Source organism: Hippoglossus hippoglossus, chromosome 3 (assembly GCF_009819705.1).
Source record: "Hippoglossus hippoglossus isolate fHipHip1 chromosome 3, fHipHip1.pri, whole genome shotgun sequence".
NCBI lineage: Eukaryota > Metazoa > Chordata > Actinopteri > Pleuronectiformes > Pleuronectidae > Hippoglossus > Hippoglossus hippoglossus.
The window spans coordinates 21,265,366-21,387,261 of NC_047153.1; the positions used below are offsets into that span (position 1 = coordinate 21,265,366).

Below are 121,896 nucleotides of genomic sequence, written 5' to 3' on the forward strand. Positions count from 1 at the left end.
GCGTTTGACAGGAGACCTGAGAGTCAAAAGCAAATAATGTATGAGACCTATTTGCGATGTTTAATATTTATTACTTCTTGTATTTGATTACCTCGCCATGTGAATGTTAGATGGAAAACAAAAGGTGGCTCTATTCAAGCTGTAGGTGATTGTAATCAAACAAAAGCTACAGCAAATAATTGGTGTTTACTGAGCGGCCTCGGATCAGTTGGAAATGTGTGAAATGTCAGGTGAATGCTATCAGTTGTGTGTTTGTACTGGAATTGATTTAATCAACCAAATACAAAAACAAAACATTGATGATTGAAAAAATACAAGAGCCAGACTTAATTTACAAACAGGTGCAATTATAGTTACAGAATATTCGCTTCAACGAAACCTCACTAAAGGTTTTCCTAAGAATTAATCTAATGACTGACATCTACTAAGGCATGGCCTGCATCACATTACAACTCATCACATTACCCTATCCTTTGTCTTTCACTTGTCACCTAAAAGAGAACAAGTGAACGTAATAAAAAGACAAACAATCACAGCACTCCTGAACCTTTTCATTTACTAATCTGTTTGTATGACAAATGCACAACTCTCCCAATTGCTGAACAGCAAATTGCAAAATGATGACATTTGCCCCATATGCTGTGCTGCAGCAGAGGTTGTAGATTCAACTCGCTTAAATTTTGTTAACTTTCCTAACAAAATTCTACGATGGACCTCAACACACAGCAAATAGACTAAGTAAACATCATTTTAAAGACACTTTTTCCTATCAATATTAAATAATACTAAATTGATAAGCACATATCACACTAGGTTCTCCGATGTGATTGCTGGAACTGCTTTTCTTTAGCGATGATAACTTTTTATTTTGTACCAAGTGGTCAATCTAAGGCTCCTCACGAGAAATGTCAGAGATAAAAATCTGGCCACATCCCTCAGCCGAGTGTCACCATTTGGGCTTGAACCTACAGAACTCTTGATAACACAGGAGAAAAAGCCTCAGCTTGACCCCTACAAGTGAAGGCCCGCTCCTTCTCCTAAGGGCTTTTAGTTTGGTTAAGTGGGTTGAGCCTTGGAGCAGATGGTTGTACAGAAGTGAAGGACAGACAAAAAAAAACAACATAAAAAAGCCATGAATTCGGTGACCTCTCTGTCTCCCTCTCTAACGGATGATTTGAGAGGGATGATCTGAGATTTCCCTGAGAGCCATACCTTGGTCTCAGAGTGACACATTTATTGCCTGCTATCTCAGAGAGGAGGCCAGAGGAGAGGAGACAAGTGTGTGTGTGTCTCCCTGTGTGTGTGTGTGTGTGTGTGCATGCTCACACTCACACACACCCCCACACACAGGGAGACACAAAACAATTCAAGGTTGTAAACAATAAATTTCACTTTACATTTTTTCTTATCTGCATGAAAGCCCAATCTAATTCAAAATTTAGATGGCAGATTTGATGTGGGATTGTTATTTTTCCCGATTTTTGACTAAAGGTTGGAGGTAAGCATCACTGCACTTAAACCTAAGCCCAAAGTGTAATGCAGCTGGCATTTAATAATGATGAGTCCTGGTTGCAGTGACAGCCGTGGGTTCTATGTGAAGAAGGTGACTAGCAGGGATAAGACAGGGCTCCTCTCCCCACAAGAATACACTTGTATCTTTTACCCTGGACAAATAAATAAATACATTCCACCTTCATCAATTATCCCTGGATTCCCTTAACAAAACCGACGTGAGAGGAGCATCCCGTAAATAGAATAACTCATTAAATATAATCGTGTGTCTTTGGTGCCTAACACAAAGTGTGCATTAAATGTATTCCCCTGCGGCGCTATATTCTAAATATTATCAATAATTCACCCAGGAGGAGTAAGATCCACTCTCATGTTAAGACATCGAGCCTTACCACAAGGAATGCCTGCTTAAGTTAAAGTTATGATCCGACTCTATCGCATAAGGATAAAGATGCAGCTTTGGTGTTGAGCTGGTGGTGTAGTGTGCGATCCGGGTGTGTGTGAGTGTGTCTGTGTGCAGGAAGGCACACATGCATTAGCTTCATGGAGTTATGGTTCTACCCTGAAATGAGACAGCATAATAATGGCATGAGAGTAGTATTTATCACATGAAATAACTGCACCCCCCCCCCCCAACACTAGAGCAGACCTTATCCCTCCAAGCCATCTGCAAGAGAGGGAGCACCATGCACCGAGAGACCATAAAATCCAATGTTCATCTGAGCATGTAATATAATACCATTGTAAAGATTACCCGTGTTGGCCGGCTCCTGCATGAGCCAACTGCGCATGCACGCGGGCATTTATTAAACCACAGCTCCTCTAAAGGAAGGTTGGCAAATACTATCTACACTTCAGGAAGTCATTATCTTTGACTACAGAGACAGGTGTAGATCCATGTTTCATATTAAAGGGGAAATCAATAGGTTCCCACAAAAATGCTGCAGGCTCTAATGGAGCTGTAGATCCAGTTTACGTCTCAGCTTTCTCACACCGCTGTCTAACTTTTTGTATTATGGTACTAGAATGCCCGTATAGGCTGGAATGCGTCTAATACAGACCACAAATTACGTATAGTTACACCTTTTTACTTTGAGCACACCATCGGCAGTGTCCCTCCCATTACACACCGTCACACTGATACTTTACACTATATCACAGTAAAGTGGGCTGAAAAGCTAAAGCTCGTTCGGAGACAGCTTATCGACTTGGATGTTTTTGGTATCTACGTGTGTGTGTGTGTGTGTGTGTGTGTGTGTGTCCAATGTGTGTTATCCTCTGTTTTCATATCAGGCCCATAGCAAATGGTTGTCATGGAAACGATTTCCCGAGTATGACCCCTACCGAGTAACTATACGTTGACCTTCAGAATTGAAATGACAGTCACATGGTGGATAAACAAAAGCAGCAACCCCCACACTGTGGTGCACTTCCTGAGAAAGCCTCTGTAAGTGATGGCTCACGTACCAGTCTGTCATCTTGAAAACAGCCGTGAAGTACGAGTATTAGAAATAAAAGACGACAAGGTTAACGGAGGCTACCGTGAAGTCGGGGCGCATTTTTTCGGACAGAGAATCATAATGTCTGCCGTTGCAAAATCAAAGGCAAAATCCCATAATTGCCTGAGGGAGTTTTGTTACGAGCTTCTAAAGACATTTTTATTTGATACATTATGATGCTGTTTTATGGCGTCCTCATTTGCAGATAAAACATATAAATATTGCAAACTTGCCAACAGTGGTCATGTAAAGTAAAATCAATCAATTAGGACTGCAAAATTAATCTTACTGTGAAATATTACTGTACTAATTACAAAAAGAAACACATTTGTGAGAAGACACCGAAACTTTAAAGTCAGAAAGTTTTAATGATAAAACATAAATACTACAGTATCCCAACACATCATTTTCTTCAACATAGGCCATTATCAAAATGACTAAATCTGTCCCTTTAACAATTATTTATGCTACATTGTGTTTGGACTGGGGGGAATAATCTCTTGTGTATAAAACGTCATGAGCTTTGAAAGTTGCGAAAGGGAAAATAAATAATTTGAGGATGAATTAAAGAATTGGTAACTTTGCAAGAGGCAATAGCTATAAGAAGACACCAGCAGAGGAAAGGGAACTAATAACGTATCTTTGCATAGTGCAGATATGACAAAAGAAGGACGATATTTCACAAATATAAAAAAGTAGGATTAAGGAAAACAAATTCCACAGGACTGTTTTAAATTACTGAAGCATCTGATAAACTCACTAACAGCCTCAGTGGCATCTGGCTTTTGTCTGCAATGGGAATTGAGGCAATCGATATTCATTCAAATGACTCTGCAGTAGACATGGGTTTTTACTGGCTCGATTGGCACTGATGGAAATGTGACACCCGGATGAATGCGCTAATTTGGCAAGACAGCAAGGTGAGAGGCAAACTCCTCTGCTGGCTAGGGGAAAGGAGTCAATCACCTTTTATCGGGTTCAAATGTATTTAGAAGCTTGTCTGTACCTGCTAATTCTGGTGTAAAAAAGGTGTTCGAGTACATAACTCTTAAGTGGACCTCACATATAGTGAAGTTAATCATGGAGAGTAGCCACATCCTGATGTCCGTGACAAAGCATTAGTCGAAAGAGTAACATTAATTCGGCAGGGCGACACTCTCTATTTAGAAGTATTAGGAGACAATTCAGGAATGAGGAGCTATCAGGCAAGCCAATCTCTGCCTCTACTCCTAATTCGTCTCATTGTCATTTCTTCTCTCAATCACCGAGATGCCACATACATTACAGGCAGGCCATGGACCCTGCAGCGAGTGCAAACAGTGATGGGTATCAGTATTGACATTGGTCTAAAAGGATCAGTTAGCCTTCTCTTTACCCTGCAGGCCTCACAATTCCCTATTTATACAGAAACAGCCTGCAAATGGGCTTCTCTCCCTGGTGCTCCTACTCTCTGGTGATCTCTAAGAAAATACAAGGAGCACTACTGCCTAATGCCCCATAAAATTCTGACATCACCTTTCCACAGGAGAGGAGGACACACTCGATTAGATGGGCTAATTGTGTGTGGCATATTTAATCAATGTCTCCTGAACGACAAATTCCCACATGCACACTCCCAATGTCGCGTGAAAGCCGTTGAAAGCATCAGGGATAATTGAATTTACATTTATTTATCTTTTATCAAGTGATTTAGTCATTACTGGCAGATACCTGTCACTTTCCCTGAAGGGAAGATGGACACCATAACAGCAGTGCAAGAGGGACAGAGGGTTGACCTTCAGTAGGGCGCAGAATGCAAAACTATCAATGATTTGATGGCAAGAAACACCGATCCTTGATATTAACACGTGATGTTTCTGTACGCAAAATCTAACAACTTTGATGGACACAAGAGATTGAAGGAAAAATAAAATAAAACAGCTTTTTTTATTCTTTGCTGTGTCCCTAATAAAGTGCATTATTTAAAGGTACCCCGTGGAACACCAGTAGCACAATGGAGCACTGTGTTTTTATGAGTCCATCCAGCCTCTGTTTGTATTTGCACGACACACAATTCTGCTGCAGGCTTTTGTTTCAGTGTTTGAAAGTGTGATTGAAAGAGAACACTGCAAGGTAGTAAACATAGATGTAAACAATGCATTATGTAAATATGTAAAAAACAATCACCTTTGCAAATGTTTCATGTAGATGGAAATCTATTCAACATGTTTACTCGACCTCCAGGATCCTCATGGTGTGTTTCAGTGTGTTTTTTGGTTTGTTTACAAAGAACCTCCACAGGGTTCATTTAAGTGTAATCAACATATGATACGAATATGTTTATTCATTTGTGCATATCTACAAATAAAACTACAAGCTTCAGTGGACACATAGCAGGGCAAAGGACAATCTTTGTTGTTCTTGTCTGCATTCTTAATGAACTGCTTTATTAAATAGATTAATGATGTTGATATAACACTGGGATCTCGGGTAGGTCTTGTTCAGTCGTGCACCGTGTAATGTTGATGCAGACAGAGCAACTATGAATAGCACCAGTGTGGCAGTTTTGCCCATTGAAATCTTAGAAAAGGATGATTCAAACTCTGGAGGAATGAAAGACACAGATATATAATTGTTTTACCCTTGAGTAATTTGAATGATCAAAGCATTAACTGCAACAATGTAAAGGTGAGCAGGAACAGTCCGTCTGACAAAATGAATGACTATATCTATGGTTGACACTAGAGGTAAAATGACAAATAGGCCAGTGGTAAATGTTTGGGTTCAGCTATCATCACATTAGCCCAGCGATTGAATCCTGCAGTGGATTGGATTTCCATTGCTCAGCAAACAGATCAATTTTAAACGTCTCTTCACTTAGTCGTCGCCTCCATTATGGAAAAAACAAGCCATCACTGTCTACAGTTAGTCCTGCGCACCAGTACCAGCAGGCTACGTCCTGAGAAATATCTGGAGAAAGCTGCCTAACAACATTTGAATGAATCTTACAAGCATAAAGCAGGTCAGTGGTTGTCATTGGTGTTAGTGAGACTGTACTGTTGATGTTAAACTAAACTGTGATTAACGACAAATTACTCTACACCGATTTGAAATTTCACTGATTGGCAGAAATTGCTGGGAGTCGCCTAAATGAAGAGTGACAGAAGAGATGGAATGTGGCAAAGGAAGATTAATTCCACGCTCCCTTTTCAAGGTCCTCCCGAAATCTCAAATTATTAATAAGTCACGTTTTCCTGCGTACTGTGGAGAAAAATTAAGACACATAAATCACACCCAAAGTATCTAAAGCTATAATGACAATTATACTCACATGTTACAACTGTAAATATTGCTCTGACCTTGTTGGTTGTGTGATTGTGCAAGAAGAAAAAAAATGGTGGAGGTACAGAGAGAGGTTTAAATGTTTTTGCCACTTTGACATTACAAAAATAGCTACAGGGACCATTGGGCTCCAGTCCAGCAACTTAGTCATGGGGGATTAAAAGGTGATTTAAAAGTTGTAAAATTAATGCAGAAAGCACATTCCAGTAGATACTGGGGGAGGCAATACCATTTTCCAAGGTTAGGTGTATTTTATTCATGGAAAGGCACATTTCTTGTCTAAAGACACCATTAGTGTAAGATTAATGAGCAGGGTCCGAAAACCAAAGGTAAAATAAGCAAAGTAATTACCAGTCGAGGGTTCTTCTTCCTGTTCTGTAATACGAGATTGTGGATGTGGATTTGTATCATTGTTTTTGGTCTCAGTTTCAGGGCCATTAATGACTTACACACTATCTTATGTTGAAGTATAATATTCATGTTCCCCATTGGATCACTGTGCTCTTTCCTCAGCAAACTGTCAACAACAGGCATTAAAGAGTAAACTAGAGGGGCACTAGGAGAACCCAAACCACCGCCAAGGCTAACGCCATATCTCGCCATGATAAGGAATGCAGGAAGAAAAATCCTGGATCAGCCACATCTACTCCATAATATAGAGTTCTTCATTTGGGGCATGGACCACTCCTCCAAAATAATTCATAGAAATAAGTTCTGTTGTTTTGGAGCATTCTTGCCAACAGTCTGACAAACGAGCAATGGTAACACTAAGTCCCCTTAAGTTCAGTCAAGCTGCATTAAAATGCACATTCATAGAAACTAGTCCCCTCGATATGCCAGATTTTTTTCCATCAGGATCTATGCATCTTTGAAAGATCCTCACCAAAATTGAATGGGTTCTTTCATGGCCCATGTCCTACCCTTCCACCAAGTTTCATGGGACTCCCTTCAGTAGTTTTTGAGTAACACTGCTGACAAACAAGCCAACCAATCAAAAGGGGCGAAAACATAACCTCCTTGACAAAGGTAAAAATTGAAATTTGTATAAAACACAAATGTCGCTCATAGAGTAATAGACTAGAAGATTCATGAATAATATTGAACACATGAATGTGGTAAAGAAAACACAGGGTATATGAAAGCAAGAGTAAGCCTAGACTTCTTGGAAAATGGATTTACAGTTTCATTCATGGCCTTAAGCATCAGAGGAGCCAAACAGTGTTTTCCATCTCATGTTATTCATACACCGATAGCTGCAGGCAGCACCTTGCTTTTACATTTGTTATTGTGGTAGCTACGTGCTAGTGGCTGGCAGCCTGTGATCTAGGCAGCAACAACCTCACAGTGTTTCTGTGTAAAAAGAGATTACTGACCAGCAGAAATGAAGAGATGCTGCTTGACATTCTTTCAAAGCGTATGAGGCGAAGCGCCGTACGGAGCTGGGTGTCTGACTTTGGGAGGACGGATCCCTTTGATGGTTGTAAAGATCAAAGGGGGGAGATTTGCTACTATCTGCAGTAATTTTAGACACCCCCCTCCCCAACACGCACACACAAGCACTCACGACACACACTCATCCTGTCTTAATCTATTTTTCTTAATCCAAAACAGTTTATGTATGTCAGAATAATCACATCGGAAAATTTCACATCAGTGGCTGCTGTTTCTAATTGATTAGGAACAACTAAAGCAGAAGTCCTACGTTAGATTTTACGTCAAAACAGTCTCCATATTAATTCTGTTCATTTTAATTCAGAGCCTGACACCACAGAGTTTCCACCGACTTGACTAAAGTCACAGGGACAATAGACTTCTTTTCATCACAGTGTGAGCTCCTCTCAAAGAACTAGCAGTAGTTGAACTAGACACGGAATAGCCAGATGTCATTGCACTATCATGCACTGCCATAAAACATTTATGAGACATTAGACTGCCGTGCCAGAGGATGCTGCCGCTGCTGCTTATGCGGTCTGAGAGGCATGGGGAGGGGGGAGGGGCACACGCCAGGTGAATTTAGCCAGAGCGCTCGTTTTCTTCATCAGCGTACCAGGGAATAATTGCACATGCAGGCCTACATGTGAATAAGTCACTGAGGAAATTGTGACGTTAAATCACTCGTCGCCATGAGAGATGAAACATTTCCTTCATCTGTGAGACCGCACCGTGAGTGGGTATCGCGCAGCCCTCTTCACTGCATCATGTCAGCTGAGAGGCCAGCGTAGATATGGAAGCTAAAGCCCTTTTTCCGAGGGATTTCTCTGTAAGAAGGTGATTTTGTTCTCTTGGTGTCTGTTATATTACTTTCAGCATTTCTGCAGCTAAGACGAGATCTCATTCCGGCATCGTGGCTGAGAGAAGAGGCTTAAGGGAGATGACAGGCCTCTGTCAGAGCCTCCGTGCCAGGAAAATTAGGGTTACACAATTACACAAGCGTCACCGAAAAGCCCTCTCCGTTATTGGATCCATTTAAGGGGGTTTAAAGTCCGCTTCTTTGAGAGATACAGTTAGAGGAACCCTGGGAAGAAAATTCAGCCGTCTCTCTCTGTCTACATCTCTTTTGCATTTAGACTGGCCAGAGTAAAAACAGAACAGCAGCTAAGTTAGTCCTGTCACATTCAGTTGCACTGAGCAGATGCAACGTGTCACACTAAATCGGAATAATTGTCTCATTTTCTATTTTTAGTTTTGTTTATTTTTTTACTTGACACCTCTTTCATGAGCAAGAGACAATGATATCACAATATAATGCCAAGTACTGTTCATAGTTTCTATTTTAAGTGTTATTAGCTTCTCCACAGAGACAATTGTCTAACAAAGAAAGCTTTGATGGACAGATTTAATTGCGCCCCGTGTTTTCTGTTCAGCCTGATCAGTGGCAAGTGCAAGTCAAGATTAATGCTTTTGATTTGTGAAAAAATGTATACGATCAAGTTCTATTTCTAAAAAAGTTATGGGTAGACATTTTCCAGCATTACCAATTTAATGTTTTCACATGTGAATACCTCTCTATATATAAGTTAGTGAAAAAACCATTCAGGTACCATTTGTAGATTTAACTTATCAGATAGAGAGCTCTTGCTTCAAATTAATCACATTCAACATGGTGAAATATTGAAGTGTCTTTTCCTATGAAGCAAACTCAGGGTGTGCAATGCATTTATCAAGCTTAGTGACAATTTGTTATTTGTCCCTCAAAATGTGTCTTTGCAGCACAATGAAGACATTCTCTGTGTTTGCTTTAAGATAAGTTTTATATATGGGAGGGAATGGGACACAATAATAATAATCATAAATGTCTCTTTTTGTTCTTTTCTACATAGATAGATATATCGTTTTCGAGTCACTTTTCGAGGTAAATAAAAATGCAGTTATGGCTTTAATCTTGTCAGTTATGTAAAAAGTTTTTTTTTTATTTGAACATCTTCCCTTTGTGTCCACACGTTATCTGAAGGTCAGAAAATTGCAATTAAAACATAATCTCTGGGGTATTGGCCCGGGCTTGTCTTGAACCTTTATCTTTAGATTACAAATCATGTCTGTAATTAAAAATTATTAATTATTATTATGAATTATTATTACCTCTAAAGAAACGTAACAAATGACACTGAATGGATTCTAATTCATTGTTCCAGTAAGATAGACCTGATGTTATAAATAATGGCTGCTAACATATCCCTGAATAAAATACCACAAAGAAGCAGTCACATAATTCTGATCCGTGTTTTTTGCAGATGGTTGTCGTGCAGCATGCTAAAGCCACAAGTGAGGTTCCAGTAGATTAAAATGTATATTAAATATTATAAATATTCTTTCATTAATTAAAGTATCTCACTTTCAGATTCATTTTAAGTTTTCAAAACATAATTTTGCATTTGTTAATAGATTAATTTTCTGTTATGTCTGAAATATTTGCAGACGCATTGATGTGGGCAGGAAGGCATGTCGGAAATGAAAATGAGTTCCCGCGCACATGCAATGGGTCACAGCTTATTTTTGTAGCCTTTTCCCACTGTTGAGGTGAAAGTAGAAGATGAGCCTTTAAAAGCAGAATAAAAAGTCAGTAAAACACAATGCAATTGGCTGGCAGAATTTATGGGAGAAGGTCTTCCTCGGCCTCTGGGGGATACAATGAACAGGCCCAGCTCAGCACCGCACTGCCTGAAGATCTCATGCTGAGCCTCTGCTCTTAGGAGGTGGAGAGATTTTTTTGGGGGGGGGATGAATAAGAAGATTTATGAAAAGGTTGAAATAAATGAGTGCACAGTACATTGAATTCTAGCACAATCTATCTACATGGAACTATGTAACAATCACTCATCAGTGTTCAAAAGAACAATTAATGGTCGAAGAAGCAGAAAAATCTGCCCATTTGTAAAAATGTATTTTGATAGACCGATCTACACAATGCAGCTCACATACTAATTACAGCACTCAATCTTTAATGTCAATGGAAGGAAATACATTCATGACAAAGCGGGCTATCATTCCTTTCTTATCGCAAAACGTCAACTGCATGTCACCTCGTATTCCCCTGGGTTTTTATTACGGCTCCTGGGGATCAAACTGTCTGGAAGACCATAAAGGTGATGGCAGTGTTTATGAGAACTGATTTTCAATCAGGCAAACGCGACAGAGTGACTTTCCTCTTGAGCACAATTCAGCCCTTCACACGCGGAGTGCTAATTGCAGCTCATCGGCAGAGGAAGGCTGTTTTCACGCACTCTCCCTCTAGGTGTATTTTCTGCATTTGTGACGTTTGCCATTTTGGATCAATTAACCATTCATCACTCAAAGAGGCAGTAGAGCACTATAAGATAAAGTTACTGTTGGACAATGTCATTTCCCTCAGGCAAGGTTTAACTGTGCGTTTGTGCCTGACAAGGTTAAATATTTTGTACATCAGTGAAAAGAAGATATTTGGATCCGTCTGTGGTTTAGTCAATGTTGAGATTTAAGAGAAGAAAGTGAGCAACACACCACACAGGACACATCCACTGTAAACCCACTCACACAGCCAACCTGTCACAGTTATTTGCCTTCATTAAAGTTCCTTGCCGTCCCACCCAGCCCCGACACATTCAACCCTTCTTCCTCTCGTCATTTTCATCAAAACATTGCAAATGAGGTCCTGAGCTCAATTAATGATCCTGCAGCCCCTCCTCAACTGTACCCCTATTAATCACCAAACACACCACACTGCAGGGCCGGGCCTCAGGAACCTTTCTGTCTGGGTGTCCATACATTACAACACCCAATTGTCCTCGCCTACACACACCCATGCACACACACACATACACACACACGTGCAGGACTGCCATTCTTGTGCCTCAATGTACTGTCAAGTGCTATGTTGATTTTAATATTTTGCTGGTTGTATTTAGGATTTTCAATGGGCTGGCACATAATCTCTGGAACAGTTCAGACTAGAAACGTTGAAATAATTCCTACATAGTCCTAAAGTCCTACATCTCCTCATTGGCTTTCAATTCAAGATGAGTTTGAGACCTTGATAGGTATATTCTTTTATTTTCATATTTAAAGACTTATCAGCAATTTTGTCCACATACTGTGTAAATTACCTTTGACTTAATTTGACTTAATGTATCTGGAGAATCACAGTTGGGCATATGTTAGGGTCTAGCTTATGTCCTGTGGACAGCCTGCTGAGGATGATCGCACACGCACAGGATAAAACAAAGAATTCCACTAGATCAAGCGGCGATTGTCCAATCATACCTCAAACATCACACCTAAGCATGGCAGACCAGTAAAGCTTTTGATTTCTTTGGATCCCAAAATAGAGCGTATGAAACAAAATATCAGCTTGTATAAAGGTAATTTGTCTTTGTTTGTCTGCAAATAAGGAGAGTTTATGTTTATCTGCTCAAACTAAGCTGCAAACATAAGCATGTTCGGATAACTGGCTCACTATCTACAGATGTAACCTGACTTCACCCGACAGCAATATTAAGTGAGAAAAAAAACAGTTCTTAACTAAAAAAAGATCAGATATATGTTTATACTACAGCAAATCCAGCCAAACGTATTGTTAGAGGTTACTCATCATCATAAAATCATTTTCCCTTGAGTAACGTTTTCTCTTAAAAAATACAAACATCAAGGCATATCTAACCACCGTAATTCCTGTTCCTGTTATTCTCTTGTAAGCTCTCAAATCTTCCAAGTCATCGTTGAGCGGGTAACGTTTTGTTTACATTCGCCTACTTAATACTTTTACACAGGCTACTAGCTCTACCCTGCAATACAGAACAAATTCTGCTGCAATGTAAAAGCTTGACAGTTGGAGGTCACGGCTCAGCAAAGGGACGAGTGACCAACTCTTCCAACAGGAAAAGACCCAAGTTTGCCCTTATTCCCCTCTGACCCTTTCTTCTTTAAATGCATTAAAATAATTGTAGGTGTATTAGCAACAATCCAGTGAACAGCAGATTCAAATGTTTTGGATATTTGACTGGAAAAACCAAGAAAACTAGAAAAAGGAACCTTAGAATATTTTGTAAAAGGCCTCTTTAACTGTAAAGTATGTCCATAGAAACTGTCCAAGTTTCTATTGTCATACAAGTGTCCCCATTTCAAGGTAACTGATGTGACAACAATTGCTGAGATTAGACCTGATATTGGCCTAATTGGTCGATAATTATTTATTATCCCCTAACTTCCTTTTGGTCTTCTGGTCTGCTTTTAATGGAAGGAGATAGTACAACAGCTTGAGAGGCAGGGGCAGCTCGCTTAATTATAATAAATTTGTGGCTCTTATCTGTCCTTAGTCAACCTTGGCAATTTTTACTGCACTCCTTTTACTGCTCACTCCTCCCAGGCACAGAAAACACCCATCTTCGTGTCAAATATCTGCTTATAACACAAGACAAAGCCCTATCTACAGGCAGCTGTGAGCGTGCTAAGAGAGCAAATGACTCAGCGCCTCAGTACAGCACAGCTTGGACTCTGATGCATTGGATCGCTCAGCATTCGGGAGACGGCGGACTCATTATGTGAATGGACTTGTTTAAAATATATCTTGATAATACACAACACATCTGGAATATCAACAGACTGCGCACTCACGACAGCTGAATTCCTATAGACCACAATGATACACATCAATAAGCTTTTTCTTGCGGTGTTAAGAGACGATACCTGCATCTCTCACTTGTTATGACTACTAAGCAACAATATGCCAAATATGGAGCTGTTGTCTCAAAGGCTGCCGAAGGAGCAAGGAAATAATAATATCCCCGCAGCGACAGAGTGGAGGGCAGTGGGGCTGGAACACCGGACCAACACACGGAAAAAAAGAACACAGCAAAAACACCATTGAAAATTCATAAGTGGCCTATGTTCTTATCTCCTGCTGGTGGAGTCATAGTAAAAACAACTCATGGTTTCCTACAGTGACACTGTACAGTGTGCACCTAGAGCACTCGCACTGTATGAGTAGAGACATGGTTTAGGCTTTTTGGATTCATATACAGCTCACATATTTTTACCATGTAATTCCTCACAGAATAAGAATGCAGATAGCCTATAAGACAACTGCAAACACGTATTGTCAGTGTGCCAAAATGGCATATATCCAGGATGGCTCCATTCTGGATAGTGGGAGGAAGTGGACAGATGCGTTATCCATCCTTTATAAACAGTCTCGTAAAGTTGTCTGTGAAGTTATCAACTGGCTATATCTGACCAAAACAACCCCAGTGTGCACCTTATCTGGTCACTGAGAGGATGCTAGTGAAGAAGTGGTGAAGAACGCAGGGTGATAACACCAGCCAGTCACAAAACCAACCAGGTTACACTGATATGTAGCTACTGTAATGTTTTTTTTAGTGTAGACACTGGGTCAGAGTGATACTTGATAAGACCATACGCATGGTGCAATAACAGTTATTATAGTTTTAGTTATTGTTGTTGCAGTCCAAGAAAATCAATAAAAGAAGGGTTGTCGATGTCTGATCCTGAGAAACTGATTGAAGCTTGGAGCAGTGCAGTTTACTACTAAAGACATGTTGCATTTCTTTTAAAAAATAGCTTAATTCACTGTGACTTTACTGTGACTGACCAGTTCTTGTATCACTGCATATCTTAGGCAATGTTTGACATAAAAATGTAGATATCTAAATAGTCCATAATTGTAAATTCATGAATATGAATTTTATTCAGTGTTGCTACGTTGAGAACACGACGTCCTCCAATAGTTGAAACCTTGGAATTTGGTTTTACGCTCACATTCATTCTTTTTCTAATAAAGTTTCTTGACTCCACAGGAAAGGCAATTAACAGAAAAGCAGTGGTGTGCACATTTCCAGTGCCCCAAAAATCATCATTTGCACATCAAACAGCCTCCGCCTTCATCTCGGCCAATTTCCATATAATACCACAAAGGTGCATCAATGTCAAATAGAAGTCTTCATTCCATCTACGGTATGTCTCATCTGCTGGGATGCTGAGGTAGGTGCACCTGAAATACACAGAGCTCTGAGTAAAATCAAAGAATAAGGGGTCAAGTGAGGAGTAAAACTGTTTCTGAAATCATAAAGGAATGTGTGCTATAGAGCGCCCAGACATTTTTGTAATCATGTTGAATTATCACAGAGAGGAAGGCTGTTTTCACGTATCTAGAGTTTCTTATCATCAGGATCCAGGCTCTGTTTCATAGACTGTGCTCAGGATTGGGGCGAAATCAAATTGAAATCAATGTCCACCAAAGCGGAAGAACGGGGAGGTCGGACCTCTCGGCAAGAACCAATTGAAAAAGTCACCCACAATTCAAAGAAATTGACACATTCGGATAACACGTTATTAAAGAACTGTCACAATTAATAAAAAGAAATGCTTCTCATTGTTCAAGCTTTGGAACAAGAGAAGCAAAGTTTTGCAAGTTCTTGTACCCAAATGCAGGAAAAGCTTTGTTGCCATTATATGTAGTGATCTTAAGTGGAAGACTGTGACTATGAGCAGTTGGTAATAATTCTGTTATCAGTGTACGGACATGTAACATGTGAAAAACTTGTAATTCACGTATGCAGCAGAATTGATGTAATCGTAACTGAATGAAAAAAAAATCTCCATATAAAGTTCAAGATTTACTACAGTTCTTAAAAAAGATACAAACAATATCTATAATTATCTACACCTTGCAGGTTCACAAGGAGGCTGGAGCGTATCCCAGCTGACATTGGGCGAGAAGCATTGGATAGGTCGCCAGCATATCACAGGGCCAACCCACTCATTTACACCTACACAGTCAATTTTGAGTCTCCAATTAACCTCACACCAATCTGCATGTCTTTGGAGTGTGGGAGGAAGCTGGAGTACCAGCAGAGTACACGTGAACACGGGGAGAACATGCAAACTCCACGCAGAAACCCCCCAAAGGAATCTGGATTCGAACCAGGAATACAAACAACTTATCATGTATCATTTTGTAAGCATTTCATGGAGTGAATCTTGAATTCTGAGACAGTATATACCAGTGGCAAAAGTAGAAGATGAATCCGATTGAAAATATAATACATTTGATAGTCTACTCCACTGAAATCTTGGTAACTGATAACCTGGTTATAGCACTCAGCTAGGAGACATCTGTTTAGATTGTGTGTGAGAGACACACAATCTAAACAGATGTCTCCATCTGTCAGTCTAACAGGAAAAGGTTTCTTACACTTTACTCATCCAGCTAGCGTAACACACTAGTTTAGCTACATGCATTATTCATGCATTTTCTCTCCTCGGAAGGACACATTAAATATTTGTTAACTTATAAAAGCATCATGCAACGCTCTGCACCTCAGGACTATTAATTTTCCAAACGCGCTTCATTGTAAAGCTCCATCTGCTGCGCCACTGGTCCTATTAAGGCAAAGAAGAAAAGCCCGAATATTCGAGAGGAACAGTTTAACTTGAAAGATGGGGGAGAACACAAGGGAGAGGCTCTATATCCACAAATAAATAAGTCACTCTCAGACAACTATTGCAGCATCTGAGCTGCCACTGATGTTGTACATTGGCAGGAAGTGCACAACAAAAGGAGACATGTGGCTTTGATTTTTATACTTTCAGTTTAGTGGCTCTGTTCATTTCTTGTGGACAAAACAATGAATTTTGTTAAAATCAAATTAAAAATCACAGTGTTTGTTTTGTTATGTCGAAACTGGGAACATGTTTTCCTCAAATTCAACAATCTCAGGAATAACAGCAGGGTGAGCACTGCATTCCTTATTGTTTTAATTCCTATTCTTTAAATAGTCCCAATAAATCATCTTTAATCACTAAACACCCCATGTTAGGATCCCATGTTTCATTCTATGCATGCAGATAGGCTAATTACATTGTTTTACTAATAGGATTTGGTTCTTTTCTGCAGTGATTAATTAGGTTCAATGTTGCTTCATAGAAACAATATTGTATCACAGATAATATCAATGTCATGTTCAGACACAAACACAATTCTATCACACACAGTTCTGTGTGTTTGTTTTTTGTGTATGAGGCCAGAATACTCAGAACACATAGCGCTCTGAAACACGTTTTTCTACTCATTCATTCATTCATTCTCTATCTGCCCCAGCCTCATCAATTGTCTCTACAAAACATGGTTCAGTGATAATTTAATTCAACCCTTGCAATGATTTGATATTTATGGGAAACCATACTTGGCAAACTGTGATGTTGCTGTGCAGAGTTGGTGGTATTTAAAATACTGAAAAATAAAAAAGATCAGGAGAAGAAAGCATTATGCAAGGCTTCAAGCTAGAGTCTGAAGGCAGGTTGGCCACTGTACTGTAACTATAGATCTTCTACTCATTTTGCAAAAAGTAACCTATCAAGGACAGTTGTTGAAAAGCAACAGTAATAGAATTCATAACCAACAAATATTTTGAATATATACAGTGTAAATTAACATGATTACAGTAATTCCCGTCATGATTACAGGCTACTTAGCACCTGATTAGTTCATTAAAATGCAGCTAGTGTAATAGCTAGTTCACATCTACCATGTAAACTGCAGTAGTGCCAAATATGCAGGATTATAAATCTTAACTTTTTTGTCCCTTGAACTACTTCCAAATTAGTTTGATAGCAACAGGGGCCATGCACAACACAACCTTTTAGCCAGAGTTAGCTATAACCCATTTGCATCTGCAGTCTCTAGGCAGGATAATATAAACTAATGCAGCACAATTCAATACTAAGGACACAAGTGACAAAATGTACTACTGCTCTACAAACACATTTTGCATGTGAATATGTAGAATTTGTAGGCAAGGGACAATAATGGGGCTGGTTAATGTTTCTAGATTGACTTATCACGTTTGAGCAGGCTCTGGTTGCCTGCAGGTAAACAGTCTGTGTGGAGAGCAAAGGAGGTGGAACACATCGACTGAAATGCATCGGCTATTGGTTTTCAGATTTATCTGCATTGATATGCAGATAGCTGTTGGTAGAGTATTAGCCAAAATGTTGTCTGAACAACAAACACCCACAAAAAGTATCACTGTTTGTGTTTTGTGTGGAGGAATGTTCAATTCATGTGATAAGCCCCAAAATATTGGCATTTACCTCCCAGAGCCAATGGGCTCCGAGATTGAAATTGACTAGTTGTACATCAGATATTAGAATATAACAATTTCAAAAAAATCGCCTGAATTTTCTACTTTTCATCTATGCAGTTATCATTTCTGGCACCTGAAGCTAAAAAACTGTTTTAAACCTGAACCTATCTGAATAATCAGCCCTGGTTGTCAGGATTTGTGAGGCAGATGGACCCAGATGCAGAGTTTGAACTAAAGTATTTTTAATAAACAGTCTTTAACAGAAAAATAAGAATAAACGCAGGAATCTCAAAGTGTAAAACTGAAGAAACAAAAGCACAAAGAAAACACAGGAGGCTTACACAGGTGAACAGGACTGGAGCTCAGGAGACACGGGATACAGAAACACAGGAGGACAGGACATCACAGCACTTAGACAACGACGATAGACAACAATCCGACAAGGACAAAGGAAAGCACAGAGGCTTAAATACAGACACAGGGAAGGCAGGGGCAATGGGACACAGGTGTAACACATGAGGACTGGTGCAGACAATCACAGACAGGAAGTAAAACTAGACACAAGAACCCAGACTACAAAATAAAACAGGAAACAGAACCCGGAGTGTGAAACATGAAACACAGGGATGTAAACAGAAAACACCTCTTCAAAAAGAGGTGGAACCCAAACCCTTACACTGGTTTGGTTTGACATGATGAGTAAGACAAATCTTTCATACAATCTTCATCCATTTTTATTTGTTTGACTCCTGATTGTGTGCCAGGATCTAAAAATACAAATATACTTTCTCTTACCAAGGACTTTAAAAAGGCAACACACAGTGAGCAGCAGCAGGAAGTAAGTTCTGCTGATTCGATCAAGCTGACAGTCATTCACTTTCAAAATTGCAAATAATTGTCAACTACAATAAATATTTTTCAAAACTTTAATGGGATATTTAGTGCTGTACGCAATACGCTGCTTTGTACAGCAGCGTATTGCATTCACTTGAGAATGCAATACAAAATAAAACAATTTTATTTTTAGTTAAAGCCAGTGAGTTGGTGATGTAATTGTTCAGAATTTGGTTAAATTTGTTTGACAAATGGTTTTGATTGCACTGCATAACCAAGAGGTGAGCTGCTTTGTTCCATACACCCACTTAAAATCTTGAAGCTTAAGAGGAAATGTGTTAAAAGCCGGCTCTGACATGCTCCTTCTTTGAGTCTAAAACTGCTCTTCTCGTCTGAAGTTTCTCCTCAGGACACAATCAAAGCCCCTGTTACATTTCAAATCTTGAAAAATTCCTCTGGTTTCAGTAGATGAGCCACTGCATTGTGAAGTCATTTAACACTCCAGCTCCTTTCCTCCTGGCATAATTAACACATCCAATGTGTCCCTAATCAAGCAATCTGGATACGCCCATTAGTAACATGTAAAAAAATACATAAACAATGAGAATATCATCACCCTTTTTTGATCAAATTTGATGGGATATCAATTTCCATCTCCCTGTTAATTGAAAATGTTGCAGAGATAAAAAAAATGCAATATATTCTATGCCCACAAGACATGATTATCCTCATGATTGAGCGTATCAGAAATACACATCAAGATGGGGAAGCTGACTTCAGAAATGTCAGATGATCATCCTGCGCATTGTCAAGACAGAAATAGGGCGCGGAGGATTTCAACAAGCTATTAATGTGATGTCTGGTCCGTCATTGTGCCATAAAAAGTCCACGGCACACAAAGAAGAAAGGCCACTAAACAAACAGGGCCGGCTGAGATTAGAGGACTGGTGGAGGCTGCCCAGAGGCTCATTAAAGCAGCCCCTCTCTCTCTCTCTCTCTCTCTCTCCCTCTCCCTCTCTCTCTCTCTCTCTCTCTCTTCTTAAAAGCAGCTCCACTGGCAGAGGCGCCAATAGAAACTCCAAACTGACAGAATATTTCATTAGGAGCCTTGAATATTTCATTTGAATACACATCTTCGGATGCGTTTCCTCTTTCCCTCTCATACATCGAGAATTAGGCGCTGCGACAATTAAACACACTAATCTGCATATGAAGAGGAGCCTGTAAAATCTGTGCACGGTGAATGAAATCCTCGCCTGCATTTTGAACAGGTTTAAACGAGGGATTTAAATAATGCGCGCTCCACACATTCTCAGGCCCGGGTGTAGCGGCGAGGCCCATCAGTGGCTCGTCAACGCAGCTCACAGCGCTCGTTAAGGCCGAGGCTACTCCTCACCCCGAGTCTGGCGTTCTGCGGCCCATAGAAACCGGCGAGCAGCTCTGCCGGCCCGTCTGCCGTGGCGTCACCATGGCAACCGCTCTCTTGTTCACAACAACTCGTTTTTTTTCTCCCTCTGGAGCTAAATTTCCTGAAGGCTGGTTCCAAGCTGACAGCTCGCCGTCCAATTGGTGCTAAAGCACTTCAAGTTGACAGTGTGAAAGTGTCATGTCTTGATCCCCCCTCCCTCTGGGGAAAAAAAAAGAAAGCGGTAAAATGAAAATAATTCAGGACAGCTGTGTAATCACCACTTTAGAACTGATTAATGCACCAATGATGATTAATGCATTCATAGAATGCACTGAAACTATTCTCCTGAAATGGGAACTGTTATATCTTTGCAGCCTTTTAGTTTTGTCTTGCTGCACAATGTCAGATCCCACATTCATAATTCGATCAAAGGCTTTCAGACAAACTAATCAGATTATATTCTTGTAGTTTATAATGAAAGTCCTAAAAAGTCTAAATGATCTACCTTAAAACCTAAAATGTCGGGAGAATCCTTTTGGCATTAAGTTTAGACCAGAAAGAAGACTTCTCAAAGAAAGAGGACTATCTTCTGTTGTCTACTTGAGGTATAAAACAAGTGGTTTATTCAGTGGTAGAAAGAAAATATTATATCTGAACACATACTGTAGTACAGTGATAAACCCCTCATATGCATCAAAAAGCATGAGGCAGAATCTTTCCTACACAAATGCTGTTTAAATAATGAGCAAACAGAAATTAAGATGTGCCACAGTGCTCATTTTAGGTCTTTTCATTAAATATATGAAAAAGAAATGTTAGTGTTGTAGCCACTGCAGGCTGTCTAATGCAGAGGCTTTAACTTATTACTAAGGTTTTTTTGTCTGCCACAGTGACTGTCCCCACCTGCTCCCCTAGCATAAGTTCACTGTGTGTGCGTGTGTGTGCGCGTGCGTGTGCGTGATATCTTACTCTTCTCACACTGCCATTGCTGAGCGAGTTATTTTGCCCTCCTGTACCTTCTCTGCTCTGTTCGCGTTTAGGGACTTTTACAGTGCGTACCTATCGTCCCCGCTCTCCCACAGCAGCAGGTATGTGTTACGTGAGTAGAGTGTAATTTGTTCACTCTGACCATTTGGATTTGGAGCCACAGAAGCCACAGAAAAGTGTTTTATTTCATCTTTAAAGTAGTTAATGGCAGATGTGCCCATTCCATTGATTTAGATTCATAAAATAAAACACAATTGTTGATAAGATGGCAATCTGCATAAGAAATAATCATCTGCTTATAGTGATTAATTTGACCAAGACATATCTGATCACAATAAACAGTTTCTACTTCATCAGCGGCATAAACAGGCAGCTATAATTCAATTTAACAGAGATGCATTTAACAGCCATTTACTGTAGTGACCTAGTTTAAATCCTTAATTTATTTTTTCTTTCTTGTTTAATAGCTTGAATATTTTTTTACTTTGGCGTAATTTGTCTCAGGTGGGTACCAGACCCCCCCAAAAAACTGTATTATGATCACTTTCTTTTCTACGTTTCGTACTCTGATCCACTTCTAGTCTGTATCTCCCTCCCTCAATTAATTTTCCTCTCTTCGCTGTCTCAGTGGACTGTTACTATATCCGGCATTCACTGTTCAAGCTGCACACGACAATTAGACTGACATGATGACAAGCTTTGTACTTACAACTTAACAGCTGCTGACACCTCAGCTCTTGTCGCCTCTAATATCAAAGTAACCAGCAATGACAACTCTGTTAACTTTAGCATGATGAAAACAGACAAAAAAAATACAAGGTTTGGACTGTATTGGTGATTTATTCAAATTGCACTGTGGGCCTTACCAATAGTACTTTCTGTTACTGATAAGGTCAGTCTTCTTGGGTCCCGAAATCTAAATGATAACTCCTGGACAACGCAGACTTTGGTGCCAGAGGTCTGTACTCAATTAGTTGCCCTGCTTACCGGCAACATAACCCCCCGGTGTGTGTAGTTCACTTTAGACTTAATTCTGGTGTTACCACACTCTCGACACAGCTATGGCAACACGTAACGTTAGCCTTCAGTTAGCTTCATGCTACCTCAAACTCAAGTCAACACAACAACAAAAACCCTTAAGTCAAACTGTTGAAAGTGAGGCTGTATTTCACGCAAAAGTATTCGGACACCGGGACATACAGCAAATGTTTAACATTTCATGTAAACTGTAAACTGTGCAGTGTAAAATAATCAGCCAAGCCAACTATCATATCAAAATGGTTTGTCCGTACCTGGCCTGTATTAGTTATGTGATTTTATAATCTTAAATTGTTAATTGAGTTTCGCACTTATTTACATTTGTAAATTTAAGACAAGTATACTTTAAACTGTTAAGTTACATTTCAAGTATCAACTTGCATTTGCATCTAAAAAAGCCATTCTTATCAGTGGCTGTCGTTTTTTGCTTATTCTTAAGGTTATAGCATCAATTCTGGTTTAGTCACTGGAACCATTTCAAAATTTAACAATGGTATCAGAAAAAAAAAAAAAAAACGATATCCAATACTCATAATAACCAATTCATTAGTTTGTATTGTTTGCCTCAAATCATCTGAACAGCTGGTTACTTACTAAGTATTTAAATAAACCCACCTTGTGAGAGGCTGATTACGAAGAACTGTTTTTCAAAAGCTGCAACACTTGAATGATGCATTAGATGATGCATATGAAAGCAATAAATGCTTTTTTCTGCTTTATTGGGTGGTATTTCACAACATGACTGTATGTGGGACAATTTAAAACTGAATAAATAAAAGAAACAAATTCTTCCCGCTGCTTGTTTTCCTGTTTTCCTGTTGACTATCATTAGCTTGTGTTTATGGTCATTTTAAAGCACAGTGCCGCTCTCGTAACTTTCCTTTACGATGGGGAGGGAACTGAACGCCAACGCCGTCTGGTACTGTTCCCACCTCAAAGAGAAAATGCTTCAGTCCCCACTGGGGATTGTCATTAAAACCTGATATGCCAATCTACAATGAATCACTAAAGGCAGTGAAGCCACTTTCAATTGATCCCTCCTTTACTGATGTGGTTGTCTTGATCTGTGTCGTCATATACACAACAGTTTTTTAGTGAGAAATAATAACTGCCGTGATTAACAGTTATGGTTGGATATTTAGGTTTTAAAGTATTAAAGTAAAATAAAAAAAGTAAATCATTGTGCTATAAAAACTATTTGAATATACACATAATTTTCTCTGAATCTGTACCAACACTAAAATCCAAATTTAGTTAAATAATATCGATTCTATTGGCTAAAGAATAACCTGTTCATGCGTGTACAGCAAGGTCTGTTATAAATGCCGTATTTATTGTGAAAGCATGAGGCCAGTTTGCAACAGTTGCGTCTATGGAAGTGCCTTTGTGGATAGTGTGATAAATAGTGCATGCTCAGATGTGTCTGGCTGGACTACATATGACAGCTGGGCACAGTGTGTGAAACTGCAGAGCATCTAGATGGTGCTTTTGGGTCAGAGACAGATCACGACGTCTCGGTGCAAAGAGGAATCTGGTATAAAAGAGCAGCCTCGCACAGGCGACACAGAGGAAGAGGGCCTTATCATGTTGGAGCCTGAAATATTTATTTGATATCACAGACACTTACAGTTGCTGTAGCTCAAGTGTGACACGATTGAAAACCACAGCACGCCATTAATGATTGAGGAAAAGATCAACCAGATCCATTTTTTATTATTCTTGTGTCAGCCTATTTATGAAGTCAAACAAAGACTTGTAGGTAGTTAATCATTTTTGCTCACTTTTCTCCCCCATTTTTCTGGCTCGCTCACTGAACATATTGTTTCAACTGAAGGCGCCGCCTTAAATGAATTCTTATTAGCAGTCTAAAAATAGCCTCCTGGTTTCAGGGTCTAGGCTGCCTATAATCTGACAAGCACAGAGGGAGCTTCATGACCAGCCAGCTGCTATAAGCCTCAATGAAAAACATAAGGAATATGGGCATTATATAAATCTCATGTGGGATATTAGTAGCAGTTATAAAAGATTTTTTGCTGATCATCCGCACTGGCAAATCAATATGAGGGAGACGGCCACGGTTTGTCTCATGTCGCACTCAGTGTGTACAGTATGTATGTGTACAGCTCGGCTGTTGATTGTTTTATCTTTTTCCTCCAAATGTTCCATAATCATAATCATCCCACATTAATTTGCCATTTAGTGCGGTACATCCACACAGTGAGAACCAGCCATTGGGGGTTTTAGGACATGAACATAAAGACAGAATTTTATGAGATCCCATCGCTGTGCATTTAAACTCAGGCTGAACTTGGGCTTGTCATTGCTTTACTGCATATGATGTTTTTTTATGTTCCTGTTGTGTTCATACTATGGCTCCATTATTTTTCCAATTTCCTCCCTCTCCCACTTTCACCCGTGCATGTTGTCCAAAACCACGTTAATTTGTTTTGTAGCCCTGAAGCCAACACAACAACGTGCTTTGTAAAGACACTGCACAGCCTTTATCTACTGTATACCTTCTCATTGTATATATGAAATGATGATGATAATAATAATATAAAGCATGTACAATACATAAGGGCCATGAATGTGAAAATAACATTGCATAAGGCACCACAATACATAAAGGTCCACTAAATACAAACCTGTCATTGGTGGTGACACTTTTGTGTTGACTTCAGGTTTGTTTTAAATATTGCAACAGTTTACATTGAGTCGACAGTTTTGCAGGTGTAGAATTCAACATCCCCACTACTTTAACTGAATAAGCAGATTGACCAAAGGCGGTATTTCCGAACTGTGGTAGCCATCCAGCCCATGCTCTAAACATACTGAAAAAATACAATCATTGTAAAATATCAATAAAACAATCATCAATTTCATCATCCTACTCTACTCTTTATTTTATTAAATCATACTTCTATTTTATCTTCCGCCTCCTCTTTCTGTTGTCCTGTTGGCAGGTTCCCTCCCTTTGTGCTTGTGGGTCCTTTGTTGCAGTTAACATCTCAGGTGTTAGTGACATGCTGGTGTAATGGCCGGTCTGGTTCTCTCCATTGCTCTGGACTTTCACAGGTGGACTTGGTTTGTGGAGGTTTTGTCTTTTCTTCTTTTGGCCTCTGTTCTTGGACTCATGTAGACTTGGTACTGTCTCTGTTTTGACTGGACTATTGTCGGGCCCTCTCCACATAGAGTCTGGCATCGATCTCAATTTTTCTAGGCTTATTGACAACAGAGCGATAGATGGCGAGCTCAAAAGGAACAATTGCTTTGGGAATATGATGCATTTGAGTGTAATCTATCTTCCTGCATTCCCTTCAGTCACCGTGGGCAAGTTGCAATGTCTGCCGTGGAGCGACCTGGCTTTCAGTCCACCGGGAAGAAGGTGGGGATGCAGGATAACAAACTGCACGAGGGACCTCAGCAAGGAATTGCTTTAACATATGCACCAATTACAGTGAGCACAGCGTGCATCCTTTTCCAAACACTGCTGAGCTCGCCACACACCCCCTGAGAAAACATCTGCTCCTGTACACAGATCCAAATTCCACTTCCACGTATGTGTGTTATTCTGGTACACCTGTGCACACACATACACACACATCAAATACAAATAAAATTTGTGCTTTTTATTTAAGGCACATTTTAATGTCCTTATTTCATACCAAAAAAGGAAAACAAAGATCTCTTCTGTTATTATCCTTATGCTCACCAACTGTGAAATTCAAAATAATTTCCAAAACAAACAGAACTAAGCTTCTAATTTAATATTTCATTATTTCTGTTTGAAAACAAAGGAAATAACCAGAGAATGAAAATCTGTGTAACTTTAACTTTTCTAGTCTGTGACAATCACATCGTCTGTACTAAAGGTCCAACAAGCATGTTTCCTTGGACATTGTATTTACCATCTGAACCTGTTTTTAATCATTTGGTTCATTAAAACAAATATGATGGAAAACACATATCTGCTAGAATTATGCTAAATCAAGCTTTATGCTTAAGACAATGGAAAAAAATACAGAATATAATTGATCACACCATGAGGCCACAACAATATAAGATTATCCACCTACTGTTTATCTGTGTATGGATACACTTGAAGAGCTAAGAATTAAGCATGTTAAATACACGTCCTTGCTTTCTTTAATTACAATATCGCATAATTGGATACTCAGCCTTCTTTAGATATTACATGTACCGATATGCTGGTGTGCCCACTCAATAAACCATCATCTAATTACAACCTGCTGCCACTGGATCATACAAAGACATAATGAGACCATGTGCGTACAGATGGAATATTGGGATGAATGGAACCCTCATGTTGTAAAGTGCTCACAGTAGCTCAACATCTAAAGACACGACACAGTCAATTATTCTACAGACCAATTCAAATTAACAACCTAAAAACACAATATACAGCTGATGCAAACACAAGTGCAAAATAGTTAATACTAAATAATTTGGGCAGAAAGAATATGTATTTTACGTTTTCTCTCTTGACCTATACCAGTAAAGTAAGTCAGTATTGTTTCACTGGTTTGTTACAAAAATCGAGGTCTCTAGCGAGTAAAGCCGTCCCCAGCGGACAATCAGGACAGCAAAGCATCTGAGAAGCAACGTGTGGAAGAATCTTGTGTTCTTCACCATAGACATAACAAATATAAGACCATTTGTCGACTTTGAACGAGGCAACTATAGTCTTCAACAACAACAAATCTGTGGGCTCGCCTGTTACCACCCATGTGAGGCATCGGAGGAGGCACCACAGATGAGCGGAGCAACGTTAAGTGTTTAACCTTGCTTGACTGTGTGTGGGGGGGTATTTGAAAACATTCAGTTTCTCTAAGTACAACACTTTCACTGTCCTGACCAATATTGTATAATCACAAAAAGAAATTACGCATTTCCTCGGATGCATATCTGTTACACCGCACTAGATATTTCCACGAATATGGCTGCTGATTCAGGCGTTGACCGTTGAAGAAAGTTTCAAACAAAGCTGCAGTCAGCCAGAGACAGCGTCAACTTCCTGGGAGTTGTATTAGAGGTCACCCTTTTCAACCAGTCAGAGCACAAGTAATATCTGCACTGCATCTGCTCTCCCTAATTTAAGGGACGTGCTCTTTTCCCCCCCCGAATCGCAAATCACAACTCACGAAGACAGGGCCGACAATTTAATTTTCCAACCCTGTATCAAGTGCTGGCAGAATAAGTGCATGACCTCGTGGTGTTTTCCCGCTCAGCTAACACAGATTCCAAGTTTATACAGTGGAATCATCCACACTCAGATTATACAGGGATCAATGCACACTGAGCCCCTGAAAGATCTCACTACACTTTTGTCTCCTTACAAGCACAACTACAAACCATTTTCTCTGGATAATGAAAATCATATTTTATGTCGTGCAAATGGGATTATTACGGAGGCCTGTCAGTTTATGAAGTCATAACCTATGCCCTGAGCAGACTGTATTCCTCTTCATGCAGCATTTACAGCTATGCTATTAAATAAAAACACACATAAATAATGTACTACAGGTTGGTCATTTTAGCCACATGCACAGATGTCACTGCCCTCATTACTACTGATGACTTGTAGTAATTATTTGTCGCAACAAGATTGTTCGATTTCACAAATCAAACAAGGTCATGATCTCCTCATGTAGCATATTAAGGGTGCTGCTCATATATATTTTGAGTGTTACACACATAATTTGTGCTTTGGGACTTCGTTCCTCCCACACAATAACCATTTCCTTCAAGGAGAAAAGGAGACTATTATTGAAGACCACACTGGAGCAGTGGGATTGCAAAGTGATGCAACAGTCAAAGTCTGGCAGTTTTCACTTTGAGTTTTCTGTTGTGGAATAAAATCAAACTTGTCACTAATTGAATGAGCGCTTGTCTAAGTTCCCTGATTTGTCATGACTCACTGCCAACTGTGTGCTGTCTCAGCACATCATAGTATGAACGATGTGTGTGGGCAAACAGAGGTTGGTGGAAATGGTGATGGTAGAATTTCTGCTCTGCTTTTCAAACTAGACAATCTTTATGCACTGAATTCTCATTTCCACCCCCCTAAGTATTCTCCCCATCCTTGCCCTAACCCCATAAAACTAATTTTAAAAAGCATAACTCAAAATACTTTTTTTTAATTTGTTATCAACATTATTTATGTGCAATAATTTCATTTTATCTCAGAGTGATAGACACTATTAGAGCTGGGCAATACATAAAAAGATGTAAAAAGATGCCCTGGTCATATGAAAATATTCTCTTAATTCGCATCTGCAATGACTCCCTGATGACGACCAGAACCCACCAGTCAGGGCTGCGTTTCTTCACCCACAGCACGACACCGGCCAAAGTGGAGGACACATTGATATTTACTGTCGCTCTCATCTCACAGTCCTGGCAATAAAGTGGATAGGCCAAATCCACAACGTGATGTTGGCATTTAATAAGCTAAGCACGTATAAGCCAAAGCGGCGTCATTTTCAATAGCCACCGTGAAGGAATCAAAATTGCCGGTAGGCCCTATTGTTGCAACAATGGTTATATTAAACGTCACAGATGCCAGGCCACACAGCACCTTTATCTGTCAGCGGGATACATGTATTTATCAAGTATATGGGGATATGAATAACCAGATTTCTCAATGTTCCATGTAAACACGGCCTAATAACTGGGATACCAGTGCACATGTAAACAGTCATAGGAGATTAGGATGCAGTGACATTACTCATTTCACTTGACCACATTACTTGACTACATAAATGTTGTGGGCAGGCAGTCCATTAAAATGTTCACACAAAATTATATCATGATTAAAAGACACAGCACACAACTTATGTTCCAGGGCATCAGTAAGTGACGTGTGGTCCACACGGACAGATTTCTGCTCTCAGTGCAGCTCCTATAAGTTGACAGGTTCATAAATGTAAGAAGAATTGTTTAGCATGAGAGAGAGCCACAATACACTGGCCATAAGGCAGGAGTTCCTAATTACTGCCTTGTGGGGCCCCGCATATCATCAGCAGCAATTTTTGTGTGGCAAATATTCCCACAACAGCCTTTGATGTAATTACTTTCCAAACAGCTCCCCTCTAGCCAATATCCTGTTCTAAATTCATGGCTCGGCTTGTTCGCAACGTCACTGGAACACACACGTTTTTCATTTGTTGCCCTGTAGAGAGCAGAGACGCTGCAGCAAACCACGCGACATTCACAACCCAGTAGAGAAGGTAAAGAGGTGAATCAATCAATACAAAAATGTTGTCATGGTCAATTCAAATATTTTAAGTTTAGATGTGTGTGTAATCCGTGTGGTCAGCAGCTGGACTATAACCACAATCTGGGAGCAAAGGCGACATGAATTCCAAATTTCAACCACAAATGTCACCGTCTGCGAACCATGAATGTTGGAACAAATTGTTGTGCCAATCCATCCAACATGTTGATATGTGACATATTTGACCTGCTGGGGGCACCACAGGAAAGGTTGGCACTTCACCAGAGTCATTAGATTCTTCTTCAGGGCACCGTGGATGTGTCCCAAATTTCGAGGCAGTCCATCTAAGAGTTGTCGAGACGTGTAACTAAAAACACAACAAAAGTCAAACTGCCGGTGGTGTTAGGGGAAAAGTTCGGGGATCATGAGAGTCAGTAAGTTTTCCTCTGCCAGGCACCAAGACTTTCTACATAAAATGTGTGTCTTTATCTGTTCCTATAGCTGCTGAGCATCTTGAGAGTACTCCGTCCCTTCTGTGCCAAGAGTCTAACTCAGCTACCTGTTGTTTAGATATTTCAGTTTGGATAAAAGTGGTGGATCAACCAACCAGCAGACAGAGGACAGAGTATAAATTACAGCCAAGCCACTATAGCTTAAAATAAAGGAAAGGTTGTTGATACCTTAGACATAAGCTCCACAACATCAAATTGGTCTGTACATGTATTTTCCCAAGCAGCTACTACTCTCCATCATTTCTTTGTGTAGACAGTGTCGTCTTCCCCTGCACACTTCGTTTAATGGTGGCACTATTATTTGTTTGCTGTCAGGGATGTTTCAATAGAATACAAGTTAATTACATTTTCTCTTCCCCACCACAACACCTTCATTTTAATATACCTGAGCAAATCAGCAACTGTTAATCAGTAGCAGAGAATTAACAAGAAGTAAAGTGAGCGTCCACGACAACACGTCAGCTCCATGAATCAAACACCTCCTCAAAATGCTCAAGAGGCTTCAAAAGCATCCAAAAGTGTGTCCTTTTTCACAATGGCTCTTATTCAGGAGTGCTTACTGAAGAAAGATGTGTATGAGTAGTCGTGGGAGCTTTGCATGCCTTTACCATAACATATTGTCATGTGAATAAATTAAGATTGATTGTTTATATTTTCCTTCAGCAAACTGCCAAAGGCTAAATGCTCTTTCTGTGCCTCCTCTTGAAGTCACTGCCACATCACTTTGTGTTTCGAGGAATTAGGTTGTTAATTGGAAATGATCTTCTGTTCATGTACAGTTTCTTGTTTGGATTTCAACCAAAACAAATAGGTTTCATTACAATAAAAAAATAATTTAAGTTTTTATCACATTTTAAGACTGTGGCAACTTTATCTGGGACCAAAATGTTCAGCAGACAAGTGCAAAATCCAACTCCACTCCTCGCTTTGAAAATATGATAATTTTAAACATACTGACATAAAATCCCCTCGTAATTCAAAAGAACACTCTGCGATAGCCAGGGTTTGATTTTGTCACATTAAAAATTGTAATGCCTTTGCTGCAAGTTTGCTGTCACACACTATGAAATAAAGATCACAAAGCAGAGTTTTTTCAAATGAACGTGACCTTTACACCCGATATTTGTCAGTGCTTTCACAAACGCATCACCATCTCCATAATGACTTGATGAAATATGCTTCAAAGGACCGTTACATATTTGGGGTGGGGTGCAAAAGGGGGGACGCATTTCTGCTCATGTAACTTGACAAATTGTGCTTCAAGGTTTCTATTTATATCGTTCTCATCTCACAGGGAGGCTAGAATCTTCCCAATTCCCTTGCCATTTGCCAGGGGCTTAGCATGACATATTGCTAATCTGGTTATTATGCAATTTATCAGCCGTCTCTCTTTTACAGCCGTGCATGGATATTATGCAGGTTTCTTATGAGCCTAACTGCAATAACACTGCAAGGAGCTAATGAGCAGCTGCTACTACTGTGGTAATACATCTCAAGTCACTTCAGGGTACTCTTGTTGCAACAACTTGTTAGTCTAAGTCACTCCATTAAACTAACCAAATTATTTTTTGCTAATGATATGGAGAGCCTCTCAGGCTGGAACCAATGGATTGTGAACAAAACAAGCGAGGAAGATGTCATCGGAGTCCACAGTTTGACAGCGAGTATTTTCAAGTAAGGGAAGTTAGAGACGGGGGCCGCAGACCAAAACCCTCAGGAAGCCGATACCCTGAAAGTGAAGCCCGTATCTCAGCGACGATTCATTATTGCCTCTGGCATCTCTCAACATATGAGGTATGGCCGCAGCCAAAAGAGGAAGCTGCCTTTGCAATGTGAGCGCGGCTTGATAGGGATGATAGATTCAGAGTGGCCGGAAGCAAACATCCTCCTGAGCCCTCGATGGTCGTCGGCGTCCTCGTCCTCGGAAGAAGCTGCATTTCTGCACCATCAGCTAATTAACGGGGGCCTGTCATTAAAGACACGTAAATCAGACCTTAATGTGATTCTAGAGTCTCGGTGAGACACTGGGTGGGAAGAATGGGGTCCTCTGATTTAATGGGGCCTAAGCTGAAGGGGTTATAAGTCTTGATAATGATGGCCAAGTACAGTGTATTGATCACCGCTCCCTCCGGTGTCTATGTGGGTTAAAGCAGCCAGGAAGGAAATTGAAGTGGGATTTCTCAGCTGTGTAGAGCAAGCTTGCACAGAGGCGAGGTGGTCAGAATAACTTGACTAATGTGTTTGTGTAAGGCCGCTGCGGTTCACTTTGTCATTTCTACAAGATGCCCACTCATTCGTCCATCTGGCCACAACTGGAAGAAAAATCCAGACTGTGTGGGGATTTTGGAAATAGATCGTTCATGCTACATAAAAGTGTTTTTCTTTCTTCGGGGGGAAAAAAAACACAAACTTTGGCTCACTTGCGGATGACAGCTGTGACTTGTTACTCTTTAATTGTCAAAAGGATAAACATTCACACACAGGGGATGCCAAGAGCTGCCTTAATTGTAAAGTCCTCAATGTGCAGTCCTGCTCTGTTCCACACACAACTCCCCTCCTTGTCTCCACTTCCTCATGAAAGGGCTGAATGCTGGCACAGGCTGCACTGGGAAATTGTTAAGACCGTTAGAGTTTCCTCTAATTACAAGACAACAGCAGCAAAAGTTTGACAGTTAGTGGTTTGGCATTTTGCATTCCCATCATTATTGAAATGAAACATTAAATATCTATATGTGAGTCAGAGGATCATTTTGCCCAGTGCCATTAAGATTTTTGGGTTAATTATCATGGCCCATTGGGTCCAGCACCTCCTGCAATGTGCTCTGTCCATTATCCACGATGCAATTATCAACACACTCTGTCTTGCCACCATCTCAGCGTTTGCTCTGGGAAACGTGTTAATAAATACCTCAAGATGTTGATTTGGAAAATGTTGAAAGCTGGTTTTGAAATCAAGGCGCATTTATGGACAATCTAATTAGCTGTTCCTCCAGTTCGTAACTCAGTATTTTCAAAACTGCTACTGCAAAATCTTCTGCTGCAATATTTTCATTACATTGATATTTTCAAATTAAAAGTAGAATAACAAAGTGCTCCCTCTGTGTTATAGTAATCTACTTTCCATTAGGCTGAACAATAGCGTCTTTAGAAAATGATAGTATTGTATTACCAAATAAAAAGAGTCTCTACACAACAGTGTCAGTAAATCCATCACTTTCTGGTGCACAACATCCAGAGAAAGATCTGATAAAAACAACCCACCGGATAAGACTGGCACAAATCTGAAGCCGATCTTGGGCAGAAGGATCTCACTCCTGAAGTATTCCTGTCCTGAGAGATAAAGAAATAAAATAAATAAATACATACATACAAAAAAAAAAGTAATAAAATGACAAGTGTATTTTTGGGGTTAATATCATAAAATGTTGTGAATGAATGTACATACACGATGAACATAAATTATATTTTATGTAATCATGTAGCTAGTAACATTTAATATGTCCGGAAAATGTGACGTTGACGTTTTCTTTTAAACTATAGATTCTGGTTTTTTTTCCCCCACTTCTGATGTTACATCCATAGCTTCCATGGGACTCCATTATCGGACGGTGTCAGTCCGCAGTGAAACTCACCTGAGGACCTGTTCTGAGAGAAAAGAGTCCGCGTCTTCCTCCAGGTGAACTTATCCACAAACAAGTTGGATCCTCGGCCGTGTCCTCCACAAATACAGGCTAACCTCCAGCATGTGTTCAGGCCGCGTTAGCTGCTAACCGAGCTGCTGCTGCTACTAACTACGACTAGTTCTGTCTAGTTACCACTTCAGACCCTCACGAGCACGTGTCAGTCCGCTGAGTCCAACACAAACCTGTCACACGATCCGCTGTTCAGTGCACGTGCATGTTTACGCCACTGACACTTCCTGGGCTCCTGGGACCCGCGCACATCTCATTTGCATAAGGGTCAAAGGACAATTGACACTGCCCTCTGATTGGTTACCACAGTCCCGTCCTCTGATTGGCCAAAGGAAATATCAGTTTATTTATGATCTCCGCCATTAGTTAGTTAGTTAGTTAGTTAGTTAGCTAGTTAGCTAGCTTGTAAACAAAACAACTGAATTGTTTACCACAAAACTTGGGGGGAAGATGTTTTATGGGTCAGGGAAGAACTCAGAGATGTTTTTCAACATTTTTTAAATTTCTCAGAGAATAATTCATTCATTCGAAAAAACATCTGACATGATTATGAGACTAATATCTATGAGTGTGTGCAATTTGGTGCAGCTTGATTGAATTAGAGGGGACTGTTGGGCCTTGATAGAGGTGATGAGGATGACGATGATGATGATGACGATGATGATGATGATGAAGATGATGATGATGATGATGATGATGACGGTGATGATGATGATGATGATGATGATGATGATGATGATGATGATGATGAAGATGATGAAGATGATGACGATGAAGATGATGTAGGGAAAATAAACAAACAAGAGTTTAATCACGCACTGAAGCTGACCTTTATTTAATTTTTGTATGTATTTGTATTTATTGTATCCCCTACCATTGTTGCTGATTGATTAAAATCTGCAGTGACAGGGGGTGTAAAAAAAAAGTCAAAAAGTCAAAACGTTTGTGAACCACAGTACTAACTCACAAGTTCCACTGAACGTATAGAAAGCAAGGGACACCATAGACTGATGATATAATCCTGCACAAGTATTCAAGGATAGAAGTTCTCTTTAATGTCAGAAGGCTCATTAAAATATTGCCTTTGACTTCCTCCAAGCATTTAGCTGTAAGGACAACATTTCTGTGGAAGTTTAAATAAATATTAATATTATTTGGCTGGATCTGTCGGAGGAAAGATTCATGAGCACATTTTTGCATCACAGAGTTGGAGGCTGTCATATGGCTGAGAAACAGTTCTGTCAGGCCCCCAGTGTGTCCAGTGATGACAAACAGTGGGAAGGATTGAACGCAGTCGGGCTTTCCGTTGCCTCATGCCTCTGCTCCTGCTGGGCTGCAACTGCCGGCGTCTGAGTGCTGCGTTTCCATGTAGCATGTTGCCTGTCATTTGAATTAAATTGCCAGTTGTTAAATACATGTCATGTTCATGAGCCTCTGTAACATGTTGCTCTCTGGGACTCCTGACGGCGGATCCAGCCCGGTCAGATGTGAGTGACCAATCCTCCCTTCTCTTTTCTCTGGGTCACATATCCTGCCCTGATCACAAAAGCCATATCTGGCCATCTGGTCAGTGGTTTGCTGTCGTCAGCAAGTGCAAGTAATGAATTCATTTTTGTGTCCAAAAAACCCCACATTCAATGCCCATGTCATTTGAAAATATTGAGCATCACATGTGCAGTATTGATGAAGACAATCAAATGTAATTTCCATTCGTGGATGCACCACCTGATGCACAAAATCTAATATCGTAAACATGCATGTCAAATTAGGAGTAAATGTTCAGGTCTGTTTGTTTCTGGACTTGATCTCAGGGACAGAAAACAAGGTGTTAGGGTAAAGTGGGTTTATTGTCAGATAAAGGGGGATGGTTAAGGTGGTGGAGATGAGAGCCGGGCTGAGGCGGAGGGCTGGCAGGCAGATGAGCACGGAAGCCGGCTGGCGAGCTGGACTGGCGTGGGCGGACGAGGAGACAAGGGAAGGGGGTGGAGGGGATCTGAAACACAGAAGAACACAGGAAGTAACAGGCATGAGGAAACATGGGAAATTACTCCAGCACACAAGATACACGAGCGGCCAAGAGTGGGACTATACCAGTGGGGTTGGGAGAACAAGCTGCTAACAAGTGGGTGAGGAGCTGTGGTTCTTGTGCTGCTGGGAAGGATGGGCTGATGGACAGGTATGGAGAGGAGGAGCCACACCCATGCCACACACACACACACACAGAGAGAGAGAGAGAGAGAGAGAGAGAGAGAGAGAGAGAGAGAGAGAGAGAGAGAGCGAGAGAGAGCAAGAGAGAGACAGAGACACACAAGGGAGACTGGGAAAACAACTGGTGTCGCGGCGGGAGTCGTGACAGTCAATAGGTTGACTGGAGGGCAAACCACAAACTGCCTCACCACAGCTCTGCTGATTGCGTGATCTATAAGTTTACCATGATAATTGTAAATGACAGGAGAAGGCTTGTAGCACTTCTGGGAATTTATTCAGAATGAATGTAGTGAGGCGTGTGCACTGCAGTGGCTCAGTGGAAACTGTTGGAGGCATCATCTTGAAGCCGACATCACAGCCTTCATCCCATGCGTTTCCTCTCTTCCTGTTTGTTTTGCTCATATGCTATAGGTTAGTGTTATGTCATGCTAGTTTGATGCATGAAGACGTGAAGCAGTATGAAGTACGACAAGTTGAATATGTAATAGGGTTGAAGAGTGTAATCTGTCGTTTAAACTGTGTATGAAGATCCCTAATATTTTAAAATTTAAATTGACATTAACATATTTGAAATAATTTTTCATGTGCATGTAAATACAATGCCATTTGCATCTCTGAACGTGTGAATTTGTATAACTTCAATGTGTGATCAAGAGTTGCAGCTGTAAAATAATTGTGTGCACGTGTGTGCAGATGTAAGCTGTTATCCTCGCGTTAGCCTCATGCTCATTATTAGCCTGCAAATTCAAGTCATCTGACTCAAGGCCATGTTCCCTGGAAACACTTGTTTGGAGTATTTGGTTGTGCTGTGAGGAGCTGGTTGTGTAGTGAACTTTTATTTGGTCGTGCTGTGGGTGTTCGGTTGTGTTGTGAATATTTATTTGGTTGTGTTCTGAGTATTTGGTCGTGGTGTGAGTACTGTATTTGGTTGTTTTGTAAGTATGTGGTTGTGTTGTGATAATTTGGTTGTGAATACTGTATTTGGTTGTTTTGTAAGTATGTGGTTGTGTTGTGATAATTTGGTTGTGAATACTGTATTTGGTTGTTTTGTTAGTATGTGGTTGTGTTCTGAGTATTAAGTCGTGTTGTGGGATTTGGTTGTTTAGTGAGTATTTAATCATGTTGTAAGTATCTGGTTGTGTTCTGGGGTTTGGTCCTATTGTTAGTATCTGGTTGTGTAGTGACTATTTTATTTTGTTGGAAGTATTTCGTTGTGTTGTAAGTATCTGGTTGTGAGTATTTGCAGGGTGTTTTCTATTTGCCACACATACATTGCCAAATTGATAAAGAAGTTTTTGCATGTTCCATTTGCATGTGTTTTGTCTGTTTGTACTTGTTTTCTTGAATTGTAGTGCATTGAGCTCTCAGGGCCGCTGTAAAAAAATTAATATTGTAAGGTGCACAGAAGTACAGTTTCAAATGGTTCACTATTATTTTTCTTGTCCACTTTTAAGCACACCTCTGTTACCTTCTGGCTATTACCTAAACAAACTCATTTCACACGTGTTATCCATAAAGCTGGCCTAACTATAATCTTTGTATCCAGTATGGCAGTGGCTCCTGTGGCTGTCAGCATTCATCAGAAATTAATCAAATATGAAGCAAACACACCGTGACTGTCTCTTCACTGCTTTTATTTGGTGGAAGCTTTACTGCAATTTCGCAGCAGGTCAGTACTTAAAGGCATACAAGGTGGGGGTCATAAATAGTTTCACCAGTCCCACTCGCAGAAGGACTGGGTTGTTTACATCACCAAATACAGCTGTCAACATCCAATAAAAGTTAAATGACCTGAGTTTTATTTTTCTCCAGCTAGAGGAGAGGGTCATGAAGATGAATGTCAATGACCAGCTGCATTTATTCATTATTCTTATCCAGTGCGATAATCCGCAAGTTTATCTGATATGGATTTCTGAGAGCAGAAACACAAGCATGAATAATTTGGCAGAAAATAGCAAGTGGCCCCAACACCCCCGCCCCCACACAGGGCCTAATCTTTTATTGAACAACCTGAATAACACAAATGAATTCCTGCATCTTTATTTGTAACATTCAAAGGGACCAATCACTATCTTTTAATTACTCGTACCCAGTAGTAGGGCCCATTAAAGCAGAGTAATTAATCTAACAGTTTGGCGAGGGAGGGGATCTGCTGTATAAACAATGAGTTCATCGAAACCGATTTTGAGCGGTAATATTTACACATGAAGAAGCACTGAATAACAGATTAATGACACAAGCAAGTGAGGCAGTACAAACTGCTGAAGGTAGTCATCTACACAAGGCATGTGCCCAACACAATAGTTTATCAGATGCTGTTGATTTTTTGACATTTCCACATATTTTCAGGCTCCATCACTGAGGAAAACACTCCTGACACAAAGGCTAAAGATAATGGATCAAAATGAACCGATAATCAAAGTGCAAATATATTTGGATCACACACAATGCCTTGTGTGTCTCACCTTTGTCCGCACACAATAAAAATGCTATTTATATCCCTTGTTAACATATTAGTGTGTGCTCTGGCTATGTTGATGATTGATTAACATGTCAAATTAAATCACTGTCAAAGTAGCGTTAGCTGCACAGATATTCCAAACAGTCCAATTACAGACATTAATTGACTGAACCCACTCAGTTCTCAAGGACAAGGGGAGACGACCACAAAGATCGGATTTCTCCGTCTGCATCCAGCGACATCTTTGGTTTGGTTTCTAAAAACATTCAATCAATCAATGTTTAAAACATTGAAAACATTAAAACAACCCAACAGCTCCTGAGCCACTTTTAGTTCTTTGAAGCCGCAATTTACACTTTCGTCTACCCAGTTTCCTGCAGCAACGTTTTCATAGCAAACAATTGCAAAACTATGTTCTTCTAGGTACCTCCTCAGCACCACAACACAGACAGTTAACATTCAACAATCTACCAAACCAGATGTTGTTTACAAATTCTTACTGAACAATAAATTGGAGACAAAATGGGTCCAAGGAAATGCTAACTTTTCTATCAGGTAAGATGTTAGCTATTCCAAATAGAGGGGCTAATATGTCCGAATTAGTTAACCTGGTTTCAGCTTGTATTCTATTTTAAAAAACAGCTGAAACTAACGATTAGTTAAAGGAACTATGGATTAATTAACTTGTACAAATAAATAAATATGGAATACAGTGATAACCTTGAAAGTTATCAAAATACAAGTGTTAGAAAAATAGCATTACAGTATAGTCTTGTAGGCTACTAACTGTGTAATGTGATTTAAAATAACGATCTGTTAAGTATCTTGGTAGCTGATGTTTTTGCTCATTCAGTGTCCATGATAAACACCAAAATGTCGGTAACAAGAAAGGCTGGTAACTCTGGCTGTAACATCTTCACTATTTCCTATATCTGCAGTGGGTCTTAAAAAAGTTCAGTATCATACTGCTGGTGCAGAATCCATTTCACATGTTGGAAGTGGATATTGCAGTATCGATTTGCCATTTTTATATCCCACATCCAATTTCTATAGTACTAATAAACACCTCAGAATGGATTTCACACAAACGTATGTTTTTCTGGCAATAATCCTGCGTCGTGAGTCTTATGCTGCTTATGGTAAATACTGTATTATAATGTGACTCTGTGCTTCTGTTGGTTCCCAGTTTGCTGAGAAGTTTGTTATTATCATCCATCACTAAAATCATAAAATGAGAAAGTTAGATTACCCCACAAAATGATATAATAACAAAAATATGCCTGAGCTTTATGACAGTAAAATAAAATGAACAGGCACAACTAATTACACTGTTTTGCTAACTTTTTTTTATTTCTGCCTGAGGAAAAAGAGAAACCATCATCTTCGTCTGAAGAAAACAACAACGCGCGGCTTTAGAGGAAGATGGTTTGGAGATTTGACAGCCCCGTGGTAATTTGTCTGGGTCGTTCGCCATGAGTGTCTCAACATCGTCCCCGCACTTCACACAGGAAATGATTCATCTGCATCCAGGAGAGCAGCAGAGCGCCATTTCTAAATTACCTATGAGTTATCTCCTCAATAACTTCTAATCAGACAGCTGCTGTTTCCTCCACTGTAAACAAAAGTAATTACAGTAGATGTGATGGATGGAAAGAATAAGACAGCTTCTGCATGCTCAGGACCAGCCTGGGACTCTGTAGAGCAGAACACTTTAATTAGGGACAGCCTAGCCAAGCACAACTGAATGAGTCTGACAAAGCACACGTTCCAGTTGCTAAAATAAGCCTCTGACTTTTGTTTTCCCGACTTTGGGCCAGCGATTTACTCCAGCACCTTTGAAGAAGTTGTTTGGAGAAGCGGAATGGAATCCAACATGATATCACTTCATCCTGATTAAAGATAATGAGATTCTAAATGGAATTTGGGATACAAATCAAATCGAACAAAAGCTGCAGTTTTCATCAGCCAAACAGGGCTGTCGTTATTTATCTATCCTTATTGATCATTATTTATGAAATGTAAAAACTTAGGGAAACAAATGAACTCCATATCTTGTGGTTATTCAATATTTCTCTATATGAACACGAAGTAGAGAAAAGATACTATATTCATTATGCAGTTCATCAGGTAGTGGAGTGGGGGTGGCATTGTGAGAACCACCAAATATAAATATCAAACAAAGATAATAATAATGAACATGTTATTGCAGGAATCGTAAATATTTGTTATATTATCTGTGGATGAATAATATTCAGTTTATAATATTGTTTATGAAGTCTAAAATGGAACAGCAGCTTCAGCTTCCCAAACAGGAAATAATGTTAATTAAGTTATAATATATTATAATATCCATCCATATATCAACTCATTATCTACACCAGATAATGGATTGATGGGGGGGCTGTCAATATGATTCACATTTACATTAAAATAAAGAATCTCCATCTAACCTAACCCCCCCAGCCTGTGATGTCTTTGGACTGCAGGAGGAAGCTGGAGTAAAAAACAACAAAAACACAGAAGAATCAACCAGGAACTTTCTTGCTGTGAGACAACAGTGGTAAACACTGCACCACCGTGTCGCTCTATATTATAACATATTTATTGCTGGAATGAGAACAAGTAACATCAGAGTCAACAGAGGCTGAGGTCGACTGCTGTGGGGGTTCCAGATGCCAAAAACTGTGTGACAGTATATGAAAAATACATGTTGATGATGCTCAGTTGTCGTCTTTATAATTCAAAAAGTCCTCACATCTACAAACGTCCTTCGATGCCAGTGTTATGGGTCTAATATTGAGGCAATATTATTTGTGTGTGTGTGTGTGTGGAAAGTTGTGTCACTGTATCTTAATCAGTGTGTGGAATCGGATTTGTAAATGTGTGCTGAAATTTGTGAATGCGTAGAGGAATCAAATGTGTATTCACAATCTATATGTGTAGTCACACGGATCTGGTTCGGTCACATTGTCTGGGCTGTCTACTTGATTTTTTATGCTGCACGTCCCTGTAATTTGGGAAAGAGATTAAACTCACATTGGGTTCAAACAGAAAAAAACATAATGCCTGTCTGGTTCGAGTTGGGCTCAGATCATTTTGGCTCAGGCTCTGTTGGGTTCGATCACAAAATTGCATTCCAAGCTGCTTTCTATTGCATTGTACAGTATATGTGAAGACACATTAGTGAATGCCTGCGATAGATCTGTGAATGTGCCAGTAGAGTGTCCTTTCTGGTCTGTGACCTCTTAAGGTTCGCTCAAGTTTAGGCAACTAAAGCTAAAGTAATAAAGCAACCACCTTCATGGTTCAAACAAATTAGTTCTTACTTACTTGGAACACAAACCCCCGTCTCCTGAGTCACAGTGTTGGAACAATGTCATGCCTTTGCTGCTGAGAGAGCACAGTCATTATTTGCATGGCCACAACAAACAACTCATGCACTGAAAAACAATCTATGTAGCCACTGTGTGGAAGAGAACTGATCCAAATGTTAAATAGTATTTTACAGTAGCAGACACATTGTGACGTGCTGAAGTGATGCTGCTGAGAAGCAGCGGCGCCTTTGATTTTCACTGCTGCTCTGGGGTATCCATCTGTGTGGCTCTGCACACCCTCCACAGATTTGCTCCCTGTAATACACATTGACAAAGTTAATAAAGGAACCTGGGACGGGAGGTATCGACCTGAACTAATGTTACCGCATGTGCCGACATGATGTGAGCAAAGATAAGTGGAGATTAAAGTTTAATGACATGACAAGAAAATGCTTTTACTTCAATGAAAACCAAACATGCAGAAATGGAAGAAGGATGTAAACTGAACCAACACAGTTGTGTGTTGTTGCATTAAATTTGAATGAGAGGTTTTAAGGTGTCAGAACACACTCAGGAATTGAGTTTGGTTTGTATACATCAAGATTTGGTGGCGGAATAGTTCAGCTATAAAACTTTAGGAATTGATCATGAGAAGGTCTTCACTACATAGGTACCCAACTCATTAAAGCTTAATAGCTGGCTCTGTCTTAATCAAAACTGTGTCTTTTAGACTTAGTGCTTATATACTGTCTCAAGATATATTCTTCTTTCTTTAATTTATGTTTGACCGTGTGATGATTCTAATTTTTATTGGCACTGCATGACCTCTCCTGTTTTGTTGGACCTTCATAGACTTTGAATATGAAGGTATCTCCTTTGATGAGAGCTGTAATATCAAGGGATGTTCATTTCAACAGTGGACTATATATTATACAGTTTACCAGTACAGGAGCCCACCCCTCTGGGTTCAACGAGTCCAGCTCCACTACCTGTTGTACCCACTGCACCTACCTGTCTTTGATGTTTATTTTAAACATAAACCCTTACAGAGACCCTTAGTGTGTTTCTAGAAGTTTGGCACTAAACTGCTGGTTGAACGTGAGACGCACTGAGAGAGTACATGTACGTTGTGTTGCTATAGAGAGCACGCAGCTGTCATTGTTCATTTCATTGTGGTGAACTGCTGTACCAGCTTCAGTTGGTATAGGGGTATTTAGCCATTTTATAAATGTTGGATCAATGGCAGCGTCAGGTTTCAAAAGAATAAGTAACATGCACGAAAACAAGAATAACACTAATGAGATCACATGCTTCCACCAAGGCCCAACAGTCCCCTTAAATTCAATCAAGCTGCATCAAATCTTACACAACCATAGATATTAGTCCCCTAAATATGTGTAATTTTTAATATCTAGATCCATGCATTATTCCCTGGGGAATTGGTGTTGCAATGTTAATGAATCCTGGATCCACCCTCTGAAAACCATACCACATCCTTCCATTAAGTTACACGGTAATCTGTCCAGTAGTGTTTCTGTATTGCTGCTGATTTAACAGACATACGCCGATAAAAATAGAACCTCTTCACCAGAGGTCAGGTGCACTGTGCACCAGTGAAGTAGGTAATCTGTGCACATTTGTGAACTTAATGTTTGAATATACAGAAGACAGGTTGTTGGAGAGTCACATTTTTCTGATAGAGAAAAATCTCTTGTATCTTTTACATCCAGCAGCAACACAACACCAGGGATTGAGGTTTAGCTGCGTGTGACCCTTGATACATGTTTTCAGCATCACTGGCTAAAAGAAAACTGCAAATATTTGTGTTTTTATCAATGTTTAATAATTCAATACACATTTCACTCATTAACTAAACTAAGATCAAACTGAGAACCATACATAATGTCCCAGGTTGTAAGCATGCACCTGCAGTACATCAGCCAGATCCTGAAGCCCCTTATGTGGGATCCTTCCCAGGCTGATGGTCTCCTGGTCAGCCCACGAACCCCAAACACCTCCACAGGGAAGAATCCAGGTTGCATCGTGAGCAGATGCTCGTACACCTCCACTGACTTTGCACTCCGAGCTCACCGCAGACATCTGAAGTTCCTGCCCCTGTCCCTCACAGTGAGCCAGGACACCACGTGAAGGAATGCTATCTCAACTGTCAGACTCTGCAATCCTTCTTTTTTCCTCTTTACCCAGAGTTCATGATCTTCAGTGAACTTTTGAACTAGTAAATCAAGAGCTCTGCCTCCAGCCTGAGCTCCCTCTTCACCACGACAGTCTGATAATATGCTCACCTCCATTTCAATGCCAGTAATATTATTCTCTCGCTGCTGTAAATATCAGTCGTCTTTAAGCAGTTTTTTGACTGCAGCGATATCAAAAGGTCTGACGTGACAGTTCAATCTTGCAGCTATAGAGAAATCCCTTCAAGGAATTCTGTGTATATTCACAGCTGGTATTCGGAAAAGTTGGACTGAGCCTTTACTTCTTAAAAACATCAATTATTTGTTGCTCTTTATTGTGTCGTGGCATGTCTGCCCTCCCAGCAGGAACCCTTATTGTCAGACTTCAAATCCTTGTGCCAACACCTCATGCCCACTAAGGCTGTTTGCCATTCACTGAGGAGTGTTATGAATTCAATATTCTTCACATCATGATTCCCTCCAGGAAATTGATCTAACCTCAAACCAGCTCTTTGGCAACTGGTAAAGACACCCTGGTGTGAATGTGCATATATATAATACTATCTCATTAACAGTGAACGGCTGAACCTACATTGATATGAACTATCATATGAACAAATATCAATCAAATTACACGGATCATATATCACAGATTGTCAATACAATATCTCAACATTACTTTGGTTGTGGAAGACAGTGTGTACCCAAGAAATAAAATGTGTAGGGGGACAGTAAGTCATAGTATTGGCCTGAGCTCACTATAATACAATATGGTCAAATATGAGTTTTAAATGCTCATGTTTACTCAACAATAAACTCACAGTACATCGTGCTATAAAAGAAGCTTCCATCAGTTTCAAAGGAGGTGCTGAGTAAACAAAAAAAGTATTTGACGGTTTCTGTTTCTCTAAAGGACTTTAGTCAAACTACATCTGATCTATTTGTGTCCCACATCCCTCCCAAGCTAACTGCTCCCAAATCCTTATTTAGTTTAAATTATTTAGGCAGGAGAGTTGGACATTGGCACAATTAGAGAACAATATTGATTAAATGTTGGTATTTCAATGTGAAAACATGACCCTTATACAGAGTTGACTCAATGGGTTTTTGCAGCATATAAATTGTTACTGTTGCTGCTGCTGTGGTAATATTGATTTAAAGATAACATTTTGACTTCAACTATAACAACTTCTCCATAAGTCAGTGTTGAATTAACAATTGTTTTCTTCTTCTGACCTAATATAGGGATTAATAACAGGGCAGTTTCAAACTGTGATAAACACTGAAGTGTGTGTTGTGTGAAGAGTGTCTTTCTGGATTGAAAGTGTTTGATTATATATGATTATAAGCAGTATCATCATTTTCTTTAGGCTCTCTTCTTCCCTGTTTTAGATTATAACCCCGATTCCTGTTTCAGTCCTATTTATTTTGCCCTCCTGTCACTCTCCAATCCACTCACCAGATGTGCTCAGACTCCATGTCCATGTCACCTGAGCTTCACTGCCCACTCTCAGATTCTTCATCTTCTCAGCAGATCGCCTGTTTGTTCTTATGTTTCCCCGTGTGTCTGCTGTTAGTCCATCTCTGTGTCCGTAAGCCCGGTTTTCTCCACTTCATCACTTCAGGTCCCTTCACTGAACCTGCCTGCATGCGTTTGTGTCCTGCCGCCATCGGCTCTGACACACTCTCAGCATCCCCATATTTGCAGAACGCCGTCGCAGCTGCTTTGCCTGTTTTATGTTTTGCTCTGGCGTCTGCATACTAAACACATTATCGAACCTCCTCAGGAGAAATAAAACACGGCGTAAAATGCTGGCACTGTTTTCTCCTTAAGCGGTGAACAAACACAGCAGATCGTAAAAATGATGCAAGGACACTCATGGGGAGCAAAATTCTTCGGAAGTGTTTACACACTGTGCTCACATCCAGAGCACCCGGCTACTGGCCGCAGCCCAAGCTATTTACATGCACCTTGATAACTTGTGATAGAGTATCCCCTGTTTCCATGAATAAACCAATTACACAGTGGTCTTCAATCCTGGAGCTGGCTTTTCCTTTTTTTTTTTACCGCCGTCTACTTAATTGCATTCACTTGCTTTCCCTGGTGTGAATCAGTCCCTGATTAGACTGCTTGAATGAAACGAGCAGAGTTGTGGGCTTCACAGGACTTGGACCGAGAGCCACTGACCTCAGGTGTCCCATCCTGAACACAATGTGGGACACAAGCAAGTATGAAAAGGAAAAGCTGCCAGCTGCCTGCTCTCTGACTGAAGCTACTTTTAGTGGAAGCGGTGGAAATTATTCATGTAGCAGTGAAATTGTGTAAGAGGTACACATGCATAGGAAATATGTGTTAAACAAAATGCTTAAAATCCTAAAGTGGAATATTTACTGGAGCACACTATGCATTTAATGTGTGCTAAAATTTAAGGAGCACAACTGGTCATATTTGAGGGACTACTTTACTTAGACCTCCCGTTCAAATCAAGTCAAATGCAGAGCAGCAGAAGTGCTAATATGAATTTATTGTGGTGTTTGAACCATAGTCCGAGCCGCGGGTAAGAGAGCTGAGTGGAGTGGGAGCACAGCTCTGTTGTTTTGCCTGACTTTGGAGTAGCTTTTAGAAAAATAGGAGCGCCGGTTTTCTCTCTCGCTTCTAAATATTGGATCATCCCGTCTGGGCTGATGACGATTTTTCGTTCTTTTTTTTGTGCCTGGCTTTATTTGTGAGGATCTGACTGCCGGAGTGTTTGTTCAGTCTGTGTTTTTAGCCACAAACAGCCAACAGATGTGTTCACAATAACAACATGTACCAAGGCCGTGGATGAAGGGTGTCTCTATGTGTGTGTGTGTGTGTGTGTGTGTGTGTGTGTGTGTGTGTGTGTGTGTGTGTGTGTGGCAGTTTAGACTGATCAAAACTTATCGGGGACTGTAGTCGTCTCTCCTCTGGCACCTGTTTCTGTACATTCATGGAGCGTAGACTTGGGGAAGTGATCACAGGACACTCTGAACAGGACTGGAAACAGCTGACGCTCACATATACTCTGCTCAGCGGCTGAATCAACTAAAAACAGGTGGAATAAAATATGAATAAACAGAAATTTCAAAGACAAATATTTGACTTGTTTTTGAACATGGTTTCCCACAGATTTCAGCTTAGAAGATAAAGACCTGGTGAAAATAATGGAGCGTGTAGACTGTGCCCACTATCACAAAAGACAAGCAACTTTTATATGAGCAGGAATCTATCATTTCAATCAGTAATTTCATTTATCAAAGTGGTCCAAGTTTCCAATAAGACCAGGAGCTGCAAAACTACGAGTTTGTTTTAAAAAGTAACAGAGTCAGTGTGATTCAGTTTCACCCCAGGGACCCTCAAGGAAGACACACTGTGCTTTTTTGGGGTAATGCATCATTATTTTCTCATCTTGTAGTGCGATTATATTTGGGTTCAAGACTATTAAATCTGTGAGATGATTGTTTGTGTGTAACGCTGTCTGAGGCTTGGCTGAGGGGCAAGTCAGAACCCTGCCAAGGGTTTTATATTGATAGATAAATAAAGACGTGACATTAGCATCTTAAGCATTTATCCTCTTGAACCCGGGTCTGTGAAAGGTGGCATTTACTGTGATCAATTACGGATGTGGAGCGAGTTAAGTGCAGAACTATAACTCACTCGGCCAAATCAAGCGGGCTTCCTCTAAATAAGTCTTTTTAGTAAGACCGCAGAACCTGTGTCCGGTAAGTTAGATGTTTTATTTATTAATTTATCAAAGTAATTTTTCTTTTCCGGCACATTTCACTTGACAAAATGTTTTTCTTCATCCTCTTTTTGATTTCCAATGGATGGTCACTTGCCACTGAATGTTTTCTAAAGTGACTAATTTGTAATTAGGGACTACGAAAGGCTTGACAGACTTCCAAATTAATGAGGGGCTGGCATTTGCTCCCTCGGTCTCGTAAGAATTATTTTAATTGAATTCATAATTTCCTTTCGTTCTCAAGGTGTACATCCAGCAGTGAGCTGCCGCTTCCACAGAATTTCTTTCTTTTTCGTTGCTATGATTCATTTATTTATTCTCTGTTTTTTGCTTCGTCGCACTCACAAACCTATTTCCTCCGCTCCTCTGTCCCTTCGTCCTACTCTGCAAGATTTGGGAATCTTTACAGACAATTCAGTTTCAGGGCACCACTGGTCCCGGCGCTCGCTGTCGGAAGAAAGAAAATGTCTTGAAGACTGGCATTTTCTTCCTTAAATCCCATGACATTTTTTTCAGTCCCTGAATGGGAGAGTGAGCGCTTCTCAGAGAGGGGCCAACCAAATAAACCCCTCTTTGGGCCTAGAGCCACTAATCTGTAATTTAATTTCAGGCGGGTGTCTGGGCCATGAGGACACGCAGCAAGGTCAGGGGCTACTGTACAGAGAGATCTGCGCACTTGTGCAGAGCCTGGGGTTTGATCAACAGTCTCATCCAGCTTAGGCAGAGGACACGGTATGAGAGCGTGTTCCTGTGCGTGTGCGTGTGTGTGTGTGTGTGTGTGTGTGTGTGTGTGTGTGTTCGGGAGATATCTCTGCACTACTTATACAATTCAGACTTGATGCAAGGTAGCTATTTCACATATGACAGCAACAAACAATCACAGTGAAAATCCATTATTCAAAACAAGTAAAATGTTTGGGATGACTGAGCATCTGCAAACAGAGAGGGATTAGCCCTAAAATAGGGCCGCGTCTAACTGGGAACAATTCAACTTGTCAGTGTTGATCTGCATGTAAATGAAATATTTGTATTACTCTGACCATAATTCATGTTTTAGTCATTATGTAGAGTTGTCTATTCGGCAACTCATGAGAAAAAAAAGAGGAGGATGAATTCGAGCAGCGTGGCTCGTCCTGCGGGAGAAGAAATGTCTGTAATAAACTCGACCTTGTTTTGCTTGAACAAGCACAAAGTTGCCCTGACAATGGGACCAATAATTAACAATGACCAAGCAGTTTAAACAAGTCTCTTTAATGTAAATAGGCACTGGGCTCTCTGACACAAATGGCTTTGGCATTCATACATGGACATATGGCACAGGGACTTGCTCAAGTACCAAAAAATAAAAAGAAGCAATAAAACGACTTGTACGGTCCCCGGCCTGGAGGAGATAAAACATTGCAGACCAACTAGCTGAGATAGTCTGTGTTCATTAAAAACTATTTCTTACATATAAGGCTGTCAGGTCAGTGAGAGAATCAGGGTGTATCCCATGCACCATTTGCAGTTTGTTGGAGCTTAGCTGGCATTCAATTTCAATTCCTTCAAGTTGCTGAATATAGGAGAGCGGCACACACTGACAGGTACAAGTTACTCCAACGACAGACGCTAATTAGCAAGTGCAGGAGTAATGGGAGAGCCGAGCTCTCTCCCTGGCAGAGAGTCAGTGATGGCAACTGAGGCAGGGTCATTTCTTTAAGTGTCTCACTTCCTATTAGACAGGAGATCTCTGGCACATGCCCCATCGAAGCCCATACAGACTGATGTCAGCGACCGAGAGAGGATCCTGTCACATCCTGTAGTTCTCAAACAGAGCGTCTCCTTTGCATACTGCACAGAGGACGACCCGCTCAGCTGCATTCACTCACTGCTGCGGCCCTCCATTGACAGAAGAAAAAGGGAGGGCAATAAAAAATAATGGCACATGATGTGTTTATGTGTTTTGATGGAAACTCGGGGGAAAGTCTTAGAAAGAAGATGATGGACTCATCTTCTGCTCAGCGCGGCTTTGACATTCTGTAGGGGACGCTGGAAATAGTCTCCAGGTTGATGGATAGGTGGACTGGGATTACCCGCCAGGCTCATCTCCTGCTCGCCGTCTGGCCCCGGCTCCTGGAAGGAAAAAAAGGACACAAAAACACAATTCATATAATGTCAGGTCGTTCACCGTGAGAGAGGTTATTAGCTTTGAAAAATAATAAAACACTGCACGGCTGGTCACAATAACCAGCAGCTGACCCAATATCTAAAGCAAACAGAGCAGGTCAAATCTGGGATCACAAGAAGATTACTGATACATTTGTATTATTTCTAATAGCAAGTGGAGAAAACAAGCACATTTAGCATCAATACAAGTAACCAAAGCCACTAATCTGACTAGTTAAAGTTAAGGGATATTGGATTAAGGCAAATTTAAGATTAGAATCGTATATATTATTACAGCATGAAACTGGAATCAAAGTAGGAATTAGTTGGAGATATTTGTAACAGAAGACCAATAAGTAGCTTTTTGAATAAACAGCTGAAAAAGATTAACCGTCACGTTCATCTTTTTATTCAATTAATAGTGGATTAATTGAAAAAACATTCCAAAGATTAATCAGAGAGGAAGAGAGGGTCGATGGTTTGATTCCCTGCTCGTCCAATCTGCAAGCTGAAATCTTAGGAAGTATGCGTTTAAGACACTAAACCCCAAATTGCTCGTGAGGCCTGTTCCTGCAGCGTGTAAATGAGATGCATGACTGAATTGGTGAATATCACCTGTACTGTAAAGCAGTTTAAACGGTTGTTAAGACTAGAAAAGTGCTATTTAAATGCAGCACATTTACCATTATCTCTGCTACACTTGGGTGGTAGTTAAAGGTTTCAAGCCCTATTTGTTACCGTACAGCAGAAACCACATTCAAATCCACTAGATCTGGATTTGTATTTGGATGTGCACCAAATTGCTCACACTCCAAGTTGTCTTCCCCCTGAAAATGCCGGAAAACATGAAAAAATAACCTCCTTGTTGGAGGTAATTTGGAAGCTGTGTTTCCAAGGATGTAACAACCTTCAATTCTTTCTCCTTCGAGTTATCCTCCTCGCTGCATCACACGCAACCCATCGTTCTGAACTTCTGATGTCTCTCCTCACTCGTAGCCCCTGTGGACCACCCCCCCACCCCCACAGCGAAAAGAAATTGCTCTCCCTGCATCATTTAACACATTGAATTAACTTGGGTGGACTTTAATCATGTCACACATGACGCTCTCCTGCTTGAAGCTTTTAAAAGCAATACAGTTTGCTATAGGCCCTGAGATTCAGTTTTTACATACATTATTCAAGGCAGTCGGCTATATCAGCACGCTGCTGCACTCCTAAATGAATACAGTGGGTTTGCCCATCAGGACTGTGATCTTTTAATTTCTCCTTCCTGGTGAGCGATGCAACGTAAACACCCAGTGAGGAGCTAATAAGCTCTGCCTTGTGGTAGTGGAAACACATGCTCTCTGTTCCATTAACACTAAAGCCTTTTTGTCTAGACCTTTGTCTAGTGGTGTCTAGACCTCTCATCCCTGTTTCAAATATTTTTTTACAGTTTTTACCGGCTCTGTCAGTAATTTACTGCTCCTCTCTGCATCTCTATCATTTGCGCTGTGCACTACCAACCGAATCGAGTCAAACAGAGTGCGCTCCGCCATCTCCTCCGGCTCTAGTTTACAAATTCTGTAGTTTTACCCATTCTGAGTTTACACGTGTCCAATCACAGAGAGAGATGAGCTGAGTTAATGAATGAATGTGCAACTATGAAGAAAGATTTTACTAATTTAAGAAAAGTATTGATCACTTTGTGATGATCAGTTTAGATATTGTGGCGTCATTTCAAACAAATCAATGTTTTAACTGTAGCGGGTCAGAGATGTCAGCTGAGTTGGTGTCGGTGTGTGTCTTTGTGTGTGTGAGTTTGTGAGTCAGCGCAAGAGAGAGAGACAGAGAGAGAGAGAGAGAGAGAGAGAGAGAGAGAGAGAGAGAGAGAGAGAGAGAGAGAAAAGTGAGCAGCGGAGTCAGCGCGTGTTCATGCGTGAGTGCGCAATCTGATATCGTCCTTAACTTAAAAAACGCTATTACCTTTCCCTCAAATTCTGGGACTATCATTTAGAAGCTACGTGATTCAGTTATAGTAATCAACCGCTTATAGTTAACAATTTGGCCCGGGACAATCGTGATGACTGTGAGCTGTTTCCATTGTACGATAACATGAAAAGTCAGCGTGCACTCACTGAGCAGATGTATTCTCATGTTTGAAGCACTAACTGTGTCTATCCTAATATTTCATCCCAAGAAATACAAGAATAGTTCTGCTACCGAGCATCTTCCTACTCCTCCTAATTGACGCTCATTATCATCCTTTTATTACATTTCACTCATGACAGGCTGGTGTGATGTAGATAAATCCTAGATGAAACCCTGAGGGCATTGCCAGCAGCTTCAAAATGTCAAAGCAAAAACTGATAGAGTTATAAAGTCTGTCATGTCCTAAATGATAGGAATCCTCGCAAATTGCAAAGCTCACTGCGAGGATGTCTGTTTTACGGAGCAGTGCTGTATTTGAAGTCTGGTTCCTATTTGCCTCCTGACAGAGAGTAATCCAACTTGTCAACTCATCCGTCATTCAAATGAAGAGTACAAAACACTGTTTTCACACATATATCTTCTTACCTGATTTAAATCTACCTCTACTCGCCTCCAGACTTCGGATGAACATCCTCAGCAGAGATAATTAACATCTTAGAAAATAACAGGAACAACCAGCCTGACTTTTCTGGGATTCTTAAAAAAAACGCAAACTGCAACGCAAGTGTTTAATCGACGGCTTCTCTCTGTCTGTGAATCCAGAGCAGCCGCGGCAGCACAGCCGCTCGTCCACTCCAACACCTGAGACACGAGCTGATGGACAGATTCATTTACAGCAAGTTCACCAGATTTCACACTAATTTGCCCCAGCTATAGTACTGTTCATGTGAAAGATGCAGCGGCACAGTGGATTCAATCTAATGCACCATTGTAAATCCACACTGTGTCCGTTTCTTCCCTAATATACATTGAAATGCGAGGGCCATATCTCATTCTGTCCACTGTGTAACTTCCCCTTTCTTTCATATATTTTGTTTATATCTGGAGCAGAACAAAATCAGCAGGCCTGCTGCTTTCTGACACCGACAGAAACAACAACAAGCAAAGTAACTATCAAAGACAAACACCAGGCGTGGGACTGTGAAAGAAAGTGAAACAACCTTGGAGAAGTATCTGGGATAATGAGAAAGTCACCTAACCTCGGTGATACTTAAAGATCACCATCAAACACACTGTGAATATTTAATGACGCAAGAATGGATAATTACGAAGCACAACGTATACTGCTCAAAAAATGATATACAGATTGTCTTTCATGGAAACATTTACATTTCAACAATTACTCTAAAAGCCTCAAATAGAAAGAGGATCCCCTGGGTCCTGCAGGACACAAGTAGTGAGGTGTATATACATAGCCTCCAAGTAAATTGTATGGTTTATGCTTCAAAATATGCCACCAGATATAGTTAAGTGTCGCTTTTTCATTCTCTTTCACAGCCCCCCCTCTTTTAAAATAAGTTGTGAAGTCATTTTTACAAACATGTCAGGGAATTTGTTGCTAAATATTTTGTGCGAGGAGTCGCCAGCAGGATAAGATGTACCTTGAGACAGTCTCCGTTATTAAAAAGATAATAACAATCCTGACATGACTTCCAGTGACCCAGACTGCCCCTCCAATGTAGTGTAAGACTGAGATTTTGTATCTGTTGTACTTCAGGTTTCTATATAAGTTGGGCCAAGAATCTTTTTTATATAAAGATCTATGTCGTAGAGAAGTCTTATATTAGGGCACCTGATACGTATAATGTTGCTGTTGTAGCATCTGAGAAACATTTAAAGGCTTTTAAAAGGCTAATGCAAATTTTTTGCTCATGCTAATAATCAGCTAATGTACACAGTTGTATTATTAAAGAAACAGTTTGACATTTAGAACAATAAGGTTTCTTACAGTTGAGCTAGATGAGAGGATTGATACCACTATCATGTCTGTATGGTAATTATGAAGCTAATGTAGAGTAAAGTCCAACTCATGCTTCTGCGTCGAAGCTACGCCGTAGGTACCGGGCCGAGCATTCATAGTTGGCTTTAGGTGTGTTTGAGTCGCGCTGCAATTTAATGGCAGAGTTTCTATGCTGGTTTTGAGTGCCGTCCAGTTGGAGCTGATAGATGTTGAAGGGCAAAAACTTTTTCTCAAAGAACTGCAACGAAGAAAAGAAAGACGTCCTCCGTGTTCGTTCCTTCGACTCAATAAAAAAATGGCGGGGAGTCTACCGGAAATGCGATGCTCTTGCGGTCTGCGGCGCCTCAACGCGTAGTAACATTTTTGGGGAGGTGCAAGTCAGGGTACGACGTAGGGCTCTGGGTAAGGTACACATCTACTCATAGCCTACGGCTTAACGTCGACGTAGAAGCATGAATTGGCCTTTAGCAGTTGGATAGCTTAGCTTAGCATAAAATCTCGAAAACTGGCTGAAAAACCTTCTAGCACTTTTAAAGTTAATAGAATAACACACAATATCATATTATTTCAACCTCTACAAAAAAATTAAATAATAATAATACAACTGGTTGTGTTTGCGCCAAAGATCTGAACTAACCTTTCCTGGCAAAGAAACAGTCTGGGCACATAAAGCCTCAGTGTAGAACCACAACTAGTTATTTTTGTAAAACATGACATAACATATAAATGAGCTGCTGTTTCTAGTCTCTGTGCTAAGCTAGGCTAACAAGCTGCTAGCGCTAGCTTTAAATCAATTGTTCAACAAGAATGCTCCAAACTTTCTCATTTATCTTTCTGAAAGAAAATGAATGTGCATTTTTCAAAATGTCAAACAATTATTTCAGTCGACTGATGAATTGAATCAGGGTAACATGTGTCTTTTCTCCTGCAGGATAGGGGCAGACAGTTACAATGTAGAAACACACAAATGTGAAGAACTATTTGCAGAAGCAGGTCTATGGAATTGACAAAAAAAGGAAAAAAAAGAAATCTGTTACCACACTAGTGTTGTTCCAAAGCCACAGCCTACACCGCACACTCTAACAATCTTTTATCAGCTCTTTTTCTGTGGTTGAGGTACATCACCCTTGACCTCTCTCCAAAATCAACCTGCAGCCCCCTGGTGTTAATTATAAGACTTTTTCCCCAAGAGCCTGGGTGGGACGTGGAAGTGCATTAATCTTGATTCTTCACTTCAGTCTAAAGGATCGTTTGAAGAGACTCCTGCGGTAAGCCCCAGAGGCGAGGTGACTCAGTACCGGGAGAAAAGTAGGAGGAGGGGAGAGGAAGAGTCACAGTTTATTCTGTGCTCACACTCACACACAGGGCACCTCAGTGGGCGAGTCAATCATTTACCCTATACCATTTATTCCATGAGTATGTTAATCTGGATGAATATCTAGAGTCACACGGGGTGACATGCCATGACCATCTTCCACCTGTGTTGTGATTTATTTGTTTGCTGATGCAGCGTGAAGGTGACTGTCACCTTATATGCTGAACTGAACAAAGCTGAGGGACTGTGACATGTTTACGTCAATGAGTTTTCATTCAGGAGCATTTCATTGCACACTTTAGATTATCACCGGTATACAGAGGTCAATGCCAAACTAATGATTTTGGTAACGTATAAACAGACTATATTAGTATGTCTTTTAATGACTTTCAATCATGTAAAATAACACTGCTTGACAGTGTGTAAAAATAGTTTGCTCCCTATTTTATAGCAATAAACAATTGCTGCCTGATGCACAATTACCGATACCCTACTGTGTCTGTGCACCTTGTTGTTGCCAATGTCACAGACTGTAAAATAGAGGGATGGAAATGACACAGACAGTCGTGTAATTGCTGAGAAAACATTGCAGACTGGAGGCAGCAATGAAAAAGGCTTAAAAAGATTATAAGTGACTAGTCTGAATACACTGGGTTTTTCAAATAATCTCTAACCGCAGGACAGGAAACTGACTAAGGTTGAATATTTACTGGTGCACCACCAATCGACTACACTATATTGATCGTACCTGATTCTTTAGCTGTAACAGAACAACCTCTTCCCGAAAAACATTCTGAAGTCAGAAGTCAGAACCTGGTCCCTATGGTTAGAAAAATGTGGGTGAGTAACTGAATGGTACTTTTGGTCCAATAGTCGTTCCCATCGGTCCAGTCGGACCAGTATTCCACAAATTGTCGTGTATAAGGGCTTTTTTTAGATTGGTAAGTGAGACTCTCCAGAGACTTGGTTTGCTGCAGAGAGAGAAGCACAGCGGGAACAACTAGCTGCTGCACGGCTGCGAGCGAGTCTGCAAAGACCCAGAATAACATTTTTTGCTTTTTGTTGTTGAAAAAGCACTTTTAGTGGACATTTTGTGCACTGTCACAGTTGCCCCATAAGTTTACATTGTAGTCACTGCCATAACGTTGCAGCTACTGATACAGATCTATCAGAGCTATCCACCAGACTGCTTCCAAAAAAATCTTTTTAAGTGCCATTCATGTACACCCCCACATGTATTAACATTGGGCCCAGGTTGAAATATACCACAATTCCCCCATAAGTGCCTTGATCACAGCCTTCCTTATCGCATTAGTTAATTTACTGCTACAGTAAGTAAACTTAAGTAGCCTGCAGAGACGTGCACGTTTAAACTCTATCTGAGCATGTGGAACTTCACGATTATGTGTGAACACTTCAGAAAGCTACACATAAAAGTCATCTCGCCATTCAGCGAACAACATGTTTAGCATATTCCCATCGCAGCGGGGGACTGCTCAGTGTTTAGGTTTGTGCCATCTGTAAATTCTCTGGTGCTGAACATATTGTCTTTGATAGCCATCCTTTGTAAACAATGGGCAGCAATCCATTGAAAAACGCCAGCTCCTGCTTGTGACAATGCTAATTATAAAAACTATTCTGGGAATTGTGGGTTGCTGCAGAATGGGACAGTTCAAAAGAGCAAAAGTTCAGAGACCCCATGAGGGGGACTCCGATGCCAAAAGGAGCAAAGAGGCCTGGCTTTGATGAATAGTCAGAAAGTGTTGTCGTCCTTCATTTATGCTACCTCAGACACGTTGGTTAGGAATGGAAAGTGACAGCAAGAGCCATGAGTGAGGAATATTAAGTGATGCTAATACGCTATGATAAAAGCCACAGCCTAGTGACCAAGCATAAAGTAATTACCATGGAGCTCTTAGTTGTTCACAACAACTGCAAAACATACACCTACTTCAGGGTCACAGGTTGCAGTGCAGCTGTTGCATTAGTTTGTATTGCTCCATGTGATAAAGATGTCCACACTTTAGTGGATAGAACCTTATATAAAAACCTAGAAGACAATCTACTTGTGCGTTTAGACAGAGGCTGTTCAGATTTTCCCAATAATCCCTTTATTTTGATTGTTACAGACCTCGTAACAGCTTTTTTTGATCGTCTATACATTGATAGCATATCTCAGCATTACAATGTTCCAGTTGTCGGAGCTCATGCATGCACTTCTCTTTGGGTGTGTTTTCCAACATCGCCAAATCGCTCCTCTTGTACACAATCTCTCATCTGCATCATGAGGAATCTATGGTAGCTAATTGAGCCCTGAGGCAGTTGGTTTCAATGAGGGCTCCTGTGCTTTTCTGGTAAAAAAAAACAGCAGAAAAAGAGCTCTCTGGAGAAGGCAGCGCTCTGTCGAGAGGCAAACAGAGCAGAACTCCTACCGTGTTCATTAGTTGTCATCGATCAGTGATTCGGCCGCTGTGCGGCTCCTACCACAGCTCACATATTACCAGTTTCATGTCCTGAAATTAATATAAAGGTAAGAAAGTGGAGCCAGCGCAGCATTCTCTGAGTTATATTTTATTTTTCACTGCACTATTGCAGTGTGGATGGATGTTTGACAAGGTTTTCAACAGTATGCAGAGATTGCTATGCAGCACACTTTTCTGATATCAATATGAGCTACTATATTCTGTTATTGGCTTCTCTCAGAGGCTATCATCTCCGCAACCTTTTCCATCACAGGTGATGTACAGTAGAATGAGGCTGCAAAATAAAAAAAAACTGATAAATGGCTGAGACAAAAGCATAAATAATGCAGAGATCAGAGATACTGGAATAGTGAGTCAAACACCGCTTCAAGACGCCCTGCACCTCCCCGGGAAGAAACTGAAGAAATCACAAATGTCCTGTCAGACATCATCACTGTCTGCCAGACCTCATCTGCCACATGTAGCAGTCTCTTCCAATCCTTCTGTACCCTTCCCACCAACTTAAAAATAATTATTAAAAAATCTGATCTTTAGAGGCCTCAAATCCCGTCTCCTACACCTGACTGCAGCAGGCTTTTAATTACACTTATGCTATTTTCCTCCTGTTAAACTTCACTCTATTCCCCCCCACTTTCATCTCTTCTCCATCCTTCGAGGACAGACTCCCTATACGGACTCTCTACTTATAAAACCATGACAGAGTAAACCCTAAGCTATTACTGCTTAAAAATGTAACAATGAGATATATTCTTAGCATGACAGTCCAGAGTTTAAGTGAATATATAGTAGGGAATTAAATCAATATTTCACAGCTCTGCTGAAGGAGCAGAGGGAAAGTGCTATTATGTAGCACTAATTGCACCTATAGGGCCTATCTTAAAAAAATGTAATCTGCGCTCTCATTGGAATTCATCGTAAGTCCTCAGGTAGATGACCGGGTGGTTCATGCTGCTCCTCATTTCACTGAGTTTTCTTTTATTCAATTCATGTCTGCCTTTGAATATTTATCCTCTTCTGATTTGCAGCCTTCTCTGGCTTGGCCAAAGTTCTGAACAATGCCATTCCTTATTGCCCTCTTACATACATAAAGAACAAAAAAAGACTTTGTAAATCCTTGTAAATTGTGAACCCAGGTCAATCCAATGCATAATTTCACCTGGAAATGTATAAAGTTTCTCAAGATACTGTTACTTCTAATAAATTATTTTTATGTCGGATGAGTCCGTTGTGGGGATATAAAAAATGTTCAAGGGTTGCTGGAACCAGCATTATTCGGACAGTGTGGTTACACAACAGTTGGTGAGTACACATCCACTGGCAAAACAAAGGAAAAGGCTGAAAACTGAAAATAACCAGTGACTCACTCTGTTTTCTGAAGCATCATGTTAGCTCTTGGACTTATGTGGATTATGACCCATATCTATGACAGCGCTCTTGACATTGACTTAACTCTGCTGCATCAGTGGGAAGAGAAGGATGGATAACAGCAAACACCACCATGGTTTGCTTACAGAGGTTTATTATTGGTTAGAGGATCAGGGGGAAAGACAATCGTGATCAACAGCCACCTGAAGGAAATGTCTCTGTGTTTAAAATGTGTCTATTTCATGGTGGCCCTCAGAGCTCAATGCACTGCAACTTTGGAAAACGCATGCAATAAGTGTGTAACATTTGATATAACATACAGTAGGTCTAATGATAGCCACAAAGCAGTGTGACATTGAGTGGGCTGCAGACAGCTTTTTACTCTGTTAGCTGTGCTTGGCTGCTAGTGATGAAATAATAAAAGTTTGAGTGGATAAACATAAGTCATGAGCGAACCTGTGTATCGATAACATAAAGGTTTATGAAAACAAAGTGCCCCTGACTCTTAAACGACTTAATTAAATGCAGAACCTGCTTTATTAAATAAGATATGCTCCACTCTGCATAAATCCATTAATCGATAGCAAAACTGCCACACAAATATTAGAATAATTGATCCAGGATGATTCAGCAGCGGAGAGGTCTACGGGCGAGGGGACATTACCTAGCAGTAACAGTCTCCGAGAAGGTCAGTGGATACTACAGAAATGACTAATGTCCTCTCTCTGGCTCCCGCTGGCCAGACTTTATTTTGGCTAGTTACAGGAAATTACATTTTTGTATTTTCTATCACCCTTTATTCACCTTCTCTTGTATTCATCAGTGCCTCATAAATACAAGTTGTAAGTGACACGTCAATGTGATAAAAGATAATCACACATCAGACACCGAACCACTGGTAGTGTGTGGGTCTGTACTGTTTGCTAATGTGAGGTAGCAGTGAAGTCAGTATGACTCATAGACAGTGGTGTGACTAAGCAGCATCATCCAGTTTATTTTACTCTACATACACAGACATGGACGCCAAATATAAACAGTGTGTCAAATCTGTTTCTGCTTCTGAGGTGCTGCTAAGTCTTGGGAATATAGGGGTTTCCAGTACAGGTTCCCCTTTTTAGAATGAATGAAGTAGGAGTGGTTTTAAACAGCAGGAAATATTTAAAAGTAATCGGATACATTTATCGAACTGTGTCTCATTTCTGACAGAACAGAGAGCAGCTACACTTTCCTGTTATCTCTCCACAGCCCCAAAACACATCAGTGGGAGTCAAATCAAAATTGATGGAGTGCCTCTGAAATGTCTTCTAAAATATCACCAATCAATATCAAAACATCTATGTCACAACAAAACGGAAGAGATATTTTTCTCATTTGAACAGAAAAATATCCTGAGTTCAGTGAGGCAGATCTACCCTGACACAGGCTGAGGGATCATATACTGTGTAGGGCCGCTCCCAATCATCACACAGGGTCCAATACTGCCAGCACCTTGACTCTGACCACTGTGGGAAAGGCCTGCCTGCCTATCACTGAATTACTGCTGCTGTTTGCAGGTCCAGGTAACCCTGCTGCTAGAGTCGAGCCATTAAAAAATCATGCAGCCATACAGTCAACCCTCAGTTACACAGTATATGTGGGTTACTAAAAAAAAAAAACGCACAACATAATGTTTTGCACTCTGAGACTCAGCTACCTTCCAAACACTCAAATAGTAAATACAACGCTTCCTTAGCAACACGGAGACTGAGAAAATGTCAAGATAAGAATGGTGAAGATACTCAAATTGTACCACAACTAAGGGCCCCAAGATTCCTATAAAGTTATAAAATATAAATGGTTAAAGTCAAAATGTAATGTCTAACTATCCTAGTCTCCACATGTGGATTTCCTTTTTTTTACGGACACAGCTGGAAGATACAGACAGTGTGATTTTGTGAGGAGTCAGAGGAAGACATGGAAGCATCTCTGGCGGAATAATTCCAGATGATGTGCCCATAATAAATCGAGGACAGCATCTCTCCACTTGTGGTACAGTTTCATTGGTGAGGCGGTTGAACTGATGATGTTTCGTAACAATTAATTTGTTATGTATTATGGAGGGAAGAACTCTCTTCCTCAGTTAAAAATCAAACAGACCAGTCACAGAACAAGTCTCCTGAAACCAACAAGTTCTAACACTTTCACACATCATCCCCTCCCATGTCAGTGTAGGGAGTGTAACTGTCCATGGTGCTGAAAGTCTATTCAGCACCTCTTTCTCCCCAGATGAGGCTCTGCAATACACATCATACAACACACTTTGTCTTACAATATTTATTTTTACATATTTGTAGTGTTAGATATCTCTAGTGGGGGAGCTCTACTGTGTCCTTGCTATTACTCGCAGTTAAATACTGTCAAACTCAGGACTCTCATATGTGCCTCCACTTCATCCCCATTGTCTCCAGTACTGTATATACAAAGAGAATCACTATGCCAGACGGCAAAGAATCTGACTAGACTCACTGCAACAATCCCCACTCACTAATTTCTAAAATGAAATTCAGATCACTGTTGCCTCCAAACAGAAACAACACACGGTCTCAATGTGAATCTCAAATTTATCCACATGGATGAGGGTCTGCACCTAATCCTAACTTCTTGAAGGAACGTCGTCTGGTACTGCCAAACCTGCACACAAGGCAGTTGCAGTCTAGACTTTTCTAACTATTGGTTCCTTTTCCTTTTCACCATTTACGATCAATAGCCAAAATGCAGGTTCTAATCTAAACAGTTGATTTTTGAGTTCAAGTGATGACATTCCCTCAAGATGTACTTAAGATATCATGTTCAAGAAAGAAACATAAACATACTTCATGAGGCCACTGAAATCCAAGTTCAAGTGAATGTTTATACCAAATGTGAAAGAATTCCCTCAAGGTGTTCCGGAGATACAGCGTTCTTTGGAATGGGACGGACAGGCGGACGGAAAGACAACCCGATGGTGAGGGTAGCATATCCGATTTCAAAATTCACAGTGTTAATTTGCTAGTGCAGGCGTGCTTAATGGGAAGCCGCCAATAAGAAGAGAATGTAGTTTTTTCTCCTCTAGTTTTACTTATAAATACATATAATGCTCAACATGGGACACAACAAACAGTGACACATGGTGGTGTTCTGTGGTCTGTGGTCGGCTGCAGCTCCTCACAAGCTGAAACCAAACCAAACCTCATGATGACGTTGAAGTTTCCGAAAGAAAGAAAAACAAATGAAGGCTACATGAGTCATACATTACATATCTGAGAAGGACGTGGAATTAATGTTAGCATGATAGATAAAATATACTAAAATATAGATTTATAATATCAGCCAGTGATCTTGTGATTCCTTAAAATCAAAATGTCAAGACTTCTCATATCCCCATGTCTGCTGAATTAATGCAGCCGAGCCTCATTACAGCAGCACTTTTCCATAGCCCCCAGAGACACTGTGTCCTCCCAGAGCATTAATGCTGCCAAGAATACCGGTGGAAAAAAGAGAACGGAAAAAAGTGACACCTGAGCAATACATAAAAACTCAGATGTGCTTAAAGACAGATGCATATGTACGAATTAAAATCATGCTCACCTTTATTCTCTTGGCCTTAACTCTTCAGTGGTGTCATGGCTGAGGAGAGGAGAACAAACAAGAATGAATAAGTTCAAATACAGTGCAAATTCTGAAAAGTGCTCATGCTGTCATCAACTTTCATGTCCATTGTCTCCAAAGCATTATCACAGGATTTGCGGTTGTTATCGCATTCCCCCCTCCTTCTGCATCCCTCCTCCTCCTCCTCCTCCTCCTCCTCCTCCTCCTCCTCGTCTGCTCCATCTCTGTGCACCAACCTTGCCGTGGCTAACAGGAAGCAGAGGGCACAGCGTTTTATTTAATTAGTCACAGCAGCTGAGTGCTCATGTGGAACCAAACAGGGGAGGCAGATTGGGGTAGTGAGATGGATAGGCTCTCTCCCACTGGACCTTGGCTGTACTGTCAGAGGAGCATAGATTACATGGCAGAACTGGGTGGAGGGGAACAAGGCGGGGGTGATGGCAGAAGGATGTAAATGGCACCTGTGCAGGGGGATTTCTCCAAGTGAAGAGATTTCCGACGTACCCCTGTCCTCTCACAAAAGGATTCGTTACGCTATTAACGCGTAAAAACCAGCGGACAGCGGAACTGGCCCATTGTTGTGATGCACAGCAAACTGAGTCGTTTGAATGTGAAACTGTGACAACGCTCTTTATTCCGAATGATTTAGGAGCTGCCATTTTTCCTCTATCTAATCAGACAAAGATCAAGTGGCCTATTCCTCACAGACCAGCAGATACCCTCTGAGAGGTTGCAGAAGTTGCTCCGTGTGCAGCACAATCTTGATGAGTTTCTCTCCAAACTTTCTGAAACAACTAGCAATCCCCTGTTGTAATACCAGTGCAGTGTCCATTCTGAACAAGCCTATTTGGAATGAGCTGTTTGCTTGGCCTTTGGTTTTGATGGTTGGAGCTTTCTTTCTAAAAACTGCAAAAGTGACCTATGAGGATTTACTTAACTTTCATATGTTGCACGTCGGCTATTTCAGATGCAATACACATGCCAAGTGTGAAGCCGATGATAGTAATGGTTCTTGAGATACTGTGTTCCACATACCGACAGAGATGTGTGGAAATAGTAAACATATACAATTACACATTCTCATGTAGAAGATATGATCTATATAGAAATAACAAGGGGAAGCAAGCACAGGAAGTATCTATTTGTACATAATTACAGAATATGTTGCAGTGTGAGAACTATATGATTTATCTCGTACGAATTTTATAATTTTCCATTATTACCAAACCAGCGCTGCTTGGCCTTCAACAAGGATACAGCATCTCTCTGGGTTCCCCTTGGAGATAATACCATAGTAAACATGTAGCTTACTGTATGCTGCTGAACCAGCAAGGAACATGAGTGCACTGCTTAAATAACCAAGAAGCAATGGTGTGCAGGGAGCTCTTTTAATTAGCGCTCTTGAAGTTATCCGGTGACCCACATCTAATAATGAAGGCAACATGAATGTTCTATTTACATATGTTTAGTCAGTAATGTGTGACCGTTGGGAGAGCCCGGTGGCCGAGTATGTGGTGCCAGTGGAAAAGGAAGGACCTGTCAAGCAGAGCTGCCTGGAGCTGTTTTCCAGGGTCCCTCTAAATTCCTACTGAAGCAATGTGGAATAGTATATTAGTGACCTGCAGGTCTGGGTCATGTTATAAGAATTCTGTCTGAAATGTGTTAACAAGCCTTGGTCAGGCAATGCCACATATTCCAAGAAAAATACAACTCTATTCAACACTATGATTCAAATCATGAAGTGCGAGTAGTGTTCCTGTTTTGCTTATAACAGGTATAACATTTCGTTGACTGGACTTGTATTCTTGGAGTGAATGAGAGCTCAGTGGTGCAGGAGAACAGTACAAGAACCATCCAGCATGGTATTGTAGCATGTTTGAGGTAGATGGGTGGAGCCTCCAAGCATTCTCTGAGACTATGTTTTAGTTGAGTTGTGTTCTAAGAATATATGTTTCTTGGCAAATGCCAGAATTTATTATTATCATTATTGTAGGTACAGTTGCTGTTGTTAAGGAGACATTCTGGTACCGTGAGTGAAGCTATGTGCAGTGTGCACAGTTAGTAACACGCAGATCCGTGAGTGGAAAACCAACTGGTTTCAAACAATAAAAGTGAGCAATTCTCACATGATCATTCTCTCTGCTTAAGTTCTTTCATTTGTGAAATTGGAGTGGAAGATTGTTCATCATGGGTCACACTCAAAGCCATGCTCAAGCTACTTGCCTGGTCTGGAAATTGCAACATTTTCTTTACTTATACTAAAAGAGAAAGTATATTCTACTTGCCAATTTTTTGTTAATACTATTGTTTTATGTTATATTAACAATAAGGTATAAAGAAGTTAAAAATAACTTCAGCCTAATTGCATTTATTTACATTTTTCAAAGCGATCAGTTTCCTTGATTTTCTAAAGTAAAATCTACTTGTCAATTTTTTACAGTGTGTTGTTGTTTGTTCTTCCTTCTGAGAAAATATCACAGTCTTCATAGCGGATTCACAACAACCATCTTGGATATCACTGAAAATGCTTCAGCAGTGCTCTCAGTGAGCACTCCTCTATCAGTCATCGCATCAACCCGCCACATTTTAGAAAAACGGTTGAGATCGGTCTAACCAGTTTCAGCAAGGATAGTAATCGCTCTGAATGGGATGGGGCCCAAACCTATCTGCAGTAGTAAATAAACACAAGCTCTCTGAATGGTCTGGTTTGCAGACTAACATGAAACAAACAGCAGGATGTGAAATGCACCGCCTGCAAACATTGCTTCAAAAAACTACTCATGATCAAAAACTTCCCAGGGTTCCTTCAAGGTCAAGATCAGGGATAAGTCAGGTTTTACAATATAGATTAGATATTAACCAATCAATTTCTTTAGTCGTTACGAGTTGCCTACAGTCATCCCAGCCCCTGTAATGCAGTTTTATCCCTAAACGAACATGTAAAAACTATGTTCTTATAGTCATATTGACTATACGGTATCTGCAATGGATTATATGCTCAGAGGCAATAAAAATATGTAATTCCAAGGACCGTGCAGCTGTACTCCCAACTAAAATCTTTAAACTTCATTAACTCGCGATGCCATGCTTTGGTTCCCAAGAGAGACATAAGGTGGACATAATGTTCCCCACTCATTAAGGATGTCGTTTTTTCATAGTTATGTGAATAACTCAATACAGACAGAAGGGAGAACTAATGAACACAAAGGTGACTTTGACTCCGGTCTGACTTTCCTCTTTCTGCTAAAGAATCACCTTTACAAACGTTAGCGAGCTCGAATATCAACACGGTATTCAGGATGATGAGCTAATGGACTTCCAGCATTTTGGACTGAATACGAAAGGAGTCAGAAGAGCTTCTCTTTGCTATCTGCTCTAAAAGGCCTGATATTCCCAAACCATCCACCTTCATGGGACCTTGCCTCAGTTAACAAGGGTTAATAAACCCGTTTTACACACGCAGCTCCCATTTTAGAGGGCGTGTCAAATTGTTCTTTCCGACAATTCTTTTTCAGTGAGAGAACTGGGTCACTGACTAACTCTCTCTCTCTTCCGGGGGCCTGGTTGTTAAGGCCTGACGCATTAGGAGTCCAGTATTTTAGGGAGAGAAGGGGCTGGTGCACACAAACTAAAGCCAACTTCTGACAGGAGGAGCTGCACTTGCGTGACTGCCGCTCCGTCTAAACAGCACATCACGCTCAGATAACTGAACACGTTTAAGAGAGGAGGTGGGGAGGTGCGGGGTGAAGGCAGCAGGAGCTGTGCAAACTGTGGATGTAGATGAGTGTATGGCACTGCTCCTTTCTGTGTGAGGTGTTTGACCTTTTGCATGGAGTTGCGTTCCTATAAGTGTGTGTTTTGTGTGTGTGAAGGGGGTTGTTGGCGTCGGCGCCTGGAAATGAATCCAGAATTGGAGCCCCACTGTTTGTTAAACATTATTTGCCTCTGCTGTAAAGGTAACAAAGGGATCCTGCTCCATTGCGAATATATGAGCGCAGGTCCCTACAGTTATCACTGGTTATTGTTAAAATCAGGGCGGCTTTTAAAGGGGAGGCACGCTCTCCTTTGGACAGTTCATTAAGATAACACACAAACGTGGCTCCCCATCATCCTGGGTTTATTAAAGTGGGGCTCATTTCAGCTCCTTTGTCTCGTGTAGGAACCTCTGCCTTTGTCAGCGCAATTGGAGCCAGATGGCAAAACAAAGCTGCCTGTCTGAAGTGCTTATTGAGTGATCTCCGAAGGCAGAGCCATTAGCTTGACTTCACCAGCTCACTGCCCACAGCGTCCACCTGGACCAACCAGGTGCGAGGACAAAGACGGGGAGAGCGCGAGAGAGGGAGGCCGCGAGTCGCCGTCTCCTCGCTGTCTCCTCGCTGTCTCCTCGCTGGAACAGAGGCGAACAACGGTCTCACACTTCTGTTCTGCTTTACTCAGACCCCTTTAGCTAAAGCTGAACTGTTAAGTCTCAGTAGTTGTGGGTTGGCTGACCCCGTGCCTGGCTGCACAGATCGCCCTGAAACATTCATGAGAGAGGCATTAGAGAATAAAAGTCATTGTCCCCCCACTTCGCTCAGAGACTCCCCTTCACCTCTCAGCTTATTAAAATCACATGGTATTAACTTTGCTGTTCGCAGAAAGGCTAAATAATTCAATCAGACTAAAGAAGGAGTCAAATGAATAACTGTAATGACATTAACGATGGGGGAGAACTGCTCAGGACTGTGAGGGGTATTCACTGAGGCCGAGCAGGCAGAGGGAGCTTGCTCTGCTTGCTAATGGCAAAATTAATTCTGGACTCATAAGGTCACATCCATACTGAGCAAAATACCACATCCTCCTCATCACCCAAAAATAAGCACAAAGAAGTATTTCGTCGTGATTCAGTTACTTTAAGAGCAAAAGATTAGTCCTGAGCAACTTCTTTCAAATGAAAGGTTGCAAAAGAATAAGTATTGAAGGGATAATTCAACATTCAGAGGGACGTGCTCATTTGCTTTCTTGCCAAGAGGTAGATAGGAATATTGAACCACTCTCTCATCTGTACAGCAAATATATATAGTTATATATAGTCAGCAGCATGTTAGCAGAGCCAGGCACCGAGACTGGAGGCAGGGGAAACATCGAGCCAAGCATCGGCTTAGTGAACAGGATCATTTGAGTGCAGGACACGGCAGCACTATTGTTGGCATTTCGTGCAACTTGGAACTTGTGGAACTTGTTCCCATTAGATTTATAGACAAGATAGATTTTACAGTCGGAGCAGTAGCTTTGGGGGAAACGCACAATGTAAAACAGCTCGTTGGCATCACTAAATTAGGGCGTCTGTCTCCCTCTCGCGCACACACACACACACACACACACACACACACACACACACACACACACACACACACACACACACACACACACACACACACACACACAGAGTTATGTGTTAGAGTTATGCCACTAGGCTGCTGTGTTGAACGGATTTCAGTGCCTGGAGCTGGTCTCCTTTCTCACATGTGCCCTCCTGCTCCATCAGCGTTCACTCACAAGTCATTCAGGTACTTGTTCTGTTGGATCCTGTTACCATCCTGCCACCTGGACTCCATTTGAGAGCAGCCAAACTAATCTGTGGGTGATTCTTATGTTAGTTTGTATTAATGCAACTATAGCACAATAAATAAAATAACCTTTATGTTTGAAGAAATGCAGTTTTCAATGCTTGTTAGCACATGTTAAGAACTAATTGGCCTGTTTATAGGCTAAGGCAGGTCAGGCTGCCCAATTGATGTGGCAATAATCTCTATAAACAGAATGTTATGTGAATATCTGCTTTGTATTGTATTGTGCATCTGTAGGTGAGGCACAGGATTTTGGGATCCGGAAGCCTTTTGGTTTCAGTTTTTAGTTTGACCAATCACATTCGAGCAGACTCTGGTCTCCTGCAAGTAAACAAACCGTGTGGACAGCAAAACTGGGCGAACACATTTTTAATTCATCTACATTCATGTGCAGATAACTGTTAATAGAGATTTGCCAAAATGTTGTCTGGACCTAAAACACAAAACCAAAAGTATCACTGTTTGTGTTTTGTGTGGAGACATGTTCGATGTCAGACTGTAAACAGTGTATGACAAACACAGGAAGCCCCGACATATCGGTCATTTCCCCCAGAGGCCGATTTGTCATCAGAGGATCTGCCATTGTCTCTGAGATTGATAAAGCTCTAATTTAGCAGTCATCAGTGGATAACATGGACTGATGCTCATGATTAAGCTGCTGACATTTTTCAATGTGAGTTTTATCTGACGGGTGTAAAACTTTAACCAGTGGATTTTCCGACCGCTGCTGTTTCCTGACCAGCATTGGTGATCTACACCTGCACAGCGGTGCTGGATAAAACATACAGCGGGTGTCTGATGCACGCACCCGCTTGACCAGGTGTACATGAGCTGACCTGTCTTTGACTCCTCTTCTTCCAGCTCCTTGGCCTCCTCAGCTGTGGGAGGACAGAGAAGCCATTATCAGTGGGAGCCACAGCACAAAGGCAGACACACAATGTAGTCACTTCATCACAGGCCCATGGTGAGCTGATCCTTCACAGCTCAAAGGACACAGGCTGTGATGAGACAGCCTATATGACGGCAAAGCTCCGCACAATGGCAGCCCCACCACATCACACACACACACACACACACACACACACACACACACACACACACACACACACACACACACACACACACACACACACACACACACACACACACACACAAAGAGCCATACCCACCCCTTAACCTCCTATCCAGCCCTTTTCACAAAGTCAGTAATCACATTAGGCTTTAGCTGCTGGCTTTCTGAAAACCCACTGTCAACAGAGTTAGGGAGGCAACCCAGTGATGGCTGTCACACTTACATACACACATGCTACACTTGTGCATGTACGCACACACACGGGCTAAAAATAGTTTTGGGACAGAGTATCCAAGTGGCTGATATGAATTCTGTGACACCGTTTTCACTGCAATTGGACGTGAGATTAGGGCGTCAGATACATGGGATTCAACTGATAATGTGAACAAAAATTAAATGTCAAGGCAACACAATTCATTGGTTTGTATCCCTGCACATTTGCCTGATTTTCCTTGAATTTGACAGCAGAGAGTACAACCCTCCGGGGAAATTAACCCCAAAAATACTTATTATTACGGCAGCAGAACGTGCTGAGTTTCCAGATTCACACAGTCTGCATATGCATCTGCCCCCACCACATTCTTCAGTTTGTCCTCCTTTGTGTTAGACTGTATAAAGAAAAACACATTTTAAAGTGTTATGCATTGTATATGTGTGCACATTCAACACATCATTAGTCAGCTAAACGTACTCAGCTATTTGTCTTTCATTTTGGATTTTGAGGGATTTATTATGACTCGTACCAAGAGGATTTTTTGTAAGTGAATAATCTAAAATGCAGTTTTGGGTTAACCTGTTAATAAAGTGCACATTTTGAGAGTAAAAGTCACAGAAGTCCCTTTGGGGAAAAAAACTATACATATACCTCTGCCTCACATTTTCACAGTTGCAGTGTTACATCCACACATATATCTGTGAGCCCATTTACCTTTACCACTTCATACAACACCTTCATATCAACAAAAGGTCCCAGCGCTGTGGCAGCAGTGGAAATACCTCGGGGGGGTGGCAGGGCTTTGATAGGAGAGCAACATTTAAAGGCAACTTAAAGTCAGGCTGAAGACGAGGGCATGCACAGGGCAGGGGAGGGAGAACTGCTCCCCTTGTACGTCGAGAATGTTTCAATTTTATGCCCTTTTGGCCGCATCCCAAATGTGTGGGGGTGAGAGGGAGGGTGGTTATGGCTCAAGTGTGGAAGGTGGACAAAGCACATATAAAACAAGAGAGAGAGTCAGGGGACAGAAACAGCTACTCCCTGAAGCCAGGAGAGTGTTACTGTACCTCATCATCCTCCCTTCTGCCTCTCTGTTGTCTCTTAGTTTCAGCTGTGCCGCACTGATGCTGACTCTCTTTAAAACACTGCTGTGACATGACTGATTCCACTATAACCAAAGGCTGATGGCTCCAGATAGTGAACCTATATGTACGGTGCTATTAATACACTGATAAGTTTGCCTAATGAATTCATTTTTGCGTTTTCATTTCAAAATCTATATATTTTGTTGTATTTGTGTTTTCTTTGTATTCATAGTTATTTATTAAAACGATTATGTTAAACTATAAAATATAATTTCTCTGTAATAAGGGTTTGTTAATGACATCTTAGGAATCACAAATTTCTAAAATATACATATTTCGGCAGATATATATAACCCTAACCTTATATATGTCAGGTTCTACGAAAAACAGCAGTCTTCTTCTATTTGAAACCTTTGTGCATGTTAATGTTATTGTCTGTTGTCTTTGCTGCATATTCTGTTTCATCTATCTATCTTCTATTTATCTTCTATCCCTTCTAACTGCTCTTAAGTAACATTAAACAAACACAATGAGCAGCTTTCTTTCACCAAATGTTGAGAGATCAGGGGACTTTTACAAATGTCTGTTTTTATTTAGACTAAAATAAATCTATAGCTGCGTTCAGACATGCACTGAAGTCCGGACATTTTCATGAAATTTTCCAGAGGGGCTGTAAGTGAGAACGCAAATGTTTAAGTGCATGTGTCAGCTCCTGGGTAAAATGTTTGCAGAATGTCCAAGTGCAGCAATGTGAGAATACAATATACTGTGTCTCAGGATTAAATATTTGTCATACTAAAGAAAACTAAAGAAAACAAGTACATTTTCCTCGTGTTTTGAACACGTCTGACCCGGACAATCTTCTGCTGTGATCAACGGAAAATGTACGGCCTCAATTTTATGGAAATCATGTCTAAAAAAGACTCATGAGTTATTTCATGTGTTTTCTGTGACACATATAAAAAAATCAATCCCAGCATTTGAGCATAGGCAGAGCTGAGGGTTATACCCTGTGGAACATGTGCACCACAGTGGAAATAAAAACCCTTGGGGAAACACTGTTTTCCTTCAGACTTTCATATGTCACACAGAGGAAATCTGTCACATGTCACAAACACATCATCTCTCAAGAGTAGCTCTGATAGAATCATGTGCTTATTTAAATGTAAAATGATCTTTGGAGAAATGGAACAGTGGTCCTGAATAGGTCAGTGAAAGGGTTTATTAGATATATAGTCACAGCCATTACATAAGGAAGGATGGAGGACAGGGATGAAGAAGAAAAAAAAAACACATCCGTGCACGCTGGTGCTGGGACAAAACTCTGCCCCTGGAACTGAGCTTTCACTTCCAGCTGCAACACCACAAGCTGCTCTGCTCGGTTACGATACACACCCGGGTGCTCCACATACATTATGACAGCAAAGAAAAATGACTTACTCACTCCTCCACTGTTAGTGACCCTTTCACCCTCGCTACCCAGACACAGTGGAGAGAGAGTCAACTTCAATCAGGCCATACCCAGGAACACCATTAAAAGATAAGACAACCACAATTAGGTTGCACTTCCCTGCTTCCTGCCCTCCCCACAGCTCCGGATATGTGCATAGCAATCCTATTTTAAGCCCCATCCACATCTGTATTCATACAGTATCACTCTATCAGGAGTATAAGAGTTTTGCATAATATGTGAAGAAGTCAGCGCTCTCACTCTTCAGATTTATGCTCGGAAAAAAAGGCCAAAGACTTGCGAAAACATTGCTAGCAGGGGACAGAGTAAGACTTAACATTTGATAAGGCGGACAGTGGTTGACCACATAATCAATCCAGCCGTCCGTGTTGGAGCTGCAGGGGAGAAATGCAGCTCCTCATCCGACCCAGTCAAGAAAAGGCCCCGCAACCAAGCGAGCCCTTTGCCCGTGGGAGGAACTGCATTATATTCCTCGCTTTCCATTACATTTGATTTCATATGTTCCATGGAGCTATTTACTCTTGCCTCTGCGTCTGTGTCACTTCCATATTTATTTTTAAACCTCTGGGCCGTGGTGCAGACACTGGCTGACCTTTATTTAAATGTCTCCTCCACTCTGAGCGGATCTCATTACAGCAGAGCTGGTGGCTTTGCACTATCTATCTCATTTCAAAACTTTTTTTCTCTCTGCACTTGCGGCGATCCTCGGCTATCCCGCATTGCTAATTACTGGAACCCGAGTAATGATGTTCCTCTCTGCCAAAGATACGCGTTCCACCATCTGAGATGCTGCCGCGTTTAAGCGCCTACTCCTTCCGGATTTTTAAAGTTCCTTGAGCGCTTAACATCTCTTCGCTGCTTCCGGATCCATCTCCCTCGCTCTCGTTGCACCTCCTACATGATCGCCTATCATCGACCGGCCCCCGGCCCCGCTATGTCAAGAGTATAACGAGTCATTCTGCATTGTAATAAAAGGCCCTGAGGAGGCTTGAAAGGGCCTGAGAGTACGCTAGCTTAGTATCCATTATTCAGCAAGCCCTTGTACACAGCCTGAGAAAAACCGGAAAACATTTCATTACTTTTTTATCTTTGCGCATGAAGTTGCTGCTCTGAGATCCAAGTTTCATATTGCTCCTAATGAAGGCAAGACAGCCCCAAAACATGCCTTTATCTAAAGTTGGGCATTAAACACAGATTTCCCAGTCATCAACAATGATTTTTATTCCCTCTGAGAATATACTGTTGAATGTGCACAGTCACCTCTCCTGTTCCCCCCGCCCCCTCTCTCCTCCAATTCCCTCTACCTTCTCTCCTGGCCTCTTCGCAGCTCTCCTTGATCTTCCTGCGGCAGACAGCAGCCAGGGCGATGAGCAGCACCAGCAGACACACAGCCAGGCCAACAGTTACCCACAGAGCCACCGGGGGGAATGCGATGTTCTGACCTGAAGCAAAGGGCAGAGGGAGAGACAGTGAGTGGGAGAGAGAAGAGAGAGAGCGCCTCGTTATTCATCCTGCAGAGCTAAAATAAGAGCCAAACTTTCATCACTGTATCTATCACCGTTATTTCAAAATTGTCAAATTGTTTTTAGTATGTTGTCATAAAAAAAAACGGAATTATCGAGATTACAAAACACAGAATGATGACACTGATGATGATCATTGCCATCACCATCTCCGTCAGCTTTGCCGCATCCCACGCCGTATTGGGCTTACCCTTCGCGAACCTTTTGCTTTATGTAAACTGACTCAGATATTCTTTACTAGTATCCAATTAAGACACTTGAGCCTTTCAATTGGGTCCAGATGGCAAATAGCTTACCACGCTCATATGACTCTGTTGTCGTTTCACTCAAGCAGCACTGGCACAGCTTTAAGAGGATGTTGGCGCTAACTATCCCACCCCCTGCCTTCTGCTACACATTGCACAGATGTCTAAAATCTACAACTTCTTAATATCTGCAATATTATAGTTCATTAAATGGAATGGAATATGATTTTTAGATTATATCTTACTGTTTGGATATTGAATATATTACTGTAGCTATTATTATTGCTATTATATGTGTATACTGTATATATATATATAACCCCCATTTCTAAATGGGTTTTCTCCTAGTACACTGGCTTCCCCCCTCAGTCCACACACATGTAGACTGGGGTTAGGTTAATTGGAGACTTTAATTGGACCATAGGTATGAACTTGATTGGCTGTTTGTCTCTGTATGTTGGCCCTGTAATACACCACACTGCCCGCCTAATGTCAGCTGGGATTGGCTCCAGCCCCCCTTCGACCCTCAAAGGATAAGCACTATAGATAATGGATAAACAGTTGGAAGGATATTGATATGTATATTAATATATATATATATATATATATATAAACATCAAGATGCATCAAAGTTAATGACAGTATTTGCAAATTGTAAACTAATGAGGAGAAATAGAAACTGGTCAGCAGGACCAAAAAAAGATATTAGAGAAACAACCAAATTTCCCTTGAGTATTCAAACTGAACAGAGGGAGAAAAAGGGAAACAGCAGAGCGGAGCCACTGAATAGCTATGAGCCTGGCTTGAGCACAAACAGATCTCCAATGTCCAAGAAAAAAAAGAGAAAGAAAATACTAAAAAATGAGTAGAGTTGGAAAGAGCAAAATGATGAAGCATCTGTAAGGACTTGGCATCAGCTATGACAACAGGCAGGCAGGCTACAGTACGGCCCTGCCAAGATGGAGGGCAAAGAGAGGTGTCTTATTGGAGGTGATCAATCCTCAGATGGAAATCCAGTCCATCTGATGCTGAGAAACAAATGTACCTGATTGTTCCACAAAACAGACTAAACAAAGGCCACAGAGGCCCACAGACAGGAGGAGGATGAGGGACATGTGCGTACCAATTATAGAAAAGGGTCATTAAAAATTAAAATAAACTAGCAGCACCGCTCTGGAGACGGGAATGTCCGTCTGTTATCAGTTAGACCATCACTTTGGTCCAGACTAAAATATCTCAGCTATTGGTTCTGCTGCCATGAGATTTTGGACACACATTAATGTTTCCCATAGGAGGAATTGTTATAAAATATCTCAAATGCCACCATCAGATCAAAGATTCATTTTGGTTTATGACCAAATATCTGCAAAACTAATGATGGTCCCATAAGTGTGCTTTGTATTTAGTGCCAATTAGCAAATGTTACCATGCTGAAAGGTCAAACTAAGGTTGGGAGGATGGTAAATCATTGTGCACGTGTTAGCTACAGAGCCACAGAGCTGCTAGCATGGCTCATTGCTACTCTGTGCTTTCTGTTGTAACACCTGTCCTTAACTGCACTGGGTAGCAACATATTAAAAATAATGATTATATCGAGGCAATTACAGCTGAAGTAGACAAATGACAAATAATACATTTTATGTAATTATTATAATCAAATTTTAGGGTCACCTCAGTCTGTGTAAAGATATCTATTTCAGGAGAGTCTCAATACACAAGGCAGTATACAGACTCTCTGGTCCAGCGACTGCAAAACAGGATAAACAACCAAATGTCACAGAGAAAGGATAAAATCTGGAAAGTCAATCCTGTCATTTTGATGAAGCTGCGCATGCCTCCCCAGGCTAGTCATGACTGATGATGCTGCGGCTCGCTGTCCACCGAGCCCTTCACTCTGCTATATTTAAAGAATGACCATCTGAGAGCCACTTTGTAGTAACAGAGAATCTGCAAAAAAAAATGTAAGAGAAAGGAATAATCATACACAAGCTGCTCATGACTCATAAAGCCAGAAAAGTAACAAATGAGTCTTGCTCTTTGTGACGGGTAAAGCAGATGCCGTGTTCTTTGTTTCCATTGTATTTCTCATTCTCTTTTTATTCTCACACCTTCCCACCACGCTCTCCCTCCCTCAAGGCAGACTGATAAAGACAAATGCCATAGTCGGCTATCAGTGCTACACCAGGGCCCAAAGGGCTGCAGGATCATATTTTTCTTTTTCTCTTGTTTGATGATGTGATTTTGTTTTCCTCAGAAATAGATTTGTCTCTAATGGCTCTGTTTACCTATCGTCTCTCTCCCCCTTTTCCCTATTCCCTCTGTGCAAGGGCAAGGATGGAGTGCTTTGGGCTGCACTGCCACATTACCTAGAATCTGCAGAGAGCTGCACCAAACAGGGCCAACTTCGCTTCACACGTTTGCCTTTGTCTATATATACTGTGAATGTGTAGCACTCATTAGAATGCACATTTATAGTTGTACAGTAGAAAAATGAATGAATGTAACTTTAAAGCTGACTTTGCGGTGCACAAATGGAAAGCTGACCTGATATGATAACAGACCCTAAATGCCACAAACTCACCCGGGTTTCTGTTTGCTTTGACATCCTTCCACACACAATGGCAGTTAGCTAGCCTGTGCACATAAACCACATAGATACGCGGCACTTTATGATATTTGTTTTTAATAGATGGTATGTATGAAAGCAACTCGGTAACATTAGTATTTAGGCAAATCCATTATATTCCATGAGTCCTTTTGCATCGTTTTACTGTGACATCAGAACACTCAAAATAATTACTTTGCAAACATAACACATGAAAGCAAGTAATTCAGAGCGGATCACCTCCTTCTACATGCGCTGTTCTTCTGTACACTGTATACTATTTGACCTCCATCAAGGATGTTGTGTGTTTATTTGCATTAGTGAACAGGATTACGCAAAAACTACTGAACCGATTTCCACTCTAGGAAGAAGTCATTAAAATTTGGGGTGGATCCAGAAAAACGATCCAAAGATCCAGGATTTTCTTTCCACTTTCTTTCACATAGCGAGATGGGATGTTAGCCTTAGCAGTGGGGTGTGCTCTCCAAGTGCCCTTCTGGTTAAATTTGAAGAAAACTTTGCCAGTTAAAACAATTTCAATTAGCTCCTGGTATTTTTGTAATTCATTTATAAAATACGATTGTCATTGTGCTGTGGCCGCTATAAGGACCACAATCCACAGCTGTCTGAGCACATACAGGTCCTGTCTGTCTCAAACAGATAAAGATGTAGTAGGTGGACACAATTACAGAAACACCCAATATAATGCACATCAGATATCATATCTTCTTTATATTGTTCTGGTTTCATGGAAACATTGTCTGTGAGGCATTGAGTCAACACTAAGGCAGTTTTAGAGGCCATAACATGGTGATGGTGTATTATGTACCATTATATTGCACATATACTGTGATAGTGCTATTGTGTCCATTGCTTGGAGCTTTTTTGTTGTTGAGCACTATTTTAATAGTGCTCAACAACAAAAAATTATACATAATGAAAAAATATAATTGGTAGCTACAGATGTACCATGAATGAATGTGTGAAACGTTTTAATTGAGGTTATATCGGCCACACGCTGAGCTTATCCTCTACTGTTCCTTCTTATGCAAGGTGGTGTTTCACTGTAGGTTTTTTTGTGTATGATAGGAGGCCACAGCAGGCTGCTAAAGTAAAAATAGATATTTAATGGGGGCAGGCAAGAGAATGATAAAACACCACCTCCATATGGAGCCTCTAACACAGGGTGCCTCGCCAGTGAGAAATGAGGCTCCCCGAGTCTCGGGGAGATACTATAGGGGACTCGCAAGGGGCCGGCACAGGTATTGTTTGGGCTTCAGTGAATGTGAGAGCCAAGATTTGCAGGCGTTTTTACAGGGCTGAATGTTTTCTTTCCGGCACATTTGGTAGAATAAAGTGCTCCTTAGACTCCCTTGCCTGTCATATTGGTTCTGCAACGTGAAGGCGGTGGAGATCAAAGCTCCTTTCTCTCCAACTGTCACCCTAGTTTTACCTGCCGAGAAGAAACCTAGCCTCTTACGATGCGACCAAAGGAGAATAATGTCCTTTGACAGAGAGATGGCTTCAGGCTAAAAAGAGCCTCCAGGCTCATTGTAGACAAGCTGTGGGGATGAGGAGGAGGAAAGGAAGAGTCAATTAGGTTTTTCTTTCATTGTCAGGATGAACAACCTGGCCTTATCCAGCTTGGTTTTGAAAAAAAGGAGAAGAGAGAAGAGGGACTGGTAGAGGGGGAGTGTTGATCACAGAGGAGTGAGCTGGACTCAGGGCTAGCCCAGGGGTTGAGCAGCATCAGGGCCCGGCCCCGCTGTAGGGCCTGTACAGCCCTAGAGACCAGAAAGGCACAGCCAGACCCAGGAGTGGAAATAGGCTTCTAATATATCTCTCTAACAATGAGTCACATGGCAGAGATAAAGACATTCATTCACACAGTACAGTAAGGCAGGGTAGAAACAGTAAAGTGAATGAGATATAAAACTCAGTGAGACAAAACAGGAGCTCACACTTAAATCACATTCACCCAACACTGGTGAGGTGATTGATGCATACTACCTCAGCGAGTGCAAACAGGCTCGGCGACAGTGCTGATTTAAACTTCTTTATTCAGTTGCTGTGCAGCACTGGTATTCTCACAGGGAAGAGATTGGCAGAAACAATAACAACTGTGCTAATGGAAAGAAGATGGCCTTGGTGTCAGAGGACACGGATTAGCCAGAATGAAAAACATGAGCATGAATATTAGCTTCACATTCAACGAATGACTTTGAATTTGTTTCAGCTTCTGTTTCAATTACCAGCCTTTATTATCAACCTCAGAGGTGTCCATCAAAACGGTAAAACCCTCCCGATCCAGCGCCAGCGTGAAAAAGCTTGTGACCACGCGGACACACCAGCTGCTCTCGCAATATTTCTAGGAACACCTCTCCTCTCTGGGAGAGGACGAGAAGCTCACTTGCAAACTTGGCAAACTGAGATGGATGGCGACAGGTTTTTGTCCTGTCAGCATATTTGCTCTGAGCCTTCTCTCCTCTTTTTGCATTTCAATAAATCGCTTTTCCGCAAAGATACTACCTCGCTGTCTTATTGGGATGCAGAGAGGCAATGGGCTCATCTTCAAGACGACCTGCTGCCCATTAACTTACACAATTTGTCAGACGTTTGTGCCCTCCCCTTGACACCCCGGGCTCGTGGCAAACACCAGTGTATGATGTGCAGACGTGCACATTAAGACAGAGTAATGGCTCAGCATTTATAGGAATAAAGTTTCTAACTGCACACCCTTTTTTTCTCAGCAGGAGAGCTATAAAAGCCATCTGGTGGTGGTGGGAGACGTGGTGGAGGGTAAGCAGGAGAGAGGATGCAGTGAGTCAGTGAAGGGTGGAACGATGGATGGAAGGTGAATGACCAAACAACCCAAGTAGGTGAAAATAAACAGTGTTTGTTGGTTTACAAACAAAATAGGCATTGAGCTGTTAACTAAGTGAATGCAGAGATAACATTTGAATAACGTTGGAAGCATTGTAGCTGAGCCAACTACCAATCTAGGGGGTGAGTACATCTAAAATATAGGTTTTCAGTGGAGTTTTCCTCTAAGAAACACCACTGGGGGCTTTTAGTAGAACATGCAGACATTGAGCTACTCTTTATATATATATATATATATATATATTATATATATTTATTTACGCTTATCTTGATGGAATTTTTATTCACACATAAATACAGATTTAGAAATAACTATTATTTGCATGCCTGCTGCCCTCCTTGGATGTACTAGCCGTTTCCCAGGCTCCCTCACTGTTATCAAACCCTGATTCTCCATTTCCCATGGTCACCATGGTAGGCACACACATTACCATCGAAAGTTGACAGGGCAGACATTCAAATGAGACGTCACCACCACAAAGGGCCAGTGATCAGCTCGAAGTTATCTAGACTCACCAAAGCAGCACCCCGAGGGGTTTTTGGTCTGATAAATACACACGTCCCTGGAGGTCAGTATTCACTGGCATGTATTACCTCTGGAATGGCCACAGTCATCAAAGTAACATGAGAGTAATCAAAGAAACCATGACTGACTCAACACTACTACTACTACATTATGTTGCAACATGTACATAAAGGGAGATGTGTCTTCCAGCTGCAAGGAACATTTCTTGGTGGCTAACACCACAGAAAGTTCCCAAAAAATGCCATCTATTCTAAACAAATGGGTAAGACAGATTGTTGGGGACTCTTTTTGGTTATTGTCACAGTACATAAAAGCAAACTTACAATGACAGTCCCTGATTTGTCTGGGAGGGAGGAAGGGCGAGGCTAAAACACAGCCGCATTCAACGGGATGATTTCAAGTCTTACTCAGATATGCCAGGAGCAAGGTTACAGTGAATTCTCTCATCTTTAAAGCTGAAGGTAATCCCATACCCAGTAGACTGGCTAATTAACTGAATACATAGCTCAGAGCGAACTGTATGGCTGTCGTGTTAGTAAGACAGATAGAGGTGGGCAGTGTAACCGGCATAAACCTCACACCGGTGGCGATACATGCCCTGATGTGGACTTGGCTACCCCATTTATTCTGGTACAGAATGGATTTTAAATGTCACGTCAAAGTGCACGGGCGAGCATCAGCTTACTGCATGTTAACCAGCGAGCGTATGCGCTTCTCTTTTTACACTAAAACAAACGCACATTTGCATGCTCGGAAAAGGGCGGGTGAAGAAATGGAGTCAGACAGCACAACAGAGACGGGAGCAAACCGTGAGGAAACATGTCAGCAAGTATGAGGGATGTTTGCGAATGTGCTCCAGCTCTGACACGAGCAGCACTGCCACTGGTGAGAGAAGAAAAGCCACGGTGTCGACACTTTTGCCAGAGAGCCTGTCCCAGTGATGAGACAAGTTGGTTGTGGAGAGGCACGGTGAAAACACACAGGGTTCATGGTACATAAAACAGACTCGCAAATATTTCACCCAAAGCAAAATGAACTCGTAGTGCAGCAGTTGGGAGACAGTGAGGCAAACGGACACACGCACACGCACACGCACACACACAGTGTTGTCCCACCAGGTATGAAACTCTCCCCCACAACTGCTCTGAACTATAATATTAATGTTTCTGCAGGTTTTTTTAGAGCCTATTGAATGAAATTTATGATCTATGTCAAGAACGACAAATATGAGGAAATATGAGGAAATAAATTATTTACACTTCCCCATGGTTGAAGATAAGGTGAGGCAGCCAAGTGGAGAATAATCTTTGAAACACCACGTTATCTCACAAACTACAGGCAGAGACGGTAGGTATCTGTAGTCTTTACCAAAGCCAAGCCGAGTGTCTGTTTGGGGTGCTTGTAGATTATAGCCCCCCTTTCCACTGGTTAAACAACCCACTGACACCCACTAACATCTGTCTTTTGTCTGAAATGGGAATGGATCCAATCGGCATTCACTCCCAGGTGAAATGATTCCGAAGTGGACACAGGTTTTTATCAGCTCTGGCTTCGATCGGCAGTGATGGAAATGAGAAACCCTGGTGATCGAGGTAATTTGGCAAGACGAGGTAAGAGACCTTCTCAGTTTGAGAAAAAAAAACAGAGATGCAAACATGCTCTTTTGAGATATGGGAACAAGTCTATTGCCTTTTTTTTTGCAGATTCACTGCCTTTCTAAAACCTGCGTAAATCTGCTAAATGTGGTGTAAAAGAGCTGTATCAGGTATGGTGGTCTTGTTGGTAGTCTTCTTACAGCATGCACATTTCTGTACCATTGATAAAGAACTACAACACCCATTACAAACTATAAAGGCTGTCAAAAAAATAATTTCTTAAAACTATAATTTGAATGCACAATGGAAATAGAACTAAATTAATGTCAACAAAAAAACAAGACCCACCTAAACGTCCATTTACGTCGTATTTTAACGTAAAGACTTTCTAAGACCCCAGGGAAGTCCTGTATTAGATCATAACTTAAACATCAGGCAATAAATTGTTACTAAACCAGAGATTTGTCTTGCAGTTGAACCAAATGCTATTGAAAGGAAAAAATATATACCACAAGCCATATCAAATATACCAAATACCGAATGTATACCATGATATACAGAAAAAAATCCTGCAATATAAATTTCATGTCATGCTGCCCAGCCGTTGTCTGGAAGAGAGATGAATGTGGACGACTATATTGTCACACGACAGGTCTGCCCACCTCATCTAACACTGGCCTGGCTCGCTCTCTCCCTCAACATCTCCCATGTCCCTCCCAGCCCCACTGGGGCCTCAATTAAAAACTCCTCTGATGTCTAGTAACTGACAGAGACTCCATCACTTCCACACATCCCTCTCCACTGAGAGTGGCATTAAGATGTTGGAGGCAGAGTGGAGTATTGATTTTCTTCTTTTTTTTCCTCCATCTGGTCGCTCCAATTTCTTCAGCGGGCCATCTTTGTAATGCAGGTGGAACTCGGGTCCAATAATCAGTTTACAACGTTGTGTTGTCTCCATTTTTAATTGGCTTTTAAACAAGAGCTGTCGGACAGATGCTGAGGATGTGTAGGAGAGAATCACTAGTGACAGCTATCAGTACCAGAACAGACTATCTAGGCTGCTTGATAATGCCAAGTGAAGGATCTAAGAGCAGAGCGACAAGGACAATAAGTATGAAAGGACTAAATAGACATTTAAAACAGAGGATGCGCATCGATCCTGCCGAACAAACTTGATTCTTTTCTTGAGCTAACTTTGTTCCTATTACATTTTTCCTCTTAAAAGGAATATTAATCATTTTTTGACAAGCTGTAAACAAGACATTGACATATTTATGATCCTATTCCACTGTTGCTGAGTGTAAATGTTACAGAGACAGAGTTCCCTGCAGGTCCACATTCGGCAGACACACAGCAACATTAGCATTCGTTTTGCGGTTGTTTTACTGGCCACAGCACAAATGTAAGTTCAATATTCACTCTCCTTTTGGCTCTTTTCTTTTTATCCAGCGGCCCCTGGGAAAAATGTCTTGCTCTTTAGCTGCTAAATGCCTCACTGCTCACAAGGTAGTTGCTAGCGCTGTCAGCCTGCCATTTAGCGCCGGTCAAGTAGCCTACAGTGGGTTTATCAGAGCCTTTTTTTAAAACAGCTGCTTGCCGCTGCTGCTGCTGGAAATGATGAGAGCAGAGAGACTGCACCAAACAGTCCAGCATCAAAACAATGAACTGAAATGCACCCCAGAAATGATAGGAAATGCATAGTCAAGTGATAACTCTCTCTCGTTTTTTTCCACAGGCAGCTTCTTTCAAATTACATTTATTCATCTTATCCACTGTCGGAACAAAAACATTAATACTTGCAGCTTTAAATCATGATGCTGCTTGTAGCACTATTGTATGAGTGCATATTTACATGCTGATAGAGGGAAATATATGTATGTGTATGATAAGGACAGATGATGAAAGAATAAATAGGGCTCATTACACATAGAAAACATCAATGACTAATATTCAGTCCCTTTACTGCTGGAAGACCAACCAAACATGGTGGATGAGGCACCGTGCTCATCTTCATCCCTGAACAAACAGCAGCTTGAAACTCTCTGCAGTCAGTCTGTGAGGGGAACACACCTATTGCTGAAACAACTCCTGTGTTGCATCATTATGGTGCCAAGTGTGTGAGAAATATCATCCAGGATGTGAACTTTAACATGATATTTACTGAACCATCCATTTAAGTCAGGAGAAGTTGCACTTGTTTTTGTAGGTCTGTCACATTTGCTTTTTGTCTCCATATGCCTTGTTCACATAGCTCTGTGTCCCTGTGCGAGTCAACCAGAAGTGTATTCATTCCTATGGCAACCTCTGTGATCTCTGATGTGTTGCAAAACTCCCCCCCCCCCCCCTCCCATTTTTCGGAAAACAAAAACTGCCTCCTGGATTTCAGACAGACCATATGCACTTTGGGCAGCCGTAATTAGCTAAGAGGCTATTTCATTCAACTCAGTTGTTTGACACTGTTTAACCGCGTAATGCTATTCATTAATATTATTAAGCTAAACATAAAATTAATTGAAGTTCAATAAAAGTGGGAGAGTTCATTATTAGATTCATAAACATAAATGTATTTGATTATATTGATAGATATATTAATAATAATATAATCAATGTATACAATGTACTTTAAAGGTTCAGTGTGTAGAATTTATTGACATCTAGTGGTGAAGTTGCATGTTGCAGCTGAACACCCCTCACCTCACCCTCTCCTTCCAAACATGAAAGAGAACCTGTGGTAGCCTTCAGTTGTCATAAAAACAACATGGCGGACTCCGTAAAGAGGATCTGCTCCCAAGTGAATATAAAGTATTTAAATATAAAAGTAAACAAAACAACAAATCGTACACTTTGGATGATCACACATCACAAAAAATCTGAAAAATTGTATATTCAAATTCTGCCAATAGATCCCTTTCACCAAAATTTTACACACTGGACCTTTAACAACCAGTGTTTGTCTAAATATTGCTCCAGGCGCATTTTCCACAAAACCGGGCGGCAAAAAATGACAATATTAGAATTTCTCCCTTGTGGGGACTGCTTACACAATCTCTCTGAATACCAAAAGACAGGATATAAGTTTAACCCTATATCACAAGGCAATGCAAGTTCCATCTGAACCATTACAGAGCTGCCTGGATCTCTTCAAAGAGCACACGTCCTTAGTATGCTTCTCCTACTGCAGTATTACTAGGAGAATATATGATGACAGATTTTTTTTTAAGACATGTCTCTGTATGTCTTTGCCTAAGGCTCTCATTATAAAACAGCATTTCCCATTTTCCTCTGCGCTGCAGTCTTTGGTGGTTACTGAGACAGATGAATATTCTTAATGCACTCAAGATGGGCTCAGACTTTGGAGTAGGTCGGCTCATTCCTATTTGCCGTTCGTCTCAGAAACAAGCCGAGCCTCTTCACGTGATTATTTGTTTATTTTAGATGTAAACACTGTTGAAACCACGCAGTCGCTGCTTACAGAAGTCAGGACTAGCTGAACTGAACAGCACCCCTGGTGGCAGCAGGGACATGGCGTGTTACTTGAGGACATTTCTCCTTACCAACATTTTGAACTTTTCCATCATTCATCAGCTCTGCTCAAAGAAACAACAGTGTGTTCACTTATTCGAAGCATTTCTAAGAATGTGATGAGCTTGTCGGTGGCAGCAGAAAAGACACGTGGGAGGAGAGTTTCTGTATCCCTTTTTATTATGTCTACATATAACTTAAATTTGCTCATTAGTCTTGTAACATTTAGCTGGGTGTTATTTCACGTTGACATTTTCACAACCACTTAACTCACAGCTAATTTAATGACTGCAGCGTGTATGCTTGCATTTTAATTGTAAAAGTAACTGATTATAAGTAGATATTTCAAAGATTTTAGGCCTTTACACATGTCCATTACATGCTCAGCTACAGCATTTTAAATTACTGAATTTAAAACAAAAACACTTTCTTCACTAACTGATTGAATCTGCAGTGTTCTGCAATCTGTGGTGGTAACGGGAGTGCATTTGCACATGCAGGGATTCTGTCGCTCTCACATCAGCAGATTCCGAGTGACTGGTACACCGGCTAAAGAATGAAAGAACATTTTCAGGTAATAGAAATAACTGCATTGATGTCGCAAGTGCAGCTGAAACTCTGAGGTCTGACTGTCTGCGTGGACAGTGGACAATGGAACATGTTATGGACCACGGTGCGAGCGTGTGGCAGTTCGCCTTAGCAAGAGCAAGCACACGGCATAGAGCTCTGCAAATAGAGCTGTGAACACCAAGTTGTGGATCTCTTAGGTTATAATGAGAAGTGTAAAAAATGTTTTGGTTCATTATGAAACTCTGGTGGGACAAATTAGAATATTGTGGGCTGCCACAGTCTAGATAATTAATGGGAAACACTCCATTGCTTGAGGTCTTATAAAATACCTTATAAGCCCAAATCACCAACTTTAAACTGTTAAGAGTGTCATTATTTATCATAGAAATGACATAAAAATTTAACATTTATAGCACATTTACACAATTTCTTTATTGCAGTCATTTTACAAAAGCAAAAAGCTACTTGGGGCTATGCTTTGACAGTTCCTGTAGAAGGGTCCCTAACACTGTCTCTGAGCGGTTCCAGAATCACAGCTTCTCATGGCTTATTGCTTAAATATACTTTGTCTCCTTCCAGCACTTTTTCATGATATTGTGGACAGAGTGAAAAAAATGACTCTCTCTCTCTCTCTCTCTCTCTCTCTCTCTCTCTCTCTCTCTCTCTCTCTCTCTCTCTCTCTCTCTGTGTGTGTGTGGAGTACAGCTAATCGCAGTCTCACAACTTGTGGGTGGTAAAGTTATTTAGCCTTTGAAAAATGCTAAGCTGATGGCAGGGACTGTATACCAATGTCCCACAAGGGTGGCACTTTTCAAACTATACATTATGAGTAAAATGAGGTGAGCGAATATACAAATACAGACATGTATCATCACATTTACGATGTCTACACAGGGCTTCGAGCCATGTATGTAGGTTTTGATAAAGTCTAAGGGAGTGTTACAGTGATAAAAAAAAAGTAATTTCTGGCTGCTTGTTTTGCACGTCTGGCTGCAAGCCTTGAATAGATAAATTCAGAACAAGGTAAAAGAGAGAGGCAAAGTTTTAAAAGTTTGCATGGCAGAGAACATCCAATTGTGCTGCAGGCTAATGTTTATTTGTACTTGAGCAAGGCATTAACCCTTGAAAGTCTTGTGGAGGTGATAAGTTACTGGCATAATGAGACTCACTGGCTGTTCCTAGGTGAGACTATGTGAACAGGGTCACAATTTAACATTGTTTTCCCAATTTTAGAGTGCAAACTACTTCCAACACTGAGACACGATTAATTAAGCTGAATTTATTTTATGTGATGGAAAACGAGTCCAAATGTGTGCAATGCATTCTACACAGGTAGCTTTATAGCACATACACTACAGTGTGGATGATCATTTCCTCTCTCAGCAATTAGTTCCTGACACTCTGTTTTGTTCTTTTTTTAGTTACACAATGGACCCCTATGGCCTGAAAAGCTCCAAAATAACAGGGAGACCTTGAAGCACATTTTAAAATTGAGCGTGTCCTCATTTCATCCCTTTTTATCATATTTTGACACCATTACGATGCACGTTGCAGTTGTCTTTAAAGCTGTCGGCCCCTAGCTTTAAAGGGTTTGATAAATAAGAGGTAAATACTGGGATGAGCATTATTTTAGATGTTCTTGTGGAATCAGTGGCAGATTTACAATGTGCAGGATTACAACTTGAATCCTATTTTACTCTGTAACCTTGACAGCTTCTTCCTCCTGCTTTGGAGTACCGACACTAATTCTTCCCATGGTACGCACATAATACAAAACAGGACACACTTGCTTTCATCTCTGGATGTAAGTCATCACTCTGCTGAAGCAGCACATATTTCAAACCTATAACAACTTACATCAACGTGCTGACAATGTCATCACATTAAGTCACGTGGCTTTATTGAGATTCAGTGACGTACTGAAATCCAAGGACATCAGTTTTCAACCTTTCGAGTTTGCTATTATGTGTAGACACAAACTACAACGACGCAATAAATATGTGGGATCCTGAATGAGAAATATCATTGAGAAGGAGACATCACTTTAAAGATATACAACACATAGTGCAAAATATGTGTGATAAAACTCAATGTTACATAACAAGGTTTCTATCCCTAATGTTAGACTGACTATGGATATTAGATGGTGTTTATGATTTGTTAAAGGAAAATGTTGACACACTGAAACAGGCTTATTTGCTCTCTTGGTGAGAAAGAAGTGGTTACATTCTGATTTCTGGTTACATGTAGTTTGCTCCAGTCCTGACCAGCACAAAATAGGGTTGGGCAATATATCGAATATACTTGATGTATCGCGGTTTGTACCATGTGAGATGTCTAAAATGACTATAACGCGACAATCAATAATAAATTGTCATGTGAATGTTTTAAGCCGTCAACATGAAATTGTCTTTGAGATTCGCTTCTCTCTTCTCATGCCCCTCTTACAGCAGACTGCTCACTCCCCCGCCCATCCAGGAAATGTTCCTGTGCGCATGCGTACTTTTGTATCAGGAAAAATCTGAAGAAGTGGAACTCCAGCGTGCACAGGTTCTCCTTGCTACTTATTTCCTAGTTTTCTTCTTTATTCTCATAAAATGATGACATTAGTCTCATAATAATACGACTTTAGTCCAATAACATCACTAGAAATCTCGAAAAATTCTTCAATATGGTCTTGAATTGTGTGACTGACTGATTATTAAAGTCATACAAACCCTCTTATCGAAAATCTGCAACAAAAAGCAAACAAGCTTATTTCCCAAAATGTCAAACTATTTGTGTAAATAACGTTACATTTATCAGTAAACCAGTTAAATTGGCTCCATTTCCACTTCTTTATCAAACATCACGTCAGTTGAAGTGAATTTCTTGGGTTCACAGTCTCAGTCCTCTGAAACACTTGGGAGTATAACCCTGTTTGGATTGCTCAACCCCTCTAATAACCACATCAGGAAAACCACCCGACATTACAAATGGGCTCTTCATCCAGTAGAATAAGTGGCTGAAAGCATTACGAGAGATACATTATAGATATGACAGCGTCTTGTGGTGTGGGTCACTGAACTGCCTCTATCACTGAAGAGTTGAACTTTCTGCGGCATCACACATCACGAGGGCGAGTGATGAAATTAAACACAGTTGGCAATATTAATAAGGTGAGAGGAGCGAGTTTGTTTCCTCGTGGACAGTTTGTCTGCAAGGAGCTGTAAGTGGTCGGGCTCTGCGGAGGCAGGCGTGGCTTCTGAGTGCGAGGCTGCGGGCAGGATACTAATGTGACCAGAAGGGAATGTGAGTCATTGGGCCGCTGTCCATTCAAACTGGTATCATAAGGAGAATGACGGCACCATGGCTTAATCACAGGCATTAATGCGATATTTGACACTGGGGTTGACACAAAGGGCTGTGTGATAGGTGCGTTTCTTATTGTGCAGTGAGTCAGGGGCTGCTTACGTATTCACAAGTCAAGCTGTCAGCACGGAGGGAGGTGAGCGAGTTGAGCTCTACACCCACTCGAAACTTCTCTCCTCTGGGACACAGCCACACTCAGTCCGTTCTTAACTTCCATTTCACACTTGGCAATCAATTACTGGTCTCTGGAGCTATCGAAGAAAAGAGCCACCTATCCCGAGAATAAGCTAAATCTCTCAACGCCTCCTAATTGAAAACACATTATAGCGCTAGACAATGCTCTTTGTGTGTAGCCAGCCACTAATTTGGACTGTTTGCATGCACAGAACAAAGCAATTTACTGAGGTTGCAAACACCCTTTGCAGGACAATAATTCATGGTGTTATCAGGTGCAGAGTTTAAACATCAAATAAACGGGCTGAATAATTAAATACCCAAACTTTGAAGGCGTGCCCAGCCATTTGTTGGTGGCTATTCTCCCAGTGACTCTGAAACTAATATGATTTTGTATTGTGAAGCCAAGACTGATGCCAGACCTCCCGAAACCAATCCCTCTTACAGGATTTAGAGGGAGCTGTGTGAAATGTACACTGCAGGGCCCCCACCGGTCCCAGTGATAGTCCTTGCTCTGAGTCCAAATCAAAATGAACCTGATCAATAACAAAGAGGGCTTTTGTGCATTTACTGCCATCATAAATACAATGTCCTGAAAAGGAAAGCGAGGGAGGACAGAGAGAGTCAGGTTTCTACAAGGCTGTGGACTGACATAAAGATGTCAGAGTGCTGTATGTGGGAAGGTGATAGGGTGGGGTAAGATCACACCACTATGACACTAGTTTTGCTCACACCAGAGGACAGGAATACACTTATGGCGTATGCAAGTAGAAAAATGCAAAAAACTAAAAATTACTACTACTACATGACTACTCTTGAACATGAACAAATCTGCAGGTTCACCAATAAGCTTTCTACCCAAGTGAGGCAATGGAGGAGGTACCACACACAACATTGTCTTACTGCATGTGTGTGCGTGTGGGAGCATTTAAATATATTCTAATGAATTGCGCGTCAAATTCATTCAAACTTTATAAACTCTGACAAGCGTTTTCTTACGGAACAAACACAGTACAGAGGACAGGAGTAAATAGTGGGAAAATACTTAAATCAATGTTGCTTTTAATTGTGACAAACAAAAGTATTTTGACAATAAAAAAAAGCCTTTGGGCTTAAAAGCCAAGATGGCAGACAGGAGGCTAGTATAAAGGAGGATTAAATCCCATCACAAACAAGAGGAGCTAATTTTAACTTTCTGAGTGTGCCATTCTAAAAGAGCTACACACACACCAGAAACTGCCCACGACTGAATCCATCCGAACAATCCCTCAGAGCTGCAAACAGTAAGACGGGGAGCATGACAAATAACTTGGCCCTGGCCATAATACAGGGATAAAATGTCCTGTACTGAAGGCCCACTGGAGGAGGGTCAAACCTCTTCCAAGTACCAGCAGTGGCGGGTGGCCCGAGTTAATAATCCTGATAGGAATAAATGTGCTCACAATGGTGCCATTTCTGCCTACCTGAATGTATTTTAGATTGCCTACACTACTTTACCTGTCTGTTTGTTTTTTTTCCCCCGACTGGGCTCCTGATAAGACAGAGCACGCATTCAGCAAGAGAAAGGAAGCCTGTTTGTGCACTGGACACTAATTAATACAGTGCTCCATCGGGAAGGTTGCCTGCTTGCTGCTCTACTGAAAACAAATTCATTTATACTGCTGTTTTCTGCTTCTCCGAAGGCTCTGCTAATTGCATTTAAATTAGTCCTCATTCAGTGAAGAACAAAGAAGGGCACAGTAGTTTGCTATAGAAGCTGGATGCAAAAACATGATTTTAGGCAACAGATTACCCCAAAGTTGATTGACAAAGCCTTTGACGAAAGATTCTACCAGAGGAAGGTGCAAACATAAAATATTTCAAGAATAATCACAATTACTGCAATTTCACCACAAGATTTGCTCCAATTAATAGAAACTCTGAACCAGTGGATCTCTGGATTTTTCTGTTTGGCCCTTTTTCAACGCTTGCACAGAAATTATTTTATTCTGATTGAAAATGTTTTAACTGACACACAATATTTTCTAATTCCGTTCAAGAAAAAAACCTAATGTAAGAGACAACATTCAGAGAAAACACTCACTGAGGACCTTATCAGAAACAATATTGTTGCTGGAGTAAGCTCGGCAGGTAGCTATTTAGATGGCAACACGCTGTCAGGATCAAGCTTTGAAGACATAATAATATAGTGAAATAAAAGGGGCACACAAGGAGCTGACACACATCTAATGGAAGAAAAAAACAGCGTAATGAATGGCTTTATACTCTCATGTAGACCACCTACCATTAGCACCTGTGTTAGACTCCATCTCCAAGATAAAGGTCAATGTTTATGTAGCAATTAAAGATGTTTTTTTAACCTTGATTTATCCACTGAAGGTTGGTTTAGCGCGCATGTGCTTCACAATACTCATTCCCCTTGGGGAAATGTGCCCCACAAAAACAGAACTATACCTGCTGAGGAATAAGTAGACTCAGAGAAAGACTCACTGAGAGAAACTGGAATTATCTGCCTTTAAAGTGAGAAAGTATGTGAGTGAATGTGGTGGAGAACACACAGGTGAAAAGTACAGCATGTCCCTCTACCAATTATGTTTCTTAATGAATGAGGGAATGAATGTGGAAATAAGTGTGTATTCCTGCACAGGAGCCTTAAAGGTTCAGTGTGTAGAATTTAGTGACATCTAGTGGTGAAGTTGCATGTTGCAGCTGAACACCCCTCACCTGATCCTCCCCTTCCAAACATGAAAGATAACCTGTGGTAGCTTCAGTTGTCATACAAACTCAAAAGGTGTTTAGTTTGTCCAGTTTGTACTACTGTAAAAAAAAACATGGCGGCCTCCGTAGAGAGGACCCGCTCCCTATGTACATATAAAGTATTTAAATATAAAGGGCCAATACTAGGGCAAAGAAAACAACAATTTGTACAATTTCAATGATCACACACTAGTGAAAACATCACTAGGATTATTTTATATTCACCTTCTGCCAATGGATCCCATTCATCTAAATCTCACACACTGGACCTTTAAAGTGGATCGCGTTGGGCAATCCTTTTAGAGTGTGGATACCAGTCTAGAGCCTGTTGGGACCCATCGGCATCCGTCAGGTCCAAACCTGTCAGACAACAATTGATTGACCGTTGGGTTTGGGTCGGGTTTGATCAGGTTGGCGGGGCTCTCTACTTCATTTTTTATCCTGCACTTGCATGTAACTTCAGGCTTGTGTTGTTGACATCAAAAAAACTGAATCCCTTTCGGGTTCAGGTTGGTCTCGGTTGGTTTTCTTTCTGGCTCGGTCAGGTTCGTAAAGAAAATTGAGTTTGGAGTGTGGACCAAAGTAGATCCAGGAAAGATTAATACTGGAGAGCTGGGTGAGGGTCCATGACAGTTGATTATAAAAAATTTGATAAAAAAGGAGACAGTGATTGATGCAGAGAAAATGAAACCATGCCCAAACAATTTTATCCAGTCATGCCACCTCTGCAAGAGAAAAGGGAGAAATCTGTGTGCTGACTGCAAGACAGGGGCGTAATGTGTAGGAGCCAAGTGGCAACCCACATGACGTCCCATATTCATTTGTGAACAGCTGCTTTGAAGCCTCGGGTTTGTTTTTTTTGTTCAACGCCATTTGTTTTTTTGAAAACCTAAAGTAACCATATTTGGACGAATGTGAGGTGAGTCAGACTGAGAGCTCAAGGACACCTGCGACCTGCAGCCACTGGACGGTAGAAACTGTCAATGACAGTATACATGCCCCAAGGCATATGGTCCTTTGACTCTAAATACGAACCATAATTTACTAAATGAATATCATGCTGTAATAAAGAAGACTTGAAACTAGCGATTAAAACCATGAACTCTGCAAGACAATGTTTACTGACTTTATAAATTAAGTGAGAATTAGAGTAATTTTCTCATAGACTTCTATAGAAACAGACTTCTTTTTGCAACCAGTGGAGTTGCTCCCTGCTGGTCATTCGAGCGAATACAGGTTTCAGACATCTGGACCTGGAGTCAAGTCCATATATATATACAGTCTATGGCAGGAGCTTAACTTGTAGCCAAAGGCGGAACTCATATTTTTCTAGATTTAGCCTTATCCTTGCCTCTAATGCTAACACCATCCCTAAACCCGATAACGCACACTAAATATCAATGGGTATCATGTTTGATATGGTCATTAAAACCGACCAATTATATCTATCAAGTGGGTGTGTCTTGCAGTCAGCAGAATAATACTATTGGAGAAAAAACACTCTGCTGACATGATTTTCTGAAGTTTTCTATTGTGTCTGTTGAAATTTGACTATGAATACTGGCAGTAGTACAGTCTTTCAACTTTTCAGAGTGTCCTTGTGTGTCCCTTGTCCTCCTGGACTAACTCACTCCTGCCTTCACAGAGGGACAGAGCGGAATCCTAACAAGATTTATTTGTTAGGTTTTGGCCACTATCATCATTTCTTTGATCCACATTAGCTATGAGAGTATTGTTTTAGAGGAGAACTCGGCTGATTTAACACACAAAAGTCTGTTTACAGGATTTTTTTTGAAGTGTGAAGAGCTGGGTAAGGGCTGATAAACAAGTTTGGAATGTGGAGTTAGAAAGAAAGTGAGCTCACCAGACCTCTGCAGTGTGCTACTCATCTCTGCTTGGGGCTAGAGGCTAAACGTTAGTCACCACAAGCATAACATATCCAGATCTCCCACAGAACTGCGAGTCCGTGAGGTGTCGGAATAATCTGAAAAATGATTACCAGACTCAGAAAATTCACGTTAACTTCATCTCAAGTCAGAACAACAACTTGGAAGGTCAGCAGAATTTTTGGTACACTAGTTGCCAAGATGCTGAAATTATTAATTATCCTAAACATTAACCAACTTCACAACTTGGGTAATTGGATCCTCCGAGCAGCACGTCAGTCAAGACGCATTATGGGCAGTGTGGGAGCATTGAGCATAATTTATCTTGCGTTTCAGCTAATATTTGGTCCGGTGGACAAACAACTTTTAAAACTAAATGAACATGGACTTTCTAAAACTTTTGTCCACCTGTATGTTTTTGGAAGGTGTGAGGAAATAAGGGGCATATGCTGGAAAACCACAAAAGCCTGGTGAAAGAATGCCAGTGCCACACAGACTGGACTGAGACTGGGAAGCAAATCTGGAATCCTCTTACAGTAAAGCAACATTGCGAACAACCGAGCCACAGCACTGCCCAGTGAAAACCAGCGAATACCGGCTATATGTGAAATTCAGCAGAAAGCCTCCTACACCATGTGGGGTGATCTCCCTTCCCCGTCAGCGTGTTCATCTGCTGCTTGTCAGGCTGTAGTGCCACAATTCTGAGCTCAGCAAACGTTTTCATCTCCATCTTGCTCCCTGTCATCCACTTCTCACCCCTCCTAACCCTGTCTCCCAATAGCTCCCTCTCTCTATCGCCCTGCCTCATCTCTCTATCTCCTTTCTTTTCCCCACCACTCTATCTATCTCCATCCGCTCGCTGTTCTCTGTAAATGCTGTGCCAGCAGAGTGGTGCTGGGGAAATGGTGCCATCGAGAGAGAGTAAGCAGACGGCGTGGGGGTCGGTGCTGGGGGGGTGGCGGGTGGCGGGTGGCGGGTGGACTGTTCGGTGACAGGCCCTGAAACACAGCCATCAGACAACAAGCCGCAATCACACGGCTCCAGTCGACAGGATACATAGCTAAAGCTCCACATTCAGAAAAGGATCACTAGAAAATTATAGGATATAGACTCTTGATCCACCGAGACTGCAAAAACATTCTTCTTACTAAGGAGAACAAAGTGGCCAGAATAGGCTGGGAGTGTGAGACAGAGCAAGCCAACAGGACAGGTAGAGCAGGAAGAGGAGGAGGAAGAGGAGGAGGAGGAGGGGGGCGTTGGTACACAAGCAGGCTGACCAGGCGAGCAGACAGGCCACGGTTCATTTGAGGACTGAGGCTGTTCCTTTCCAAATTCGACTGTTCATTAATACCAGCTGTTTCTATGGGTCTCCCCGCAACTAAGCCATGCTGCACTCTGCCACATCCATCAATATCCAAGCAACACAAAAACACTGTCTACCCCAGAGTTTGGCTACTGAACTGACCAGCCTTCTGCAGGCTGTGAGCATTTCAGCCATGCATTGGTATCAGCATTTTGGATTGCTGATATCCGCTGATATGAAAAACCTTTATTTTTACATTTTACATATAAACTTCAAGTTCTACATATTTGGTTATATTTGTGTTTCCTTTAAATTTGTAGTTTTACATGATAGAGTTTATGGTTAAACTGTAAAATATAAAGCCTCAATACATTTCTTTGTCATAAGGGTTCGACAATGACATTTTGGGAATAGTTGCCAAATCTTTTAAATATATATAACATATATAATATATATGGTATCATCAGTATACCCCCTAATATCGGTAACGGCATCTGCCACACAAAAGCCAAATCTGTCGGGCTGATATGATGATAATAGTGTGCATGGAACGTGTGCATATGTTGTTGACACTCAGGATGTTATCTGGCACGGTGGTTGAATCGCTGGTGACTATAAAAGAGGTGAGATTAACATGGAGGACCTAACGCAGACTCTGGAAGTGCGGCTCCTGCTCGTGCTCCGCTCAGTGTGGGTAAAGGGTTCATTTTGTCAAAATTAACCTTGTCAAACTCCTGTTCTGCCTGGGGGAGATTTGTATTACAATTGTAATTTTTCAATCAGAGATTGGGAAGAGTGTGAAATGTTAACACGCTTGTCCTCTGTGCCCCCCCCCCCAGCCCCCCATCTCGCTCTCTCTTTTCTTACTCTCCGCTTCCTTCACTCCCTCTCATAGGCCATTTAAAATTTTAAGCAGATTTCAACCACTCTCATAATAGGATTCTCCAGTGCCGGAGTGTGTGTGGTGCAGCGGTGTGTGTATACAGCGGTGTGTGTATACAGCGGAGCGTGCTCACTATATCAACAAAAGCTCGGCACACTCCACACTCTGCTACTCCAGCAGAAGAGTTCTGCTAGGTCAAAATTAATTACAGAAGCTGTTAAGCACACACCAGCTGTTGTAAACAAACGTAAATACATTTTCATTTCAAACAAGCCTCCTTGTATCGCGGCACACAAAAAAATACTGTAAATCTTCTGTGTGTTAACCAACAACTTTGGCCATCCTCAAGCTGTGCTCCTACTGAGAAATGACTCTTATTCATGTTCACCCTGTCGCTGGAAATCACCAATGTTTTAATTAAGGGTTTTGCTCCGTTTATTTGCGCATTTGCTTCTTTTGCCGTCTTTTTTTCAATCGTTAAGACGTCACACTTCAACAACATCATTGATCTTTAGCCAGACCTCTTTTTTTAAGTCTGTTTTTCTCTTGGTTGTTATCTTTAACTCGGTCTGTACACACTAATTCCTTTATTTTTTCGGATTTGGAAACAGCAGAACTGTGAGACTGACTATGACCATAGAAAACAGCAATCAAAGCCAATAAAATGGCACAAATATTGTATTTAATCCTCCCAGCAGACTACTCCTTTAACTCTGGTACATTGAAACAGATCTATAAGAAAAAGTTAACCTGGGTGGGATTGTGTCGCCTAGTTTCATGCAAGTGCACCACATTTTAAATAATATATGAATTAACATAAATCATAGATAACGTGCTAACTCAAATAGCACCAGCACAAGGTGCACGGTCAGGATGGCAACAGGTCTGAAGCATAGACTGTCCAAACGGGAAGCCAAAGTGTTTCAATCGCCACCTAGTGGCTGGCTGCAGTACAGGAACAATATGCTGCCTTCTCCATGTTAATGGATGGGGCAAAGACCAAACTAAAAAGTCAAAGTCCATGTTAAATAAATTTCTGTCATTTTAGGTAGTTCTTATAACACTGTTTGTTCTAGGATTCAAATATCCTTTAAGATTGGTTTTAATTAGTTATTTGTTGCTAAAAAGTGGGATGAAATGTCATGATTGACAGCTGAGACTGTCTCATGATAGTTTGAACACGTATATCGTTGGAATCTCGATACTGCGGCTGCATCATCTGATCACTGCTGAGCAGACTCTGGCTTCAAATACACAAGATGGCAGAGTTAGTATCCGTAATATTTTGGCTTCAAATCTAGATATTGGGAGAAAATGGAGTTAGGCCATCCATCTATATATACAGTATATGCTCTAAAGTTAAACACAAAGAGGATTGGTGGTGACAATGCAAGCTACCAGTCCACTAACTCTCTTTGTACTGCTGGTGAATCACTGCCAGTGAAGAAAAGGAAAACATGGAAATATCTTTGTTGCTGTTTCACATCACTTCACTTGAAAAAAGATTAAAAAAAATACATGGCAATCTAAATCACCAATCCAGACACTTCAATCATTTTTCTTTTAAAAATAAATCTCACTAGACAGGAAATAAGGGAGACCAAAAAAAAACCTGACATGAAAGGTAATAAAGCAATCATGTCTGTTTTGAACAAACCTGTAATAGTGCGTCAATCCAGCGAGGCGGGAGAGGAAATAGCAGTCACTAGCATAGTCACAGACGATTTCAACACTGTTGCATCTCACCGTGTGTTTATCTGTGCTGTTTCGAAGGTGGCCGACCAAACCGTTTGAAAGGCCACCCTCCGTCGGCCGTCCAGCAAGCCTGAACCCTGCCAATCGGCCGTCCCGTTTCCAGACAGCACAGTCATTTCCCAGCCCAGTGGAGCAGCACCCTGACCTCTGCCTTGACCTCCGCCTCAAACAGCCCCTGCTCCAGCACCAGCTCCAGCCCAGAGAGCAGGCTAGGGCAACCTCAACTTATTTATGAGCCATTTTACACAGTGCTGCTCCCATTAGAGACCCTGCCTTGGCCCACCTTACATGGCACTCTCCTTGCACTTAACACATATAGTACACCAGCAGGGCCAGTGGGACATGGGTGGTGGCTGGGGTTCAGGGGACCATTAGATCTATCACTTAGGGGCTGTCGCACACTCATGAGTACATCAATCAAAGCAAGGCAAACATCTCATTCTACTTCTTAGTTTGCACATTTCCTGCAGATTACCACTGGGAAACCAAGCACTTCAACATCGTTTATTACTGTTTTACCCGTGTTGTACATTTCATTATTTCTCATTCATTTCTTTGGAGCTGAACTTTTACTTTAAGCAGGAAACATTCAAACTATGGTGGTAACAGGGTGCACATGAGGGCGCACCAAGATTACTCTCACGTGCATCAGATCCCTGAGTGACAGATACACAGACTGAAGGATAGAAACAAAGAAGAGAGAAAGATAAGTTGTCGCTTGAAAGAAAGACCTGCATTGCTTGCCACAACTTGAGCTGAAACTATGCGGTCTGACTGTCAACGTGAATGGTAAAAACGTTATGGACCACGGTAGCTTGTAGTAGCAAGAGGATGTGGTAGTGCGCCAGTGAGTGAGTAGAGATCCCGTGTGTTATAGTGATGAGTGTAAAAACCTTTTTTGTTCATTATGAAACTGTGGTGGAACAAATTAGAAAAAGGCAGGCTGCCACAGAAACACTGTAAGACTTAGAAAGACAAAGAGAAGTTAACAAAGTGAAAATCAAATGACAAGATTGATTCATGACAAACATCCATCCATCATCTATACAGCCTATCCTCTGAGGGTGGCAGGGGGAGCTGGAGCCAATCCCACCTGACATTGGGCGAGATGTGGGTACACCCTGGAAAGGTTTCGCCAGTCAAGTCAACAAACAGAGACAATTCACACTCATTCACTACTACGGGCAATTTAGAGTCAACTTAACCACAATCTACATGTCTTTGGACTGTGGGAGGAAAACGGAGAAAACCAACAAAGACACAGTGAGAACATGGAAACTCCACACAGAGAGATCTGAAAACATGCAACATAAAGAGAAACTTATGCATGACTGATCAGACTACTCTGAAGTGAATTTCAGCCCTTTTACTTTCCACTGGATTGGAGTTGACAACACTATTTAAAAGAGCTCAAATTCATTGATAAAGAGAGATGAAGACCCACACCCACCTGTGATTGTGACAAACGCAAAGCCCTCCTCGCCCAGTAGTGGATTGATCAGTTGGCAGCTGTAGGTACTATTGGGCTCCAGTACAACCGACAGCATACTGGTCATGGTGAACAGCCCTTCCTCATTGGCCACCACTGAAGTAGTGATATTATCCGTCAGGTTGTGCCCACGCCCGTCCTGCCATATCACACCGGCCTCAGGAAAACCACCGTAGGCCACGCAAGTCAGGGCCACCTCGTCACCTGGCCGCAGGTTGGATTCCGGCTGCAGAGTCACCACAGGCTTGGAGTAGGGGGCTGAGAGAAAGAGGAGTTGTACACAAAGAGAGGAGGAGATCGGTGGGTGAGGATTCAGGAGGGGAGGGGCGGAGGAGAAAAAAAAAGGTATAAGAAGGGGGAGAGGAGAGCAGTAGATACAGACTGAATTTAGTTAGATTCTCTGCAGCGAGTCACCCTGGGAACTGTTTGACATGATTCCCATTAAATTCTTAATTATACTTAGGGAGCTTAGCATAACACAGTGGTTACGATCCCACAGACACAGACAGCATCAGTGGAACATCCTGAAGCCGCTGCATCCCTGCACCCTCCACACAGCCCAAAGCACTGAGCCACTCCCGGAAAGGAAACACACTGCCAGTCGAGGGGGCGGAGGTGGACAGGCCTCAGAGAAAACTGGCATGCACAGAGATTTGGGACAACTCAGCCTATGGCATGTAGAAAGGCGTGGAGGGACGGAGGTGAGTGGCGAATCGTCAGCCGAGGCCGACATCACACCTCTCATTTCCCCAGAGCGAGAACACGAGGACAGAGGTGGCGGAGAAGGAGGCTTTTGTGTTGCCAGAGCCAGAGCCAATCAGGGCACAGCAAACAATGGGGTGGAGCGGAGAGCCAGATGAGATAAATTTGTCTAAGCTGCTTTTGGAAAAGTGGGCTCTCAACACAAAGACAGCTTTAGCATGGTACACACTAACTTTCAAATGTCCATTTCACTGACAGGCAGATTTCCATGGAGGGCTCCTTTCATTTTCTCCCACCATACAGCAAATAGGAAGTCTTCAGTGTGAGCTGTAAATGCTCGCTAAAAATAAAACATATAAATCTAATGTATTCAATTTTAGCCAATTTGTCACTGTTGGAGTCATTGTTCTCCCTCCCCCAGGCCCGGAGAAAACAAATATTATTCATTAACGCCGCCTAACGCACATCCATCCTTGGAGAATACTGCAACCATCTCACAACAGATATAGAAATGTGAGACAGAAAGGCACACAGTATCATTATAAATAAATAAAAGGCTCTCAGCTGTGAAGGTGGGGATGTAGTCGCTCAGCAGAGAAGATGTTAGCGATAGCGGATTGACCGTAACAACAGCTAATAATCAAAGTCAGCACATATTGACCATGACAGAGACCACAATCAGCGCTTATTGACCAAAAACACTGCTCAGCAGCCCTGAGGAGACTGTTTATCACCTGCTTACATCCTGTGAGGAGAAATGATCCTAAATCACAGTCTACATTAGCCAACGTACGACATATTTTACTGCGTACTATTAGTGTATATGTGTGGATAAGCACTGGGGTCAAATATCTTTCAACACAATCAATTTCAAAGTGTTGAGGGAAACTATTAAGATAAGATAAGATAAGAATGGGACTTAATGCTAATGTAAACGTAGCAGATGTAATGTGGTGTATAGAATGTCTGGCTGAAGCTTAATCTCAGCCCTTTCATTGGTGAGTGTGTTTTTTGTGCACGCGTCTATTTTCTGCGTGCAACTGCCTATAACAGTCCATGTGCATTTTCATCTGTTTGTTTCTATACAGCTCTTGACTCACCGGCCACCTGCAGCAGCAGAGAAGCACTGCCGTAGTCCTGCACCCTGACGAAGCAGGTGTAGCTGCCTTCATCCGCCACCACCACCCTGCTCAGCAGGAGCGAAGCGTTGCCCAGGCCCAGCTGGGAGGGGAACAGGCTGGTGCGGTTGGCGAAGCGCTCGGCCTGGTCCACCAGCTGGTCCTGTCCCGTGAACCCGTGCACGTTGCGTTTGGTGTCTGTCAGCTGCCAGAAGATGCTCAGATCGGACAGGTTGTAGGGGCTGGCGTGGCTGAAGGAGCAGTTGAGTACGGCGTCCCTGCCGTGCAGCGCCACCACTGGCTGCTCTGGGACTTGTACTTCCATCACAGCTACAAGACAGGAGACGTTGCACATGAGTGATGTCAGAAAATAGTCAAAATCCTTGAAATGAAAGGGAAAAATAAGATATAGTGTTTTTCTCTACTTAGAGTGATGTTTTCCTTTATGCTGGAGGATATCAGGTAAGCTGTCAACAAAAGAAAAAAATGCAACATCTTCCCTGCAAACATCTAAACTCAGAGGACTTGCTTTGTCAATCTTCTTTGCCAAACATAACCCATTTGTCACCAAGGTAAGTCAAAACATGTCCCAGGTTTCATGAAAACATACAGTATTCACTGAATAACAGCATTAATTTGTGTGTAATGTACCAGACACCTACTCGAATGTCTTTGAAAGAGAAATCAATGCAGCATTTAGAAATGTATGCAGCTAGTGCTTCGGAAACATCCACTTTGTTTGTGCAGCATGGCAGCAGAAGTGAGACGGGATGAAGGCGAGAGGGTAGAAGAAGAGGAGGGATCTGGAGGTAAGCACGAGGACTTTGTTTGTGTTCCTATAGGCTTTGCCTCCTGGCGATGGCTCAGCATGCTGAAACTCAGAGATGGAAGCAACAACATCTGTACAGCTTTAGTTCAATCGTTAGTTAAATATAAAAAAAAATAAAAAGCTGGTGGGGCGGAGAATAACTGCAGCAAGACTCCTGAGTGTGTGTGTGTTGTTGTGGGGATGAAAAGTGACAATTCTACTCAGAAGCTGCTGACTTTTCAGCGCACCTGTAAGATGTATATTAATATATATGTGAGTGTATATGTGTGTGTGTGTGTATTGTTTGTCTAGACTAGGCCAAGAGCAAAGAGTACACTGCATAATCATCCTGGATTAGTAGCCATCTCAGGCAGTCCAGAGTACATCTATAGTCATCTCGAAAGTCAGCATTATCCATTGATCCCTGTCTGCTGTTATACAAGTCGGAGACACTCATCGGCATCACAGGGGAGGAAAATAAAAAGAGCCACTCGGAGCCCTGGAGCAATACACTCTGCTTTACGCTCAGCCCCTCTAATTGTTATAATCACAGTGGCATTTTAGCCTCCTCACCCCTTTTGAGCTCTGTCTATCACACGGCCCAGCATCAATGTGGAATCACTTTGCCATGAAGGAGATGTGACTGAGCAGCAGAGGGGCCAAAATTACTTCCCCCATTAACAACAAACACGTCTTTCATCTGCGAGGGCGCACGTATGGATGGGCATTGCTAAGTCGAGGCAGACCTATTTGCAATCATATTCAGCCAATCCCAGCAAGGTAGCCTCCATCACACACACACACACACACACACACACACACACACACACACACACACACACACACACACACACACACACACACACACACACACACACACACACACACACACACACACACACACACACACACACACACACACACACACACACACACACACACAACCTGCTCATCTGTAGGAACAGTGCCACCTACTGCCTAAACTCAGAAGTGCAGGGCAATGGGACAGGGGGAATGCACCAATTCACTGTGAGGTTCTTAGGTGTTGGGATCTGGATTGGTCACTAAAAACAAATGTGTTTTTCACCAAATTTTTTTAATCAAATAATTATATACTTAAAATAATAAAATGTAAAACAAATAAGAAATATAATAAATTAATAAATACAAAATATAAATTCTTTCCTTCTTCAATATTGCAAAAATAAATAATATAAAGAGATTCGACTTCGAATAAATGTAAAAAAATATGATGAAATAAAAATAAATGAAAATATGTTTTCAAAGAAATACGAGAAAAAGCATAAAAACTGGAAAACAAAAACTGCTTGTTTTGCTTTCACAGTCCACTTTTCATGTCATGGGTTCATGGGTTGGCATTACACGTCCTGACCTGGAACAAATCAAAGTCTCTAAACCGACCAAGTGCCAAACACAACAATTCTCCGACCCCCGTGGTGAAAATAGCAGAGGTTTTTTTTTTCCTTCTTTTACTGTGATTACAAAAGCTCTGCTGCTGCTGCTGTGGGGGTTTTTCTATCACCCCCATATTCTGCCAACATTCAGCCAGTAGCGCGACAGCATGGCAAACAATACAGAGGAGGTTATCAGGCCAAAGCATGGCAAAGGCAGGCGGTATTGTGCCGCCCTCAGTGGGGATAATGGAGCAAATATCTGGAGTGTGTATTTTGGCCGTCTTTGGAGGTGGCCCAACCTTCGTGGTAATGAATAGGTCGGCTGTTTTTTGTTCCTTTTTTTTTGTAGGAGTGGAGGGTCAGTGACAGCCCTCTCTCTGAGACGTGCATTTTTGAAGGAGGAGGAGAGAGAGCAATTAAATCGCTCCCCGAGCAGCCTAGGATGACTCACACCACTGAGTTCATACAGGAAGGGGGATGGGAGAGAGAGGGAAACGGAGGAGGGAGGAAGACGGGCCGGCGTCGAGCTCACACCTAAAGATAACATCTGGAGACAAACCAAGGAAGAGGCTGCGGTGGAGCATCGCACACTAATCCCTCAAGACGGACCAAAGCCGTGTCAGAGAGGAAACCGTGATAGAAACTCCTTTTTGTGTTATACATCCATTCTACATCTTTCACTCATTGCCCCTTTAACCAGTGACCCCGCATCGCTCCCGGGCCCTGTGAGGACGCAGCTCGACACATGTATGTGGAGACACACCGGCCGCTGTGGGAGAGAGAACACAAGGGGAGCGTTTTGCATCACATGGAGTTGAGAGGACTGGACAGGAGGCTGGCTGACGTCATGGAAAAAGGCACATCTGATGTCCTATTCGTCAGAGGTGACATTCCACGAGCCAAAGTGAATCACTGCGCACTTGGCTGTTTTTGATCTGGTGCTGCTTACAACAAACAGCAAGTTTTGCACAATAGCTGACCGCTTCACCGTCTACCCCTGGGTCTCCTCTCGACCTGGAAAAAAAACATGTTTTCCCCAAAGAGGCGAGTGTCTAAGTAGTGGAGGTTAAAGATTATAGAGTAAGAGGTCTTTGGTGGGAGGCCTGGGCCGTGCCTCATAGCCCAGGCCCCGTGGTGTCCTCTCAGGGGGTAAGTGGGGATCTCGCCTCTCCCTTCCCTCTCTCGATAAAGAGGTGCTCAGGAGCCGTAGAGGGCAGGCTGGGAGACGTCAGGCTGTGGGGATTTACACACTGCACTTTGTGTTTATGGGCCTCAGCTCTGTTTGAGTGCTTGCGAGACAGAGACGGGCACTTTCACAGCTGACATGAAATAAACTCATTACAGCCTTTGCGAGCGCTGGCAACGGGCCCCTGCTCGGCAGCAAGGCACAGTGCGGGCTATAGGAAAGGTTGCAAGTGATCTTCATAGCGCTCTCCACTCTATTTTCAAGACTACTCACCACCTTGTCAATATCGACACCTCCTCCTGCCTTGTGCTCCCCCTGGTGTGCAAGGCAGTGGTGCTGCTGGAGACCCAGAGATTTTCAGAATGGGGAACTGAGGCTAGCTGGGCACATGAGGCGTGTGAGTGGGACACTGAGAGACAGCGTGGGATGTAAACAGACAGCAAATAGGAGGATCGCAGCCGTCATAGAGAGGGGGCATGCACGATGATGCCTGACACAGTTGTTAAATAAAATCAAAGTTGTTAAATAAAATAAGATATTTCACATCCCCCCTGGCAGATCCACAGATACAATAAATGAGCGCACATGCACACATCCACCTGTACTTGCAGAACGAAATCAGGTAAATGGGTTGCAGTTATTATCATTCACCGGTCAGTCCCATCTGATTGTGATGTGCACATGAAATGAAATGAATCATATCTGTGTTAGCTTTACAACTAAATAAACTCAAATGTGAGAAAAGAATACAAACACAGGTGCCTCTAGTGTTTCTGGTGGTCTTAAAGGAGAAAATGCATCTACTAATTCCAGAAATCTCAATCAATCTGTCTGTACATGGAGCACATGTCTCTAGAACCGTCTTATTGCCTCCACACGTCATGTGCACAAGAAAGTGCAGAGTCAAATTTGGTGCGATTTGGTCACGTTCAATATTAATAAATATCGACCAGCACTCGTGGCATAGACTCATCAACATAAATGGTGTTGTTAATCACGAGTGTGTCCATGACAAATCAAAAAGAGGAGAGTTCACTTAAACAATACCATTGTCATAGGTGTTTATACATATATCACATATTTTGATAATGAAACAAACTAAATGTTGATCTGTCTATTCACTGGTAAAAACACTATTATAACTTATAATATAATAACTTATAATTACTTATGGAGTTGGCCAACAATTTTCCTTTTAAGAATTTTTTTTACTTTCCAAACTCTAACTATTGTTTGGGAACAGTTTAGAGAACTGAAATAGAAATTGTGCATTGGGCAGAGTTTTGGCAAAAATAAGACTCTTTGGAACATACTGAGAATACTGATCCACAGCAGACAAAGTAGATGATGCTGCAAGACTTTTGTATTATCGCTTGTTATTTTTCTACGAAGTGAAATCAAATCAAACTTTCTACAGACACATTTTGCATCTACAAAGAGTGAGGGGGATGATACTCAAATTAAAGCAATTTAATGGTGAGAACTTGAGGGAGAATTGAGAAATAGCACCGCTGTGTCTTTCTCAGAGGCTGGAATCACTCTTTTGATCATCACTAATTTATATCCATCGAAATAAGCCCAACCTGAGCCACGACCCGCTCCAGAGGTATCAAACAGATGATCATTGCAAAATATTATCAGCGTTTCCCTTCTGAGGGAAAAAAAAACTACTAATCATGCTAATGCCTGACATGATCAGTTCTGTGTGATTTCATCGCTGTTATTTCATCAAACTCCTGACATGTATCGACTTAATAAGAAGAGATGAATGGTTTTGCATGAGATCTTTGTGTAGAAACAGGTGATGAGTTGAAATAAATATCAAAGTCTTGTTGTCATCAATAAGCAGTTTAAATGGAATTGGTATCAAAGTCTTACACACACACACACACACACACACACACACACACACACACACACACACACACACACACACACACACACACACACACACCAATCAACACACACGCAATTTCATAGGGAAAGGCCAGACAACCCCATTGATATTCCACACCTGCTTGACTGCTGACAGCTCCACAGCAACACTCTGTCGGAGATTTGGACACGAGGTGCTGACACTACAATGGAGATGCTGTTACAAAGCTGCCATGGAGCAGAGAGGTTCAAATCAGCATCACCAGCAAAGACACACACACACACAAACAAATGACAAACACACCTCATGGTAAAATTTTATAATTTCTATAACTATCTGCATTTTTTCCACGACTCACCGACCTCAGATTAACTCCATCTGTTAGTCAAAGGCCAATAGTATACACACACACACATGCACACACGCGTACACACTCCAGTACCTTCCTGCTAATTGAACAACACAACTTCCCTTATACTTGACTCGGTTCAATACCAGCCAGCCACACAAAGATGGCTTTCTCACAGTCTTTCTTCATAAAGGTGATAATGGCGACAGTTCAATAACTGAGCCCAGCTATTCACACCACTCCACCAGTGGAGCCATCCGTTCAACACAGTAACTACACTGTTTCATGGGTGTGTCTGAGGCTCTGCTGCAACATATGGCACGTGGGAGGAAACGTTAATATATATATATATGATTTCATACATAAGAAAAATCAAACAGCTGCACTGGAGGGCAAATTGCAGGAGCAATATTGACACAGCAAGGTAAACAGGTGCAATACCAACAGACCGCAATGACAGCAGGTTTTAGTTGGGCAAGGAGACAAGCTGGAGAAATCTACTTTTACAACACTGCCCCCCTCTGTTGCAAAATGTGACTGCAGCACAAGACATTTTTTTTAACGTGGACAATTTTGCACCTGAACATCAAAGTCTTCTGCTCAAAGGAAGTGTGAGTCTTCTCATACCGATTATTCTTATGATAGAGCGTCTGAAGGGAGAGCTAGCTTTTGATTTCATGCTGTCAGGAGCAGATGCAAATGTCCATAATGCTCCCATTCCAGAAAAAAAATCAGCATCTGAAAAATAAGAAAGAAGCGATGGCTGTGTGTGTGTGTGTGTGTGTGTGTGTGTGTGTGTGTGTGTGTGTGTGTGTGTGTGTGTGTGTGTGTGTGTGTGTGTGTGTGTGTGTGTGTGTACATGAATTGGTGGGAAATTACACATCTGAAAAGTCTTTGTCTTGGGCAGTGGTTTTCAAATGGCCTTTCGGTGAAAGAGGCACAATATGGATGAGATTAAGAGCGACTTAAAGCCTTCTGCAGTGTAGAGGGGTCACTTTCAACATTAAGCTCTAAACATAATCTCTTCCTTTCCCATCTTTGCTCCAGGAAGTCATCGCCGGGTGCGAGTACCCTCGCTCGGTGACAGATGCAGGTGATGGCAGATAGGCAAGACAAGGACTTGCTTATTTTCAGCAGTGTCATATACCAAGGTGGGAACACACACACACACTTCTCTATTTTGTCTCCCCTCTCTGTCTTGCTTCCTTCAGAGATGTATGCCATCTCATATGCCGTCAATAACCTGTTAATGGGCTCCTGCACTCAGATAATAGTGCTGGCTGAAGAACAGCGAGCAGATAAGGGCGCGCCTCTGGCTTACGAGCCTGAGAGACAGAGAGCGTTTGATGAGCGGGAGGCTGAGGATGGATGGAGAGGAGCTTGGAAGGCGGACGAGGGAGTAGCTCAATGTAGCAGGAGGGTCACAGGATTAGATCTGATGTGAGTGCAGCTAATTTCTAGTAAAGACAGGCTACATTGAGATGTATATAAGGCCGTCATTACATAGGAGCCAGAAAGAGACGATGAGGAAGACGGAGTGGCACAGAGGGATTTTCCAGATCCCTCAGATGAGGCAGAGTTTCAGCTCTTAAACAGGTTCATATCTTTTGCTGAGTCATAGTTTCAAACCCCAGGACGATGCGAGGTTACGCACGGGTCAGTTTGTCACCAGCTGTATGTTGTCTGGATGTCAGAGCCCACGTGCCTGACATCCCCGCAGACACTTCACAGAGGCAACCTCCTGGAAGTAGGTGTCTCCCTGTGTCAGCTGCCGAGGTGCTTCCTCAGCAACAAACAGTCGCTGTGATGCTTTCCAAGCACAGATCAGCATCCGCTCAACCCATTCATCACAGCCCACTAGACACACAGCAGACCAACACATGCCTCCAGGCCCCTCTGCCCCTGCAGAAACGCTATCTCTGCATATTACCCATATCAATTTTTTAACAATCCCACAGGGCAGGCTTTTTAGGACTTGTTGAAATAATCATGAGGTGCTTGTTGGGTAATGCACTCTGTTTCAATGAGCGGCCTGTGAGAAAAGATGAGTCGGGAAACGGTGAGACGGAGGCGAGCCAACAGAGACCGGTCATTATGTATGCATTGTGGCGAAACCAATCTTTGTTGAGCCCGTCCTCGATTGTTTTTAAAAGGATACTTCACTGGACGCAATCAAATTAGCAAGAACATCACTGATACGGGGTAATAACCCTAAATTGAATTTCTGCACAGGCTAAAGTGTCCCCTCACTGCAGAATCAATTGCTGTGAAAAGAAAAGGAGGACAGGAAGGACATTCATAGTTAGCAGACCTTTAAAAAGTACACCAGAGATGCAGCCATGAGCAGGCTAGTTTCACGCTCCAGGGCTCTGCCAGTATGTTCGCCTGCCGACTACCACACTAGATGCAATCTATGCAATTATGCAAATTAATTTGAATTACCTTACAGCTCCCGTCATTGACAGAGAAATCAGGTCAGTTTTCCATTCCTGCATTTGCATGAATACTATTCTTTTTCAGTGTTTGGGAGCTAAGAGCTGCACACGGTGAGCCCTGGCAGCCGAGCGGCTGCACTAACTGAACACAGAGCATGACAACAACAAGCAATTAGCCAGACGGCCTCCTGTTAGCTCTGCCACTGGCTGACACAGCTGTATGCTGTGAGCCAAGGATGTTGCTGCACTCAGCTACTGTTGTAGCTCAGTTGTAACTGTACATACACACTACCGGTCAAATGTTTTTGGTACACCTCCATTTTACCAGCTGTTATTTCAGTTAACATATTCAATGTCTCGGTGTTCATGAAATTTAAGCATAAAAACGGAACAATTGGAGATTTTATACAGTCATGGGAACAGTCATGGGAAGTTATTGTTGAACTATTTATGAATATGTTGATGTCACTTTGATGGAAAATGTGCTGCTGTTCTTTCCACTTTCCACATGTTTTGCCTTGAGACATGTGTGATTATCTCTTGTGTTTAGGTGACATTCAGTTTCCTTCAGAAGTTGTGTACGTAGGCAACTGGTCCTGCTTGTGTGTCACTTTCCTCCTTGAGGGATGAATTAAGTATCTTTTATCATAACTTGCTTTCTCCCTCTGTCCTGTCCAACTCAAAACAGCTCAATGATGTGTTCATTTACTTCCTGCTGTACAGTGTTGTCCTAAAAATGCATCTGGAAGTTCAGTAACACAATTTGTTCAAAATTGCATTTGCACAGAGAGAGGGATTGTGCTCAAGCGAAACTGTTGCACTGTCTGTTTAAGCTTTCAAGGCTTCACTTACTTCCATTAGCACAGGAGAGAAAATTGTTTTATATTTTATTAACAGGATGTTTCAGTTTTTGGTGATATTACATTTTTTCAATGTTGGTGAGTTTACCACTTAACCTTTGCACCATTTAAGGTTATTCACTTGGTTAAATGTCAATAAAAACTGGAAAAATGCCTTCTATCCTTTTAACAACCTTTTATTCCAACAAAGGTTATTATGAGCTATACTTAAGCTGTTGTAATCAAACAGTAAAGGGTCAAAAGGCAAAGCCACAGTTGGTTGGTGTTGTAACTTTCCACATTACCTGCCACCTCAATAGCAAATATAACCACACACAACAACCCCTCATCGAAAACCTTCTTCACAGCTGGAGCGACAGCACAGCTGTGCAGTGCTCATGTGTAACATCAGGATGAGGTTTCACTGGGAATGATCCATCATCAGACTCCTGAGTCATTTTACAGCTCGGGAGCTGCAGAGACAATGATACTGTGATGGGATGACAGTGTTGTCATGTGCTGTCCCTCTGTTTTTCTTTACATAAATACTGTTCTCGCAGGGAAGCATCTTGACTGAGACCACAAAGGGTTTTTGTGTCTATACTGACATGGAAACTTGCTGGAAGTTAGTCAGCAATGACACGGCTGAATACGAGGAAGATTACAGCCAATCATCCCAACAAGTGGCCTGGAGACCTCAGTGACCCTGGATCATATCAACACAGACATGCACAGTAACAAACACACACACACACACACACACAGGGCTGCTCATGTCACTACAGACATCTATAGGCTCTCTGTATGGCTAATGAAGAAAAATGACAGGAAAGGCAATCAACCTGATCTTTCATTCATTGGTTAGTTACCCAAATAATTACTACTTACAAATATAAATATATTGTAAAAAATATACAATATACATTTGGTCCAAATGAAATCATTGTCAAAGTCCTGTGAGGGCCACAGGACTTCGTGCCATGTTTGACATCACAAATGCACAGAGATCTGAGGTGCCTCTCTCACCTCATTGTCTGCTGGATTAGGATTTTGACCAGTGGGATAGGGGCATCAGAAAGTGTTTCAGAAACAACTTACCAACTTTAATTTGTCAAGTGCATATAGAGCTGCACCTAATAATATGAAGAGTTTAAGTTGTGTCATGCAGTGTTTTGTATCATGTTACAATGTGGACATACAGACTCCAGCTAAATCACCTATTGCTCAAGTTAGCAGAGAGAATCTGATCCATTGTGTGAGCTACAATAGGCCATTACCCATGAGTTAAAGAGCTCCATCAGCCCCCGACACCTCCTCCTCCTCCTCCTCCTCTTCCCTCCCGGTGAGAAGGGCGAGTTAGGCGGTGGATGCCACACAGCCAGTAATGAGCAGGCTGCAGGCCCATTTGTGCTGGGAGAGAATAGGTCCCTAATGAACCACTGAAGACACTCAGGTCCACTGAGACAAGACTGAAATGTGCCACTGATGGCCAATAGAAGTTGTGTCAGCTCAACCAGAGAGCAGAACAGGCGAAAAATTGCTCTCTTTTTAAATGATGGTCTTTTGGATGATGAAAGTTCTTTGAGAACTTTGTGGGTTTGCCAAAGTATGTTTTACTATTTTGCTTTAGGCACTGAGATAAAGCCTTTCTCCCTCCGCTTCAGGCTATACATTAATATAAAGATATATCAGCCGCTATGAGATTTTAATTTACGTAACATGTCAGCCCCAAATCGACTGGGAAAAGGGTGATATTAAAAGATACGCACTGCTGATCCCTTCTTTGACATGCTCCAATTCCCTTCTGTTATTTACTTCCTCGTGAGATGTTATCAAGCTGGCCCAGACTATTTGTTTCTTTTTTTATGATGACACACGTTTTCTTTTTCTCGGAGCACCATTTTTACTGAAGTAAACTTTTGAGCGTGTGAGTAATGAATCATCGATTGCAACATCAACCACAGCCACACTGTTTCCCAGTGTTATAAATATAAGAGGATGACTTGTTCAACACACTCCCTGAGTCAGAGCAGACAAACTGCACTTTCAGCCCTTTCCACCGAGGTCCTCACCCTCGCCCCGAGGCCTCTACTCCTCACCTGTCTGGAAAAGGTCAAACCTATTCAGTTTTATATGCTCAATTATGAGGGGAAAAAATACATACTCCCATATCACTGAGTTGTAACCCTATAAAAACAAAAGTTAAGGGAAGTATTGTGAAAAATGTATTTTTAGGCCCCTTAGACAGGATCTAAGACAGAGCATAAATAAGACTATGCTCTTTGTCAACTCGTCTGGACTGATGAGAGGTTCAGAGGTTTGTAACTTCCTAACGACTGGCACATTATTTTTTGGCCAGCCTCATTTAAACGTCTGTTTTGCACAGCGAAGCTTTTCAAGGTTGATGACTAATAGGCCCTGCAGGGTGTATTGTTTAACAGGCAGTGGCACCTCCCACTGTGGTGGCTTTGATCTAATGGTGGGGCTCGGTCAGCGGCGGCGACACTCACCCGTAGCTTGGACGGCTAGCATTACAGGCAGCAGGAGGGAGAGCATGGTCTACCCGGGGGGATTCAAACCGCAGGTCAACTTCTTCAGACACAGCGCTGCAAGGGGGGAACAAAAGCACAGATGAATAAGGAGCATTGTAATAACACAGAGGAAAACAGTGCAGCAAAATAAGATGTTTGGATAGAAGGGTGATTAGAATGAGACAGTAACAGCCGGGGGCGTGTTTTATGTCTTTGTTTTAGTTTGGTTGGAATCTTTGGTGGGTGTAGTTGGAGACAATGAGGCTCTCCGACATGTATAATGAGCTAGAATGGCACTCAGTAGAGCCCATAGCTCCGCCCTTCACCCAACAGTCTCCTTATGAAACCACATAACTATAATCAAATTTTAGATTCAGATTTGGATCTGCACTAAATTGCACACATTTATATCTATATATATACAGTATATATGTCCCCTACACATGCATGATGTTTGAAATCAAGGACAATTTTGAAAAATGCCCAATCTCCTAGTGATAAAAAGTGTGAAAAAATCTTCTCTTGGATATGCACCAAAATTGTATGGGTTCTTCCTTTTGGGATACCCCGTCCCTCCATAAAATTTAATGGAAATCGTTGCAGTGGTTTTTACATTATCCTGCTAACTATCAAACACAAATGTAGAACAAAACATAACCTCCTTTGTGAAGGTTACCAAAGACTGTTTGAAATTCTACATTTATTTCTTGGGACTAATCTAAAAGTCTGAAAGTGTCTCGTTCAGTCTTTTCTCTGTGCCGCTAAAGGGTTTTCTCTTTCAGAGAGACTGGACCCATGATGACAAATGGGGACTTCCACAGTTAAGAGGAAGGAGCCAAATCCTTCCATCTGCCTTCCAGAGGGGAAAACACCACTTTAACAGCGAGTATGAGACAGACAAAACTATCCTCTCCTCGTCTACTTCCACTCCACCACCGTGCATGAAATATTTATGAGATGTTTATCTCACGGAGATTGGTGGAGGTCACTATTTGTATCTGTATTTGCTGAGACAAAAACTAGAATGTGTATTGTGGATAATACTGAAGGCTTTGTTCCAAAGATATAAAGCAATTGTTCTACAATCACTGATTATAAATAATTTATCATATCAACAATATAAGAACCAATAGCAGCTGAAAAGCATCACTTTGTATGTAAGATGTTATAAAATGTACTATGATGACAAAACAAAGCTTCCTCTACACCACAACAATGTAGTCTGTAAATTCAACTGTATTACCACACTGATTAATAACGTAAAGCAAGATATCGCTGATTTCCTTGTTTATGTAAAAACTATCTTGAAGTTAGGATGATAGAATTTTGATATTTTTTGCTTCGTTAAACCTGGAAATAAACAGATGTTTTTTTAAAGTAGAGGATAATTTATGTATATATATATAGCTAGTCCCCAGAATATAGAGTTGAAATGCTGGGGACTTTAGCTCCTGTATGTGTTCTGCATTGGCTTCTCATTCCAAGTAATATAGGTGGATAAACTGTGAGTACTACGTGCAAGTGGGTGGGTACAAAAAGAAAAAGAGGAAGATGAAAACAAACAAAGGAAGAGAGACGGAAGCAGTTTCCTATTATAAAACATACACACTCAGCATTATGAAGCAAATGAGGTATTTATTATAAATAAAAAAATGTATAATCCCACTGTATGTACATGTATCTAGAAAGATTCTACAGTCATTGAAGTCACTGGATATTTCTGCCAGATATAATCATTGTCTTAGAACAAGCTATATTATAGGTTTTTGCTAAGAGACATAGCCTTTAGCAGAAAAGGATGTGAGCAACAATCTAGCAGCTTTTATACGTCAGTAACTGAGTTAACATTACATCATTTCCTGATGGTGAGTTGCCACGTCCTCCTGTACTCTCTGTCCCTCTTTTCCTATTAAGTCTGGTGTCTATATAACATGTATACTGAGTGACAACTTTAAGAACAGCTATAACTCATTTTTTTATGTTAATAAAACAAAGGAAATCATATTTGGACACAGAGAGGTGAGAAATAGTGAATCTGTTATCACCAGTGACGATGCAATTGAAAAAGTATGTTAGGAATATACAGTATGTTGACATGTTGACTATACCTGTGTGCCCGGTAGACTGCTCAGAGAATGGGACTCAGATGGTTTGGTGTTGGTACTGAGTTCTTGTTAACATTTTAAAATGCTGAACCAAAACGTAGGGATGAAACTGTAACCAGTCTCACTGTATACAATGGTAAAATTACCGAAAGTTGGACCGTTTAAAGGCTCAGTGTGTGGAATTTTGTGACATCTAGTGGTGAAGTTGAACGTTGCAGCTGAATACCCCTCACCTCACCCTCCCATTTCAAACATAAAAGAGAACCTGTGGTAACCTTCAGTTGTCATAAAAACTCAAAAGGTGTTTAGTTTGTCCAGTTGGGGCTACTGTAAAAAACATGGCGACCTCCGTAGAGAGGACCTGCTCCAGATGTAAATATAAAGGTCTCATTCTAGGGTAAAGGAAACAACAATTCGTACAATTTAGATGAAAGACACTAGTGAAAACATCACAAGGATTATTATATTATTTTACATTTAATTTCTGCCAATAGATCCGGTTCACCTAAATCGTACAAACTGGACCATTAATTACCGTGATGATTTGGTCAAAAATATCCAGCATTGCCCAAAATTAGCAAGTCTCCAAACAACAATATGCATTTGTTGTGTGTTGTAAAAACATGGTGGAAGGAGCCGCGGACAGACAAAGGCTGTAACACCAGAGAGCTGCTAGTGCTCTGGCCAAAGTGAGAACATGCTTGCATCAACTGTTGCCAGATCAAACACTGATATTTTGTCCTTACTCTGATAATTGGGGACAACATCTGCTTTTAACATAAGTTGTCAACCTTCTCTCCTCCTGTCTGACAAATATTTTAAATATTATCATCATTTTAATTGATAGTAAATATATAATTTGACCGTGTGTGTGTCAATTTTCAGCACAATTTAACAATACCGCCATAAAACTGACAACAATGATCACTTTGGTTTTATAATCGTGATATAAATCTTCACAACGTTTCATCTCTACTAGAGTGCATCATCAGTGTGGCACATTTTCAGTCCATGTAAAAGTGAGAATGGATAACATAGTTAAAAGGGGCATTAATAATGACAGTAGTAGTAAATAAAGAACGTCCATCCCTTCATACCAACGATAGAATTGTCATGTGATATGCAGATAAAAACCTGATGGACCACATCCATGTTTTATTTTCTGAATATTCTTTTGGGTTGGCAAGTGTAAAAGTAACCCCTATCGCTTTCTCCCAACGTCCATTAAAAAACAAAACAACACGCTAATTCTTGACTACATCCCATTATAATCTTATGGTTGTGTGATTTCTCAGGTTTGACTTCTAACAGTTTGAGGATTTCTTATTGTCTTATGGTTTTATGGTTTAATGATTCCTTATGCTTTTATGTCTTCCCTCTGCTTTATTATTTATATAAGTTATGTTTTTAAAACCTGCAGTTCTATAATCTGCAGTGATACTTACAATGTGCAATATTTCTTGTGTATATCCTCCTTACTATGTTGCATGTTTATGACTCAATTGTTGCACTAATGTAGAGGATATACTGTATATATTAAGTAAATGTACCACAACATTTTATCATTGTATAGCCAGTAATAGCTGTGTGCATGACTATTGACCAACATAAACTTCTCAATGGGACAGTAAAGCATGGCTGAAGATAGCTGCTATATGCATAATTATTATGTGATTATTTCAAATTATTCTACACAAGCTGTTGATAGGTCTGACTAGGTGTGTGTGTGTGTGTGTGTGTGTGTGTGTGTGTGTGTGTGTGTGTGTGTGTGTGTGTGTGTGTGTGTGTGTTTACTAGTGTGTGTGTGTTTACTGGCACTGGGAGTCACCAGAGACAGACAATTTCAAATAATGTAGGCAGGAGCCAACACTAAGTAGAGTCACAATCAAGGAAAAGGACAATTACCAAGTAAAGGAAACAGACTGTAAACAGACTCATACTGTTTTCTATCCAAACTACAGGGTTTTCAGAACTCATTTACATGTCAGTTGCTCCTGTTACTCGATTTGATGAACTAGAGTTGGGCTTCTTCTGATTTAATTCGACTTTGTTCTCAAAATACACAATATTTTAAAAGATCTTCCTCCTCACACATTTTTACAAATTGCTGACCCTAATACTTTTCCATAGCTTGGCCATTAACAAACAAAAATGCATCATTATTATCACCATTATTTACAGAGTGTAGCTGAAAGGTCAGACTGTTATGGTGGTTCTGCTTAATCTGGTCGTTTCAGCATCGTAACACTCAACTCCTTTATAAAATCTGGTTTGTCTCCATAAAGAAAAAGAAATATCGATAACAACACTGGACTGGCAACACTTACGCAGAGAATATGATGGGTTTGAAAACAAGTTGTGAGTAGGATTTTAAGTTTTCTACAAGCCCTGTAATATACTGAACATCCTTTCTTTTCATTCACTGTTGAAACTATTTTGAATTTAGAGAAAAGGGTACTATCAGTTTTGCACACTGTTTACAGTAACCACAGCTTTGAACATCAATGTGTGGGTGAACGCTGGGTTACTCTCACCACTCATGTCATGAAACCATAAGACTGAGCAGAAGCGTGTCTGAACTAATCCACAACTGCAAGTTCAGCATTCTTATACGTTTCAGTCATATCGAAATAAATGCAGAGGAAGCACATCAGCTGTGGTGGTTTGGTGGATGGCCACTGAATCATTTTGATATTGCTGTAAGATGTAGAGCTCCACCTCATGACTCAACCAGAACTTTTTCCATGAGGCTCCATTTATGGCTTCAGCAGAGAGGATGTGGCCAGGAGTGCAGCTTCATCACAAAATTTCCACAACAGCAGCACCAGTTGATCTCTGGACTTTCAGGAGGAGGCATGAGGTCTGCTACAGACCAGCTCAGCTCACAATGCTGGAAACTTCTGAATCCTCCTGGATATTTACCCTCAGAGAATTTGCAGTTATTCAAAAATTCACATCTTTAAATATATCTCCAAATGTGCATAAGTAAAGCATTCACTGCACTATGCCAACACACCAAACCACAGTCTGACCCTGTCTGTGTTGTCCAGACACCAAGAAGCCATCAAAGGGTTTTTTACTGAATGACTCAAGTACTTTACCAACGCCCCATGCCAGCATGTACACGCTTCTGTTCTTCCGTTCTTTAACGGTTCAGCTTTAACGATTCACTTCAGTGGCAGAGATCAAACCAAGCGAACCAGGTCACAACCTGAAGAATATAATGACGCATAAACTGTCACTGGGGAAGATTATATTTTCTTAAAAAGTAAATATATCCATCACTATGTTACATCAAGTATGTGCAGCTCTTTGATTAGTTTAATGAACTCATTGATGATGGGCATTAGCTGAATGTCTTGCAGGGTGTCTACAGATATAAACAAGTTCAATTTAAGACCTTTTTAATACAACTTGAAATTAATTTTAAGATCAAACTTGAAATGGAAACACAGACCAAAACTGAAAATATACATCTTCCAAGTAAACAACCTTATGTCCATTAGACCCCACCACTTGACCCAAGTCCCCAAGACTTTGACACAGCGCTCTTTGCTTCATAAGCACTTCCAGGTTTTGTTTTTAATAACCAAGTCACTTACATTTTGCCATATTCACAAACTAGGAAGCAGACAGTTTAAAACAAAAACTTAACTAGAGACAGACAAATGATGCAGCACATAGCGGAACTATTAATTCGTCTTCATGGTCAAACAGAGGAGTGAACTTTTTGCTGTGGCTTTTGGTGTGATCTGAAGTTAAGAAAATGTTATACTTTTTAAGGCCTTTTATTTGTAAATTGGGTGGGGCTCCAGCTGATATCTGATTGGCCCCTGAAGTGCCCCTGTCCCTGTCAGTAGTCTTAAAAAAAATTGTCAGTTACAAACTATTCAAACAATAAAGATGACAATTGATCTAAGCTCTTTTGAAGAACACAATGTGCCTAAACAATTTTCAAAATATATTCAATGACGTGGCATTTCTCAAAGCTAAAGAGTTAACAGTAAACAAAGGAATCACTTCAATGTGCACCTGATTAAATCAGGAATTGTACACAGATGTTGGACATATAATTGGCCTCACTGTATAAATTGTGGCCCAAATCCTGGATCCACCACGGTCGCAGCAGTGTCGAGTTAGTGGTTAGTGACTATTCTTAAGGTTTCAAGCCATAATAACCGGTATATTTCATTTTGACATGGTGCTAAGGGTTATTAAGCTTCTAATTGAGGTCAAACGATTCTTCAAATATCACAGAACATTAATTAACATTGACTTTGGCAACTGAAACATTTCTTTTCTTTGAGAAATCTTTGACAGTGGTTTTCAAACAGCTGGACTCGTCTCCTCTCCTGCTCGACAAGGCCATTCTTGAACACTATTAATGTAATGGATCTGACTGACCTCCTGGGCTCAGACGTCTCATTGGCATATGGCCGCCATCGTTGCCAACCTTCTTGAACCATTGGGAACCATTCAACCCTTGATGATGGGCACATTTCCAACCTGTGTGGCACCAGTCCCATCGAGGGGGAAACTGCGTCACAGGATGAAAGCAAACCTTTCAAATCCATATGGCAGCAGTGTTTAAAATTGACCAAGCCCTTATTCATGTGGGGGAAATGTACCTGCATACCAATTTGTACATTACTTAGTCAAACAGTACATTAGTTTGACAAACTGAGAGGAGAAGAGCTCCATAAACTTCAAGAAAGCTTTACGGCCAAGAAGTTTTATGAACTTGAATGCCAACTTCCATTCAAAGTATGAAAACTGTAATCTACGGTTCAAACGAGGCCGAGCATCAGCCTCACACAGCGATCCAAAATAAGGTACGAGAAGGCAGCACCAGACTGTACAGTTTTATCTGACAGATAATTAGGTGAGGCGCCGACAACTGTAAAGCAACTGCATCTTCTCAAGAGCAGCAAAATGCATAGGATCGGTATCTAATGTGACACATTCTCCAACCTCCTGCTCATGTGAAGCACCAGCAGCCACTTTAGTGTAACTTTTATATGATGACAGCTTGACAATCTGTACCAGCACTATCTGTGAAATAATAAGCATAAGAAATAAGGGTATGAACCAGCAATCACATCCCCGGCAAAACTTGCAGCGGAGCATCCTGTACAATGTCAGATAATATTATTATCTCTCCGCTGTATCAGCGATCGTTTCCCATACAAGTTGTCAGAGTGGTAAATACTACATCCTCTTACATCCCACGGGAAGCTGTACCTGCCAGCAGAGCACTGCTGCACTATCATGTGATAAGAGCAGCATGAGGACAGGCGACATCCTCACTGCAAGCTGAAGCACAGCATCTCTGTCCCAGTGGTTCCACAACCTTTTTTTGGTGGTAAAAATAGCAATGATAACATGAAAGTCTGAAAAATAAGCATAAGTTAGTGTAACAGATTTTCCCCTATTTTGAATATACTCTTATTGATCAGTTTAGTCTTGTGACCGCTTGTTAGTTCTCAAACAGCAGGTTGGGAATAACTGAGTCTATCCTGACACGTACATATCAAACCTGCACAGGTCTTAATCCAACTACACCCTGTATGAAGCCAGATATATATGAATCTCCATGTTGGCATCCAACAGTACCTATGTTTTTACTGTAGTCTTAACAAATAAGTAATCTTTTATAGTAAGCCTTCTCACTGTTTTTATATGTTACACCTGTACATACTTGTACACACTATTTTAGTATGTTTTAATATATTTTATGTATCTTTATTTACAGGGCAAAATGACCAGAAATAAGATTAAAATGCTTTCTTTATTCAGTCGTTGTTGATTACTGTCAGGAAAAATGTCACATGTTATTGAAAGTGAGTGAAAGTTAAGGTTTTTAACTCAATATTAAAAGCACTTATGTATTATACCTCTTTATCATGCTTACACAACACATAAGCAATATATCAACAGGAAGACTTTGTTATATTGCTAGTGATGAAAATTATACTGGGATAATTATTGTAATCTCTTTTTAATCGCCCAGCTCTATTTGTTTGTATCATTTAATTCCTTACTCTAATTTTTAGCTGCTGTCAGGTGTATTGTCTGATGTGTTTTTGTTCTCTCTGCAATGACAATAATAGAAATTATACCATATTCTATATACATTTACAGAACATACAAATATAAATTGGCCCTGTTTATAATCTAAGTCATACACTGGGTGCGGGTTTATTTTTTGGGCAAGTCGCCACGTCTTGTGTCAGTAAATGTAAAAGCACCTTCGTGGCCCCATTTTGAATTATGATAGTTGCACTGATAAAATGCACTGATGCAGTGTTCCCTTCTTGTCGAGAGGAGGCGCAGTACTTTTCAGTCATGACTGTTACTTGCAGCATCTGAGGAACAATATAACACAGCTTAGCACGTATCTGCAGTGAGTATTTATAGTTTATATATTTATATATATATAGAGCCAGCAGAGCAGATAGAGGATGGGGCAGAGAAGAGGGCTGAACAACCAGCTGCTCTGACCTCATGAGCTCTGGGCTGTCCAGCTGTTGCTCGTCTTCACACATAACTGAACTTTACTCTTATACTTTAAGTTGATCTACATAATAAAAAAGCTGCTCGGGTTCTCCAGTCTTACCATGTTAGTAGAAACCAAACTTAGAAACAGCTCCAGCAGTCCGGCGGCGGGGACTCTTCTCCAGTCGACGTGTTCCCCTCAGTGGTTCATTCCTCTGCGGGGGAAACAACAACAGTCCCGTTCCTCTCAGGGTGTGTGGCGGTGGATAAAAAGTACAGGATGTAGTTTGTATCTTCACACTCTCTGGGTTTGCTCCATTGATCTGAGACGCTTCTCTTCACTGAAACCACTCCTTGCTGCTTTGTCCAGCACTGACGTCATGCCGGGGGGAAACCAGGCTGCTCAGTGCAGACCCCCGGAGTTAACTGTTTGAACGCACCGGCCGTGAACGCACCTCCACTCTGCTGCAGTGGATCATATAATCAAAGTTTGTGTTTGTGTGTGTATGTGTGTATGTGTGTGTGTGTGTGGAGAGACACTGTCTGTGGACACCCGACATCACTTTTAATATCTATACCATTATGGTGTGACTTTGATTTATCACACGGTCCATGAACGCACCACTGCAGTTGACACAGTTTATAGCTGGGTGATGTTTTATTTTCTATTTTCTGTTTTTATGTCTGAGCACTTTGTAAACACGTTTTTTAAAAGTGCTGTATAAAGTTTATAACTATTTCATATGGTCAAGGTAAAAGTCATAATATCTGTCTCGTTGATAAATAACACAATATGGCTGATATTATGGCGATATCACTTTCTTTTGCTTTTGCATTTGCATTGTCAGCGACCTTTAACTGATGCTGTTTGATTTGATCTGCTGTCTCTGATTTTAGATTTCGTACGATATCATTTGCTGTCTTTGAATTTGAAATAGGTTGCATTGATTTGCTTCTTGTGTTTTGTATTCTTATATTTATTTGTCCTCTTTGTGAAGCACTATGTAATGGCTGTTTGAAAGGTGGTGCAGAAATACATTTATTATTATTAATATTAATACTATTAATGATAATAATAATAATAATAGTGTTGTTAATAATAAT

At 41.2% G+C, this 121,896-nt stretch overlaps 1 protein-coding gene across 2 annotated transcripts; it reads right to left on the bottom strand.

Moving 5' to 3' along the window:
• Positions 1-48,784: 48,784 nt before the first annotated feature.
• cd276 (CD276 molecule) lies at positions 48,785-121,181 on the bottom strand. Of its 2 annotated transcripts, none has more exons than XM_034572020.1 (8): positions 120,914-121,181; positions 112,172-112,267; positions 100,736-101,083; positions 98,895-99,191; positions 73,171-73,308; positions 68,833-68,902; positions 62,395-62,433; positions 48,785-49,661 (listed from the first exon to the last, which is right to left on the bottom strand). In XM_034572020.1, exons 2-7 carry the CDS (start codon positions 112,215-112,217, stop codon positions 62,397-62,399), a joined length of 936 nt encoding a protein of 311 aa, XP_034427911.1. In that variant the 5' UTR covers positions 112,218-112,267; positions 120,914-121,181; the 3' UTR covers positions 48,785-49,661; positions 62,395-62,396. The 2 variants fall into 2 exon arrangements, with proteins under 2 accessions (XP_034427911.1, XP_034427919.1); XM_034572028.1 differs by having other exon boundaries at positions 68,861-68,902; positions 120,914-121,179.
• Positions 121,182-121,896: the final 715 nt, after the last annotated feature.

Bases quoted from the DNA above. Each gene is read 5' to 3' on its own strand.
- cd276 (XM_034572020.1), bottom strand. From the start codon at position 112,217: ATGCTCTCCCTCCTGCTGCCTGTAATGCTAGCCGTCCAAGCTACGG. The intron at 99,192-100,735 runs GTGAGTCAAGAG...TCTTTCTCTCAG, and splicing joins TCTGCTGCTGCAGGTGGCCG to CCCCCTACTCCAAGCCTGTG. The intron at 73,309-98,894 runs GTGGGTGTGGGT...CCTTTGCTTCAG, and splicing joins TGCGTTTGTCACAATCACAG to GTCAGAACATCGCATTCCCC.